The 141,466-nt window shown below is 41.4% G+C and overlaps 9 protein-coding genes and 2 pseudogenes across 16 annotated transcripts in view; 8 read left to right on the top strand and 3 right to left on the bottom strand.

Annotated features, from left to right (window-relative positions):
• The first annotated feature begins 490 nt into the window (after positions 1–490).
• Positions 491–4,753, top strand: LOC146667663 (uncharacterized). The gene is made up of 8 exons (XM_085408504.1): positions 491–679; positions 789–893; positions 977–1,192; positions 1,286–1,618; positions 2,543–2,791; positions 3,004–3,097; positions 3,197–3,254; positions 3,331–4,753. The coding sequence occupies exons 1-8, from the start codon at positions 496–498 to the stop codon at positions 3,376–3,378; spliced, it is 1,287 nt and encodes a 428-aa protein (XP_085264630.1). The 5' UTR covers positions 491–495; the 3' UTR covers positions 3,379–4,753.
• Positions 4,754–6,581: 1,828 nt separating this feature from the next.
• On the top strand, positions 6,582–8,518 carry LOC146667664 (uncharacterized; annotated as a pseudogene).
• Positions 8,519–9,887: 1,369 nt separating this feature from the next.
• Positions 9,888–18,201, top strand: akap8l (A kinase (PRKA) anchor protein 8-like). The gene is made up of 13 exons (XM_085409315.1): positions 9,888–10,041; positions 10,819–10,857; positions 10,989–11,208; positions 12,596–13,196; positions 13,742–13,856; positions 13,958–14,010; positions 14,383–14,413; positions 14,766–14,871; positions 14,990–15,131; positions 15,428–15,533; positions 15,616–15,746; positions 16,434–16,529; positions 16,849–18,201. The coding sequence occupies exons 1-13, from the start codon at positions 10,017–10,019 to the stop codon at positions 17,374–17,376; spliced, it is 2,193 nt and encodes a 730-aa protein (XP_085265441.1). The 5' UTR covers positions 9,888–10,016; the 3' UTR covers positions 17,377–18,201.
• A 1,998-nt stretch (positions 18,202–20,199) lies between these two features.
• LOC146667666 (uncharacterized) lies at positions 20,200–21,912 on the top strand (annotated as a pseudogene).
• Positions 21,913–23,353: 1,441 nt separating this feature from the next.
• LOC146667667 (bromodomain-containing protein 4-like) lies at positions 23,354–48,553 on the top strand. 3 transcript variants are annotated; one of them, XM_085409316.1, is made up of 22 exons: positions 23,354–23,430; positions 25,065–25,216; positions 27,338–27,578; positions 27,680–27,772; positions 30,938–31,075; positions 31,186–31,318; positions 31,712–32,214; positions 32,311–32,682; positions 33,038–33,166; positions 34,891–35,112; positions 35,281–35,504; positions 35,582–35,679; positions 35,768–36,013; positions 36,264–36,362; positions 36,456–36,923; positions 41,569–42,165; positions 42,752–42,840; positions 43,016–43,133; positions 45,074–45,207; positions 45,352–45,542; positions 46,196–46,436; positions 46,545–48,553. In XM_085409316.1, exons 3-22 carry the CDS (start codon positions 27,450–27,452, stop codon positions 46,611–46,613), a joined length of 4,293 nt encoding a protein of 1,430 aa, XP_085265442.1. In that variant the 5' UTR covers positions 23,354–23,430; positions 25,065–25,216; positions 27,338–27,449; the 3' UTR covers positions 46,614–48,553. The 3 variants fall into 3 exon arrangements, with proteins under 3 accessions (XP_085265442.1, XP_085265443.1, XP_085265444.1); XM_085409317.1 differs by having other exon boundaries at positions 36,267–36,362; XM_085409318.1 differs by having other exon boundaries at positions 32,314–32,682.
• Positions 48,554–59,713: 11,160 nt separating this feature from the next.
• Positions 59,714–81,608, top strand: LOC146667668 (lysophosphatidic acid receptor 2-like). The gene is made up of 5 exons (XM_085409319.1): positions 59,714–60,118; positions 70,883–71,349; positions 71,759–72,253; positions 74,185–74,444; positions 79,778–81,608. Exons 2-5 carry the CDS (start codon positions 71,103–71,105, stop codon positions 79,874–79,876), a joined length of 1,101 nt encoding a protein of 366 aa, XP_085265445.1. The 5' UTR covers positions 59,714–60,118; positions 70,883–71,102; the 3' UTR covers positions 79,877–81,608.
• Positions 81,609–85,095: 3,487 nt separating this feature from the next.
• LOC146667669 (calmodulin-regulated spectrin-associated protein 3-like) lies at positions 85,096–105,266 on the top strand. 3 transcript variants are annotated; one of them, XM_085409320.1, is made up of 20 exons: positions 85,096–85,537; positions 89,859–90,136; positions 90,416–90,556; positions 91,386–91,472; positions 91,636–91,671; positions 92,183–92,230; positions 93,172–93,310; positions 93,667–93,806; positions 95,627–95,720; positions 95,817–95,868; positions 97,767–97,828; positions 97,927–97,957; positions 98,133–100,554; positions 100,633–100,754; positions 100,896–101,182; positions 101,269–101,368; positions 101,934–102,043; positions 102,170–102,288; positions 102,801–103,123; positions 104,390–105,266. In XM_085409320.1, the coding sequence occupies exons 1-20, from the start codon at positions 85,402–85,404 to the stop codon at positions 104,451–104,453; spliced, it is 4,791 nt and encodes a 1,596-aa protein (XP_085265446.1). In that variant the 5' UTR covers positions 85,096–85,401; the 3' UTR covers positions 104,454–105,266. The 3 variants fall into 3 exon arrangements, with proteins under 3 accessions (XP_085265446.1, XP_085265447.1, XP_085265448.1); XM_085409321.1 differs by having other exon boundaries at positions 102,801–105,266; XM_085409322.1 differs by lacking the exon at positions 92,183–92,230 and having other exon boundaries at positions 85,097–85,537; positions 102,801–105,266.
• Positions 105,267–106,018: 752 nt separating this feature from the next.
• On the bottom strand, positions 106,019–112,590 carry soul5l (heme-binding protein soul5, like). Its single transcript, XM_085408507.1, has 7 exons — positions 112,475–112,590; positions 111,568–111,627; positions 109,823–109,904; positions 109,602–109,722; positions 109,378–109,517; positions 108,210–108,373; positions 106,019–108,016 (listed from the first exon to the last, which is right to left on the bottom strand). Coding segments are annotated over exons 1-7 (1,059 nt in total). The 5' UTR covers positions 112,477–112,590; the 3' UTR covers positions 106,019–107,526.
• A 2,952-nt stretch (positions 112,591–115,542) lies between these two features.
• Positions 115,543–124,432, bottom strand: gpr108 (G protein-coupled receptor 108). Its single transcript, XM_085409324.1, has 18 exons — positions 123,830–124,432; positions 123,448–123,567; positions 121,294–121,344; positions 121,025–121,113; positions 120,857–120,927; positions 119,819–119,964; positions 119,668–119,730; positions 119,477–119,578; positions 119,266–119,399; positions 118,163–118,238; positions 117,996–118,069; positions 117,791–117,908; positions 117,585–117,715; positions 117,182–117,225; positions 117,052–117,101; positions 116,742–116,825; positions 116,288–116,409; positions 115,543–115,807 (listed from the first exon to the last, which is right to left on the bottom strand). The coding sequence occupies exons 1-18, from the start codon at positions 123,923–123,925 to the stop codon at positions 115,720–115,722; spliced, it is 1,659 nt and encodes a 552-aa protein (XP_085265450.1). The 5' UTR covers positions 123,926–124,432; the 3' UTR covers positions 115,543–115,719.
• A 1,975-nt stretch (positions 124,433–126,407) lies between these two features.
• LOC146667672 (caspase b-like) overlaps positions 126,408–141,466 on the bottom strand; it is a 16,972-nt gene continuing 1,913 nt past the window's right edge. Inside the window, exons 2-4 of one of the 3 annotated variants that reach the window (XM_085409328.1) lie at positions 139,793–139,906; positions 128,081–128,354; positions 126,408–127,973 (exon numbers count right to left, since the gene is read on the bottom strand). In XM_085409328.1, the coding sequence (XP_085265454.1) occupies positions 127,819–127,973; positions 128,081–128,345 (420 nt within the window). In that variant the 5' untranslated portion in view covers positions 128,346–128,354; positions 139,793–139,906 and the 3' untranslated portion in view covers positions 126,408–127,818. Of the gene's footprint in view, positions 127,974–128,080; positions 128,355–129,437; positions 129,568–134,065; positions 134,474–139,792; positions 139,907–141,466 lie in introns of those variants that run through there. The other 2 variants (XM_085409329.1, XM_085409327.1) reach the window with 2 other exon arrangements.
• LOC146667673 (hemicentin-1-like) overlaps positions 139,690–141,466 on the top strand; it is a 9,670-nt gene continuing 7,893 nt past the window's right edge. For both annotated transcript variants that reach the window (XM_085409326.1, XM_085409325.1), the window contains exon 1: positions 139,690–139,911. In XM_085409326.1, the coding sequence (XP_085265452.1) occupies positions 139,857–139,911 (55 nt within the window). In that variant the 5' untranslated portion in view covers positions 139,690–139,856. The remainder of the gene's footprint in view (positions 139,912–141,466) is intronic.

A 141,466-nucleotide genomic window follows, 5' to 3' on the forward strand; every position in this document is an offset into this window, starting at 1 on the left:
ACTTTGCATACCCACACACGTTATCTGACATCCAGTATTCAAATGAAGTCCTTCTCCTTCTGTTAAAGCGGTTATAGGGCTACAAAGCAGAATCTGTGCTTTAAAAGGTTCATCAGTGGATCTGCCATGCTCCGCTCAACATGCCACCTCAAACATAAGCTGGTACACTGTACACACAAATGGCTCCAAATATGTCCTGACAGAGCTCTCTGTGGATGGAGACAATGGAACATACAGCATGGCTAAAGACAATAACTTTACTCTGACAATCAAAGTTTTGAGAGAAATAGATGCAAAGTTTTACTGCTGCAAAGAAACTACAGAGAACCCACAATTCTGCTTGAACAACCAAACTGAGCTCCGTGTTTCAGGTAGAGCTGCTACCATTCATAAATTACTGCTCACTTCAGTTTATGCGCACTTATTTTATCCATCATCCTCTCAGAGCTGCAGGTAAAGGTGATTCCTGCCACAGAGGGACAGACAGTAACACTGATGTGCAGCAGCAGCTGTCCTCTGACTGAAAAGCCTGCAGCCTACATCTGGTACAAGAACAGAGAGTTTCTCTATGAGGACTGGTCTCCCTGGTACCAAGAGCTGCTCAGCAGTGAGGAAGCAGTCACATACTCCTGTGCTGTCAAAGGCTACGAGGATCTCAGAGCCCCTCAAGTCTCTGTGGGTGAGTAACGTTCCAAAAACAACCCCAAAGTGTTAAAAGCTACAAAATCCTGGCAAGCCATTAACAAATTCTAAAGTTAAAATATTAATTTTCATCTCTTTTTGTGCAGATTCTGTAACTAAAACCTGTTTCAGTGTGACTTATACTGAAAGCAGCATGTGTTCCGAGAAGCTGAAATCAAAGGACCAGTTCTGCTCCATCACATATCCGACAGGTTTCCACATGCAAACAAACCATTCTCCCCAAAACATATCACAGGTCGTAGCAACAAAAAAAGTATTTATTTTCTTCCAACAGATTTGCACGTTCAAATAACTCCTGTCAGGAGCTTTGTCATTCTGACCTGTAACACCAGCTGCCCTGTGGCTGATGCTCACACTGCATATAAGTGGTACTGGAACAGAAAGTTATACAATGAATGCGAGCATCAAGACATTACCATTTTGAAACCCAAAGCAGCCTTCTTCTCCTGCGCCTTAAAAAGCAATGAAGATGTGCTCTCTCGTGAATCCTGTGAGTACGTGTATGAGCCAAACATACGTACGAAACAAACAACAGGCAGGTTGAAGCAGAAGTAAAATTTCATGTGTTTAAACTCTGTTTTAGGCATCGACAATGCAAACTGCAAGGCTGTAAATTACGTCAGCAGGAGAATCTGTGCCCTGGAAGGTTCCTCTGTGAACATTGCAAGTCAATACTCGAGCCATTCCATCTCGAAGTATGGATCGTGGTATAAAGTACAGCTTGGTGGTGAGGAGGATGACTGTAAGGAGGTATTTGACGAAGCTACGGGCCGTGTGAAGCATCACGACAACATGAAAGACAACCACACACTGAGAATTAATGATGTGAAGAGGAATGACTCGGCTGAATACTCATTCAGACTTGAGAAACATATTAATCTCTGTCATTTACCTAGAGTGATGTTAGTTGTCACAGGTAAGTTTAATTGATTTAATACAGAATCACCTGCAGTGTTTAGTGAAGTGCATGTTTTTATATCATATTGATGGTCCACAAAATGTGTTTCATACAGGATTTGATTTAAAGAAACATAACAGCAAATTACCTGATATCATTATCATTATTCTTTCAGATGTGAAGCTAAAATTTGAAAGCAATCATTTTGGATGTTCAGAATTTGTACCATAAAATTTTTATGCTAATTGGAGACAGTCAAGCAGAAGGCCCGTGTTCATTTGAGATACAACCACCCTTACAGTTAGGTCCATATATATTTGGACACTGACACAAGTTTTTTTTATTTTTGTTTTTTTTACCCGTTTACTGAAACGTATTCCAATTATAGTTACATCATGGACATGGGCGTAGTGTGTAGACCCTCAGCTTTCATTTGAGGGTTTCTACAATCAAACTGGATGAAAGGTTTAGGAGTTTCAGCTCCTTATCATGGGCCACCCTCTTTTTTTAAAGAGACTAAAAGTAATTGGACATTTGACTCATCATCTGGTGACGTCTACAAGTTCAAGCTGTCATTGCCTGCAAAGGGTTTTCAACCAAGTATTAGAAATAAACATTTTATTTTCAGTTATTTAATTTGTTCAGTTACTGAAATGCCCCTAAAGTGAAGGGATTGTGTTAAAAATGCATTGTTCCACCCACTGAATTAAAGCTGAAGGTCTTCATTTCAACTGTATCTGAGTTGTTTCATTTAAATTTCGTTGTGGTAATGTACAGAACCAAAAATAGGGAAAAAATGGTCTCGTTCAAATATTTATGGACCTAACTGTATGTCAGATATAATTGATAATCACACGTCAGTTTTGTCAAAAGGCACAAAAACTCTTCTGTTTTGTTTTTTTTGTTTTGTTTTGTTTTCTATCCAATCGAACTATCTTTGAGGTGTGAAAGTGAGCGTGAGTCCTTCTGCAATGGTGACAGAGGGTCAGAGAGTCACACTGACCTGCAGCACCAGCTGTCCTCTGACTGACGACACAAACTACATTTGGTACTTCGACAGTCGACCAGTCGGCCACCAAACTAAACATCTGATCCTGGACCCAGTCAGCAAGGAGAATGAAGGGAACTATTCCTGTGCTGTGAATAGTCCTCAGAACATTAGCTCAACTGAGAAGGCTCTCACTGTCAAAGGTAAGAAGGACATAATGTTAAAGATCCTGCTCACTTTCTGACTCCCTTTACATTTGGTGAATGGAGAAATGCAGGCTAAGTGATAGCAGCAGGCAGAAACTTCAACTTTTTTCTGGACCAAACCAACAAAATAGCAGTCTGGCCGTTAATTTTATACTATTCTGAAATATTTTACTACAATGTTTACTTACATCTTACATCAATCTCTACAGCTCTAGAGAAAACCGTAGCAAGGCTGAACGTATTGAAAATGACTCTTTTATCGCTGATCCCTGCAGTTGTATTTCTACTCTACATGAAAACAAGGTAAACTACTTCACTTCAGATTTTGTGTCATATCTTCTGTCTTCAAAACTCTTTTCTTTCATATAAGAAAAATTTGAGTTTGATATATTACAAATGTAGGAAGAAGAAAACTGTGACTGCCACTGCTGAGAAAAGTGACAGGGAACAACCTGGACAAGTAATGAGATATGTCAAACTCTGAAATTACTGTTTATGAAAGTGTGCCCACAGTCATCTGCATGTCCTCCTTTCAGATGGACCAGCTGTATGAGAGTGTTGAACTGAACCCTGCTGCACAGTGAAAACCAGCAGAGAAGCAAGAAGACACTGTGCAACATCTGGCTGGGTAGCTTGTAGACTTCCTCTTCCTCTCGTGTGCAGAGTATAATCTGAATACAATTGATCTTATTCATTTAGATTCATGCTGGCAAAATATGATCCTGCATGTGCAAAGAGACAAACAGCCCTGCAAACTTAGAGTATGTCAAACTTGAGGCCTGTACTCCAAAGCAGGATTTCTTCTTATCCAGGCCATCTTTAGCTTTGACCCTTGCTTTTTTGTACCAGTTTTCACTTTTTATTGGGGTACATTACCATGGTAACTTAGAAACCTGTAGGTATCAAATCACTGCCCTGGTACCCCTGGGCAGTTTTTCAACAGTGTCTAATATCTTTGTGTTTCCCCAGTGAGCTCCAGTAACAAATATAGTTTCTTGGCCACAGCATTATTTGTTACTTTTTCCTGTCGACTCCAAATAAGTTTACAACTATTTTACTGTTCTATAAGCATGGATATGCGATCCCAATAAGGAACACCTATTTGTACTTCCTGATATATCAAATTTGCAAGTAGACTAATCCTACATTTGAATAGTTTTATAGTCATTCTTTACGTGCTCTCAGACAGTTAAGCACCACTGTTGCTGCAGCTGATTGAATAAATACTAAAATAAATAATAACAATTTATTTATAACAATTTAATTAAATAGGTGATAATAATTCATCCAGTTCCCTCGTTTCTTAATAACAGAGCTGTGATACTGACAATCTGTATCTGTATCTGGCTTCAAATGAGCTCAACTGTATTAATATAGCTGATTTTTGTCCAGTCGTATTGCTCTGCAAAAGCTGTGTTACTTTGAGTCTGTAATTTGTATTTAACCTCTTCGTATTTTTCCCATAATGTATTTTTTAATGTTGTTGTATGAAATCAGCTGTTCTGCTGTTAGTACACTTAATCCATAATCTTTATTGGTGAAATGCTGCCAGCACCACCCCTTTCATGTGAACACACACATGTTAACCTTAACATGTGTGACATATGTTGAGCTTGTTTTGTATTTAAGAGCCCCGTAGGTCACAGAAATGACAGATAACTTTATCATCTTCCTGCTTTATATCATGCAGTGGTGGTGGTGAATTCAGTGTAACTAGCTTTTCCTGTGATGCCAACTTTCACACATTAGTGATGCTGTTAGAAAATAAATAGCCATTTTTGCATGTTGTGATTAAATCCTTTTCAGGTTTCATTTTTCATGTTTTAATTGCCATGTTTATCATTTTTAGTTTATTAACCTTGTTTGTTTTGACTTGAGTTTGACCATCTTTAATTAGGACTGTTTCCCAGCCTCTGTATGGCTTCTGTATGGCATCTTAACTTGGCTGTTTTTAAAGGATTTTTGTGCAAATAATAAAAATCAAAAAGTTCTTTTTATTATTTATGGAGATTTTCTTACTAGACTTTGGATGCAGGTTTTAATGACAGCTTTCTTGCCTTCTCTTAGAGGACAAATCTTAATTTACAATTCACTGGCAAAACGCACAATCCGATAGCAGATACGCCCCGAACTGCAACGAAAATCATGACGATGATGATGATGTGATGAGAAATACTTTATGACGACATGATCTCCCCTTCAGTGTAACGTTAAAACAAAGTTCTCAGTAGAATGCCTTTTAAAGTGCTGTGATGATATGTGGAATCAAACACAGCAAAAACTGGAGAGTTAAAATGTGCTGGAGTAAATGTCTCAGAGTTGATTTTAACCCTCAAAGTGTGATTTAAACACTTTCTGGTTTAAATTGTACTCTGTGTTGGAGTTATTTGACAAAATGTATTCCATCAGTGTTGATTTAACTCTTAAAAGAGAAAATTCTAAATACTGTAACTCTGCACAGAGGTTGGTTAAAAATGTTAACTCTGTCATTAGTTAACTTAATAGCTTTAATTCTGTATAGTTCATTTTGAACTGGAGTTAAGCCCAGCCCTCCCAGACACCCCCAGTGCGGGCAGAACAGTACTGTAGAACTACAGGGTAAGCAGAATTATGTCAGACTTACTAAGATAGTTAGAAACTTGTGCTATAAAATGTATTTTGTGCATTTTAACAATTTAAACGAAGAAAACACGCTAGCTTTTGGCGCTAGCAATAAAGAGTTAATGCAAACTGTTAATAGCCTCTAACTATATCAGTATTACAGATCACATTCAAGCTGTTAGTGATGGAAAAAACCCAAAGTAAACTGCTCAGGCTGGCATTAATGCCCCTCTATTGTTTGATTTTTTTGTGGAATTTCTGACATGTAGTTTAACATCAAAAGAACTACAGAAAAAGTCTTCAAACATGCACTGTTTTATATAGTGCGTGACTGACTCGGGGTAGGTTTCGGGTCGCAGATGCCAACAGACTTAATAAACTGATCCGTAAGGCCAGCAATGTTGTGGGGATGGAGCTGGACTCCCTCAAGGTGGTGTCGGAGAGGCGGATGCTGTCCAAGATAAAGACAATGTTGGATAACACCTCCCACCCACTCCATGACATGCTGGTCAGTCACAGGAGCTCGTTCAGTGAGAGACTGAGATTACCGAAAAGCACCACTGAACGACACAGGAAATCATTCCTGCCTGTGGCCATCTCCCTGTACAACGCATCCACTTAACACACTGTTTGCTGCTACAACTACACGTTTCTTTTCCAACTATTTATTTATAAGTGACTTATGTATGTATGTATGTATGTATGTATGTATGTATGTATATATATGTATATATTGTACTATTCTTAGTTAGCGTATTGTCTGTCTTGTCTTAATGTTGGTTTAAAATGGAGCACTGTAACAAAAAATAATTTCCCCCAGGGATCAATAAAGTATTCTGATTCTGATTCTGATTTTATTTTGTCCTCTTAAAATTTCAGTCTTGCATTTTTCAGAAAAATGTTGGTCCAGGTTAAGTATAATCAACAACTAAAGTATGTGAAGCTAAATAATGATGAAGGACACGACTTTCTGCAATTTAATGTAAAAGCTGTGTAGGTTATTGCTACTTTATCTTGGATAAAGAATATGTTCACAATAATATTTTAATACATATTGTAGGAGCTTCTTACATTGATGTAGATTCAGATTTGTGTTTTTAGCAAAGGTGTTGTTCGTATTAACAAATTGTTAAGCACCATATACAACAAGACACAAGTAAGAAGCAGTGCTAACACCAGAAGCACAATGAGTTTCTTTGTACCATTTTTCACAGTCATCGAGAGATTTTGCCTGCTACCTGGTGCAAACATTACTTACAAGGATGCAACAAGGACAGAGGTTGATGCAGTGACCTTGTTGGACAAGGCAACGTGCTGTTAACAGTGTTCTCCGATGATGGTGAGGCTACACACTAAAAAGTATAATCGAGCACTTTACATTCAATTGAACAAATTATTTGATGTTTTCTTTTTCTTTAGTATTTTCGCACCTGTCTTCTGCTTCTGAGTTGTCTGACTCCAACTCAAGCTTCAGCTCATGTGCCTCAACTATAATCTTAGATGAGGTCTCATGCAAGAGACAAAGAATTAACAATACTGCTACAGTAAACAGGCTGCTACAAAGCTTCACACTTGTGCTTTGTTTTTTTCCTCTCAAGTTTCTAGAAAGATTCCTTATTGCCAGGTTTTTCTCAATGTTCATTTTTCTCTTTTTTGTTTGTTTTTCATTTTTAAGAGTTAATTGAAACTGTCTTAAGAAGCAAGTCTGGTGGTGACAAAGTAATACAGGAATACCAAGCAACAAACACCATGAAGGACGCCACAAGATGACAAATGGTTAACATACTTGTGGCTCACATGATTGATAATCATGGGTATGTATTCAGTGTATGTTGTGTTCTTTATACTTGTGCCAAATAAATGCATACTAATTGTCTAAATTTAAAAAACTGAAAATCTCCTCTCGGGCACCTTCCCCCAAAAGCAATCAGAGAGGAGTATGCTTTGGGCATTGTGATGCCGATCCCTTCGCTCAAGGATCCATATGCAGACAAAGCCTATGTAAAAGTCAATATTTATACAACACAAAATTATTTAATGATGGACATAAAAATTATCTGATATTTTGTTATGAGCTAAATCTGACAAAATATGTTGTGTTTTCACTTATCCAGGAGCAGCAAGGGGTGCAGGATACATTTCTTGGCGTATGAAAACTGTCCAAAGACAGATTCGGCGTGGATCTCCAACACCACCTAATAGGTTGACAGACAGTTCTTCGGGTGGCCCAAATCTCCAAAGGACTGTGAATGTTATACACCAGCTTGATGGGGATGCTTGCAAGGAGGCCATGTCTTTGCTCAAACAACTCTGTGATTTTCCAGAAGATGAAGGAGACCTTTCAGCACCGTCAGAGGCTTGTTAATGATCCAAGCAGAAGCTTCCTACATACAAAAGGACTGGTAAGTTAGAATTAATTTTTTGAAATGGTTTGGAATTTGGAGCTACCAGTTGTTTCAAATACAATTTTCTTTCTTAAAGGTGGAGCAAGACTTCACTCTCCTGCTCGATGACGACACATCCTCCAGGTTGCTTCAGAAATGGAAGACATTCTTCAGGCCAAATGCCATAAAAGAGGCTAAGCTCACTTCAACACCAGAGTTGCTTCGCTTGATGCAGTCAGCAGAAGGTCATCCAGAAAATCATCAAGATGATTCTACAAGTGAGTTGTATTTTTTTATATATATATATATATTAAGGGTTAAAGCTGCATTCAGGGGCACATATTCATTTGTTTCTGTGTTTTTTAACATTTTAATTCATACAATTAAGACAAATTAAATATTTGCCCACTTTTTCTAGTTTTGCTATTAGAATATAATATAAAGTCAAACAAAGCATTGTCTGTTTTGTTTGTATGTTCATCCTGAACTAATAATCCTATAGATTTTTCTTCTTCTTGTGTATCTCTAAAAATTGATATACTTTTGATAACTTTCAACAATAGATAGAAGACAGAAGGTTAAAAATTGTATCTCAGCAGAGTCACTTATTCAGTCTCTAAAGTATTATTTTAACTCTGTTTTGAGAGTTAAAACATGAAGTCTGGCACAGTGTTAAATATTTTAACTATTTTAAAAATGTGGATTTAATTCTAAAGAGTGTGGACTATGTAAACCCTGAAAAAGTGTTGAAAATGATTCTGTGGGAGTCAATTTAACACTGGTCTTTGTGCTTTGAAGAGATGAAATATTTAAGATTTCCTAATCTTAAATGTGTGTGATAACAGTCTCGTCTTCTGTTGGAAGATATACACATATACATATATTAGACATTTTATCCGGTTGTTCAGTGATGACGCGACGAATCCTACTTCCGGGTCTAAAGTAGTCTGCGTTTAATATGGCTTTTGTGTTGTTAACATGCTTAATGTTATGTATTTTCTTCTATTTGATCTCAAAAAGCTCCTAAAACAGTCAGTGATCACTGTTGACCTCCCTCGGCTTTTATTACCGCTAATCATTTATTTAAGCTCAGTTTTTAAAACCTTAGGATGTAACTACAGCCCAGCCCATGCAGCAGTATATGAATGACTAACCTCGTATTGTGGATGGATTATCTCAGTTGTTCTCCTGGCTGAAGTTTGGTCCTTTTACAGCATCCTGCCATGCGATTACATTTGTTCCTGACCACCGAGAACACTCACGTTAACTTTTATCGAGTGGAAAAAAGTTAGCTTGTTTATATTATGCTAACATAGCTGTGTCGCTAGCGGTCACGTAGCACATCATTATATAGCAGCTAGCCCAACTTCAGTAACCCTACAAACGTTACTGCTGTTTAGTTTTCTGTCTTCATTTATGCTGGAAGTGATAACAGAGCTGTACGTTTTAATTTGTTTCCAAAACCCCGCAGTCAGGACATGCTATATTGTATTTAGATAGAAGCTAGCGAGCTAACTCCCTGCTAACTTCTAACTCCGTTAAATGTCATAAATTCCGTTTTCATGGATGCCTGGATGTTAAACTCAATTGTTACACCTGGTAGAGCAGAACGCTGATCATTTTATTAAGGATGAAAGACTTTAGACAGTTTTTCAACTCTCAGTAATGCCATAGTGATCGTTTGATATATGGACCTGCAGCGGAGTTTAGACCCAGACACTGCTAGTGACGTCAGACTGAACAACCGGATTGTGCACCTCAAATGACAGCTGATGAAGATTTACTGGCAATATTTATATTTACAGAAGCAAATACTCTGTTTAACATATTTTGTGTATGTACATAGTTAAGATGTTTCAATTCAGGGCAAACTGTATACCTCTGTATATAGTACACTGAGTCTTTGATTGACTGATAGATTGATTATTCAATATTAATCTCTACATTTATGGGCGTTACACTACACATGTAGCCTTTGGTCAAGACCAGGATACGGTGGTGACATTCTTCTTGCCTTCATTAAATCTATTATTGATATTTAAAACAATTTTATATTTAATATATATTCACCTTCATATTCTATTATTGGCATACCAGTGACGTAACGAGGCCTTGTCGGTCACGTGGTTTTGACGTGTCGGACTTTGCTCGATACATTTTGCTACAAGCAGCTACTCTTTTCTTGGATCTGTAGCCGCTCGTGTTGCTTGTTTCGTCCAAACAGCGCACAAAATATCATGGAAGGCAGGGGTTACGGCTCTGGTAAATATAATCTGTTTAGCTTTTGTTTCACATTTGGCTATAGATATTGATAGTTACCCAGTTAGCCACATGCTTTGTTCCCCTGAAACATGACCAGTTTGTTAGCCGTTAGCTAAGCTAATGCCGTTTAAAAAAAAACAACCAAAAAAAAACTCCCCAGCATAAGAGCCAGCCTTTAGCCGGTTGCAGCCTGAAACAAATACCTAGCTAAACAGTAGTCGTGTTGTATTTTCTTACCAGTTATTACAAAATCTGACAAGTACCAGTAGGTTTGTTTTAGCGAAAATTTAAAAAAAAAAATCGTCAGCGTTACGCTAGGCCCATCGGCCACGATTAATGAAACACTGCTAGCTACGCGGCCCATCTCGCTGTTGGGCAGATTGTTTGCTAGCGATGCTAACGCAGACGGCTTTATGGGCCTTGGGCGGTTTGTCACTTGCTCTGCCAAAGTTCGTTAGCTTATTCTTTTAAAATGGAGTCAATGTCGGAATAGTTTAAAGGCTAGCTGATAAAATGGCCGCCTCTGAGAAGATGCCTCTTAGTCTTTGGATTTAATTGCTGTTCCTTTCTGAACTGCACAACTCTATTAAGACAGAAAGCTTGCAAATCAATTGTCAAATGGTTATAGTTATAGCAGTGGATTCCACCTTCCTATGCTTTTGAACGATTTGCGCTATTGAACAGCTCCTTGTAATAAATCCGCACATGCTTGTGGACCTGTTAGTATAAAATTCCCAGTGCGTTTGTATTATCAGTCCATATTCTCTCTTTTTGTAGGTTACTCCAGTTGGGGAGGTGGCGGTTCTGGAAGCAGAGGTAAGTTGGTACACTCAGCCCTGAATTACTGCTATTCATGAAGCAAGTAAGTAGTGCATGTTTATTCTGTTTAATTAATTTGTTTCCTCACAGGGAGTGTGTTATTCTTTTTGCCCCACCCCCTTTACTAGGTTCTGGTGGTTTCGATATGCACGGGGGAGGTTATAAGGATTCCATGTCTGGACTCGGAGGCTATGGAGGTGGCAGCAGCCACATGAAAAGAGGGCTCTCGGGAGCATCTCTGCTCTCATCGACGGGCACCCATGCAGATGCAGTCATTGCTAAGATTAACCAGCGCTTGGACATGCTCACTCAGTTGGAGGGGGGGTTTAAAGGGGGTCGGAGTGACAGGTAACAGTACTTTCCTTTTTATGCTTCATACCATCTTTCTTAGTAGGGTATCATTCCCACACATCCATGCACCTGAATATGTGCCAAATTTGCATAACAAATTTGGCCCTCTGGTTGCTTGAGCGCATCGTCTCTTAGTGTCACGTCATGTCTGGCTGATGTCAAGTTACCACTTTGTTCTACAGTTGTCTCAGTAAATGCTTAGGCCTTCTAATAGCCGTTCTAATTTTAAAGTCCAGCATTAGGACCAATTCACACCTGGCTGCCCTCCTAGCTTGCGATTCTCCACTGATTCTGAAGAACAGTTATTCACAGTGGTTGGGGGTAAAACAAACAAAGGTATACCACTGTTTGCAGAGACTTGGAGAGTTGATATCCTTTGGAAATTGTTGAGGTTGCACCAGTAAATTGTGCTGTTTTAGTCTTTGTTACGGCATTACTGTTGCACTCAATCCTTGTTGGAAACAAGTTGCCTCAATTCCCGCTTGATGAGAAGATCGTATCGTCCAGGCTGCATTTGAATGCCTCGGCATCTGAGGATGCATTGTTTGCTCCCATTTGCTATGCTGCAGTATCCCTCATTTATTGAGAAGAAAATGATGATGTGATCCTTTAAACCAAAGACATTGTGAAATGCATGGTCCCCTGTTGGAGGTGCAGTTACAGACCAGCTTTTCCATTTGTTACAAACTGACATTGTTGCATATAAAGCCAATCCATCTTTATTTAAAACTCTGAGCATTGCTTTTGTCCCGGCTTTGTGTTTGTGTTTACACACGTTGTTTCTCTCATCCTCTGTGTGACCTAACCCTGTCTTCTGGCTTTAGGTTACTGAAGAGAGATGGGTTTACAGGTGCCCTGATAATGCCTTGTTAAGCTGAAATGTTTATTGAAGGATGCTCAATGTATTTACAGAAACACAATCTCCCCTTGAAAAATGCCCAGTATATATGTTTTGGTTTTTTTTGTATATAAACCCCTTTTCATCAGTATTTATTGTAATTGAGTCAGTTCCCAGGACACTTTACTTCTTGTGGATTCTGATGGACCATGTTCATGTCTGTTCAGGGTTTTACAGCCCATCCTTTAAAAAGGAGGGAGGCTTAAAAAATTAACTGCATTTCCCTAATCTGCAGTAGACTTGAGATTTTAAAAACAAGAGGAATAACCTTTCAATGTACCACAAGCACAGTGTTTAAGTTGTTGTGGATCATTAATTTTTGATCTAATTTGTTTTCTGAAATGAAGCTGGGAGTGACAAGAAAACATGGAGAAAGCGAGACCACAGAGGAGAAGGAATAGCAGGTGGAGAAATCCAAACCTGGCTGCCCCTCTGCCTCCCTTGCTCTCTGCTCTTCTCTACCAACCCTCTTCCTCCCTCCTGCAGGTTTGACCAGTACGAGTCATTCGACTCGCGCTCCTCCGCTTTTGCCTCCTCCCGAGATCTCTACAGATCTGGCGGCGGTAGCTATGGTTTTGGTGATGGCCGGGAGGACAGCATGCTGTTGAGTCAGCGAGGAGGCCAGGGCTTCGGAGGGGGACTTGGGCTAGGAGGAGGAGGAGGCTTTGACAGCCCCTCCTCTTCCTATGGAGTCGCTAAAATGCGACAGAATATGAGGGAGTCCTTCACCAGTCCCCAAGGAGGAGGTTCTGGAGGTGGAGGATGGGCTGGAGCAGGCCGACGTTCCCCCAGAAGGGGTGGAAGCGCCGGGGGTCGAGGAGCTACTGGAGGGTTTGGAAACCGCAGGTCAGACCCCACTCCATTAAGCGGAGGTTTGCGGGGAAGTGGTAGCGGTGGCCAGTCCCACCGTGGCCACTCTCCAGGAGGTGGTAGAGGAAAGCTCCCTTCCCTCCTGTCCAACCGCATGTACCCTGAGAGTGGGGGCTTCCAGGGTTCTACTCAAGGGCCTCACGACTTTCCTGGGAGGCATTTTGGAGGGGGCCCACGGGCTGGCCGGCAGCGAGGCCGCAAGAGACCCCTTAACAAAGTAAGTACCTCCAGCCAAATAAGACCTCCTCAGATACCTGGAAAAAGTTAAGCCCTTTCTAATTCCCTCCTTTTGTATTCTCAGTCAACTGGCAAGTCTTGCTAAACTGCCTGTGCCTGCTATTTGCTACCTAAAGCAGTTTGTCACAGATAGTGCCCAACACATATTTACAGTATCACTTGCCCTTCTAGTTCCAGAAGAAAGTAACTGCCCTGCATCCACAGTAACGACAAATCCCACATCTCCCCACACAATTCATTGCCCTGATAACTGTCCGGATGTTGATTTTTTTTTTTTTTTTTTTCATTAAGTAGCTTAGATAGATTTTTCCCTTTTCTTTCCTTTGCCCCAATTCTGGCTTGTCTTAAGATGAGGCTAACACTATTGATGTGGAAATGCCACGAGGAGAATATGAACATTGCCAAACATTAAGTCTAGCATCTATTAGTGTTTAATTCTAAGTTGAAGGTGTATTGTCCAGGTTTGTATTTATTTTTATTATCACTAAATGCATTTGTGTGCAAACTGATTTCTGTGTACTGTAGCAGGTGAAGCCACAGCGGGATATTCAGAAGAAAAGAAAGCAGACCCCGACATCAGGTGATGAGCCAGAGTCGAAGATGAACAAGACGGACAGTGCCGAGTCAGAGGCTACGCAAGGTACTGTTTTTGTCGACTGTGTGCTATTCTCAAAAGACCTCATTACTTGGCAGATATTTTGGTGTCTTTCTTGGTCTTATGTGTGTGCTCCGTGTTCTTAGAGCAACCAGAGAAAAACGGCGATGGTGGTGAGCCAAAGACAACAGCTGCTGCGGTTAGTGGATCAGCCTTTTGTCAACAGTGGCATTTTAAAGGTTTATTGTATTACTTTAGGATCTAATTAACTTGTCCCAGGAAATTGCTTTAAGCAACCGGTGTACAGTTTCAGATGGAAATAATAATTTAAATGTAAATGAGGATGAGGAGGTTTTACAAAACAGACAAAAAGGCTAAATGCGATGTTCTTTTTTTCCTTCATGATCAAACAATGTCACAGATTTGAGTTGAATATGTGTTGCAAATATTTATGACAGCATGACTACATCCAGCAATACACATCTGTTAAGTTCAGATGATGGAGCTATTTTTGACTTTTTTTTTTTTTTTTTTTTAAATTTCTTTGAGTAATGAATATTTTTCTTTGCAGGAGACAAAACCTGCTGAAGAAGGTGATAAAGGTAAGCTTAACTCCAGTGACTCCTCACTGATTTTTTTTTTTTTTTTTTTTTTTTTTTTTTTTTAATTATTAGTTTGAGTTAACTGAATATTGTGGAAACCCAGCATTAGTTTTTGGGTTTTTTCTTTGCGTATAGAGGTTTCTCCAGATTCTCTGAATCTTTTGATATTGTGTTTCATTATTTCTTTAATTATTTCTATACAGTTAAATAATTTATTTACAATTTACACTGTCTCTGTTTTTGTTTGTTTTGGGGTTTTGTTTTTTTGTGGGGGTTTTTTTGTTTGTTTGTTTGTTTGTTTTTGATTGGGGTTGTTCCTATACGTGTCTTCTGCACTCTTGCTCCTGATTAGCTGCATCCAAACTGGAAGAGAAGAAAAAGCCACAGGGCAAACAGACACCGGCCCAGGGTCAGGACAGACACCCAAAAATGAGGAAGAGACGAGGATTCCTGGAAAGGTGAATTTACAAACTCCTAGAAAGTTCTTTCAACTCTCATTTGCTGTTTTTGTTTTCAATCTCACCTGTGGCTCTTTCTGATGGGCTTTTTTCACTAAGACTTTAAATATTTTTCCAGGGTGATGTTTGCATGTTCTGTGTGCAAGTTCCGTTCGTTCTACAAGGAAGAAATGGAGGCTCATCTTGAGAGTCGCTTCCACAAGGACCACTTTAAGTTCCTTTCCAGCCAGTTGTCCAAGCCCACTACAGACTTTTTGCAGGTAACTCAAATTTATTGGAAGTCATATTTATGATTAATGAAGAACCGAAACTGAAGAAACTTGCCAATCATAGGCTTTTAGAAATGTTACAGTGCAACAAGTGCTTGTTGTAAATATACTAAAACAATTTGGAGTGTGGTTAAATGGAAAAACACTTCTGGTTGAATCTGCTGAAATATTTATGCAGTGATCTTCCAGAGCCGACGCGTGATTTATACATGTATGCAAGAGTAAAGATATTGGGCGAGGTAAACGTTTGATGAACTGTAAACTGAAAAAAAACCTTTCGTTTGTAGGAGTATTTGCAGAATAAGTTTAAGAAGACAGAGGAGAGGGTGAGCCAGCTGGAGAACCACAGTGCTGCAATCTGCCAGGTGTACAAAGAGCAGGACCTCACCAGGGGTAAGCAGAAACTCCTGCTGTGTGTTGAACTGAAGATGCGCATAGATTGCTCACTACAGATATTTCTCTCACGCTTGTACAGAGCTTGGAATGGAGCACTTTATGAGGAAGGTGGAAGCTGCTCACTGTGCAGCATGTGACCTTTTCATTCCCATGCAGCCCCACCTGATACAGAAACACATCAAGTCTCCTGACCACAACTACAACCGCAAGGTACAGCAGGTCTTCTGCAAATGGACTGCCCCACAAGCCTATATGTTTAAAAGTACAATACTACATTCAAATCAGTGCCCTTTTATTTTTATCGCCGTCCTTCGGGTATCATCGTTATTATTTTGGTGTGGCTTGTCTGGTTCTGGAGATATCGGCCGTATAAATGGATCTAAATAGCACGCAGTGCATCCAAAAATAATAATAATTTCAGCATCATTGAGAAAGTCCACAAATGTTGTTGTGACCAGTTTCATGTAGTAACTGTTTTCTTCCAACTACACCGTCCTGTCATTCTGCAGAATGTTTCATTTAATTGGCAGATGTAGACAGTAGAAGAAAATGATTTGTATATGAAGCTGCTTACACAGCAATGTTTGTAGGCTGTGTGAAACTGGGTCCTGATTTCTGTAGAGACATTGCTGCTGACCTTTTCACTGAAGCACTGAAGGCCAGAGGTTGGCTAATATTGATTCTGCCTTATCAGAAAACATTTACAACTTCAGACTGTCAGATGATGGGGTAACAGTTTGTCCCATCCACTCCGTTTGTGCAGTGCCTTTTTTTTTTTTTTTTTTTTAAATGCAGTAACTCTGCGAAGTCCTGCACTAATTTTATAAATGGTGCCACAGAGCTGAGGCTATTGTTTACGATGTTTTGTTCTGACATGGAAATGTTGTTTATTTGAAGGGTATGATGGAGCAGTCCAAGCGGGCCAGTCTGTCTGTTGCTCGAAGCATCCTTAACCACAAACTCATTGGCAAGAAGCTGGAGAGCTACCTCAAGGTATGCACAGAGTCCTGTGTGGGCTTGCATCAGAAATAAATGTGATTATAAATATGCACCAACTACTTGTATGTATATATTTATTTATTTATTTGTAAACACAAAGAACAAAAGACCAGTCGTGTCAGTAAATGCACTGTTAAGAAAAAAGGGAACTTATACTTGGAAAAAATCTGATTAATAACATAACACTTTGGAGGTTTGCATCAGCTGTATGGGTTGTAGCGTGCAGAAACTGTCTGATGCAAACATGCATAACTGACCATGAGTGCAGTGGGTCAAAATGTCATTATTTTTCTCAATTCTTTTATTTCGTCAGGGTGAGAACCCGTTCACTGGTAACCAAGATGAACAGGATCCAGAAGACAGCATGGCAATGGACGTATCGGAGTTGGAGGTCACAGGCGAAGCGGCAGAGAGCCAGGCGGAAGGAGAACCTGCCAAAGATGAGCCTGCTCCTGAGGGGGAGATTAGCAAAGAGGTGGTCGAAGGAGAAGCAGGAGAGACTGCTGAAGCAGCAGCAACATCAGAAGCAGCAGCAGCAACATCAGAAGCAGCAGCAGCAGCATCAGAAGCAGCAGCATCAGAAGAAGCAGCAGTAGCAGCAGCAGGCACGGAAGAAGAGGGGGAGGAAAAGATGGAGGAGGAGCAAAAGATGGAGGAGGAGCAGGGGAACAAGAATGAGGAGAACCAGGATGAAGAGGAAGGTTTTGAAATTGGGGAGGAAGAGGATGAGGGATATGTGGTTCATGATGAGATTGGTGAAGAGGGATTACACGGTGACTTGGGAGATGAAGGATTGGAGGCAGCAGTGCACGAAGAGGAAGATGCCAATGATCATGAATGATTTCTGCACTGTGTGAGAGAGAGAGTGAGAGAGTAACCTTTCCATCTGAACATCTGTTTGGACCAGTCTATGACCTGTACTGTCCAGTTTGACTGCCACATGTATTGTGGATTACATATACCTGCTCCCGTCATGTTTCACTGTCAGTCTGAGCTTGTTGTTTGAGTTTGATAAAAAGCAGTTGCACATTTTGTCTACTGCTCTTCTTCTTCACTTTCTTGCAGAGATTTACATGAAAGCAAATGTCAAAAATAGTAACTCTTGTCTTCTGCATGCATACAAAGTTAGGGGTAGACTTCTTTTTAAATATGAGAGTAGACCGGACGTGTGGTTTACCCTTCCTCAGTCTCAATGCTGAACTGATCTGTTCCCAGGAATAGCTTTGTACTCGGTGCAGACATGAGAGGCATTGTTGGACTTTTCATTTCAACATTGGCAAGAAGACACATGAGCATATTTATGAAAACGTCAAAGTAAATTTTTTTGTTGTTGTGCCTTTTTGTTAAAATGTAAGTTGTTTAGAATTAAGAAATTGCGGCTATTGTAACATTGAGATATATTGTGTACTTTTTTTGGGGGGGGGTCCAGAGTTTACACATTGTTATGGCTTTCAGGCCTTTCCCAGTATTGATGAATGACTGTTTTCCAAGCTTTTGGATAAATCTATTAGGAGGAGGGCTTTTTAACTCTGCAGGTGGGGCTGCCTGAGATGATTGAGGGGACTGTTTGTAGAATAAGCGTGCAACATTTTGAATATCATTCGGAATATTTTCAGTCGTTTTAGTTTCATCTCGGTCTGGGAAAGAAATAAACTCGTTGACTAAATCAGTTTCTTTGTGTTAATTCCTAAATAAAAGTGAAATTAACTCAGTGGCTGCTTAAAAGGTGCCTTTACTAATTTGTGGCAACGATTCAACGAGGTGCTGGAAACGCTGCTCGTGGATTTTTGATTCATAATGATGATGGCAGCTGAATCTCCTGTTACATCACAGCCCTAAGGTGCTCTATTGGATTGAGATATGGTGACTGTTGAGGTGATTTGAGTACAGAGAGCTCATTATTATGTTTGAGAAAGTGTGCCAAAAAAAATTACCCTAACACTATAATGCCACCAGCCTCCTGAAGCATCGAGAGAAGGCAGGATGGATCTGTGCTTTCATGTGGTTTACACCAAACTCCGAGCCTGTCGAAATATCACAGCAGCAATCCGCTCATCAGACCAACAATATTTTTCCAGTCTTGTTGATTTATCCTGTGCAAACTGTGACCTCAGTTTCCTGTTCTTAGTTGACAGGAGTTGCATCTGGTGTGGTCTTCTGAATAGAAAAGAATCGCTCTCTTTTTCTACATGTCTTTATTATAAGAACAATGAAACACAGTTTGCGATCTCTCCGTTGTGTGTAATACATAATAACACAGGCATTTACATTTACACAAGAAAGATGTGTACAAGTTAGTGCTGCTAGTGTAGTTCAACATTTAACATGTTACACATTCAGAGATGCTCTTCTGCACATGCCGTAAACATCTAACCTCAACAAGGCAGTTTTTCACAGAGAGCTGCCACTCGCTGGATATTTTCTGTTTCAGAGCATCCTTTGTAAACTCTCGAGATGGCTGTGCGGGAAAATCCAGACCATCAGCAATGCCCATCTAGCATTGACAACCATTCCACGTTTAAAGTCACTGAAGTCTGGATTTCAGCAGGTCGTCTTGGCCATGTCTACATGCCCAAATGCACTGAGATATTGCCATATGGTTAGTTGAGATATTTGTGTTAACAAGCTGGTGAACAAACATACTTAATGAAGTGGCCAGTAAGTTTGAATTGGAGAAGGACTGCATGTGTAGACCTTTAACGTAAACTGAGCAGGGTATCAAAAGCAAATCATCTAGCAGGGTCATTCTTACTATTCGGTGCCATTTGAGTCCTAATGACATAATATGGTATATTTAGTGTAAAACTTGTCTAATGCTTATTTCTAAACCATTTTCTTGTATGTTTAACCCCCCTCTACCATAGAACACATTGATATATACACAGGATAAATACATTAAAAGTAAATTACTTTTATTTTAGCACAAGTCACTAAAGTACTATGTCCCCAGTCATGCTTGCTCGACTTCAGTTACAAATATAACTTAAAAAAAAAAAAGAAATCTAGATTTTTCATCATTTCTGGATTGGCTTATTTCTAATGTTCCTCATCAAATGTTCTTTTTTATTATTAATGCATGTTTAATACTTAAAATCTTTAAAAAATGTTGTGTCCCTGAATCAACTGTCACCCCTGTTACTCTGATAAGAATTCCATAGAACACATCACCTGATTATTCTTTTAGTCACATGACACTCCCGGATGTAACATATTTTGGAGGGAAAACTTTCAAGAAGAAGACGAGTAAGTACCACTCTTTAATCAACCCTTTTTTCAATGTTTTAGCAAGATTTTGTAATGTGGCAAAGCATAACACGTCCAACCTGTTACGCTTATTAATAGTGGAAACAATTTTTTTTTGTAATTTTTATAATATGGCTAATAAACATGTTAAAAATGGTTCTTAGTGGTCACCATGTACTAGCTTGTTGTTCATCATACTAGTAGTAATGGCTAAGTTTAGCATAAAATCTCCCCCCTGATACCGTCACCCCTGTTATTGCTATGCACTGTAACAGGGGGGACACATGGTAACAGGGGGGACGTAAGATGATAGAAGTTTAGTGTTTAGGGTTATTTATACAAGTGTGTATTGGTAATTATTATTGACCTGTATATATATACTTTTAGAAGATTTTGAATAGTATACATTTTTCAGGGAATGGCACCAATGTCTGCTGCGGAGAAGCAGCGGCGCTACCGAGCACGTCGTGATGCTGACCCTGAGAGAAGACAGATATATCTCAATAAAGAGAAAGAGAAGTGGAGAAAGGACAGAGAGGAAGGGGAAAAAAAAGAAAGTGGCAGATCTCAGTGAACGACAGAAGAGAGCACAGAGAAAGCAGTGGCGAGAAAGGAAAAGAAAGCAGAGGGCTAGTGCCAAAGGCAGGACAGAATTTGAGGCTATGAATACTCCTCCCCTAAGTCCAGAATATTCCCTAGAGCCAGAAAATGCCCCGCAACCAGGACCCTCAAGGTTAGAAGAAGAGTTGACAGTTCAATGCTTTGCTGATTAGGTAGATTTTGTATTTGAATGATAAAACGTGATTTTGCCCTAAAGAGAGAGAGAGAGAGAGAGAGAGAGAGAGAGAGAGAGAGAGAGAGAGTGAGTGAGTGTGTGTGTGTGTGTGTGAGTCTACCTGCCTAATACATTATAAACATATAATATCCAACGTCTATCTTATACTGTATCTAAACATTTATCTAAACATATATATATAATAATTGTGACAATATTTCCTGTGTTGTAGGCAATACATTGTTGGACGAAGGAATATTAGACAGGGAAGAAGGAGACTCAAGAATGAAATTAAAGAGCTAAAGGCCTTGTTGGAAAAGGAAAAGAGAAAAAAAGAAAAATACAAGAAGAGGTGCCAGCGTTTGGGTGGGGAAAAAAAATCCCCACGTTCTAAAGTGGATGCACTGCTGCGTCATGAAACAGTTAGCAACACAATTAGGAAAAGACTATTACTGCAGGAATCAATCATTGAGGAAATCAGGAATAAATACAAAAACACCAAAAAGGAACGAGAGAGGCAAATTATTGCAAAAACGACAATAGGAAAAATTATAAAGAAATACAGGCTACAGAGGGCTGCACAGACAGCTCTAGGCTTTTCAAAAAAGCGTGGTCAAAGACAAGATGGAGGGCTCATAACCTTTGAAAGAAAGGAAAGCAATAGATTACCAGTTGATTGCAAGCAGAAAATAAAGGCCTTCTTCTTAAGAGATGACGTCAGTCGGATGACAACAGGACGAAAGCAAACTAACTCAAAAGAAAATAAAAAAACAGAAACGTTTGCTAACTGATTCACTGAAGAATCTGCACCATAAGTTTCTTTCAGAAACTGAGCATCAGGTCTCATATTCTTGTTTCTGCACCTTAAGACCATTTTGGGTTGTGGTGCCCACAGAAGCTGATCGTGAAACCTGTCAGTGCAGGACACATGAGAACTTACAGTTCATGGCCAATGCCCTGTATGTCCAAGGTCTGTCAGCAACAAAACACATTGAAGAGATGGTAGATGCAACAATGTGTGATGCTAAATCCAAAGTCTGTGCATATGGTGAGTGCAAAGACTGTTTCAGTACAACACACACACTCTTGAGACCTCCTAACAACACAGAGATAGCCTTTACCAAGTGGTCTCTAGAAGAGAATGAAAAATTAAATGATGGAGAGGTATCTGGTAAAAAGTCAACAATTACAGTGAAGACAACTGTCATGACAACAGAGGATGCACTTGCAGGGGAATTTCATGACGGACTACTCAGATTTAGGCGGCACGTCTTTAATATCCGATGGCAGTATAGAGCCTACAGACAACTGAGAGAAAATCTGAGAAACGATGAATGTCTGCTACATGTAGATTTTTGAAGTTTCTTTAAGGTGGTATTTTTTGTCACTGATGTTATGTCCACCCTGTTACCTCCTGTCCACCCTGTTTCTCCTCTGTCCACCCTGTTACCTGTGTGTTTCTTTTGTTAATTAAATCAAATCAACAAACATAATGCATGTCTCTTTGGTTATTGGGAGGGAATGAATCAGCAAAATTAAGTTACTTAAAAATGGAGCCAATTTTTTTTTAATATTCCCTTTGAATCTAAAAACAATCTTTTGAAATTACACTGTGTCTTAAAACTGAACCTGTCTTCTTTCAATATAATGCTTGTTTAAAATACTTCCTTGAAATTTCCTTGCAGATTTTAAAAAGGGACATTGTAGCTTTTAGAAAATGTAAATATTACTATAACTGTGCATTCAAAACAGTTATTAATAGAAAATTGAATGTCCTGTAACAGGGTGGACATTTGGCACGTCATGGTAAAGACTTTGATTTTAAAAAATATTATAATATAATATCCTTAGCTGGACCAATACATTTTTCTTATAGGTTGAAAATCCCTCTTTTAGATGAAATGTTAAAATAATTCAAAATTTTGTATTTTTTGATGAAGAGTGATCACACTGAAATGGCACCGAATAGTAGGAATGACCCAGCAACCAGACTTATCACATTTGTGATGTGTACATATTCACTGCTAATTTTGCACATTTTGATGCAGACTGTTGACCACAATTCTGATAACCTGTTGCAGAGGTTGTTTTGATACTGTGCTTTAATTTAACACCATCCCAACCACTAGGTGGTGTACCTACTCCCTCCTACCCAAGCACTGATAACAGTTTTCATAAACATGAGTGGTATAATATCTTCTAGGACACAGGAAAAGGCAGAAAAGCACAATTTACCGCCATTATCTCCATCAGTATTCAGCTGGATTGACATCTTCATGACTTTCACACTTACCAAACAGTAGAATGAGCCCTCATGCCACTCACACAGCATTACATCTGGAAGACCCCGCTCCCATCAAGATCTAAACATCTAATTACGCACAACAACCGTGCGCACACGGGCCTGAGATCAAATCGGGCAATAAAAGGTTATTTGCAGTAGGTCGATAAGCTGTATAACAAATTGTCAAGTTTTAGAAATGCTTTTAACTTCCGTTGTGTTCTCTATAGTTTGTAGAAAACGTATTTACAGAGGAAACAGATGTCAGCTCGGTGGCCTACGTGCCGTCCGTGCCGTGCACATTTAAGCTGTCAGCTTGTTTTCTACTAACTAAAAACAGGTTTTAGTGTACGCGCACTTTTTACTCGGTTATATATTTAGACCCACTCGTTTAGTAAAGTGAACACCGACCTGTCTCCTGACTGAAATGATTACAAGCTATTGCGTGATGTTAACCCAGGAGAGAGGGGAGGAGTTGTAGGTGACATTTGTTGGCCTGCCCCCCGTGCGTCTGACGTCATTGACGTGAAACGGGACTGTTTGTTCTGGATTTGGGGCGAGGAAGGTCTGTGAACGCTGACAACCGACTGAAGAAGGTAAAAATATCATTTTTCGCCTTCGTGTGGCTTACGTTCGTACATCAAACGAAAGCTTACGACCCCGGGGATCAGATAAAACGCTTACAGCGGGCATCGGTGGCATATTTCCCGCGCGCTCAGTGAGCGCTTCGGGAAGCGGAGCATGAGCTGTCTTCGCAAGGCCTTGCACCGGTTCGGGCACGCGATACAGCTCATTTTTTTAGCTTTTAGGCGCGAGCGACTTGGTGTTGTTGTACATATTCTGCGTTGTGTCTTTCTCCTTTTAACGCTCGCGTAAAGGTCGTTTTTGTAGCAGCGGGCGCTGCCTGTTGTCAGTGTGCACGTTAGCTACATGTCGCTAACATGCTAGCGAGCTAGCTGCTAGGCTGTTTGTTTGTAGCCCCGTAGGCCGTATTCGTGACACAAGTTACGTTCTCTTGGTAGCGTAGTAAAGGCGCTATGGCGCAGAAGCTCATGTGAAATGTGACGTACGTCATTTCGAGAATATCAATCCCGTCAAAGTTGTATTCTGAAACGCAGTTTACGTGCGCAGCTGTCACTTGAGCATAGTGGAAATGGCGATGCGCCGACATGGAAGGTTAGCAAAGGAAAAGCTGAGGAGTAAAGTTGTTTTGCAACAAATTGGGTCGTTTTTATGATCCGGTTACTGGTAGATACTAAGTAGTAGCAGTATGTGATACATTTCGCAGTATCGTTACGTCTAGTGGCTTTATCGATAGAATATTTGATTTGTTGTTGATCAGATTACCTGCGACACTGCTGCGTTCTTAACGTGCTGTGTATGTTGTGTGTAGTTCTATGCAGTTACGTAGTTTGGAGAATGACTTGGTCTTTCGTGTATTTTCCCGCAATATTTATTTATTTTGTCTCAAGCACTCGCTGCAGTGCTAACTGCTGCCCAGTTAGAATTATTATGCATATATTACACGTCTATATTCATTGATAAGGTAGTTATCAACATGCAATCCACTTAACTGGTAAATGTAGGGAACAATTATTCACTTATTTAATGTTTGTTTGTTTTTGTTTTTTTTAAACTAATGACGGATCTGTAGCTGGAATATGGATCTGTAACGGGTAACAGGCATAGAAAGAGATGTAAATAAAGCTTTTGGTCTTTAGTAGAAGAAACTGTCAGGGTGATAACAAACTAAATGTTAGCTGTTGTCTCTGATTCATTCATTTTGTCTTACTCAGAAATTCCTTTGACCTTTGATCTCAGCGGGTACCAAAGGTCATCTGAAGCATGCCAAGGTTGTAGGTCAGGCAGAGTTCAGTTTTAATGCAAAAGAGTACCATATTAGCTCTTGTCACCTAATTTGTTCTAAGTTTGCTGTACATAAACAGTAGCACAAAAGACCTATGAAAACATGCATATATAGGACGCCCCCTCCCCGAAATCCTGAGTTATTGTTGCAAACTGCTCCATGTACTAGATGTTGACTGGGATAAAGAAGAGTAATGTGCCTGTATCATCCAGATGAGGGCTTTCAATTCTGTGTTTTGTGATGTGGAAGTGTTGTTTTCTATTGTGACATTTTCAATTTTGAAAAAGGGCAGTTTGCACGAACAAAATCTAACAAACTACATAAATTGACTCTAATTCAATTTGTTATCTCGGTCTCTCACAGGTGTGACACTCGACTCTCTGTGTGTTCTGGTTTTTATGCTGCCGCAGCGTGTCACTAACAAACATCCCACATCACCCTGGGAAGTTGCCACCTCCCCAACTGAGATATGATCACACAACTGCTTTAGACCACAGCTGCACAGCTACAAACATGTAAGTCCACCAAAAATAATTGGCCTTTGAGTTGAGAGAGTTTAATGATGAGTTTTTTCTGCAAGATAATTACCAGTTTGTTTGTTTGTTTGTTTTTCATCTGTGATTAGAAAGTAAATACACTTACATTGTGTTTTCAGCTTTTAAAAAGTCGCCATTATCATAAAACATTTCCATCAATCAGACTTTACCAAGGCATTCTTAAACCTGAACCCCAGTTTTATCTTGCCTTGTGTATAGTTATTATTAATATTACAAAATTTCTGATATTACTAACAAAACCTGAGTCTTAGATAAGGTATGCATTTGAAGTTCTGCCTCATCCTGTTGAGCTGTTCAGTCAATTCCTTCTGTAAATATTAGTGCATTTTTGTTGTTTTGCCTAAATTACAAATGCATGATTGATTTAAAAAAAAAAAAATACTCCAAGCTATGGATTTGTTTTGTAGTCTTTGTGCTTTTAGGACAAGTAAATGCTCTGCATTGTTTGTGGATATTTTATAGCTGGTGAAGCATGTAATGTGTTTACACTTTCTGCTTCCATTTGATGGATCAGAAACTTTGCAGGTTAACAGTCATAACGGTATTTGATCTTAAGCAATGATTCAATATTTATTCCCAGATGCTTTAAACTAAGAGTTTGATGTTGATGTGGAATGCATGCTTTTTGTTTGTGCACATAAACACACGTTGAGTCCTCAGTGCCTGATCCCAGTTTTCGCGCAGTAGTTTCAAGCACGTGATGACAAAATCAGATACTGAGTTTGAGTCACAGCTTAAAGAGCAGTGAATGTGTCAAAGATGAGATCTTTATTGTTTTCTTGAGCGGGGTGAAAAAGATTGACCCTTTGCCAAGTTGCCTCTCTTTCTCACGCAGAGACCTTTGGCGATGTACTGTAGAAGAAAATGCTCACACTGGGTTGTGGTCGTGAGTAGGGATGGGTATCGTTTAGGTTTTATCCGATACCAGTACCAAACCGGTACTTTTGAAACGGTGCCGGTGCTTAACAGTGCTCGAACCGGTGCTTAAAGAATGGAGAACACACACTTTGTCCAAAAACCTCTCATGTTCAGCTGGGTTTTTTTTGTAAAAAGATAACAATGTTAGCCTTTTCTGCAGCTATAGAGCATATATGGTATCACTCTTGGCTGGAAGCAGTGCTTAATCAATGGAAAAAACACCAATTTTGTCCAAAAACCTCTCATGTTTAGCTGTTTCCCACTTTTTCTTTGGTCATTTTAGCCTTTTTGGCCAGGGTGAAGGGAGTATCTGCCATCAAACAAGAAAACAGCCGCATGTAACTACAACGGTGTTTGCTAGTTCACCTTACATACATTAATGTAATAACGTGGTTAGCCTAATCAATGTAAATTACACACGAACAACATTAAGCTACTGACCCAGAGAAGAACGGCTGCTGCTGCCATCATCATCCGTCATCATTTCTGCTACACTGGCAGGGCTAGGGGCCAGGACTCTCCTCTTTGGGTTTTTGGGGGATGTTGCTAACTCCGGGTCCGATAACAGGCAGCACACCCGCAGTAGATGTGCACGGTGTGAGGTCTCGCAGCAAGCTATCAAATACGGTGCATTTCTCGGCTTTTAACAAAATGCTATACGTCGCCAGGTGTTTCATCAGATTCGCGGAGTTACCTCCTGCACAGTATCACCTTAAAGCACTTGTTGCAGGCTGCTGAGTTTGCATCTTTTGCTGTGAAGTACAGCCAGACTTTTTATTCTGTAGCTCTGCTCTAAAAGAACATACGTACCTGGGCCCGCCTACTATCCTCTGAAAGGCGGGCCCAGGTACGCCAAACGATTGGCTAGAATCTAAAGTGTATGACATCTCAGGAAAAAAAGCACCGACATGTGCGCTGCTTTTCGGTCTGGTTACTACCGTTTATGTCAGAACCGGTGCCATTACCGGTACCCATCCCTAGTCGTGAGACAGATAATTGAGACAGAACGTGTAAAAAGTGGTCTGATCTAGATAGTGGGGTGATAGGAGTTCAGATTCAACGTGTGGCAGTAATGCTAAATGTGAGATACATTCTGAGAAAGTCATGTCAAAATTCTCATAACGGCTGCAGAGATAATGTTTTCCTCTGTGGTTCTTTCAGAGAGTCACGTGAGGAGTGGAATGGCCTGAAGGGGTTCCCCCCGGTCCCACCTGCCCCTGCCAGGTCCAATCTGCCTAAAGTGTCTGCTCAGTCACTGCAGCCCACCTCTGCGATGGGGGACGGACTGGAGGCAGGCAGCAGCCAGAACCCTACCTCCGCCCCACCGCCTATCCCCTTCAACCCTCCACCCCCCGAAACATGGAACCCCTCCAGACCCAAACGACAGACCAACCAGCTGCAGGTAGTAGGACGTTGATTTGTGAACCATGTCTGCTAGTGAAATGTCAGTTTCACTTATTTAATGTGTGTATAATTATTTTTTTTGTTTTTGCTCTTTTTCAGTACTTGCAAAAAGTGGTATTGAAGACATTATGGAAACACAATTTTGCCTGGCCCTTCCAGGCTCCTGTAGATGCCATCAAACTCAATTTGCCTGTGAGTCACGTGTGTGTGTGTGTGTGTGTGTGTTTGTTTCAGTGTGTGTGCAATAAGAGTTGAGCACAAAGATAGCTCTGTAACAACTAGTAAATGAATTCCATATGCAAAGTTTCACACAGTAGGACCCGGTGATGGTGGCACCCTGCAGTAAAACACGTCGCTGCCTTTTCTGCTTTTCAGAAAGTGTGTTTTTCTTTTCTGCATTTCCTCATTTGACACTTTGCGACACGTCACATTGACTATTTCAGTTAAGTAGGGAAAAAAACTCTCCTGCAGTCTTCTGTGGTCTTCTAGTTATGGTTACCAAGGAGACACACAAGGTAGTACCTTTAGTCTTGGCACTGACTTTTTGCTGCAGGTGTTGGTTTTTCAGAGGGAGGATGTTAAGGATGCATCTAGGGCTGTGACTGCTGTTTTTGCTGTTGTTAAATTATGTGCTGTGATAGAGCTGGGCGATATATCGAGTTTTTAAAACATATCGATATATTTTTATACGAGATATAAGATGTGACAATATCCTTTATATCGATATAGTCTATGTTACGTTATAATTATAGTTGTGGAGCCGCAAGTTTGCCTCTCTTTCGTCCACTTTTGTCTCTACGCAACGTTACTCCGCCTCGCCTTCACTGAAGACAACTCCCCCTCCTCCCCCATCGCTTCACGTGCAGGCAGCGACAAGACGGACACGGCAAATCTCCGTTAACGAGTTACTGCGCATCGCCCCATGCGTGGGGCTGGACGGCGTCAACGTGCTAACGAGCTAACCGCGCTAACGAGCTAACCGCGCTAACGAGCTAACAGCGCTAACAGCGCTAACCCTAAAATCCTTTCATTCTCTCAAAAGTTGATAGCGCGCCTTATGTATGAATTCTGGTTGTGCTTGATGGCCGCGAACCGATTTTATGTGGTACACGGCGCTCAGCAATCTGTCAAAATGTTTGAGTACGACTTTGGTAAGCTACGGAGCTGCACCGCTTGATAGGTTGTCGGCGCATTACGGCTACCGAGGAGCTTCGCGGAGTGATACGTACTGTGCATCAACGTAATATTACCGTATTGTGTGTGTATAAGGACCATAAATGGCACCTGTAAGAGACGTGGTTATGAAGCGGATTTCAAACTCCAGGCTATCAGTCACACAGCAAAACTTGGGAACAGAGCAGCTGTGAAATCTGTCTTTGTTATCACGCTCAGCGTCTTTTAGTTTATATTTTGACTGCACAATTGTGAGCTCTTTGTTTAGCACAAAAACAACCTTGTTTTCTTTTATTTATGGAGCATGATTATTTAATGAATGCTCATAATTTAATTTTGAGTAATTTTTCATGTACATCTGTGCTGTATGTTAATAAAAGTGCCTGTGTGACATCTGGGACACAGCTTTGACTAAGACCTCTCTTTTTGTTCTTACTTTATGGCTTAAAAAAAAATCGAGATATATATCTTATATCGCCATCCAGCTAAAAAATATCGAGATATGAATTTTGGGTCATATCGCCCAGCCCTATGCTGTGATTGGAGGGTGATCTACTAACAGTGCAGTGATTTAGATACAAAGAAGCAGCCAGTTTATTTCAATAGCAACCAAAATTCTGTCAAGAAAAGCACAAATTAGAGGCTCAAGAAGCAGCAGACACCATGAAGGACTGAGTAATGTACTAATGAGAAGCGTATTACAGGGTAAGCACAGATCTGTTCAGCAGTTCAGATCAATGACAGGCAGCCGAAGGAGGATCGTTCTGTTTTTGGGTAGCTGATAGAAACTGTCAGGACTGTGTGACATTGTGACTGAGACTCAGGTGGAGTGCAGGATTGATCCAGAGGAGAGCTGGATCAAGCCTCCATCTCATTATGAACTATTTCACAATATAAACGTGAAATCTGTGAGTAACAGCTGACCCGTGCCATGTGCAGAAGACTACAAAACTTTATTTACCTCCAAATCTTGAGCCTCTGATTTCTTAATTAAGACACTGTTACTGTGCCACATAACTAAAAGCACACATCAGTCTGGGTTATTTTGTTTTGTTGTGATACTTCACAGTAAGTGCAGTTAGACACAGTATGTTTAAAAACACATTCACTGTTTCATAAGTAGTTGTATATTGATAGATATTAGTTTGTAACAGATCCAAGCAGAGAGAAGTTCAGTTGTCCTCAGTAACAGTGGTATTACTGAGAAGCAGGTTTATGTAGGGCTCCGCTCTGACCTGCGTTCCTTTTTTTTCTTAAAAATTGAGACTTTTGTAATGAAGTGATATTTTTCATCTGTTGTTGTTGTTGTTTTTGTTGTTGTTTATAATAATAATAATGTATACTTTATTGATCCCCGTGGGGAAATTCCTCTCTGCATTTACCCATTCACTCAGTGAAGCTCAGTGAGGTTTACATGACCTGCAACAGGATAATTCAGATTATTGTAACAATTTTTTAGTCCATCTTCTGAATGTTGTAGTTTTAATATGGCAGTAAGTTCATATTAGTTTTCCTGAAAACCTTTCCCTGAACTCAAGATATTTTCCATTGAAATCAAGGAAAATTGGTTTGGAGAAAAAAAAAAGATGGGAGGTAATTTTTGGAGGAATATTCAAAGAAAATAAATGGATGTCTTCTATGTATGAAAACAGAAGTGCTTTAAACCTAGAGTTTCTTTAATGTCCATTAAAATGAATGCAAAAAAGATTCCAAAGTCTCTAAAAATGTATTTGGAAAATGGTGCTCGGCTCCCTTAATCTTTGACCTCTGATAATTTTGTGGGCTATTTCACTAGTTTCACATTCATTCAGTAAATAGTCATTATGAGAGTCGGAAAGGAGGATTATCCAAATTCAAAACACAAAGATGGTGACAAGGAAAATGCTGAGCGCCGGGCTTGAGAATGGAATTTCACTAGCCTTTTGTCTATTCAGTAACCCATAAACTGAGTTCAGTCTATAATCCTGAGCAGCTTTCCTGAGTTACTTTACATGGTAAATATAATTCTTTAGGATCCTATTAGCATAGTATTTAAACTTGTGCAGGGAATAGCCAGTTTTCATATGAATGTCATTCCCTTGAGGAACTGGATGAGCTTTTAATTCTAATGTTTTCTTTCAACTCTCTTAATTATTCTTCTGTCTAGCTAAAATACTAATACTCGTTTCCCTGCTCTTCTTTAAGGACTATTATAAGATCATAAAGAATCCTATGGACATGGGCACGATTAAAAAACGCCTGGAGAACAACTACTACTGGAATGCCCAGGAGTGTATCCAAGACTTTAACACCATGTTCACAAACTGCTACATCTACAACAAGGTCAGCCACATTAGATTTTCCGCACACATGCGACTGCCCTGCTCAGCGACATTAAGAGACATGGATTGTGGCTAATGTGCTCTGTGGTTTTCATCTGTTTGTGTGTTTAGCCCGGGGATGATATTGTCCTAATGGCAGAAGCCTTGGAAAAGCTCTTTCTCCAAAAGATTACAGAGATGCCGCAGGAGGAGACTGAGATTGCTGTGGTTACAAAGGGACGCAGAGGAGGCAGGCAGGACACGGGTATTATTTTAGCATCGTTCATTTGTTTTTCTGTGAAGCAGAAGAATTCTTCTTGCTGCTTTCCCTCAGTAGAATTGGTACTCCAACTTGATGCCAGAGGATGTGATTCTACTTCCTGGTGTACACTTAAGACTTCATGGAAGAGTTTCCATGCGTCACCAGCAGTGATATGCAAATGCTGCTAATCTAGCCAGCTCAGCTGGTATGTTTGGTTTCATTGTTGTCTGCTCTCCGCCACCCACTAAATCAGCCACACCTCATATGGAACTTTTATTGGGAAATCAGGTTTTGGTTATGTCATGCCTGTTGGTGATCTGCTTTACAACCTGTTGACCTAATGTTTAGCTATGCTAAAGTTTTGTCTTTGTGCTGCTCTCGTGTTCTTCCTTCTAGGTCTGATTTCAAAATCAGATTCAGGACATGACTCATCATCCCCCTCTACCACCCCGCATACACGAGGCTTTTCGTCCCCTTCAACCACTCCACATACCCGTGCTGCACCCGCCCCCCAAGGTTCTCCTGCCTTACCCCTGAGGTTGGACCAGGTGCTGGTCCAGCCTCTGGTCCAGCCTCTGGTCCAGCCTCCGGTCCAACCTCTGGTCCAGCCTCCGGTCCAGCCTCTGGTCCAGCCTCTGGTCCAGCCCCTGGCTCAGCCCTTGGCCCAGCCTCTGGCCCAGCCTCTGGTCCAGACTCTGGCCCAGAGTCTAGCCCAACCTCACCTTCCCCGTGTGCCTCCAACAACCACAAACCATGCGCCCCATCTGGGGCCTCCATTCTCCCTCACCACTTCAGACGTCCTGGCCCAGGGAATGACTTCAGTTCCACCTCCGACTGTGACTCACCCAGGCCTCCATCCTACTGCCCCCATACTGCAAAGTTCGCCTGCTCTCATCAAGGTAAGACGACATCTATTGTTACAAAGACACTTGCTGATGTGTTTTTGTTTTTTTTTTTTCCCAGACTGTGACCTCTAAACTCTTCTGTTCCAACAGCAGAAGAAGAGCCAGAAGAGGAAAGCTGATACCACGACACCCACCGCCAACGATCAGCTCAGTGAATCGTCTCCCATTTCTGCCGAGACCCGGCCGCGCAGAGACAGCAGCCGCCCATCAAAGCAGCCCAAAAGAGAAGCATCACAGCCAGACTCTCAGCATCAACTTGGAGGAGTCTTGGAGATGGGAGGGTCAGGAACACCGAAGCGCCAGGAGCAGTTACGTTGGTGTGCACGCCTCGTCAGAGAGATGCTGTCTAAGAAACACGTGGCATATGCCTGGCCTTTTTACAAACCTGTTGATGCAAAAGCTCTCGGTCTCCACGACTACCATGAAATCATCAAGCACCCCATGGATCTCAGCACCATCAAGGTGATTTTATTACAACATGTACAAACCTGTTTTTATAGTTAGGAAGGTTTCAGCCTGAGTCTGCCTGTGATAAAATTTGCTCTTGATACCAAAGCTTTTTGACATTTTGCTGGATTTCTTTGTTTAGTTTGCTTTTATTTAATCTTTTTACCACAAACATTTAAACAACTAATGAGCCACACAAACGTCAGACAGTGAATAATAATCAAGAGGATGTAAACTAGGTAATCCCAAATAAATAGCTAAGCTTCAGCTTGATAAGTCAACTTTTAAATTGCCAACGTGCATGTCTCGTGTGTCTTTAAATTTGCAGAATTTTGATCGCTACTGTTTTGTTTTTTTTAATCCCCTCCAGAAAAAGCTGGACAACAGACAGTACAGAGATGCTCAAGAATTTGCAGCAGACGTCAGGTTGATGTTCTCGAACTGTTACAAATACAACCCTCCAGACCACGATGTGGTTGCCATGGCGCGCAAATTACAGGTAAACCACACATTTCACACACTGCAAACCGTAACCTACATTATATAACCTATATGTGCAAAAGTCTTTAGACCGCCCTCTAAATTTGAAAAAAAAGCTCTTACCAAAATCTCATAGAAAAGTTTTGAACAATCACATAAAGTTCATAACCTTCTGTGCCCACACAATTTTGATCTTATTGTACAAAGGTTTGATTGTTAGGTGACATGCTTTGCAGTGTGTGGATGTGGACAATTTCCTCGTTATATCATGACATCTTAATGAGTTTTAACATCTTATTGTTTATTCCATGTGTTTGATTTGCATTTTGTAGCTGCTGATCTGAACTCTTGATATGTGTAACAAAGAGGTTTTGGTGTAAGTAAAAGACTTTTAAGTTAAAGCATAAACATTAAGCTGGAAAAAAGAAAGTCAGAGATGACCTATCAGTGAGACAGCAGAGATTTTGGGATTGGCTAAATTCAGGCCTGAAGATCATTGCAGAACCCAAGTGGATGATTGCAGGATTGTTTTCTTTGTAAAGCAGTACACCTTTGCAGCATCTATCAAGCTGGTGTTGATTGATGACTGCTGTAGGTTACAGAGTAGTTTTTCTTATGTAGAAAACTTTTAAGTCAGCACCAAAGTAAAGTGAGAGAAAAAGAGCATGCACTTGGGCTGTGCGATATGACCAAAATCTCATATCCCGATATTAAACATCTACCCAATAACGATATAAATCACAAAAATTTAACATTTTCTGTAAATTCTGTGAATCTCGGGTAGCTGAAGTGTTTCCAGCTGGGCATCGTGTAGCTGGAGTCGAGTGTTTTAACCGATGCATGAAACTACACATTTTTAGACAGGTTGTAACGGCCGCCGTTTTCTTTGTGAGTATTTATTACACGGCGTGCTGCGGGGAAAAGCCTGCTCTAACGTTTGAGTCTAAGGTTTATTTTTTTGACACCCGGCGGCTCTTTTTTGCTTCTCATCCGTAAACACTCTGCATACTTTTTCACGTGATTCAGTTTATTTTGAAAAGTCTCAACAGGATCTTGAGCTTTATTGTGAAAGGTTTATGTGGAACATAAACAAGCGGACACGCGATGGTTTTACCGTTGTTGTTGCTAACCGCAACGCATAAAAACAGGCGCTTGTCCGTCCGTAGTGTGGTTATATTAAGTATAAGAGAAAGAGAGAACTTTAAGAAATTAATATAGCCACTACAGTGACCATCAAAACGATGAAAAAATATTGCCGTAAACAGTTTATTTTGCGACACCACGAAACAAACGATAGCGTAAAATGAAACGATAGTTTTTATATCGTCAGCCGATATATATCGTTATATCGAACAGCCCTAGCATGCACAGCAGTTAATTAAGCAGCACAAACTCGAGTACAACCTCGATGACTTCCAGCAGTCAGCTCTTCTCTTATTCATAGGCTGCTTACATATTACATGTTGCATCCTCTATTGCAGTTACATATCTGATAAAGCTTGCCTTGTGTTTGAGCTGCTGACCTTCTGCGACAAAGAAATGGAGGAAATTCACATAGAGGGTTAAAAAAAAAGTCTATGGTGTACAGCATAAAAAGCTAGTGTGATTTAACAGTTTTAGAAGAGCTTCTAAAATAGAGATTTTAACCCGTAAAGGGCCAGTTCACCAAATAGCACAGTATCTGAACGTGTCTGTTGCTCCACTCGAGCTGACAGCTTTTCTTGCTGTCCTTCAATCTTACAGGACGTGTTTGAGATGCGTTTCGCCAAAATGCCCGATGACCCAGAGGAGCCAGTCCCTGTTCCCACCCCGTCATCAGCTCTCCACCCTGCCCCCTCCACTCGACAAGTCCCACCTCCTTCTGCCGCCTCGGAAGATGAGAGCTCGAGCTCCTCAGAATCAGAGTCTTCAGGAGGAGACTCGGAACAAGAAAGGAAACAGCGATTAGCTGAGTTACAGGAACAGGTTAGATGAGGGAAAGTTAAGGGGAGGTTGGCTAATTAGACACAAGAGTTGGGTTGGCCGTGTAGAATGGTCTGAGTAAAACACGGCTGAATGCTGGAGAATCAAATGTGCAGAGGCTTATCATCTCTTTAACACACAAATGTGTGTGTGTGTGTGTGTGTGTTTCAGCTTAAAGCTGTCCATGAGCAGCTGGCAGCGCTCTCCCAGCCACAGGTCAGCAAGCCCAAGAAGAAAGAGAGGGAGAAGAAGGAAAAGAAGAAAGAAAAGCACAAGAAAAAAGTGGGAGCAGAGGAACCTTTGGAGACTCTCCCGCTTGCAATGCTTCAGGCATCTAAGAAAAGCAAAAGTAGTAAAGAACCCATCAGTGCAAAGAAAGACAGGAAAAAGCCCAGGTAGGTTTTCCAGACGTAAAACTCAGGTTATTGTACCTGCACTGCATGGAGCTCATCTAAGAACTTCTCATTTACAGTAAAAAAGAAGGAGTTAAAAATCCCCGGCCTGCTGTGCCCCCTCAGCCTGGGCCGACCCCTCTCGTCCCTTCGGCTTCTCTTGAAGATGTTGACATCGGTGCGTTAATTAAAGAACATATGATTGAGTTTTGTTGATATGCATGCCTGGGACTATTGTAAACCTATTGTAATGCGTCCTCCTCCAGACATGTCTGCTGACAGGTGCAAGCCAATGTCGTATGAGGAGAAGCGCCAGCTGAGCCTCGATATCAATAAGTTGCCCGGAGACAAGCTGGGCCGTGTCGTGCACATAATCCAAACCCGTGAGCCGTCGCTGAAAAACTCCAATCCGGATGAGATTGAGATTGACTTTGAGACACTGAAGCCCTCCACGCTGAGAGAGCTAGAGAAGTATGTCTCAAGCTGCCTCAGGAAGAAGAAAAAACCATCAGGTAGGCTTTTTGCACATTTAGAACCTTTTTTAAAACACTTTCACATAAGGTTCGTAATTCCAAAGATTCTCATGCGAGCTCTTGTTTTTAAGTCTTTGTTCCCCATGCTTTCCAGTTAACGTTATCTGGGTGCAATCTTACTTTCACATATTGATAGTTTCTTTTGGAAGATGTGTCGCTGCTTCTGTTATATTGGATTATGTGAACAATATTCTGTTTAATCTCTGAATGCTGTGGCTCTTTTTTGCAGCAGAGAAGCCTCTGGAAATGCCAAATGTGACAAAGATGAAGACGGGATCCTCATCTTCAGGCAGCAGTGACTCCTCAGATAGTGAAGACTCTGACAGTGGTAATATACACTCGGCAGTCTGCACCAGCAGAGTCCTAGGTTTTGTCTTCAACATGTTATATTTCTTCATTTCATATTGTGCTGTCTGTACAGGGCTGGTTCCCAAGCAACCGAAGAAGACTTCAACTAACAAGGACACCAAGAGACCGCAGCACCAGTTCATTGGTAGTGGAGTGGGCCCAGTCACTTCTCAGCCACAGCAGCCTCAGCTTCAGCCTCAGTCACAGCTTCAGACACAGCTTCAGCTTCAGCCTCAGCTTCAACCTCAGACACAGCCTCAGGTGGTCCAGTCCAAACCACCATATATCCCGGCTCCAGCTATTTCCCTCCCTGTCCCTGTCCCCTCTCTGGATTCCTCCCAGCTATTGGCCTCAGGATTTGACCCTCTGGCCCACTTCATGAATTCTCACCTGACGCAGTCCAACACAGAGCCTAATGCAACCATTACTACTGCCAGTGCTCCTGTTGCCTCTGGCCTCCTCAATACCAACGCGCCCACCAACCAGACGCCTTCTGAGACGCACCCTTTCCTAAACCAACATCCCATCATCCCTTCTCCAGGTACGTCCACCAGAACAGGACTCTGCTAACAACTCTGTATTCACTTCATCAAGAGCCAAAAAAAGGTGGATTTTTATGCTTTCCCGTATTTTTGGCCATCTATGTACTGATGCATCCTCAAACACAACTCTGGAGTAATGAGTTCAGTGTCTGTCCAAGAACTACATGCGTGCTAAAAGCTTCAGACTGTCAGGCTGTTCAAATAATTTGTTTAAGGCACTTTTTTCTCCCATGCTTTTAGCTCTGATGTTACAGAGAGTGGAGCAAGAGGTTACACCCAACTACTCTTTGTTATCAGTGGGCAGCCAATCAGAGCAAAACTTCCTTAAAGAGAGAGCAAAGGGAATTATATTGGGATGTTTCAGAGGGTGGACTAAATGAGGATCATTTTATACCAGTTATTCTTTAAGTCTCTAAGAATTAAAGCGTATAGCTTGAAGTGTGCATAATAGGCCTCCTTTATTGTGACAGTACATCTTTTAATAGCTGGAGATAATTATATGTTTATCACCAAAAAATGACTGTTCCATTTATTCAGAAGACAGCTGCCGTCTTCTGTTACAACTTAACAGTTAATTGTTAATTGTTCAGACTGCTTGCTTCGTCAGTCAAAATAAAGTAAGTAAAATCACTGCTATAAAAATTTAGATTCTAAACTCCTGGAACTGTCCATAGTGTTTTTCTTCTCTTGTGAATACAATAATTCAAGAATGAGGTGACGTACGATTTTCAAATTGATATCATAGGTACAGTTGCTAAAAATCTTAGACAAGTTCGAACCTCAGTGACCTCGACCTCAAGGTCAAGGAGGTCCACTTTTCTGAAAATCACCATAGATTTTTAAATTTATCTACTATCATCTACTATGAGAATGAGGAGTGGGGGCAGCAGTATTTTTGGTTTTATTGTATTGAGCAACACTATTAACTGTAAATGTTTTCAAGCTGGAGGCTCATGTCAGCTACTCAAAACACACATCAACGCTTGCTAGTCTGGACTTTCTTCTTCTTTCTCTTGGAGTTCTGCTCCTTCAGCAGCAGCTCTGTTTAATGCAGTTTCCTCTTCTCTACTATGGAACACCAGGACTGCCATAATGAATTAATTAAATACACCATTAAATAATTAATTAAATGTGGCAATAATTAATTAAAATTGGAATTAATTAATTAAATAAATAGTTATGACACATGTAATTAATTAATTATTGACACATTTAATTAATTATTTATGTATTTCACATTTTAATTAATTATTGACACATTTAATTAATTATTGACACATTTAATTAATTATTTAATGATATATTTATTTATTTCATTTTGGCAGTCCTGACGCCTGGCTCTCGTCATGAAATAATTTTATCTGTCAGCCTCACCCATCAAACTCAGGGGGCGGGGTTAACGCTGCCCATGCAGCTTCTCTAACATTTGATTGGTTGCCGTGCAAAGTAAGTCAAAACAGGTCGATCCTAGAAAATCGATTGCTTGTGTAGACTTGGGGCAGCCAGTTATCCCAGAATGCAGATCAAATCACAAGCAGCAATGGCGGTGGTGTAGTTTTAAAATACCCCGTTTTTCTGTCACCAGCTACACTTTTAACAGTGTTTTAGCCGCGAATGTCGCGACGTATGTCTGGTCAGGTTGTCAACATATGTTGACACATGTTTGCAAAAGTGCTCAGATGTTTTCAGAGATTTCACTAGCTCTGCTAACAGTTAGCATGCAGAGTGCACCGAGGGGGTTACGTTAACCGGTTTGTTTACATATTCCACTCTCCGTGTTCCACATGTTGCATTCGCAGATTCTCATTTTCACCGAACGATCGTCTCTTTCCGCCTGGTCTTGTGTCTCTGTGCTTCTGTAACATAAAGAACGAGCTGACATTTTTCTCACGAAACCAGCGATCAGCTCAACAGACCCTCAGTTTACCTGCATGCATCCTCCTCCTCATCTGTCAGCTGTTTAACACCTGCTGCTAATTCAAGAAACACGCCTAGTTACCTGGTGATAGTCACAGTTTAACTGGGCAGCCGGTGCTCGATATAACGCAATGTCAGCGCATTTTTCTGCACAAGATAAGTAAATATAGTGTTTTCCCCGAGCGCAGAGCTGCTGGAGCTCGTTTCCTTACAGAGCACTTTATAGGCGAACAGCTTTATCAGCGGCTGATGTCCAATCACCGGCACACAGCTTTCAAACCTCAGCTGAGTTTTAGCTCTCAGTGGTTAAACGCTGGACTTCATTCACTCAGGTTCTGTCTGTCGGGTCACGTTTACTTCGCTGTTTTATTTACAACTGAGCAAATCGGTTTGGCTGAGGTTAAAGTTACGTTTCATAACTGCATAGTTTCACAGACGTTTAATGGTTCACTGGCACATGTGTTAGACTGAACTATCATCTAAATATCATCTGTTTTTTAATAGTTATTCAACTGTATTCTAAGCACCAGCTGTCTGTTAGAATGTGATTTTTTTTTCTCTCTCTGTTGGCAGAGGTATAAAAATGCGCAGGAAAATCTGACATGCATGGCGAACTTCACCGACGATATTTAGGGAGGAATAAACACACATCAAACATAAATGAACCATTTGTCTGTCTCCATAATTGAGAGAATTTTCTCTTCTTATGTCAACACTCTCTCTCTTTTTTTTTTTCTTTTTTTTTGCTTTTTCGGTCATGTTATGTTTACCTGTCAAAGGCTTGTTACAAACTATGAAACACATCGTGCAGACTTCTGGATGTTAGAAGAAAACTAATACTGCTCATGAATGAGACTAAAGGCAGGAAGGTGTCCTTTAAAACTAAACATGTTAATAGGACCTCCCTGTTTATATCATAGTTTATGATATAGCACGTGTATTTCAGTAATAGCCTGCTGAGGCCACTATACGTGCTGGCCTCATATCAAATGTGAAGGCAGACTGAGTCTATGTTTGACGTTTTTTATATCTAATCTTCCTTTTCAAACATTTAAACAGCAGCGAGTCTGCAGCTGAGGGAATACAAATTCAAATTGTCGGAACAGGTTTGCTCGTTTCTTGGATTCATTTGGTGATTTATTAAATGTATAACTGTTATTCTAATCTGCTGCTGAGTCTCTTACACTTTTCTTTATGCTGTATATTTTCACGTCTCTGGAATAGTTGGCAGTTAGATAGTCAGCTGGGAAACTTTGTGTTAACTCATGGAGCTGAGGATATCGTGGATATCGTGGATATGCTGACCTCGCTGCGTGGTGTACAGAGCGAGGTCAGCATGATTAATATTCACAATAAAAATATTAGCCGAACATCATGAAGTCTGTATGTGTTTCATAGTGTCGAACAACCTTTGTACAGTTAAAGCCAGCAGTTACTACATGACGGAAACACCAACGTTATCTCTTTTATGTGTTTATACACAGGTCACGCTGATTACTGAACAAAAACCCAAAGATCAGATGTTAAACAGATTTATTTGCTCTCTCTCCTCCTTAAACATGTTTTTAATGTTAGTTATAATTCAGAATTGGCGACTGAAACACGTAGGACACATAAGAACATCAGGAAATAAAACACCGATAAATATAACCTCAGTAAAAGAAGTCAGCGGGGGTTACTACAGCTGTGTACCGGGGCCTGCGCTTTGTCGGTGGGATTGCTTGCGAGGCGAGCGGGTCTATCCCACGCTTTGCCGTGAGACTGGGCAGACATCTCCGAAATCATCGAAACACTTTTGCAAAGAGGCTGTATCTTGACAAACCGACCAGACACATGAAGATTAAACCACTACATTCTCGGCTAAAAAAATATTAAAACGGTATTTGGTAACACACAAACAGGGTTTTTCAAAGCTCAGTTCTGTTAGCTTCCACATGCCGGTTGTTGTGTGCTAGAAACAATGGCCACCAGGCCAAAGCAATGGTTTTGACTCGATCAGCGTTAACCCCGCCTGAGTTTGATGGGTGAGGCTGACAGATAAAATTATTTCATGATGAGAGCCAGGCGTCAGGACTGCCAAAATGAAATAAATAAATATATCATTAAATAATTAATTAAATGTGTCAATAATTAATGAAATGTGTCAATAATTAATTAAAATGTGAAATACATAAATAATTAATTAAATGTGTCAATAATTAATTAATTAAATGTGTCAATAATTAATTAAAATGTGAAATACATAAATAATTAATTAAATGTGTCAATAATTAATTAATTACATGTGTCATAACTATTTATTTAATTAATTAATTCCAATTTTAATTAATTATTGCCACATTTAATTAATTATTTAATGGTGTATTTAATTAATTCATTATGGCAGTCCTGGCGTTCCATACTCTACCTTCTCCTCCAGTATCGCTTCTTTTAAAACAATAAATGGCTGAATTATTCCAAAGTGACATGCTGCCATTGCGTAGTGTCTAGTAGTTTAAAGTGTTTGAGTAAGCCAAGGAAGGAAGAGCAGATAATTACATTTGCAAGGTTGTTGTGTGTTGTTTTTTTTAAATATGTCTGTAATCTATATGTAGGGAAATGGTGAAATATTTCAGTCTAATGAGAGGTGAAGCTTGAAGAGCTGGAGCTTTCATGATATACACATCCTCCTGTTTCCTGTGTTCTTTACATTCATGCCTTTCCCATTTTTCTCTCCTATGTTTACAGCAATCCATAATGCTCTTCCCCAGCAACCATCAAGACCTAGCAACCGTGCAGCGCCACTTCCACCCAAACCTGCACAGCCTCCTCCATCCTCCCTCCCTTCAATGCCTCCAGCTTCCTCACCTCAGCTTCAGCCCTCGCTTCCTCTCACCCTCCCCCCACAGCCTGTCCCCCGCCCTCGCGTCCCGTCACCGCCATCCCACGGCATCCTGGGCACCCTCTCGGCGCAGCCTCCCCAAGCCCTGCTGGAGGACGACGAGGAGCCAACGCCCACCAGCTCTGAGACCCCACCGCTCAGCCAGGTCCACAGCCTCCTGCAGTCACTTCAGCCCAGAGCCCCCACGCAAACGCTGCACACGCATTCTCCCGTGCAGCTGGGGCCGCCACTGCATGCGCAGGTCATGACAACAGCCGCCCCCGTTCTGACGCAGAGACACGGCTCAGGCCAAGCGTACATGCAGCAGTCGTTCCCGCATACGCACACGTCAACACCGCAGCAGCAGCAGCAGAAGGGCGGGGTGCTGCAGCAGAAGGTACAGCAGCTGCAACAGCACCAACAGCAGCCATCGCCACAAAGCAAAGTGGAGCCTTTCACAACAGGTAAGGTGTCTTAATGCCTCATGGTCACACACATTCAGATAGCTGCTCTGCTGACAGCTGCTTCTTTCCAGTCAATTTCCCTCCACTGCTGTCGACAGACTGAGCAGATCACAAACAGACCTAGACCACAGATCTCACCACAGCCCATTCGCAGTCTTTGTCAGTGAACTGTACCAAGTAAAACTTATCCCAACATATTGTGTCATATCTGCACTTGGCCATAGTGTGGAGCAAAATGTATTTGTCTTGAAATGTGCTGCCTCTTGGCCAGGACTCCCTTGAAAAAGAGGTCTTTGATCTCAACGGGACATTCCTGGTTAAATAAAGGTTAAATAAATAAAAAAAAAATCTCTGTCTTTTAAAACATTGCTACATGTTGCAAGGCATCTATCATGTGACCTGTGGTCACAGCTGAAAACATGAGGCTGCTCCTGTTGCATAACAGCACAGTAAAACAATACTTGAAAGTTACAAATCACTGCACGTTGTGTCGACCCTAATGCTTGGTACCGATTAGACATAATCACTGTAGGCACACATTAAATGAGGCATTTAATTAAATGATGGGACACCGATGTTTTTGCAGGTTGCCCCTCTCCGCTGATGATGCACTCTCCTCCGATGCCTGCGTTCCATTCAATGGGACAACAGTCGCCTCCACAGACCAAGAAGCATGTAAGTGATTTAGCATTGACTTTGTACTGTTTGTCTGTCTGGATTGGAAGTTAATGCCTCTCCCCATCTTATGTTTAAATGTATAGTTTGAACGAGTGAGTACAAACAAGTACAATAATCAGTTCAAATGTTAAAAAGAAGCAATTCGACAAAAGTGGTTGTTCATCCTGTGTAGGAGCAGAGGTCAAACATGGGGATCAAAGAAGAGAAGCTTTCCCAGTCACCAGTGCTGCCACCCTCGCCCTTCAGCCCAGGCGTTCGTCAGGATGCACACAAACCAGACAACAAACACAGTGAGTGCAAAAGTGTGTATGTGTCTGTTTTACAATCCAGTCGTATGTGAATAAAAAGAATCATACATTTAGCTGCAGGTAACTTTTTGCATTTTTTTTGTTGTGCTCAAACCTCATTGGTCAGCGGTCCCTCGTTTATCGAGTTACATTCTAAAAATAACCCACGAAAGGTGAAATCGCGAAGTAGCCAGTTTTATTTTTTGCAATTATTATAGATGTGTTAAGGCTGTAAAACCCCTCACTACACACTTTATACACTTTTTTTCAGGCAGGCATGAACATTTTCACACTTTTAAACAATCTCAAAGTTCAAACTTTCGTAGAAAAACAAGTTTAGTATTATAGAATGAAACCAAAGATCAAACCCTGTTTTCAGTTCCAGAACACGGGAATAGAGCAGCTGCAAGAGAATTCAACATTAGTGAGTCAATGGTACGGAGGTAGAGGAAGCAAAAACAATGAGTTGAGTAAAGTTTGACTTATCTGACTGTTTTGTTTTGCTTAATGCACCTTATAATCCAGTGTGCCTTGTGGTCCGAAACATACGGTAACTTCTACCAGAAGTCCTACTTTTTGTGCGATGGTTAGCATCTTCCTCTGCCTTTTGGGTGCTACTGGAGGTACCTGTGATGGTGCAAAACGTTTCGTCAACATTGTTGTGTTTGTTGGGTAGAAAACCTGCAAACATACAGTACAGCACTTGTACTGACACTGCTAGCCATTAGTGGTGCAACGGATCAAAAATCTCACGGTTCGGATCGGATCACGGTTTTAAGTCACGGATCGGATCAATTTTCAGATCAGCGAAAAAAGACAAAAATTTAACATTTACTTATTGAAGTATTTTTTTTCCTGTTAAAAACATTCAACTCAAGACTCATCCCACGCAATTATTAAAAAGAAATTATGGTACAAAATAGGGCAGTACAGTCTTTGTATCTACCAATTCAATTTTATTTATAAAGCGCCAAATCACAATAACAGTCGCCTCAAGGCACTTTATTATTGTAAGGTAGACCCTACAATAATACATAACGCTCATTATATCGCACTCCGCTGTGATATCATGAGCTTTTGTAGTAGTTAGGGCAACAGAAGACGCCTAGGACAGTTCAGCCACAACCTAAATCTTTTCCCGCTCATACATGCTTGGAACGATCTTGCCACTAAAGTGGACGCGAGCGGGATATCATAGCGTGGCTCAAGCACGTTGATCATAGTTTAAACCCGTTGTTTTGCACAATGGCATACGGCCTCCCGTCTGCAGCTAAACACCCCAATAGCTTTTGTAATAGCTTTAGCCCGCTCGGATTGGGCAGCAAAGGGTTGCTTAAATGCCGCAAACCCCTCTGCTCCTCCATTTGGATCGCTAGCGCTGGCCATAACTATCTCTTGACAGACCCACCATGCGCACCATACACATACTTTTTTTTTTTTCTTCTTTTTCGAATCTTCGGATCACGTGCGTACCAAACCGTGGAGTGGGATCGGTTCAGATTACGGATGAACCGTGATCCGTTGCACCACTACTAGCCATCGAAGATTTATGTGAATTTGACATGGTTAACAGCAAAATTACAAACAAAAAATAAATAAATCTGCAAACAGCAAGGCCACGAAAGGTGAACCGCATTATAGCAAGGGACCACTGTATATATCGAATCCAGAAGGCTTTTGTATGCATTCTCCCACAGTTCCCTATAGCCAGCTTATGGAAGCAGCATTGAGTCAAGTGTTGTTTTCATTGCAAAGTATTTTAACAGCTGTTCAGAACTAATGTCTGTCCAAACGAACACACCACAAACTAATCCTGGAGATTCCAAATAAAAAATTTTCCCAGCTAAAGCTCGCAAAGGTTGTTGGATTTTAAAATGGAAATTAGTGTCGACGTGGCTTAAAGGGTGTAGTATATAGAGTTACTCTTTCTTTGTCTCTCACAGGGTTAGATATAAAGCCGATGGATGGCTCTCGTCCCATTTCGCATTTGGCAGACTCGCCTGCACCACCCTGCTCCCAGCAGGACAACAAAATCAAGCAAGAACCCAAAACTCCCATCGCTCCCAAGAAGGCACAGGTGTGTAGAAGCCTGAGATGAGAGAATAATTTCATAAGCCACATTAAACCAGACTGTCCTTCCTGGTTTCTTTTTTCTGTCCTTCATTTTGGCCTTTTTTAAAACTTGACCTGGTTTTTCTGTTTGTTTCTTTTCTTTTTATAGGAGGTCAAGATAAAGAACATGGGTTCTTGGGCCAGCCTGGCTCAAAAGTCCCAGTCCACACCGGCGTTCTCGGTGCGCTCTTCAAGCGACAGCTTTGAAAGATACAAGCAGGTCGCGAGAGAGAAGGAGGAGAGAGAGAGACAGCTGAAAGCACAGGCTGAACAGGCCAGGAGGGAGCAAGAGAAGCTACGGTGAGTGGGAGGTTAGCAGGTAATGTGTGACCAGGGAAACGCGTCAGAAGCTGTAATCCTATTAGAATTTAGCTTGACTTAAACAGTCATAAATATCGCGCTCATCACCACTTTATTGCTTTTGCTCATTTAATGGTTTAGTATCACACAGCTTAGTATCCTGCCAGCTGATGTAAATGTCAGACATTTCCGCCAAACTTACAAGTCAACTGTGAGTAAGTGTGAACTCTCACACTTTGATGTGAAACCTTGAAAGTGGGTTGCTCCGGTTGTGAATCAGCTGCTACGTTTTGGGTTGGTTTTCCCAGAATACTGAAACGACTACAAAGCATGAGCTGCACGAAAGGTACAAGGAGAAAAGTAAAAATCAATAAAAAATATTATTTTATTAACATGGGACAGTGTACATTGCACTGCTTCATCTTGTCTTAAGACATTGCAGGGATTGAACGTGTAGTTAAACTGACAGAAAGTCGAGTTTCACTCACTTAAGATCAAAGTGGGTTGTATGTGACCCTCGATGCAAAACGAGGTTCAGGTTAACTGGACGAAAGAATCTGCTGTTGGTTAGGTTGTATTTGAGTGTGACCTTTATGGGCATCATGCAGTGCTGACTGCCAGCTGTCTCACTTTTTGTTTGCTTGTTGTCGCAGCCGTGACGACAAGGACACGGCGGAGCCGTTTCGCCGAGTGCCAGATGACGACCGCCGTCGCCCAAATCAGCAGTCGCCGCACGCTCCAGTTCCTCCAGCTTCGACTCCTCCCACTCACTCTCCGCAGGCCCCACCTACACAATCACAAGCCCCCCCACCCACCTCCGCTTCACAGAACACGCTCAACCAGGACAGGGCGACGGCACGGCGTGAGGCACAGGAGAGGCGCAGGAGAGAGGCGGTATGGGAGAGAAAAGGGGGGGGGGGGGAAGAGGGAGGGAATTATTTTATCAATTTCTTTTTAGAATCTATCTTTCATGCTGCTTCTCGTCCTCTGGTTCCTCCGCAGATGGCAGACACCATTGACATCAATTTCCAGAGTGACCTGATGGCAATTTTTGAAGAGAATCTGTTCTGAGAGGAAGGCACGAGAGCAGGACCCCGTAGACTCACAAGAAGCAGATTTGCAGATCGCTTCCAAACACCCGTGCTGTGACGCACACGGTCGCTGCTTACACAAATGCACACATCTGCATACACAGACTCAGTACTAACTGTCCCTTTCTCTCAGCAGTTGAAACAGCTGGTTTGTGTCGTGAATGAGAGATGAGGGGAAGTGAAATTAAAATAACAAGCCCCCCTTTTGTTTGTTTGTTTTTTGTTTTTGTTTGTCCCCCCCTTCCCCCGGCTTGGTGTCTCTGGTTGTAGGTTCTTGATCACCATGGCCAACAGGTCCAAATGGTTGCCCCCCACCCCATATGAGGATATGATGAAAAGGAGGGGACTGAGCATCTATATTTAAAGAGGAAAAAAAAACAGTAAAAAGCATGTATGAAAAGATGGGGTTAAAACACACAGATGAATGAATAATAATGCTTTTAGTTTTCTCTCTGGATCTTGTCTCTTATTTTATTTTTAAGTTGGATTTTTTTTTTTTTTTTAACTGGGAGGGTCGGGCCGGGGTGCTCACGTTTGCCAGGTTGAGCGGTCATCTGTTGTTTCTTCTTAAGGCACCGTGGGGATGGGGGAAACCCCCCCGCCATGGCTCTATTCAAACACTTTTTCTAAGACCTTTACATCCTTCAGCTTCTCTCTTTCTCCAGTTACCAACAGAAGAGGTTGAAGAGAGCAGCAAGGAAAGAGCCAGTCACCACATTTAAACAAAAAAATTTCAACGTGTCCTTCGCCTTAGTGCTCCGGCCTGTAAACTAATGATTGCACCCCACAAATTATACATATTATATATATAAATAGAAACAAATACGTATAAATATAGATATATAAATATATATATTCTATACGATGAAAAGTCAACAGGAAAAAGGAAGATGAGAAGGATTTGGATTGCGGGGAGCAAAACTCGTCTCGGTGTTCATCTCTGAGCTCTGGTTTTGATTTTGTAGAAATTACTGTAAAGAAGAAGAAAAACTTTTTTATGATTCTATTGAAAAGATGTGTTCTCTCACACACACCTTTTTTCTCTCTCCTCTGGTTTTGTTTTTCTTAACTCTATGCCAAAACCAATCTATCGAGTGCTGAAACGTCATTCACTTTCTTTCTTCTTTTTTTTTTATGTGTACTTCTTTTCACTTTATATGAAAGGTTTTGTTTTTACTGCTATTTAATTTTCCTGTCTCCCCCCCCCCCCCCCCTTTTTTTTTTTTTTTTTTTTTTTTTTTTTATAAAAACCATGCAGTAGTTTGCTCTGTACTAGTTTGAAGCGGTTCCACCAATCATCTTATGCGACTACTTTAGTAGCCCCCTCCCATCATGCTCCAGTTGTCCGATGAATCCGCTCTTGACTCATTGATTACTTGTGTTCTTTTATGGATTTGTTATTTTTATTCATCATGTTCATGTTTTTAGTCTCTTTGCCGTCTCATCTTCCACTATCTCGTTCCCAGCTTCTGCAGTCTGTATAATAGGTTCTGATTCTGTTGTTTTTAGCTCTTATTTCTGAGATGTTTTTATCATCCACGGTAACAGTTTTGGGATGTTGTATGCCATTGTGTTTGGAAACTGAGCGCTTTTTTTTTTTTTTCTTTCCCCTCCCCCCCGACTGTCTGTTGGTTGGCCCACTGATCCATGAGCGTTTCTGACTCTATAATCACGTCTTCTTCTTCTTCTCCTTTTTTTAATGTTCTACTTCCTTTCCGTTTTCATATTTAACTGTTTTTAAGTTTCTTTTCCCTTTGCTATGTTTTTTTTTTTCTTTTACCCAGAACAATGTGTTGGTATGTTGGTGAGTGAGGCATTGAGGTCAATAGATTCATCTTGTTCAGATTATGGAGTACAACATCTTTTTTTTTTTTTTTGTTTGTTTGTTTGTTTTTTAAAGAAAAGTATTAAAATAATATTTAAAAAATATTTGGGTGTTCATGGTTTTTTGTTTTATTGGTTGAGTCTACAAACAAGTGAACTTTAGTTATCCACTGTCTGCCAAGGGGGGGGGCTGTTCCATCATTTTGCTCACTGAAGAGTCATTGTTACAGTACAGCTCCACTCTGTGCACCTCCTGGATGGTACATGTGCTTTATGTCCTATGCAGACTTCACACTTTGGCCCAGTTACCTCATTCCAAATGTCTGTTTGACCTCTTATCGGGGTGGGGTGGGGGAAAGGTTCCCCTCTGGGCAGGTCGCAAAGCCAACGCAGATAGACTGTTGTGTTCACATCAACCTGTAGCAGTTCTAGCAATTCTAAATTTTTTTATTTTATTTTTTTTTAAATATAGCCTGACTAAAAAGGTCCCAATCAGGTATTGTCTGATGATGATAAACATAACACCTGTTACAAGATTCAGCTGTGATGACTGGCAGCTGTGATGCTTGTGTCAGGGCGGAGCTATGTTCTTTACTATTGCAAAAAGGCAAGGTTTGTCTGGAGCTCAATCAACCTGAATATTCGGTAGAGACTAAGCAGTGCAGACACAACCCATGCTAGCGTCTGCTAAGAGAACACTTGCATTACCATTCAGGAGAGAGGAGGAATGTGAATGATGCTGCATTTCTTTTTTGCTGTTATAAATCCATTTATAATACCAAAATATAAATGCATTTGTATTTCATAATGAAAGACTCCACTTGAGGCTCAAATCAGTGTAGTGATCAACCTGCAGGTGCTTAGTGCAGCGTTAACAGAGTGTTCCCAACAGTGAGACACTGAAAAGAGGGTTTGAAAGAGAACTGTCTGAAACTGAATGTTTATATTAGCCTAATGCTGGCGGTTGTTGAAAATTGCATAGTGACATTTAAATAATAAACAGACCAGAACCTTAAAGCGGGCACAGTCACACTTATGTACAAACGAAAAGAATGACTGTGGCTAATTTTGCCATCTACTGTCACCTCTTCCTCAGCACTCATGGTTCAGATCACAACCATTGTGTAGAAGTTGGCCTTCAATTTTATTTCAACATTACGTGACTCAACTAAACTGGTGGAGTCTTTCCACATACATGTTAAAACCTGTCAAGTACTCAAAAATGCATTTGTGGAGGTTGCTGTGACGCAAGGTGACAACAACACATTTTGCTATGATCACTTGCACAAATACACAGAAACACAAGTGAAAACCTTAGCAGCCATCCTGTCTCAACTGTTTAAAAATCAAGCAATAATACATTTTTGCAGTTTTAGTTCTGTGAATGTGAAAGCCAGAGAAACTTTATTGCCAAGAAAAAGTATTTACTCACCAATCCAAATCACTGAATTCACATCTTCTAATCGCTTTGACGACCACAGGTGTAAAAAAATCAAGTAAATGTAAAAATCACCTAGGCATGCAGACTGGTTCTGCAAACATCTGGGAAAGAATGGTCGCTCTCAGGAGCTCAGTGAATTCCAGCATGGTACCGTGATAGGATCGCAGCAAGTCCAGTCATGAAATTTCTAAATATTCCACAGTCAACTGTCAGTGGTATTTTAACAATGTGGAAGTGATAGGTTACATAAAGTCAGAGACACATAGTACACAGAGGTTGCCAACATCACTAAAGACTTTCAGTGCGTAGAGAGCTTCATGGAATGGGTTTCTATGGCCGAGCGGAGTTTGGCTCTGCCCCTTAGCACCAGTGAAAGGAACATGCTCCCAACTCATTTCAACCATGTGCAGTGGTACAGTACGCAGTGAAGCAAGACAACGCTCCTCCAAGATCATGGTGCTACATATAAGGGACAATCAACACAGGCCTCCATAAAGTGCAAGTGTGCAAAAAACAAAAACACCAGACACAACAGAATGGTGCAGACACAACAGAATGGTGCAGACACAACAGAATGGTGCAGACACAACAGTGCAATAGAAAAGTGCAACAATGACAGTGGGTTATGCAAAAAGACTGAGCATTGTGCAAAAAGTAACTTCGTGTATGGAGATGTGCATGTGTGTGTATGACATTGTGCAGATAAGTGCTTGAGGTAGTGACGTGTATGAGGGTATGCATGTGTGTCTGTCCAGTCACTGAGTGTTCAGGAGTCTGATGGCTTGGGGAAAGAAACTGTTTCGCAGTCTGGCAGTGAGGGCATGAATGCTCCGGTACCTCTTGCCAGAAGGCAGCAGGGTGAAGAGTGTGTGTGAGAAGTGCACAACGCTGGTGGCTTTGTGGATGCAGCGGGTGCGATAGGTGTCTGTGATGGAGGGAAGACATGCTCCAATGAACTTCTCAGCTGTTCACACTATCCGTTGTAGGGTATTGTGATCCAATACGATGCAGTTACCATGCACAGTGATGCAGCTGCTCAGGATGCTCTCGATAGTCCCTCTGCAGATGGTGGTGAGAATGTTGGGAGATGGGCTTTTCTCAGGTCCCGTGTGAGGTAGAGACGCTTTCTTACTTATGGAGCTGGTGTTGAGGGTCCAGGTGAGGTTCTCTCCCAGAACACCAAGGAATTTGGTGCTCTTGATGACCTCCACAGAGGATCCATGTTGCAACACGACTGCACACCAGTGCACAAAGACATCGATGAGCGAGGTTGGTGTGGAAGAACTTCACTGGCCAGCACAGAGTCCTGACCTTAACCCATAGAACACCTTTGGGATGAATTACAGCAGAGACTGCAAGCCAGGCCTTCTCATCCAGCATCACTGTCTGACCTCACAAATGCACATGGCTGTTCGTAATGTAGACCGCAGATACAAACTGTGCTACTTTTAGTTGTTCTCTTGGAACAAGGGTCACTGCAGCAGGTAGCTGCTCTTCCTGATACAACATCCTTTAGTTCGACCCTTAACCACTACTCTATGGCAGTACGACACAACTGTAAACTGAATACATACAGGGAGATGTAGTTTCAGTGTGTTTAAGGTGTTAAATGAGTCTGAATTAGTTTTTATAGCACAACAACTTGTGATTCACACCTCTTAAAGTTAACAGCTATGTCAGCGACAGAGCCAGCATTCAAACACTTCTGCTCTACAGTTTGAATCAAGCCCTGGCCCTCCAGTACTACACATCTGAAGCCTTTGTGTGGATAAAATAACGTGGACAGTTTTATTTAAACTGTATCCTAAATCTAGTCTCCCATGGCCTTGAGCAGCTGATAAACCTGCTGCTGCAGCAAGGATCTGCTTTGTTTCTTTATCATACTGAGCAGGGAGAAGGCTTTTCCTGTCCTCTGCATATTTGACTTTCAAATCGTTGTGTTGCATAGCTTTTAAATGGTTTGAATTAAATTCAGGGCGGGACAGAAACCAACGCATTTCCAAATACTCCACTTGGAAGAGAGGGCAGTGTGTGTAAATGCAGGAAAACTGACAAGTTTTCCTGCATTTACACAAGTCATACCTGTGACAAGTCATACCTGTGAGAGGATGACAAGAAGTTAGCATAAAAATAAGGGATGCCCAGGACAAACTGCGTGCACCTCCAGATAAGCAGGAGTGAAAGTGGGGATCTTGAAAGGACAGTCTTGGAGTGTTTTTGTGTAAATAAATTAATTAAAGTGGAACGGCAAGAGCTCTTTTCTACTACATGTGGCAACACATTCTAAGAACCTGAGTCAGTCAGGCAAGCTGCATGTTGTCGCAGACAAGTCATGTGATCCACTTATGAACCAGAGGAGCACAGCCCTTTGCATTTTTGTCTCTTCTGCTCATGTGCACATTTTTATGTCTTCTGCAAAAGATGAAACATGTTTACTCAGCATGTTGAGGCACAAGTTTACGTTTACATTTGATTTAGTGCTGTTTTGTGAAACCTTTGCACGATATTCTTAAGGCATCTTGAAAGAAGTGTTTCCCCAAACTTTCCCTTGGCCCAGTAAAACAGGGCCCTTTGTACTGCCAAGCACTTGTAACTGATTATATGTACACTCACCGACTGTGACTCGGGTGGTAGAGCTACCAATCTACCAATTGGAAGGTCGGTGGTTCTGCCTTCGGAACAATTCATTTTTCATGGCACAGATTTAACAATGTGCTGGAAAGATTCCACAGAGGTTTGGTCCATATTGAGACAATACTCAAACACATCTGCTGCAGGCTTCTTAGCTGTACATTCACGATGCTAATCTTTCGTTCCACCACATTCCAAAGGTGCTCGATCAGAAGTTTAGATGATCTGAGCTTTGTGACACCGCGCATTATCCCGCTGTGAGCAGCCATTAAGAAGATGCCTAGTTTGTGGTCATTAAGCAAGGGAAATGGTCAGCATTTAAACGATGCTCAGTTGATACTATTGGGCCCAAAGTGTGCCAAGAAAATATCCCCCACACCATCCATGTTTCATATTTCAGAAACTGAGACTCATCAGACCAGGAAACCTTTTTACAGTCTTCCATGTCCAGTTTTGGTGAATTGTAGCCTTGGGTCAGCATACCTGGATAGAAACCATGGAAACACGGGGAGAACATGTAAACTCTTTACAGAAATACCTTGGCCTTGGTCTGATGGTGAAATTGACCTTCTTCTTGCTGTGAGGCAACCGTGCTAACCACTGCTCCACCGTGCTGCTCTTACCAAAATTTTCTGTCTGAAATCAGCAAGGCATTTTCACCCAGAGAGCCGTCACTCACTGAAAACAGCAAACAGTAGAGAGTGAACTCAACATCAAAGGTTTGAAGGATATGACTAAAGCAGAGGATCACAGAATTGTTTCCATTGCAAGGAAAAAGCACTTCACAACATTTAGCAAAGTCAGGAACAAAGCAAAAGACTTAATTTAAACACACGGGGTTGTCCTAAAGTTGAGAGCAAAGTTGAAACTTGAGAACACCAGGTTCAGAGCAGACGTCATATTTAGAACGATGAAGAGTGTTAAGATGTAAAAGAGGAGACGACTATCTAAAGCACACCACATCCTTTCCCAAACACGGTTGAAGATGCGTAATAGCTTGATGGCTGACGGTAGATCTGAGTCTGCAGTGGTTACTAACGATGTGGTTGCAGATAGAAGCAGCAGCATGAATTCAGAAGGGTGTACAGCTTCGATTCAGTCCAGTGCTGCAAAACAGACAGATTCATTTCATTGACCTGACCTCAGTCCAGCTAACAGTGCTTTCATATGAAGAAGAAAATGTAAAAGCACAGACCCACAAACAAATGTCTACTGAAGGCAGCCACAGTAAAGGCCTTGCAAGACAACTCGAGGGAGACTTCTGGTGAAGTTTGGGGTTTCCAAACTTGCAGATTTCCCCATTTTTAGTGACTTCAGTTTATCCATTTAGTTTGGGGCCTGTAATTCCAAAACAATTCATGTAATACTTGTGTCAAAGCTGTTGATTGTTCAAAGCTGTTCAAAGTCTGTACGTTAATCGCAAAGTTTTCACAAAACACCTGTCGTGTTTTTAGAGGAAATATGCTCCATTTGCACGTAAGGGGCATGTGTGTCCTAGCGCGGGGGTGGGGATTTACAAATATTCAGCACACAACTTCTACCCTACATGTATAGTTTCCTCCCCCACACCCAGATTGAGTAAGAACTGCCTCAGTCTTCCCGTTAATGACATTAAAAGCACTCAGGCTTGGAAATCAATTACAAGGGAAGTCATTGGGACATCAAGGTTCTACCAAAATTGATGCCAGATGACAATAAACAAGTCCATATGACATTTACGGACACGCAAACACCCAGCCACGATCCAGAGCTGACCACATTGCACAAGACCCCACATGGTTCTGTCAAAAACACACAGACACACTCACTAATGCATTCTCCTGCTTACACGCAACTAGTTCTCATGCTCTGCTTTGTGTTGCACATGGTTTGCTTGTGGGAGGTGATCTGCTGTTTCAGCACACACACACACACACACACACACACTGGCTGAAAAGGTCTACACCCTCCTCGATAAATCTCTCTCAAGCATGTCTGCTGTCTTTGTCAGGTTGTTGTCTTGGGATCGACACAACCTTTCCTTTTTCCGCCTCTTCCTCCATCCTGTTCTAAATAGAGCTCCTCTTTTCTTTCTCTTTTTTTCCTGCTTGGATATTTTTAGCAACACAGGGCTCGTTTCCAAGTAACCTTTTGGCCTTGCTTTTGCATTACCTGATGATACCTAAACGGCACTGGCACATAGCATGTAGCCCAGAAAAGCTAAACCAAAGTTCATATTTCATATTTCTCTAGCCTTGTCTTTGAAAAAGTAATTACAGCTTGGCGTTTTCCGTACAAAAAAGGACACAACAGTGAGGTAACACTAAACATCTGCACAAAAGATTTAGGATCATTCATTTTACAAATATCACCAATCAAAACCACACGATGATACCCTGAACACCAGTGCCAGGGCTAGAAAACCAACAAAAAATGTTTAAAGGAGGAGAAACAAAGCAGTTACGAGCAAAAAACAGTAGTTGGAACTAAATTACAATGGAAATGTACACTCTCAAATATAGCAAAGTTTTTGATAGAAATGTTTGAATTTCTTCCTTCATTACACAGAAACAGAAAGCCTATTTTTCAGGAGGAGACTCTAAATGTTGGAGGCAATGTGGGGATCAGGAGGCTAACCGCTGGAATATGGAATATTTTGGGGATGTCTGGTGATGAGGTCCGTACTAAAGAAACAGGCAGAGCAAGTAATACTGCTCTGCCCATAGTTTCCACTTTATTCTTAGGAAATGTAGATTTTCAGACAAGATGACCACATTAATATATATTTAGTATTCTGATGTATCTGTTGTGCAGGGCCACGGGTCAGATTTGAACCCGGGCCGGCCGCTCTCAGCCATGTGGGCGCCCACTCAACACGCTGACCTAAACCAGTGCCCCGATGTGTTTATGTTATCGCTTCCAAATTGTATAAAGTTCCCATAATCTAGTAAAAATCTATCGGTGGTGGAAGGTAAAACATTGTACTAGTTCTGCTACTTGCCTTGTAAACATAAACAAGGGTTGGTCTCATGTCTCAAACAACTTTATTCACATGCAGCCCACTGAGATTAAAAATTTCCCCTTTCTGTAAAGTGCACATGACCAGCTTGTGACAAGAACATGAGTGACGGTGATTTCAATGCACTAAATCAAAAGTTAGACAGCTGACAACCACTGATGATTTCACATGAAGTCCTCTTTCGTGCTGTCCTGTTGAAAGTTTTAGGAATATTTGGTGAATTAATTCAGTGCCACGTTACCACCAGACACATGGTTATGCATATCATTTTTAATGGATACCAGGATATCTATATTGATATGGTAATGTGTTAGGCACAAAAGAATGTTGGGTTGTTTGATAGAAATGAAAATCATCAAGTTACAGAAGGCTGAACCACATCAGCGCATGTTCCTAATTAGACAACGGATGGTGTCCTGGGGGAGCTCCGCCCAGATCTGGATAAGAGCGCCAATAAGCTCCAGGACAGTCTGAGGTGCCTCGGATGAAACAAAGCATAATGTCCCAGAGATGCTCTGGGACCAAGGGTCCAAGGGTTTCATCCCAATACGTTATGGCAGGAGTGCTGTTACTTAGTCTACGTGTCCCTCAATGGATATGTTTCCCCAGACAATCAATTACAAACTGGTCAAACTGGTCATACTGAACGATGTTAGGCAATAAAATGTTCTCCATGGTGTCTCCAGACTCTTTCACACCTGTCACAGGGGTGAAAAGCACAGGATGCCAATGGTGAACCTCCAGATAAAGACTTCCACCATGAGCATTCATCCTACATTAAAGCAATTTCTAAACAATTAAAGTACAGAAGTTCTATTTTTCACTATCCTCTACAGAAAGTTCTCTTTTTTCCCCAATGTGTCCACAGTATGAAATTTCCACAGGAAACTTTCTGTGAATTCACAAAAACGTCCTGTTTAAAGTCCAAAAAGTCACACTGACAGATTTCTTTCATTAACTCCAGCAGCGTTTGTACTGTTGTCATGTATAAAAACATACTGTTGAAACCTCTTTTTCTTATGTTAAGATATTGCAGGGGTTAAATGCATGGTTACATTTCTTTACACTGTGTGAAAGGGGAGTTTCACTGTTACGGCCCCAAAATACAAAATTAGTTAAACAGCCTCGGTTTAGACTATAATAAACACAATACTGGCTGAAATCCACACTTTATCTGCAAAACAGTTTATACCTCATCAAAAAACTGTATGAAAAGCACAAAACATCCAATCAGGTCGCCCTCCCTCTGGATTCCCCAGCTCTCCATATCCTAAAAGATTACCACTCTGAGATTGGTTGCTTTTTATTGGTTACCGGCACAGAATTGCTATTATCACTGCAGAGCTGAAGAGCCAAGAGATCTTACAGGATATGTGCGATAATCACATTTCCCCAAAATTTCAATCAGCTGTGAATGAATCTTATTGCTGAATTTGTGAGACAAGCCCTGTTTTCTTGCCACTGTTTAATGTCCACTTACCAGGAAATCTGCTGTAAAACATAACTCATAGTCAAGTAACACAAAATTTCAACCATTAAATTTAATATCATACTGCTCTGGCCTGCTGGTAACCTTGGCCTGCTCTGTGTTACACCATAATATTAGAGATTTGTTAGAGTTTGCACACTGTCAAACAGGTGCGGAAGAAACAGACGGCAATCGGCATCCTTTTCTCTATGACTACGGCATACCCAGCCTCCGGCCAGCTGCCTCTGACACTGGGAGGAAATAAGGAAATGGAGGAGCCCAATACAGCTAACTGGAAACTGTGAGTGCTGGAACAACCACACACTGGACACACATTGTGAAATGCAACCCGCCTAATAAGGAAAGCAGATTGAACATGCTGAAGAAACATGTCTGAACCATTTCTCACATCCTAACCAACCACAAAGTGGGTCACTGGTGTAAACAGGAAGGGGTATTCAATTTGCCATGTGTCTTCTGTCTCTGTCTTTGTGCAGTCTTTCTTTTAGTTCCTCCTTATCTTTTCCCTTCTTTATTCTCATCTTATTTTCATTATAAGGTTGTTTGTACTTTTGATAGTCCCTCTGGAGCACCAAAAAAATTAATGCAGTGATCCTCAGTGCAAACAATTGATCTTCAGCTATACGTTCGCCTAGTCTACTCCTAAACAGCAGAAGACATTCTGACACTCTTTAGTCAGTTTCGGGCATTAAGCCAGAAACATACACTTAACCTGTTAGCCCACTTGTGTACGTGGAGGTTTCTGTGCTCATTATAACTGTACAAAACAGAAGCTTGAGGTAATCCAAGGTACCATTTTTTTACTTGAATACTTTTTTATTAGATTAACTGAGAGGTCAAAGGAAGTATGATCTGCGCCCAATGTGCTCATGCAAAGTTTAAGGCGGGATGCTAATCCACAGACTGTATAAAAAAGCGCTACTAAAGGCCTCATTTTGAGGCCTCGAGGTTTTGCAGATATGAAACATGAACGTAGACCCTGTGACATCATCCAGTGGTTTTGTACTCCATATTTTGAAGGGTTTCAAAAACCAGAAATTTCAAAACTTCTACTTTCAAAGAGTTTGAGTGCTAAGTTTTTAGCTAACCCTAGCATGTAACACTAGCAATATATGGATGTAGCGGTCGACATCCATATATTGTATGGGTGTGACACACACACTGCAACACACACCTGCTAATTAGTGTTAACTAACAGCAATTCCTGGAATTTCACTCACCAAAACTAAAGCACCAACTTCCTGGACCAATATCACAAACACAAGCGAGAGTTCCAGCTCAATTATAAAGGTGAGGCCTAGCAGACACTGCAAGTCAAAGTAGTCAATCAAAGTGGCCAGCACGCAAATGTTAAGCCTTGGTAAGCATTAAAAAGGTGAGCTTTTAAAAAAAATCCCATCCTGTGTGGTTTTTACGAAGTAAAAATTAGCACCAAATACTTTGGGGGCCTTTTTGGGGTGTTCTTTTGGAGCCAGCCTCAAGTGGTCATCAGAGGAACTGCAGTTTTTTTTTGCCACTTCCACTTTGGCCAAATTTGCAGTTATAGATTTGAGACTGAGTAAATATACAACATGCATATGACTTCCCATACGGTAACAAAATATATTTTGAAATATATTTTGAAATACATTTCAAAATATATTTCAAAATACAATTGAAAATTAATTAAAAATCTTTCAAAAGTATATTTTACCCTTCATATATTTCAGTCAAAGAAAACACATTCACATATAACAACTGAGAATCTTTATTTGATATCTAAAACAAACATAGCATATAAATCAAGCTAGGAACATACATTATACAACATTATTCTTATAACATGCTTAAACATGCTTAAACATTCTAAAATTATATACATATAATATCATTAGTTAATCATTAAGCGTGTAATCATTAGTTATTATTAATCTCTGGCTCTCTTTCACAGTGTGCATTTTGTCCTGTTGGAACAAATGAAAAAAAAAACTGAATTGAAACTGATCAACAAAGTAATTGAGAAAGATCAAAAATAATAAACTAATTCACAAAGGAAGAAAAAAAATCAGAGGAACTCAGCTGTCTTGGTTGCAAAGATTGACTGAGGTTTACACAGCTTTAATTACTTTGAGCCTTTACTACTACAATACATCAGACGTGACAGACACATCCAGCCTTAAAGCTCACTACAAACCACGTGATCATTTACAGTTCACCTGCTACTTTAGTTTATATCAGGGGTGTCAAACATAAGGCCCAGGTGCCAAAATCAGCTCAGCAGAGACTACAATGTGGCCCACTGAAAAGCTTTGCTTTTATTATTATTATTATTATTATTATTATTATTATTATTATTATTATTATTAATGTGAAAGAGGGAATAGAATTTAAACTTTTAACTGTTTCTGTCGTACGTTTCACAGGTTTTTCTATTGATTAATTATGCCAGAAACGTTTCTGCAAATGTTCCACTATAGAAAAAACATTATGAACAAGCTACCTGAACTTGTGTAATTTTACACATTGCAGTTGTTTTTCTTGCATGAAGATATCTCGGGTATTATGATGTAAAATTAGCTCCACATCCCTGGTTTTTATCTGCCGCCTGAGTAGCGTCCTTGCCCACTCTGTCAATCACTCTGACGCTCCGCTCTCATTGGCTGACATGCCCCACCGCCAGCCAAACAGGGTGGATACCAAAAACGCGCAGGTTGGCAGAAGGAACGACCAAAAAGCTCTAAGCTGCTCGTTTAGTAGAACGAGTTGGAACAAACGAGGGAGCGGCTGCCGCGCCCTGTGTACGCCTCCTGGGACAGAGTTACTGCGCACAGGTAACAAATGCTAAGCCCACCGGAAGCGAAACAAAAGTTCGAGTAAAGGTGACGCAGAAGACCGAGCGTATTTAACTTTGTGAGACTCAAAAGTAAAAGGTGGACTTGAGCCTCGATAGAAACAGAAAAAACCCCATATCATAGTAGTTTTTTCGGCCCTCTGTTTTTGTGGGGTTTTTCCTTTTTTTTCACTTTTGCTTTGTGAGCTGGGGAGGAGTTCTCAGGTGCGAAAACAAGCAAAGATCTAACCTGGATAACTATACCTGCTGGAGGCGTTCACAGACGACTAAAGGTGAGTTCAAACTCGTCTCCCGCTCCACATTCACACTTCTTCTGTATTAAAAAAAATTCAGCGGAGGGCGACGAGTTTGAAATGCGCGCCCGGGGAGAAGAGAAATGTTTGTACGGTGCTTCATTGTTTCCTCCGTGCGGAGGTCGCGACTCCCGTGAGCGTGCGAAGGTATCTGCGCGGAAGGAGTCTGGAGCTCATTACCTTACGGAGAAGCAGCCGTTCCCTTTTTTCTTTTTAATGCAGCTAAGCAGTTTTGCCACGCTTACTACGAGGGCAGTGTTAACTTTCTTCCAAAGTAAAACAACCATTTTTCTTCCCTCTGCCTTTATTTTCCCGGATATCTACACAGCACACTGCATATGCAAATAGAAAAGGAAAGAAAACGCCAAACGCACATTTACAGCACAGGTGTCGCCTACAGGAAAACAGCCCTGCAATAAAGTTAAACTGTTCCGTCTGTGGACACAGTGTTACGGCGTGTTCACTTCACAGAGTTAGTGTTGAGTTTACAGTAAGTCCCAAAAAGCGAAAGCAGCAAATCTGCATACGAAAAGCTTCACTTCAGGACCAGAGTACTGAGACAAAGTAAAACTGTATCTGTGCCTCTTCATAAACCACCATAAAGTTAACATCTCTGGTCTGCTTATTTTCTGATCCATCGCTCATTTGTACACTCTAACAAGGTGTCAGAAAGTATTAAACCTTTCTTTTTTTTTTTCCTGTTTAGTTTGACTAAGTTATTTTGGAGGGAGGGCTGTTCACATTATTCAATTCAGAGGTATAGAAAAAGCACTGATTTGTTTTTGTACTGAGTTTGAACGGCTGTGTCAGTGTTCATATGAAAGATGTGACAGGACAAACCTTATTTTGTGAATGTTAAATGGACTGGTTCTTGTATAGTGCTTTTCTACTCTACTCAAGCACTTTATTACACCTGGCCTGTCAGCTGAGGTTTGAATTGACATGACATGCTAATGATCACTGCATCGAAAGCATGTTTTTCACAAGTTAAAAAGAAAACACCAAAAGAAACAAACCTATTGAATCCCAGTCTTAAACATGCAGTAAACACACACCACCTCAAACTTGTATATACATTTTAAATGACATTCCTGATCCAGTCTCACTATTTATGCATATCAGCAGTGCATGTCCTCTGTCTTTATTACAAGATATTCACTTGGGCTTTAAAAACAAACAAAAATAAGATTACAGGAAATGCTAATTATGGGAATGAAGATTTAAAGAAAAACAAGGGTTAAGGGGGGGGGTGTTAAAAACAGCTTAAGTTTTAAAAGTGAAACAAAGACTGGATCAGTCATATCAGGAGAAACAAGCAGCTGTCTGTGCGTGTGTCTGGGTGATTAAAGTGCTATATATTCCATATAGTCCATATAGGTGACACATGGTGAGTGGTGTCAATACTTCACAGTAGAAGAGAGGGGGTCCTGTGGAGAGAAGTACAATCTCAGTTTTACCTGGAATCAGAGGTCACAAACACAATCAATTGTGTCTGCCTACACCGTCGTATTGGTTTCAGCTATTGTGGGGGTGCATGCATTTCCTAGTACGGTTTCCTATTCTAAAGAAAGGCTGGCTGAAGTCAATAAGCTAAGACTCTTTCTTTAGGGAGAAAGAGAGCAACACTGAGGGGAGGACGGAGAAAAGGCCTTGGGTGTGGCTCCCCTGGTAATGACCAGTTTCCATTCAAACCGGTGTTTACTGATCCCGTCGAGTCCTTTCACGCACAAACACAGACACACGATGCATGAAAACTCACAGGCTGCGCGCGCGCGCACACACACACACACAGTGGTCAAGTTTAGAGGAATGCGCAAAAGTCTTAATTAGGCGTGCAGGAAATGCTGTAATTGAATGTTAGCCGGTGGTGACAGTTGGTTGGTCTTTGTTCTAATGCAAGCTGGTTTGTTGTCGTGAACTTGTGTGTTCAGGTCACAAGTATCAGTTGTAAACCCACTAAGACAACAGAAAATGTGGGAAGGGGAAACTGCTAAATGTATGTGTGAATGGAGGGGGAGGGTATGAGACTGTAACCCACAACTTCCTAACATCAGCTTCTTTCTCCTTTTCACATGTCAAGTATTTGTTTGACATACGTACTCGTATGCCTAACGATTTTCGGTGTGTGTTCAGAACTGTAGCTGCTGTTACAGCTTAAGCTCGACTTAAGCTGACCAAGTTTTACTTTTGGTCTTTAGAGTGAGCCTGTAATAATACTTTATTTTTGTAGTGTTTATCAGATAATTGTATTATCTTTATGTAATAATAATAATAATAATAATAATAAAAATTTCAACATAAAGTGCATTTTTATTTTCTTAAAAAAGGCAGAAACAAAAGGTTATTTGACCAGCTTCACCTTTAAACTCCGAGTAACCTTAGCCAGCATTCTTTTGTAAATTAAGCTAAAACAGTGATCATCAAACACTTTAGTGCAAAAAACAACAAACTCATTGGACTCACAATACCTCCATGCTTATTTATTGTCTGTCTCTTTCAGCCAGTTATTTAGACAAACTAGCCTGTTCACATTTTCAGAGCTCAAGGCAGATCTCTCTTTTTTGTTACTATGTATTTTGCAAGTGAGAACAGTCTCTCCCATGGGACAGAAGTGGCAGGACTAACCAAATACTTGCAGACCAGGACTGACATCTGTGGGTAGGTCCCTGCTCGACTGGAACACAGGGCTCATCTGAATCAGTAGCACACTTTCTAACCCCCTGTCTTCTACCACTGATACTAGTCTACAGTCAAGAGAATTTGTAAGTTTGTCTGATGTTGACTTAGTAATTTTGGTCCTGAAGCCAGTCATTTCATCAAGTTTGGCCTGCCGGCAACTTTTGTTGGTACTCAAACTGCTAACTCTAACAGCTCCCACAGTTTCTGTGCTGCATTTAGATGGTGCCATAAAGTTAAAGTGCTTCAGTGCTATGCAAACTCTGTTTGCACAAAACCACGCTTTTATCAAGGCTTCTGTTGGATAGACTGTAGAAATGAAATTTGCCTTCGTTCAGTCCTAGCAACACGCTTTCTTCTGATTCTGCTGGGGTTTTTTTGGGGGGGGGTTTTTGTAGCTGTGTGTGTCACTGTAATCGGTATACCAGGAAATCATGCATTAACAAAAGTTCCCCTTTGCTTGAAATGTAAAGTGCGATTAAATATGTTAATTTTTTTTCACACAATGTTTTTTCAAATGAATCACAATTAACGCATTAAATTCCCACCCCTAATTTTTACATTCTTGAACATTCATCCAGAAGTTTGACATAAAAGGACAAAAGTAGTCACGTGTGAATGAGTACCATTACTGAGTATATATTTTAAAATGTTTTTTTTTTTTTTTTTTTAAAGTCTTAATGACCACATGGGAAAATATGTATTCCCTGACCGGTTGTCAAGTAGTTGCTGGAGGTTGCTGGCTAACACTAGGAACAAGAACCTTCTTGTTATTGCTTTGATCGTTAGCTGACTGCAGTGTTCACCTTTACACCACGTTCCAAATTATAATGCAAATTGTGTTTAAGTGTCATAAAGATTAAATACGTTGTTGTTCAAATAAACCCATGGATGGAATCATGTCTCAGAGCTCTTTGGATGATTGAAATCAATCTTGGACACCTATGATTATTAGTTTGCCAGGTGAGCCCAATTAAAGGAAAAACTACTAAAGAAGGATGTTCCACATTATTAAGCAGACCACCATTTTCAAGCAATATAGGAAAGAAAAAGGATATTTCACAAAAACTTAAGTGTGATCACCATAATGTTCAGAGATTTGTGGCTGAGTCAGAACACACATGGGTTCGTGCAGATAAAGGGACAATGATGAAGGTTTCTGCCAGACAAATACGTCAGATTAAGAGAGCAGCTGCTAAAAGGCCGTTACAAAGCAGCAAACGCATATTTGAAGCTGCTGGTGCCTCTGGAGCCCTGCGAACATCAAGGTGTAGGATCCTCCAGAGACTTGCAGTTGTGCATAAACCTTATATTTGGCCACCCCTAACCAATGCTCACAAGCTGAAACAGCTGCAGTGGGCCTCGAACTACAAGAAGACTAGTTTTCAAACAGTCTTGTTCACTGATGAGTGCAGTGCAACCCTGGATGGTCCAGATGGATGCAGTGGTGGATGGTTGGTGGACGGCCACCATGTCTCAACAAGGCTGCAACGTCAGCAAGGAGGTGGTGGAGTGTTTTGAGCCGGAATCACAGGGAGAGAGCTGGTCGGCCCCTTTTGGGTCCCTGAAGGTGTGAAAATGACCTCTGCAAAGTATGTGGAGTTTCTGACTGACCACTTTCTTCCATGGTAGAAAGAGAAGAACTGTGCCTTCTGCAACAAAACCATCTTCATGCAAGACAATGCACCATCTTATGCTACAAGGAATACCTCTGCATCATTGGCTGCTATCGGCATAAAAAGAGAGAAGCTCATGGTGTGACCCCCAGTCTTCCCTGAACTCAACCCTATTGAGAACCTTTGGAGCATCCTCAAAAAAAAAAAAATTGAGTGTGGGATGCAGTTCACATCCAAACAGCAGCTCTGGGAGGCTATTCTGACATCCTGCAAAGACATTCAAGTAGAAACTTTCCAAAAACTTGCAAGTTCCATGGATGCAAGAATTGTAAAACTGCTATCAAATAAGGGGTCCTATGTTAATATATAACTTGACCTCTTAAGATGTTTTTGATTGAAATAGCTTTTGATTTCAGTAAAATTGATCTACTAATGCTGCAAATTCAACAAATGACCATTTTCAGTTCTCTACAACCTATAAAATGTTTCAAAACTCTGTGCGTAATAATTTGGAACAGTGCATTTTAAGTTTTTTATTTTTGAGAAACTTACTGTTTTCATTGGCAGTTTTGTTGAGTAACATTTGAATTATACTCTAATGGTTGATGACTCAAAAATTATGCCAATCGGCCAACCACGCTAAAGCCATTGTCACATGTCCGTTATTAGACTGCGGGATAGTAACACTTACTTTTTAAATGTACAGGGAGTGCAGAATTGTTAGGCAAGTTGTATTTTTGAGGAATAATTTTATTATTGAACAACAACCATGTTCTCAATGAACCCAAAAAACTCATTAATATCAAAGCTGAATGTTTGTGGAAGTAGTTTTTAGTTTGTTTTTAGTTTTAGCTATTTTAGGGGGATATCTGTGTGTGCAGGTGACTATTACTGTGCATAATTATTAGGCAACTTAACAAAAAACAAATATATACCCATTTCAATTATTTATTTTTACCAGTGAAACCAATATAACATCTCCACATTCACAAATATACATTTCTGACATACAAAAACAAATCAGCGACCAATATAGCCACCTTTCTTTGCAAGGACACTCAAAAGCCTGCCATCCATGGATTCTGTCAGTGTTTTGATCTGTTCACCATCAACATTGCGTGCAGCAGCAACCACAGCCTCCCAGACACTGTTCAGAGAGGTGTACTGTTTTCCCTCCTTGTAAATCTCACATTTGATGATGGACCACAGGTTCTCAATGGGGTTCAGATCAGGTGAACAAGGAGGCCATGTCATTAGTTTTTCTTCTTTTATACCCTTTCTTGCCAGCCACGCTGTGGAGTACTTGGACGCGTGTGATGGAGCATTGTCCTGCATGAAAATCATGTTTTTCTTGAAGGATGCAGACTTCTTCCTGTACCACTGCTTGAAGAAGGTGTCTTCCAGAAACTGGCAGTAGGACTGGGAGTTGAGCTTGACTCCATCCTCAACCCGAAAAGGCCCCACAAGCTCATCTTTGATGATACCAGCCCAAACCAGTACTCCACCTCCACCTTGCTGGCGTCTGAGTCGGACTGGAGCTCTCTGCCCTTTACCAATCCAGCCACGGGCCCATCCATCTGGCCCATCAAGACTCACTCTCATTTCATCAGTCCATAAAACCTTAGAAAAATCAGTCTTGAGATATTTCTTGGCCCAGTCTTGACGTTTCAGCTTGTGTGTCTTGTTCAGTGGTGGTCGTCTTTCAGCCTTTCTTACCTTGGCCATGTCTCTGAGTATTGCACACCTTGTGCTTTTGGGCACTCCAGTGATGTTGCAGCTCTGAAATATGGCCAAACTGGTGGCAAGTGGCATCTTGGCAGCTGCACGCTTGACTTTTCTCAGTTCATGGGCAGTTATTTTGCGCCTTGGTTTTTCCACACGCTTCATGCGACCCTGTTGACTATTTTGAATGAAACGCTTGATTGTTCGATGATCACGCTTCAGAAGCTTTGCAATTTTGAGACTGCTGCATCCCTCTGCAAGATATCTCACTATTTTTTTTACTTTTCTGAGCCTGTCAAGTCCTTCTTTTGACCCATTTTGCCAAAGGAAAGGACGTTGCCTAATAATTATGCACACCTGATATAGGGTGTTGATGTTATTAGACCACACCCCTTCTCATTACAGAGATGCACATCACCTAATATGCTTAATTGGTAGTAGGCTTTCGAGCCTATACAGCTTGGAGTAAGACAACATGCATGGAGAGGATGATGTGGACAAAATACTCATTTGCCTAATAATTCTGCACTCCCTGTATTCTGTTTGATGTTTCAGCCGTCTAATGTGCAGTCAGCAGCTTTTGAAACAACCAGCACTGAGCATTCATGCTACAGTAAAATTACCAGTTTTAAAATGTTTATATTTTTAACAAATCTAAGTAATATTTTGCAGCATTAACTTCCTGTCTTACAAGATATGACAGTGTTGCAGTTTCCGGTAAATTTCAACATTTCTATTATCACCATTTTCCCATCATCTGATAACTTTTTTTTTTTTTTTTTTTTTTTTTTAAATTTGAACATGCAGACAGTCTGAAGAGGAAAGCCCAGCTTATAAGATGAAGTTGATATCCGCCGTTGCATGTTATCTCCAATGAGGGTTTTAGACTTTGCTGAGCCAGCTAACATTGTGTTGAGCTAACCTTTATGTACCCGTCTACAACCTAGACCAGAGTTGCTGCAACAGATTTACTATTATTTCTCAATTTGTGTGAGTAGCAAGCTCTTATTAGTGCATCAGTTTGATATTTTGGGAAATGACACAAAAAGTCTGGCCATTAAACTGTCCTACATACAAAAAAGTGTTAAATCTTATTTTTACACTTTACATCAGATGAGACAACACGATTTGTTGGTGAGCATTAGCAGTGTGCCTTTAGCTTCACTTTTACAGTACAGAAGTATTATCAACTTAGTGGTATTTTTTTTAGTTACCTAATTCTGAAAATGCTGTCAGTTTCCTTTTAGGCAGCAAGTTTTTATTTTTATTATTTGTCTACCAGATATTCACTCTCGCCAACTTGAGGCAGACTATTCAGTAACTTCTCACTGACTAGTCACTTACTTTGTGTGTCCTCTGTATAACCTTGGTCACATAGCAGCATGTCTGTTGTGCCTAAAACGGTGTAGAAAATGCAATGAGCACTTCAGTTGTGGCACATCATGTGACAGCAGCTGCTTAGTGCAGCTTAAGATGCACTTTGCACTGAAGCGTTGTGGTTTTGTGCTTTTTTGAAATAGGAAAATACAAATTCGCAGAACTGTCAGCCATAGTGCTCAAGGTGCCTTCTGAAATCAAGGTATGTTTGCAGGTGAAACTTAAATGGCAGTTGGACATCTAATTATGACTTAAGAGCTCGTCTTTTTATTAATATCTTTGGCTCAATGCACATGTAAACATTTCGATGTCAATTGCAGACTAATGTTGGGCTTTTACAAACAGAGTTGGCCAATGTGATTATGCATTTAAAATAAAGAGTGGACTTGTCCACTTAGTACAATGGGTAAAATTAAAGTATGACTTTAAAACACAAATCCAACAACGAGAACTTTTTAAAAAAAAAAAAAAAAAAAAAAAAAAAGCTGCAGCTGCTGGTCGTATGTAGTCGAGGTAGTATTGCATTCATAAAGGGAATAGCATCCTTCTTACCTTCCTGTTGCTCGCCACAAATTTGTGATGTTGTTCGGTGAGTTTCAGACACATTCCCATGCACACCACTGTTTCACTACTTTTAACCATTTGGATCCTTCCACATTCTGTCACCACAGGGATAGAATGTGGAAAGGCTTTTTTTTTCTTTTTTAATTTCCTCACCTGTTTTAATTTGTTGCCTCGATCAAAAATTGAACCCTCTTTCCTGCAGTGGTCTCATCCATCACTTCATTTCCAACCTGTGACGTTTGCACTCCCGCTGCATTTCTCACATTTTTAATTTGGCATTTCTTTCCACACATCCTTGGTAGGAGAACGGGTCACTAAGGGTGTGTGTGTGTGTGTGTGTGTGTGTGTGTGTGTGTTTGGATTAAGATTGAGTTACATAGCTGGATTGTGTAATTGTGAGGTGTGTCTCTTCTGCAGGGAGCAGCTCTGCTGTTTCCATTGTTGGGAGAGTTGAACTTGGAACTGACGGCACTGCGGTGTTGTCGTGCAGTGCTGCGTTTCACAGGAGAGTGGAGACTGTGCGAGGTTGTGCTGCTGACTCAACAATAAGAGCACACTGTGCAGCATGTACAGGTTTACCCTAAATAAGGGATTAGTCAGTTGTTGGCTGCGTTTTGATCTGGGCTGTGTTTGGTTTCAGTTACAATCATTTAAAGCCTTGCCTGTTCTTGTTGTGACATGTCAGATAGGAGTTACTCAGTCGTAGTATATGAACGTAGTGTATAACGTTGCTTTTCTTACAAATCAAGGTTTTCTGGCTTGTACAGGGCAAAGTTACTTACGATGTGATTCTGTGGTAAATGTATAGATCCTTATTTCTATTTTTTGCCAAAAAAAGCTAACAACCTTTTTGTTGGGGCTTCAAACCTTAACCTTAAAGCTTACGTGCTGGAGACGGCTCAGTAGCTAAGGATGCGTTAGATAAGTTGATTAATCAGATAGTTAATGCAAGAAATGCCACTCACGTATTTCAACAAAGCTGATTAGATGTGCACGTAGTCTGAGATGTTCTGAACAACAACAACAAAAAAGTGATGCGACTCGCTTCCAGCAATTACTTCTCTGATAATGTAAATTGATTTCAGTTCAATTGAACAGGAAAATAGTTGCTGTGCACTCAAACTTATTTTCTGCAGCACGACACTGAAGCATCAGAGGACTGAAAGGGGAGGTGACCTGTTTATCCACAGCTTGCGTGGGGGCAAATCTTGCATACTGCTTTATCTTTGTTGGCTGGGTCAACTTTATTATCGCAGCTTAGCCCTGTTTGGGAACAGCGTTATCTTTCTAGGATTATAAAATAAGTGTGTGTTCGGAAACTGGCCTCTGAGTGCATGCTTTGTAGTGCATTGTAATAAGTCATGTCAACATGTCTGCATTAGTTTAACAGGAAGAAGAGCCTCTGTATTTTTGATAATATTGGAACGTCACATGTCAGGATAATCTATTTAGATGCTGCCTTCAGTACATAGATTTGATGAAGGTTAGTGGCGTTAATAAAGTGCTCATTTGTATTGGTGCAAAGTCAGTTTGAACTTGCTGCCCTACCTTTTCACTGTGAAAGAATATAACGGCAAAAAGCAGAATGTTTTCTTTTCTTTAAACGCTCAGTAGGGGTGTTTAGTTTATTTAGGTGATTTTAATGAATTATTTATTGATACCTTACAATTTTCATTCCATATTAGGTATCACATTTTGTTTGGCCACTAGATACAAAAAGCTTTTCTGGTGATTTAACCCCAACCTGGGGGGGGGGGGGAGTCCAGTGCTTTTACCGCTATAGTGCTGTATATCTCTGTACAAGGGCGTCTAGAAATGGTTTGTTCGCACTGGTGTTTGACTCTGTTAAGACAGCGCAAATGCATAGATGTTCTGACTGTAATTTGAGCTTGACCTGTGATGGACGGCAACACCGGGATAAGCTACAAGGGACAAAAGCCACAGCTATTTTGCATGATAAACATATTTGTCACTGTTTTCCAGTAATAGTCTGATTTATAGCCATAGTAAAATGCCCCTGTTAACATCTATAATTGTCCTTTGTGCAGAGCAGACCAAAGTAAAGTAGTTTGGCCATAATGCACAGAACCACATATGGATAAAAACCAAACATGTATTTGCTCAAACGTGGTGGTGGTGGAGTTGTGTTGATTTATTTATTTTTTTTAGATGTGGACACCTTGCAGTTCCCGAGTTGACCACGTACTCATCAGTATACCAAAGTATTCTAGAGTCAAATGTGAGGTCATATGACAGCCAGCACTGAGTGATGCAACCGCACAATGATCCCAAGCACAGCCGGTTACTTTTGTTGGAAAAGGAAAAAAGAATCGAGGTGTCGCAATGGTTCAGTCAAAGTCCAGACCTCAACCTGACCGGGAATTAAAGAGAGCGGAAATGACTGCCTGCAAGCTGCAATGAACTGAAACAACCATGTAAAGAAATTCCTACACTGTGATGTGAGAGACTAATAAAGTAAAATGGCAAATCATGACTTTAAGTTATAAGGTCTACTTAGTATTTACCTCATCTTTAGACCTGGTAAATACTTGGTTATTTTGTCATCCAAATATTGCTTTACTTCCTTCTTACCTTAATCTTGTCAAACTATATTATTTTAAATGTTTATTCTCTAAATGCTAAAAATTTTAAGTTAAATATTTGCTGTCTATGTTGGATATCATTTCACTATGACCAGTTTCTGTAGTTTGTTAATAAATGCTTATCACTGATTTTGAACTGTTATGCATAATTTAATGTTTGCTCAAACTTACTACTTTTTCTCCAGAATGTAGATGTGCATCCAGAGAAGTCCCCAGGCTTTCAGACGTCTGGATAACTCCAGTCCTCACCTGCACAGCTAATGGCATGCCGATCTCCAAACCTCCCAATGTGGCAAGTGTCAGTGGTGCCCTAATCCTCCTCCTTCTACTCTGCGTCTGCAACACCACCCTACTCTTTCTACTCATCAACGTTTTTCTCATCCCACACCCCGCTCACGCCTCAGGATGGGTAACATAACCGGTACCTGCCATGACAATGAGACCATCGACTTTTTCTACAACAACAGTGGAAAAGCCATTAATACTCAATGGAAAAAGCGTGACGTTCTTATTGTCACGCTGGGCTTGATTGTTTGCTTCATTGTTATTTTTTCCAACTTTTTGGTAGTAGCGGCCATTTTCAAAAACAGACGGTTTCACTTTCCCATCTACTACTTGTTGGGTAATATGGCTTTGGCAGACCTTTTTGCAGGTAAATTTTTTTCCATTTATTTTTGTAAAACCATTTGTGAAATAACTTAAGTTCACAGAAAACCCTTCACAAAGAGAAAGTAGAGCAAAATAGAAACACATTCTCACAGTTGTTTCCATTGAAAAGCAACAGTGATCTCTTAAACGCAAACCATGAATGCCAAGTTGGGGATTCTTGGACAGTCAGGCAACCTTTTGAGTTTGATTTAATAGTACTCCTGACTATTTCAACTAAGTTTGTACTGATCACAGCGATAGCATGTTACCGCGATGAGTCTCTGACATCCTCATATTTCATGTAAAGATTGTTCATTGTCCTGCTCTGGTAACAACGATAGACTCTACTCAGAATGTAACAGTGTAAATAGTTTACCTCTGTTTAAAAGATCTCCTCACTTTCCTCCTCCTAGGTTTTGCGTATCTCCACATGATGTTTCATACTGGTCCCTGGACTATAAAGCTATCACCGAACCAGTGGTTTACTCGTCAGGGGTTGATAAATACCAGCCTGACAGCCTCGGTCCTCAACCTCCTATTCGTGGCTGTGGAGCGCCACCAGACTATCTTCAACGTCCAGCTACACAGCAGCATGAGCACTCGGCGTGTTTTCATAGTCATGCTGTTAATTTGGCTGGTGGCAATAATCATGGGCCTCGTTCCCCAAATGGGTTGGAACTGCACGTGCCATCTAAGTGAATGCTCCACCATGGCACCGCTATACCACCGCAGCTTCCTGATATTCTGGGCCGTTCTTAACTTGATGACCTTCTCCATCATGGTGGCCGTATATACCCGGATCTTTCTTTATGTGAGGCACAAGGGCAGGCAGATGTCACAGCACACTTCGACGACAAGACAGAGAGAAACCATGATGAACCTGATGAAGACAGTCTCCATGATCCTGGGTAAGGGAGTGCACACAATACATATCAAGTCAAATAGTTATGTTTGGGAGATAACTTTGCGTTTTTAGCTTCATTTAAAAACATCACGCTAACAGAAAAGCTTTTGAAGAACCCAAAATGATGATAAAGCGTGTGCCGACCTCAGCACGGCAGCCAGGCCGGTTCCTGTTACCTGTTCACTGCTTTTGAACAGGTAAAAAAAGCAGCGATGAGCAGTCGGGCTGCATCCTCCATTTCTACCTGTTCATGTTTCTACAGTAGAATCACCATGGAGATCACTTTAAAATATCTTTGAACTGGTTTTCAGATTTTCTTTGTGTTGCTTATTTTGTGAAAACACTAAAAGAAAGCTCTTACATGTGTACTCATTAGGACAGGGATTTGTGTCAGTGCATTGCACTGTAGCCTAAGGTTTGTATTGTTAACTGGTAATTATGAGAATGCATTATGGACTAACATGAAAATAATAATAACAAGTTTTAGACTGCTCTCTGGCAAGTAATTACCGTAATATATATTGTAGAGTGTCTACCTTACAATATGAAATGAAACGCCTTGAAGGTGACTGTGATTTGGTGCTATATAAATACATTGAATTACTTTTGAGAAAATAATGGGGTGTGTGTGTGCTGAACATTTGTTGTGAAGGACTCACAACCAACCAACCAAAACATTCCAAACGATGTGATGCTAATTCACTCCCGAATATTAAAAATCTCTGTGTGCAAGGGACGAGGCTGAAAATCACTGACCTGTAAATCAGTTCAGTTTGTTCTCACGCTTAACTCTGTCACAGTGTAGACACCAGTCTGTCCTCTGCTTCACTCAACACACTGACATACTTGAAGTAGCAACTTGGAGTGAGCATTCAAACTATTTCTGGATGAAAACCACGGCTTCAGATTTGGAGGTGTAGATTCTCATCCTGATCACTTTGCAATCAACTGCAAACTATCACAGTGCAAGCTGAAGGTCACCACCTGATGGCCAACACAACAGCATCTGTGAAAGGCAGAGATGAGATCCTGAGACAACCATGGCTGTGCCTGGAAATTCTATTGATGATAAAAATTATGAACACTAAGTGTACATAATTTAAGTGACTAAGTGATCGCAGTGCAAACCATTGCCATCTAATGAATTCTACTGAAAGTTTAGTTGGAGAAAGTTGCAGAGGATAAAGTTTCCCGGGAAACGTTTATCTTGATCAAACACAGCCAGCCTTCTCGGCCCGTGCAAGCTCGTCTCTTTTCTTGTCTGTTCCTGTAAAAATAGGCTTTACACACACATTACCTCCTCTCTTCCTGGTACTGATTTCTTCTTATTTTCTAATCTAGTCTTTCTCCTTTGCTGCTCTACTCTCACTGTCTCATTCTGATTTATTTTGATTTCAATTAAATTCCTCCAAATTTACCCCCCCCCCCCCCCCCCCAAAAAAAAAAAAAAAAGAAAACACCAAACAAAAAAAACCCCACAAGTGTTTGTCCCGTCACTCAGCAGCCAGGATTCAGTTGCTCTGGCATGTAAGGAAGTTGAGGAAAAGCCAGAGCATGTCCTGACAGGGAGCTGCATAGTTTTGTTAGCATGACAGAAAACTGCTCGTTTCTGCCTGCATGACACTGCTGACAATTTGTACCTGCGAGCAACATCATCAAGACAGTGAGGACATTTCCTCATTTTATCATTCTGAGAGACACATAAAGCCACTATGCACCTGAGTGTGTGGTCTCACATCCTTTAACTGTTTTTGCAGCTGGTAGTTTTGCATATATTAGTGCTGAGCATGCTACCAAAGTCTGCAGATATTATACAGAACAGACTACTGAACTGGCTAATCTGTGTGGTGTGTGTGTGTTCCCTCATATGCTTCCCCCTACCCTTAGAAATTAACAGAGTTGTAAAGAATTTCTTTCTCCCCCCTGACTCTGTAGGCTGCTTTGTGGTCTGCTGGACACCCGCACTGGTTGTGCTGCTGCTCGATGGTCTGAACTGTGACAGGAGTTTGGTGCTAGGCCCTGAGAAATACTGTCTGGTGCTGGCAGAGTGCAACTCCTTCGTCAACCCCATCATCTACTGCTTCAGGGACCAAGACATGAGGAGGACCTTCAAGGAGATCCTGTGCTGCAACTGGTCTCAGAGGCACAAGAACAGAGGCTTCTCTGAAGTTAAATTTCACACCGTGGAGCAAGAGGTACTGTCCGAGAGCAATGGAATCAATGACAGCAATCACAATCAAAACAAGCACATGCTCTAAGGACTGTTTATGATTTTAGGCCACTTGGTATCATGCTGACTGTAGTCAGATGATCTGTCCATCTAAATATTTTGAGAGAGATGTGCGACAGCAGCGTAGCTGAATGTGGCTCGTTGTTGTTTTGTTTTTTTTGTTTGTTTTTTTATCTATCTATATATCCATTAGGGGTGCAACGATACACAAAATTCACGGTTCGGTTCGATACTTTGGTGTCACGGTTCGATATTTTTTCAATACAAAAAAATGTTCATGCTTTTTTAATTTGTCATTTATTAAAATTCTAAATGTATATTTTAACTCAAACGTACAGTTTTTAAATTTAATGTTGCTGAAACAACAAAGGGATAAAATAATAAATCTATCTGATCGAGAAATCACTCATCTTTGGAAAAAGAGAGTTTATTACAGAGAAATGGCTCTTTCCAAAATAAAAGCTATACTATACGCTTCTTCTGGGCTATATTCTCAGCAGCATATTAAACATATCAGGTCCCCATAAGGAGAATCCTGTGCTAACGGCTGTCTAAATGATTCGGGTAAAGTTTGTAGCATGAGTGCTTGTTGTTTTTGTCTGCTTCCACTTGTCTTTGCACTAGGATGATGTCGACGTAAATGTGCGGTCATATTAATTTTGTTCCCACTAGTGCTGTCAGCACTAGTGGGAACTGGAATGACGTTAACGCCACAACACTGCAAATCTCCGTTAACGAGCTACCGCGGATCGCCCCGTGCGTGGGGCTGGCGCAAACTGCACTAACGCAGTAGTTCCCACCCATGTAATTGAGCATTGCGTGGCACATCTGACATACTGTTTTACTTTTGTCCATGACGCGCTTACCTTCAGGGTCATACTTCACATGAAGACCAAAATAGTTCCAAAGGCCAGATCTGACTGAGGGTGGGGGAGGTTCAATTTGCCATGTTGCAACGAGCTTAGCTTCTGTCTTGCTAGCTTGCGCTGCGCTCAGTGGATCTGCGCTCGACAGTGCAGCCTAGGCGGAGTAGTTGAACGCAGATCCACTGAGCTCCCAACACAGACAGCATCGTAAGAAGAAAAGTTGATAAAATAAATTAAAAATTTTGTATTGTTCGATACATATGCGTACCGAACCGAAAGCACTGTATCGAACGGTTCAATATCGATATGAGTATCGTTGCACCCCTAATATCCAGATAGATAGATAGATAGATATTTGTTGTTTAATTTCCTGAATGTCATGCCTGCAAAAAGTCCAGTTTGTGCCAGGTTTTCAGTCTATATACACACAGTTTACACACTGCATCCAGTAGTTTCATCCATCTGTCAGTGAGACCTGGCAAATCGGCAACATGCGACACAAATCAGGGAAGAGCAGACACAGCTAGTCTTTGCGCAGGCAGGCTGATCAGTTAGGTGTCCGATGTTCTTGTTTGTTTTTATTCTTATTGTCACTTCAGTGCTTCTTACTGCAAAGAGCTGAAAAGACTCGTTAATTAATTACTTATATGTAAAATGTTGCAGAACCTCTCAACATCTCCCTCCAGTTAAAATTGAACAACAGGTTAGAAGCAGTTTGATCAGAGCCAGCTGCATAAAACTGTAAATGCAGCATGCAGGGATAGTCTGTAAAGTGCTTCACATTACTGTCTCCACTCAGTTATACTGAGAACTTGGGTTGCGGAAAGATAACTTTTTAATTATTATTAGTATTATCGTTGTTGTGGCTTACTTTTTCCTTTTTTTTTTTTTCTTTTTTTTTGGTGCATATTTTGGGGAAGTTTCTATTAGGAAAAACCACGTATCTTCACTGTAGTGCTCACTTCCCCAGTCAAAGCCTTTGTGCTGTTTTTTCTTTTTTCATATATTCAGCTGAGAGCTTGTCTATGGTTGTATTATGTGAAAATTGTATTAGTCTTTAGAAGTGCACCAGAAGCCACAAGCACGGCGTTAATGTGCACTTTGCATACATGTGAGTTATTGTGTTCTTGTCTGTCTGAGCGATTGTAAACAAATGTGCTTTTTTTGTTGCGCTGTAGTATCAGTGTTGACTGGTCCAAGAGATGGTTTAGTTCATGGCGATTGGTCACATCACAGCATTTATTGAGGCGTAAACAAACACTGCACTTGTAGAATTTCTTTTAGTAAGGATGTGAGAAAAAACACATTCAGAGAAAACCTCCAACAGAGGTCCAAAACACAGAACTCATTCAACACAGTGACTTTGTGTCAAATGTTCCATAACTTAAACTTTGATATTCTACAATGTTTCTTTTTTTTATTATTATTATTTTTTAATCTAGGATCTGTTGGTTGTGTGCTTCTTTCAGTTCTTGTTTCTCACACTTTAATCCTGCCACTAAATTCTCTGTGGGGATTTGTGGCAGACTGTGTCAGTCAGTAATGTGGAAACTGGTAAAGCAAATGGCCTTTCTGTTTCTGTTCAGCTCACAGCTGCAGACTCGTCACCATCATTCAGAAATCCCCCACTTCTTTTGTGTGTGCGCGTTGCACCTGGCCAAATCAGACTAAACTATGATTTATGTGGGGTCTTGTTTGCGACTGCTTTGCATTTACCTTCCGTTTCACTGTCAAATGTAAGCCGACTTTGCTAACTTTGGTATTAAATCTGAAAACGTGCGACATCTAAACCCATGCTCGAATGTGTACCGCACGTGTTGAGAGAGTACACACTGCTGTGTGATGCTGTTGATGGAGGAGGTCAAGAGCTGAAGAGTTGACAAGTGGGTGGAAGCTGGGAAGAAAGAGGCACACAGCCAAAGAGCGATGAAAGTGTTGGAATGCGAGCTAAAGACAGAAACAACAGGGCTGCAAAAATGTTATGTTGAGTTTGTTCATTGTTCAGTTGACTCTACAAAATGTTGGGAAAACTAAAGATTTACCTAAATAGCTACACAGTGCTGTAGGCAGTTTTTCTGTGTAAAAACAAAATTCAAAAATTAAGATGCAAACATAATTCACAAATTGACACTTAAAGTATTTTGTGAAGGGGGAAAAAAAGGAAAAAAAAACTGTCACTGTAAATGAGATACATGACCTTTTTTTTTTTTTTTTTTTTTTTTTTTAAATATTCAAAACATTTCATTTATTCTACAGACAGGCACAATTAAACCCAACGTTTAGCTTCATCATTATTAGGATTTTTATGCGTGATATCTGTTTGTAGACTTATATAATTGTATGTAATTATACATGTATATTGCATATTGAGGTAGGATCAAATGAGTTTACCTTTAAGTCTGTACCAACCCTTTCTTTGTCTCATTATTGTTTAAAGTGCATTTTGTTGTTATAGTCAACATAGTCATGTTCAAAATAAATCAATCATTCAGTGAAAAAAAATAAAATAAAGTATTTTGTAAATAGCCACTTTATTAGCCACTTAGCATGCTAATTAACTGCCACCAGTAGGGACATTACTGTATAAGCTTTCCTGTGTGTCAGTAGTGCTGAAATAAGCGTCTTTGACTGGATGTCTTATAGGAGTGCCAAAAATTATATTAATAATTGTTGATCATGCTGAAATTCTGTCTCAACATCTGTTAAACATGGACACTAAAACAAAATTGAAAAATAAAACAGGCAAACATGTATTCTGATAGATTTTAAGTTGCTACAATGATTTTAGACAGACTTTCAGGCTATTGGTGCAATTAACTGCACAGCAAGTCATGCTAGTTGTTAGATTATTCCATTCAAAAGTCCACCAACACAACTTTTTTTTTTTTTTTTTTAAATTTAAATTTGGAGTCTTTGCGGACTTACTGTCTTGGAATTGGCGTCAAGTGTCCATTTGAAGAACTGCAGTTTTTGGCACTTCGGCACTGACTTTATTTTTGCGTCACAAAGTTTGTTGCTTAGTAAGAAACTCCTAGCCCTAACCCTAACCCTCCCATTTAGGTTTCTGATTTGCCGTCGTTAATATTTAAGCTCGATATCGCAAACTTCAAAGCTTAGAATTACGGTTTGAACCTTCAGTTCTGTCTTAACCTGTTCAAAATTTGGTTGTGTATGCGCAAAACATCTGTGTTCACACTGTGTCCCATCATTCATGCAGAATAAAGGCCACAAATATAATTCCATGCATATGCACTTTTATCCAGCCATCAAATTTTCCAGGCCAACTTTTTAACCGAAGGTCAAGGAGTGACCTTCACATAGCTCCTCAAAATCCCAATCAGTGAGGTTAAATCACCTCTCTGCCTTATGCTATAAACAGATTTGGTAATTACCCAAATGCCTGGAATTATCCTGTTGCCTGATGCAACTATTACTCTAGTTTATGCTGACCGTAACATTTCTGTGTCCTGCGTGCACTTCATTAATCCATGTGTTTTGTAGCTTGTGTACGCTCATGTTGTGGTAGTGTTTAAACCAGTCCAGATGTGTGTTGGTGGTTAGCGGGTCATGCTTCTTGCCACATTTCCTCTGACTCGTTACTCTGGCATGTGTGTTCAAAGAATACATTCTCGGTACAGAGGAAGTGCTGCAAGGAGTGTGTTATCTTGTTAGTGTGCACATGCATTCTTGAGTGAGAAATAATTCACAGAAACATTGTCTTTGTTTTTTTTTGGGGGGGGGACATAAAGATCAAAGAGAGGCATTTGGGCCACTGAAAGGAAGTTGCATCTTTAATAGAGCGCGTTAACTGTAAGCGCTCTCAAAGAGCACAGCATTGTGTCTGTTTATACATATATATCCTAATTATACCTCTTGTCATTTAGATTTTAATTAAATCAAAGTTTTAACCGATTGTTATATTATAGGCGTACTTTTTTGTTTTTGTTTTTTCCTTGGTGTTGTTCCAGCAATTCAGGAAGTTTTTTACGTGATTTTTGGGCTTTTTTTTGTTTTGTTTTAAATTTTGTACATTGTTACAACTAATAAGAATAAATGCACCATCTGTGTACGTCTGCAATTTGTTTGGTCGTGTGTGTCTGTTGCTTTGCGGTAACTGCTGAAATTTGCAATTTAGAAACATGGCAGGTCGTGTGGAAACGCTCCTTTGGGTATGAACATGAAATTCATCTCTTTCTAACTGCTTGTTTGTTTGTGGGTTTTATTTTTTATTTTTTGCTAGTTTTCATATGACTAACCCACCCACCTCCCCCCTCTCTATTTTTCACATTCTCCCCGTTGCATCTAATCCCCATTTCTTATCATTGTCATGATTTTTTTTTGTTAATAATTTTTAAACCCTTCACCCTCCTGGTTCTTTGACCTCATTTTCAGTTTCTCACACTCTTGTCTGTTTCTCCACCTTTGTCTCTAGAATGGTAAGTCTCGTATCCCCAAGGCGAAAGAGAGGAGCAACGGGGCGCCTCTCATCCGTGCCAGCTCAGAGGACATCCCTGCAAGTCTGATTAACTGAGACCAGCTGAGAAATTTCGAGGCATGCACACATACATATCTAAGTGAACTTATCTGTGTATGTACACAAAAATGAGCCTTGAGCTGGTTCTTCAAGGATTATGTAGATTTTTTTTTCTTTTCTTTTTTCTTTTTTTTTTTTTTTTATTTTATATAAAGGGTTTTACCTCTGCTGTGGGTTTACAGTTTCTGCAGCTACTGGTAGAAGAGATACACTCTTTGGCTGGAAGCTTCATAACAGCAGCTTGATCTTCTCATTTAAACACAAGCCCGCCATCAACACCTCCCCTGCACAGACGCGTACACATTGTTGGGATCACTTGGACAACATGGGAGACACACGTGAGAGTTTCCTGTTGAGACATGAGTGACTCGGCAGTTTTTTGTTGTTGTTTTTTTTTTTTTTTTTTTTTTTTCCCCCTCAGTGACAACAGTGATGGAAGAGCAACACCTGGAAAGCTACACAGCAGACCGTGGAATAAATGTGTGAAAATGTGCAATCATAAAGAATGCGCTCTGTGCTTTAGTTATGAGCCACACAAGAGTAGTTTGCTGGCTACTCTTAGCTTAAGTTAATGTGATCCAAGTTGTTACCACTAGTGCAGTAAGTCCTCCTTAATAAATTTCGGGGTGTTTATTTAATTGCATGACCAGAAAGCTTTTTGTGTGTGTGTGTGTGTGTGTGTGTGTGTGTGTGTGAGTGAGAGAGAGAGAATGTGAATAAAATACTAGAAACACGACTTTTATAACGTGGATTGATTTAAAAAGTAAACAGTAAAGTCCTGGAGGATGGATTTTATTGGCCTGTGTTATTTTGAGTAAACAGTCAGCTGTTGTGTATGCAGATATAGTTTCAGACAGGGGCCCAATGGCCACTCTGAGGGCATTAATAAGTATTTTAGTAACATTAAAGTTATAGATTAATCAGGTTTGATATTTTTAAACTAGTTCAAAGATTTAAAACTATTTTAGTGGGTTTCTTACACTTTTTGTCCAATCAGCAGCACCTTTTTTTTTTTTTTTTTTTTTTTTTCTTCTTGCTAACATTTGTAGATGGTGTTCCTGTCACAAATGTTATATGGATTGTTGTTGTTTTTAAATCCCTCAAGGTATACGTGCCTGTTATGGCGCACAGTTTTCGTTTTCTTTTATTCGTCAAAATGAGCGCCGTGCCTTGTAAATCTACAGCCAGTGAAAAATGTGGTTACAAATGTTGCGTTTCTTTTTAATATACAGCCAGTGTGATATAAGAATGAGATGCAAGTTGTTGTTTTTATTTATAGTTTGCTGCTTGTGTTTGCATAATGTAAATTGTCTCTGCTCAGTGAAAACAATGTTCACTTACAATGTTTGTCATAGAAATATACAACTTAAATTTGCAATGACGTTGTAATGGTTGATATTGTAACAGTATTCAGTAGTAATTTACGGGGGGATGAAGCCCATCATTTGTCAGCAGGATGATAATCCACAAATGTTTTTATTGCTGAGTAAAGTGAGTAAAGCTTTTGAGTAAAATATTGCAGCTGATTAATATTGATTTTTGGGAGAAACTGACATGTTTAAAAGAACCGTTGACGGCTGTAACACGTTTTCTGCCATTATAATCTGCTCTCTGAGTGATGCCATTAAAAACGTGTATCTTGCTGACTGTGGCCTGTTTACAGTGTTGTCACGTCTTCCTTCCAGATTGGAGGCGGTTGTTATCTGTTTGCAGCTGGACGAATGGATCGTATGATCTCATTGAGTTTCTTTTTAGGCACCTTTGCCTCACTTGTTGGATCATTTGCCTTATTTTCCTTAGATCGAGGAACAGTGTCTGTCTGACTGGTAATGTCTTTCTTCTCATCCTTGGAAAGTTTCTTTTTTATTTGCTCTCCAACTCTTTCCAGCCCCCCTTTGTCCTTCTCCTTCCTTCCCGGTGAACCAGTTTGACTCGTCTCTTTCTTTGTGTAATCCATCGAGAGTCCTTTCAGCAATGTCGGCACTTTCTTGTTTGCTGTCAGTGACGGTTTCTTCTTGGAATGCTTGTCCTTCCTCGACTTTTTCACACTCAGTTTGTCCAGCGACAGAGCGTTCTTTTTGCGTTTCTTATGAGGCAGCACCCTCTTCAGTTGACTCCAGGTCTTTTTCAGAGGTGATTTCTTCTTCTTCTTCTTCGGCCAAAAGATGGTTGTTTTTGAGGAGGAGCCACCCATTGCTGACCTGCAGGAAGAAGTAAAATGTGATCAGCACAAACGCACAAGTTTGTTCTGGCAGCTTTTTACAACAGTTTAACACAGCTATAAATATACCTCATACATAATACCTAAACAATTTGAAAGCTAGATTTTAAGATTGTTTAAATAAAAACTCCTAACGTGTAACTGTGTCTTGATGCATGCGCAGTCATCCAGGTAAGAATGTGTAAGTATATTTGGAGTTTTGGGATAAGCAAAATTTGAAAACATCAGCAGGGTCATTCCAAGCTGATGGTGGTTAAATGTATTTCAGTGTTAGGTCTTAGAAAAGGGCTGTATTTGATTATTACCTACTCATCTGGTTAATTTGATTATATTACAGAGTTTAGTTCTCAGTCAAGGAGAAAGTTAATTAATGATGGTGATCTAAGGTAAAGACGCCCAACAAGGCTCAACATCCTCTAGTGGGCTCCTGCCCAGCACTGTGACAGCTGATTGGCAGTTACCATAAAATACCAGAAGTGGCAGCTCCACCATTGGAGCCAGGTGGAACCTCAGACTGTCCAGGAGCTAAGTGATGCCCTGATCCAGCTGGGGGGGTGCATCTGTTGTCTCATTGGGTGCATGCTACAATGTTATAAGGCATGTGTACAAGCATGTGAGGGCAAGACAAATTTGAGTTACTGCAAGTAAATTTCAGTAGAGTGGACTAGCCTGCATAGTTTTTCCACTTTGATATTCAGTATCTTTAACTTCAGCCCTCTGTAGTTTCCTTTCCTTCATAACACATGATCCAGTCCGTATCAGTATAGATATCCAGAAGATTTTATTATTATTTTTTTTTTTTACAATTGAGATCTGATGTCTAAGTGTTCCTTTAATTTTTTGACCAGTGTAAATATAGATAGGTATTTATATAGGTGTAGATATACAGAAATATAGTGTGCTTTTAAATTTCTAGTTTGGTGATTTATATGAATAGTATGGTAATTTCACAAGCCATATATGGAAATTACCATACTATTCACAGACCAGAAACCACACATTGAAGATGTGTTGATTACACTTTCCTGTCACATTTACTTAGGGTTAGGGTTTAAGGTTTCACTCAAAATGCACATATAAATAGTATCACTGTTCAAACTAATGTTACTCCACTCTGGACTATCACTTCAGTCTCTGCTATTTGCAACAATGACTCACATACAATAAGTAGCTTTGGTAGTAGAAGTACAACAGAAAGAGTTATCAAAACTGACAACTTTTATATTTCAAAAGGTAAAAAGTATAACAAAGATCAGTTCCTCTTCATACTATATTATCTGATACTAAAACCTCCAGGCAGAAAGCCAGGGTAATGAAGTCTACGTACCGCGAGTGCTCTCCACAGTCAGACCGAACAAATGTTTTGGATGACTTTCTGTGTCGTCTGTGCCGAGTTTAAACCTGAGACTTGCTTATAACGAACATTTACACAACACTTACCCTTATGGAAAGTCTCTTAAGAATCAACATCAGATAACACCGCTGTCCTCCTGACTGTGACAAAGACTGGGCTTTTTTCATGTGATCATGCACCAAACACAGACAGAAAAACCTGGAAGAACCAACCTGTTCTGTGACATTCTCCAGAGCTGACTCTGCTTGTGTTTCTGCTATGTCAAAGAGGCATGTCTCCCTCTTAAAAATCCATTATGGACACTTATGAATATGACATGTATGTTTGCTGATTACAGTTTTGCACTTACACAACTGTCCATTTACATTTAACCGGAGTGCCCTGTGGATCAATGTTGAACTTTGTGCTTTTCTGTTTGGGTTTTCTTTTTCTTTTTGGATGAACTTCAACAACAACTGAGCACAATGTCAAGCACCCCCTCACCCTGGGTCCTGTGTCACAGAAGGTTTGAACTGAAATAAAACGGAAGCTCGCTGATCCAGAAGATAAATCATTCACATTCTCACTCTCTCTTGTTCGGCTTTATCCTCTCTGCTCAGAAATCTCAGAGTCACCCAGTTTCATTTCAACCAGATTCCTGATGCAGTTTGCAGGTTTCTGGGCATGATGTTTGCTCACACGAGATCTAGCTCCTGCAGTTTCTTACACAGTGCAAAAGCTTTCTAAAACATTCAAGCTTAAACGGTTTTCTTGTGTTTCCTGGATGCCGCAAGAGAAATGCTTCCATAAAACGAAGATTCTTTGAGATTTTGTGTGTTAAGACTTAAGCTGTGCTGCAGCATGGCTTTTTTAGCAGCACATTGCTGATGTTTTGATTGTGAGGGTGGTTTCCTGTTTCCTGAGTTTGTAACACCTAACACTGGTTATATTCGCTAAAATGTTTTGGTTGTCTAAATTCATAGGGTGCCGAGCTGGCACTGAATGAATTTCAGCATTTTCTTCTGTCTGCAGGCAGCTGTTTCATAATTTGTGGTCATGCAAACCTTCAACCTCCAAGGGCCCAACCAGATAAGAGCATCAGACTGTGGTTTTTAGGTTAACTATCACATGGGAGGAAAAACTTATCAATAACAAGACCATGTAAGGGTCTTAGGGTGACAAATCTATGTAAGGTCTAGCCCTCGGTTCACAGGTTCATGGGGGTGTCAGAGTGCTTCAATTTGTTTTTATCATAAAATCTTTTGTTTGTTTCTGTAGTTTGGTTCGGTAGGCTATAGTAAAGCTACTCATTTGTGTGACGCTTGGGTAAAATTTGCAAGAATTTCACGCAAACTTTTCACTTTCTCTTTGAGGTTACTGCGTTAGAATACGGTGTGAAAATGAACGTGAATAAGGCTGTAACATGACACAATGTGGAACAAACGAAGCGCTGTGAATACTTTCCAGATGTAGTGAGTGATCGTGTGAGTGATCGAGTTGATGCCTTGCTCAAGGGCGCCGCCGTGTGGAGGAAGGAGGCTGTTACTCGCGTTTATGCCGAGTCTACAGGCTGAAAAGTGGCGTCGGGTAATTCCATCAATGTGCTCTTGTGAACCGGAGCGGAGGTTTGTTAGTGCTGTTTGTGCTGCTGCGGAGAGCATCGCCGATCTGAGAAACATCCTCATTGGCTGATTTGTGACGTTTAGGGGGGCGTGGAGCCGGCTTGGTGGCACCAGTGTGACATTTATTTTTTAAAAGAAACAAATCTGTCAGCAGACCACGTTTCTATTATCAACCCTCTGTTTGTGATAACTGATTTATTATCATTCATTTGTTTGTCTTCAGTCTAAATCGCAGAGCCCTCCTCCGTTTCCCCTCCTCCCCCGCCTCCTTCTCCATCCCTCCTCCTCACATTTCCCCGGTGCTGCTGCTGCTGCCTCCGTGTCTTCGGTGCGGTACACCGCAGCCATGGTGGACTCTCCCAGCGCGATGAAGAAGACCTTCTCGGTGCCGGAGATCAAACCGCTGGACCAGTACGACTTCAATCGAGCCAAGATCTGCGCCAGCGTTCGGTGGCTGCTGTCGAAATCCTACGGCTCTGCAGGTACCCTCCAGCCTCTACCCACAGCTGAGGCGCATCTTGGGTGGGGCGCTTAATAATTTATCCCGCTGTATCCCGCTCCATATGCAGCTCCGAGTCCGTCTAACCCCGCTATCTGCCTTCAAAGGAAAGCCCTTCTCCGCGTCATCCATCATTATCATCCTCTGCCCCGACGATGCTCGTGGTCAACCTGGGCCTGCGTCTCCCCCCTCTATCGGGTGTGCAGTTTCCACAGCGCGTGCAGGTTATCATATTAGCCAATTATTTGACGTGAGCACGAGGCTTGTCAGAAGGAATCTCCTCAGTGGTGCGTGATGCGTGGAGGAACCGGACAACAAAGCCTTTGTCAGAGCCGGGCTCAGTCAGGCCTGTGGAGAGATTTGTAACGACGGGCAAATTTATTTGTTGGGCTTTTTGTGGATTTGGGAAATGTGTATGTATAGCTCATGCGTGGGCCTGCTCTAAATGGGTCAAGACCGCATAATATTTGTGTCACTGTTACGCACGCACGGTGTGGTGAAGGTGACACAGTGGGGCTGCTAAGACAATGGATGGCTTTCTTGCACCACACGCATTCATTCCCTGAAGAAGTTCTGAATAAACCCGGCACAAGTGCCACCTCCTCCCTGCATTAACAGGCCAAAGAATGCAGAGGGTTTCTGAATGCTGTAAGCAGGTGTAGGTGCAGCATCCTGCTGCGTTAAACCACCTCTCACGAAGACCACGTTGTTTAGATTTTGGTTACACTGTGAAAGAAATGTTAGGTCAGCTTTGGTCTTTGTGCACTTTATGCCTGCTCTGTATCGGGTGACATCATGCTGCGTGGCTGGGTCTGCAATCAGCAGTTTTGTCATTTGATCAGACCAACCGACCAAAACAAAACCGTATTTGATTTTGAAGCAGTTCAGTATCCTGCCAGCTGCTATTGCTCTGGTTAGTGTTGTGGCTACCTCCGGCCTCCTGTTAGCATGATAAATGTGACAAGACCCAATCTCACATAATGTGCATGTAGGAAGGTTCAGACTGTGCTGGCTAATGCAGTGATGTCACACAGCAGGCTAACTAAGCAGTAGCAAACCTGCGCATGTAATAATCCAGGTTATCTGCTGCAGTAATGGCTTTAGACAGAATTTCATATCACATTTGTGTCTGGCCTCCCCATCAGTGCAGGACAGCAGAGAGGAGGAGAGATGAGCTGTAAGCCTCTCAGCAGGGAGGCTTCATTGTTATCCGTCAACTGGAAAATGTCCACTGGGGTGTCTTGTCGAATTTTTAATGGAAGCCCCGAAGAAAATGGCACTAATAAAGCCGCACATGAGATTCATGCACCGGTCACAGTCCTCACACTGACGAGGTTTATTATTCCACCCAAACAGTGGACTGTTATCTAATGATTGTGTCACTTTAAAACAAACAGAGACATTATGAAACCAGTTGTATTTTTTTCTTGGTATCATGTGGTTTCCAAGTCAAGTTAGGTAATAGTCTTCTAGTAAAGACTCCGTGACCTTTATTTAACCAGGAAATGGCCTCACTGAGAGTCAGTCCTCTTTGGCAGGATTGTCCTGTCTGAGCAGGAGTCACGCATCATCAATAAAATATTTCTAACTCACGAGAAGTGACAAACCGAGAGTCACCACATGCGTATGTGTTCACATCAGTTTTAGCTCTGTGTTTGGTCTACACCAACTAGAACTGAACCACCTTCTGTGAGTGCTGGGGATTTAGCAACCATTCAACTTTTTCAGATGCAACCCAAAATAATGTTGACTTAAATTTATGTCCTGAAAGACATTCATAGGTTTCCCTGGTAGTAAGGAAATCATCAATTTCAGCAAATGTAACCCTGAAATGATGAGTGGACTTTAACTCAACATGAATTTAAATTCGTCTAAACAGAGGAACCATTTGAATTCAAGCACATTAGTACCTTCTCTCAGTTTTCAAGCTTATATGTTACAAATTCCCATTTTAACTCGTGGAATATTCTGCTTTTCTTTGATAGAACAGGATGTTTTTCATGTTCTGGGATAATGGTTGCACAAGGAAACAATCTGAAGAGTCTGAAGAGTCTGAGATTGGCTCTGGAAATCTATCCTGGACATTGTTCATTGTTTTTAGAATGATTAGCAGGTCAATCCATGGAGAAAATAATCCATATCTGCTTCCCTAAACACGTGTTTGCACTGTGGTAGAAAGATTTAAATGGATAGCTCCACAGTCCTGTTTGTAATGTTCCCTACTCTGCAGTCCAGTCTCATTGCCTCAGCTGTGATTGGGACAAATGGCCACTTTCCATTTTCATCGTTCCCATAGTGACCGAAGTCCTGTTTCCTCCCAGCTCTCTTTACAGAGTCTGAAAGGCAAAGGGGTCCAACCCCAAAAACAGTGCGCGTGTGTCACACTGCACTGCAGTGTGTGCTCAGTGTAATCGATGTGCTCGTCAAATCTTTTGTCTCCTCTCCTCAGAGAAATGGGCCACAGCATAGGAAGGAGGAGTTTCAGTTACATAAGTAAGCCTTACGACAGTGGAGAGTAGTTGTGGCGCTCATTGCGGGTCACTCTGAAAATGTGTGTGGACGGATCAAGAAGTGAGGGGGTAGAAAATAATGGCAGAGACTTAAAGAGATCAGGGACTGACTGCAGAGTGAACGGAAGTCATGCGAGCTCTGAGAGTTCCTTCAAATCTACTCCAGTCTTCCAGATCATGCCAAGTTGGAATATGGGTCAGTCAGGGAATTGTGTGTTTTTGTGGTCACAGTGTGTATGTGTCTATGAACTGACCAACTCCTAGCGGACTGGACATGTTCACAAACACACACTCTCTTGTCTGGGTAACCTAGCTGAGCTGTACATGAAGATGATGACATTATTGCCTCCTGCAGTCAGATTCTGTAGCTTTCCGTCACAGATTTCCATTGTGGGAATACGTCTTCAGTGTGTTCCATAAGTTATTTATATTTTTCCACAGTTTATGTGACAAGGCTGGCTGCAAACAGCCTGTGTGACTGCTGCGGCCTTTATTTTACATTGGGCAGTGTTTTCATAAAGCCTTTCTCTGCATCAGAATTCCATCTGGCAGTTTTTACCGTTCCCAGAGCACAGCACAGGAAAGCTCAGTGTTTTCTCCTCATATATATCGGCTCACATGCACCTAAGAGATGTAGCTCTTGTATAAAGTGGACAAGTTCTTATTCTCAATGATCTCGGCTTGGAGATAATAGATGAGTGTACAGCTTGCACCATTCAGTGACCGTCCTTTGAATTTCTAAACACAGTTGTATCTTTTGCATCTAGCGTCGTTTCTTTAAGCATAAGCATTGTTGCAGATCAGGTACACCCTTTCATGGAAACGGCATTCCCTGTTGGCTGTGGCCTCTTTCAGCAGGATAAAGGATCTGTTGACAACAACATGGTGCCAGATACCACAGCACACCTTCAGTGGTCCATGCCTCAAAAGGTCGGGGCTGTTTTTCCAGCAAAAGGGGAACAACACCTTATTGGACACGTGGTCATGATGTAATGCCTGATCGGTGTGTAAAGAGGAGCTAGAAGTTGGTGCTTTAATCTCAAACCTCTTTTTCAAAAGCTGCTACTGGTCAAACTGGCAGTTAAAAATATTTCATAAAGAATTTTTCTCTTTACCTTTGCATGCTAGCAGCATCCATTAAGCTAATATGCTAATTGTAAGAAGATTTAAGGTCAGATTTACTGAACAGGCCAAAATAGCGTGGAAGTCAAATCTCAAATACGTTTTTTTCTATGCTTTTTAACTAGCTTTCATACTCCATTGGATGTATCAGCAAAGAACTTCGGGTTAGTATCTTGCCCAAGGATATTTGGCATGCAGACTGAAGGGAGCCAGGGATCAAACTACCAACCTTCCAATCAGCAGATGACCTGCTCTACCTCCTTAGCTACAGCTACCTTGTAATAGGTGTGATTCAGTGTTAAATATCTGTACAATTAAGAATATCTGCTTGATTTAAATAGTCCCTTCTCTATATTTTGTGCCTTGAAAGAGTAACTTCCAGAATCACAAATGCGACAGGGTCAGTTGCAAAAAGCTCTACGTTCCCACCTCTTGTCACTGTGCTCTCTTAGTAAATTCCAACAAAAACCCAGTTTGTGATGGAACAGTGTGTTAGTAAATCTGGCCTGTGAAGTGAGCTCTGACCACCATGTGAATGAGAGCGAGGCAGGTGATCCACTGTGGTGACCCCTAAAGAGAGCAGCCAACAGGAGAAGACCTGTTGGCTGCTAATATTTGCTAATATGGACTCTTCTTCCAAAAACCAAAGTGAGAATGTCCTTTTCTTTTCAGAGAACGTTCCGGTGGAGTTGCGCGATCCACTCTATAAGGACCAGTATGAACAAGAGCACCTCAAGCCGGCTGTCTCCAAGCTGCTTCTCTCCCCGGAGATCTACTGCAGAGCTCAGGCACTGCTTGCCCAGGCACACGGGGTCTCTCAGCCAGCATCGCAGGGGTCTCCAGCTGATAACTCTGCCCTCCTGCAGTTCCTCATTAAGAAAGGTTTCGCTCCGAAGGTCCAGGATGCCGATGTCACAGAGGAGGACCTTAGCAGTAGCCCTATTAAAACGGTGTGTGTTGTGTATTTGTATGATGGCGTATTTTCTACTTTAAATTCAACCTGCAAGTGGTTGAATGCTTTCAGCATCTCAGGTAGCATTTGAATAGTCACTTAAATACAATTTAAAAACATTTTTTATAGGAGGTTTCCAATGTAAGATTGGATCATTTACAGGAAGGAAAAGAGTCAGATCTTCAGACTGGCCTTTCCAACTGTGCCAACATTTCAGTCTCAGTCATACCAGCTACTCAGGTGCTTAAATGGTCCTTCTTCTCCCTGATTGGTGCAGAAAGCCCACCTCGCCCTTATTGACTCGCTGATGTCACTGGCTACCAAAGAGACGGTGGGTCAGGTGAAAATGGCGGTGGAGGCGGAGCAGATGGGTGTTGGAGCGCCGTGGGAGAATGGACTGCTCTTCTGGGTCAACAGGGTGAGAACACAACATCGGTGATTTCTGCTGGTCTCAGCAGATTCAACTTCTGTCCCAGTTCATGGTTTTTATTGGTTTAAAGCCTTAGATTAAGTTATCACACATAACACAACATCACTGACAGGACTAGTCATGAGAATCTGAATGCTGAAATACCACAGACTCTGCATTGTCTCCAGTGGCAACCTGAGGTTAGCTCCAAAAGCGAATCAATCCACACCGACTGTTAAAATGTCCAGCTTTACAACAAAAATAAACACGTTTACAACCTGACACAAAGAAGCGTTGGTCTTTGTAGCAGAGAAGACATAAAAAAACCTCACTAGATGAAATTGTATTGAGATTCAAAGTTATGCAGATTTACATGACCATTTCATCCTCAGATGGATGCTGTCAAGAGACGGACATAACTACTATGATGACAACCACTGGTTTCTACTGGTTTAAAGCATCACTATTTCCACAATCACTGAATGGTGTTTTGATTCTGGGCGTGACAAGAGAGGGGAGGACGACGTGTCAATCACATGTTGTTAGCCTGTGAACGTATCTTGGATAATTGTTGTTTCTGACTCGTGGAATGAACGAATCTTGTAAAATGGGCAGACTTGTTTACAGTCCATGATGTCCCCCATCTCTCACGCCATGACAGCTGGGATAGTGAAACTTGCTAATTAAGCTAAAGAAATTATCATTATAATTTCATTATCAGCTAATGCTAGCACGTTAGCTAGCATTGGCTAAGAAACATTTTATTTCTTGTGATAAAACATTGTAACTTTGAAATCATGTGAGTTCTACTGTAATAGTGTTTGTCTTACATTTGCAGTTGAACCAGAAGCTAAGAGAAAGCACAGAAGAAGAAGAGCCGCCTAAGTCACAGAATTGCACAGACTTGCAGCCTGTTCAGGACTCGGTAAAATACCGCCAACAAACACATAAATACTCACATGCTTGATGACTTGTAATAAAGCATGTATGTGCCTCATTGCTATGTTGCTGCAGCTTCAAACATTGACCTTGCCCTTCTTCTGTTTTCTCCCCTCGGTTTGTTTCTGTCACTCCTTGATCTCTGGCAGTGTCAGTCCACCCGGTGGTACTGGAAACTAGTCCCCGTAAGTGTACTCTTCTCTTCTCTGTTGTCCTCTTTGTCTGTCCATCTGCTACGGCTGACATTATTGTGCCTGCTGGAAATGCCCACACATACCTTTTACCTGTCTCCTCATAAAAAGGGTCCAGTAGACTTATCTTAATACCAGCTGACCGATCTGTTGCCCCATTATGTCCCGAAACTCCTTATTATTGTCAACTGATGCTGTTTTGGACACTGGGTGTTTCTGACGTTGCTACATTCAGTCATCAGTTTCATCTCAAAATGAGCCAGATTTTTAGAGGCGAGGTGGAGGAGGAGTTGCTGAAGAAGGAGGCGACAGAGGTGAAGTGACCTTTATTAAGTGGTTATTAAAAGACATCTGTGCTCCCTTGGTTTGTCCCCTTCCTCTCCTCCTCCTCCATCGCTCTGTCCTCTCCCCCCTGAGCAGACGTTTTTTGGTGTGGCGGTTCCCATGATGAGCGGCCCCCTTGTCATTTATGCTTGTTTCCCTCTCTCTGCCATCCCCCATCCAGCATGCTATCGCTTTTTGTTTGAAGGAGTCGGGGAATAAGCCGCCAGTGGTAACGTATAACACCTCGCTCTTCTCTCACCCTCTCCCCCCACCCCCGCTTCCCGTACCATTGCACTCGACTGACCGACAAACCGACCAATCGCCACACCTCACCTACCACGCTGTCGACCAGTGACTGACCGTACAGCTGACTGCGAGCTAACCACCACTCCAACCTCGAGGCTGGATGGATCACTTTAAAACTCATTAGCCTTTAACACAACTTCTCCATAGTTATCGTTGTGTGTTACAGAGCCTTGTTATAGGAGGCACGGCGCCACTGCGTGCTACCCTTTGAAGCTGAACGCGCCTTCTTTGTCCTGCTCCAACAAGGCTGTGGAACAGTCAGCTTACGTTACAGATGCCTTGTTTTTGGGTTTGTTTATCTCATGTGGACGTCAAAGACTGATGCGGCGTCTGAGCTGCGAGACTCACCTTTTCTTTCTCTTCTTTTACTTTTTTCATTTAATCAATGCCAATTAGAAGCAAAGGCTCACAGTGTCATCAGTGCCCATTACCACTGCATGGACACCGAAAAACAAACATCCTCCTTTTCACGTCTTTCTTTCAGTCTTTTTTCTTTGTTTGCAATGTCCCTTTTTAATTGTTGCACTGCACCTTCTGGTTGCTGTGTCTATATGTGTACAAACTTGAGGCATCATTGGTCTTGTGCTTTGTTTCTATGGGCTTTTCTTCTCTTTGCAGTTTTTCCTGGCGTTTGGCTGGCTTCACACTTTAAGTCAATGCTTTTGTTTCTTGTCTGACGGAAACACAACGCTGGCTGATTTTATATTTCCTTTGCTACTTCTGAGTCTCTCTCTGAATCCCTTTAAAAACAACCCGTTTCCCTGCCTGTATACTCTTAGTCTCACTTATTTTATTTTTTTTGCAAAACGTTCTTTTTCCCCCCTATGTCAATTTTCTTCTCCTTCCCTCTCTTTTCTTATCCAGATCCGCTATAGGAAGGACAAAGTGCAGTCTAAGTTGACTCCCACTTTCCCTCTGGTTTCTGCGGTCAAAGATCTGTCTAACGGCTGCGCAATAGCTGCTGTGCTGCACTATTACTGCCCCAGCTTGCTGCCTCTAGAGGGTACACGTTAACTCAGACACTAACACACATTCATAGATGTGCATAGATGTACAGATAGGATGATGAAATATTTATATTTAGTTAATGTGCGCTTCAAAATACTCAACAGCTTAAGTGATAGGGCTGTAATTTAAAATACAATTTCCTGTAAATGTTGCTTGTTAATGCATTTCGTGTAACTTTTAGTACATCAGTATAGTCACAAAACGCAATAGTGCCTCTCATGTTCTCTATTTAGATTTTGCCATTAAAAAAAGCATCTTTTATCTTGATTTGAAGCAAATATATTTAAAGTTCTTTGACAAACATCTGGAAGCAGCATTGTTCCATTGTTTTTCATTGTTTACTCCTTCCAGATGTGTGTCTGAAGGATACCATGTCAGTAGCTGACTCTCTCTACAACCTGCAGCTGATCAAAGAGTTCTGTGAGAGCAGCTTGCAGAGCTGCTGCCCCCTTGCTGTGGAGGATATGCTCTACGCGCCACTGACTCTGCATGTAAGCGTCACGGTCTCTGACATTAAACTGTTGTTAGTTAACAGAGAAACTTTGTATGGGTGTTTACTCCTAACTTAATCCTTTCTATAGGCTGAAAAATGTTTGTGGTCTGAATGTAAACCAGTTGGTTTCAATTTAAACCACTAGAGGGCAACAGAAGCCAGCTTTTAGAGCGAAAAGGTATAACATTATGACCACTGACAGGTGAAGTGAATTAAACCGATCGTCTCTTCATCATAGCGTGAGTTGGTGGGATATACTAGAGAGGAAGTAAAGACTTTGGCTTCAAAGTTAATGGGTTAGCAAGAGAAAAATGGGCAAGGGTACAGATTTGAGCGAAGGGCTATATTGTGATGGCTGCATGATTGGGCCATAGCGTCTGCTAAACTTTAAAAAGGGTTTAAAAAGCATCTAAATTCATGTTGGGTGTTTCTAGTCTGCAGTGATCAGTATCTGTCAAAATGTGTGAACCAGCAACAGGGTCATGGGCGGCCAAGGCCACCTGATGCATGTGAAGAGTGAAGGCTGGTCTGTGTGGTCTGATCCAACAGACGAACTATTGTAGGTCAGGTGGTAGAGTGGATCACCTACTAACTGGAAGGTTGTTGGTTCGATCTGCTACAGTCTGCATGCCTAATATCAGATAGAGTAGAAAAGCACTGTATAAGAACCAGTCCATTACGAAATTGCCAAATAACTTTCTGCTGGTTCTGATGGTAAAATGGCCTGTATTTGTATAGTGCTTTTCTAGTCCCTAAGGACCCCAAAGCGCTTTACACAACCTGTCATCCACCCATTCACACACACATTCACACACTGGTGATGGCAGCTACATTGTAGCCACAGCCACCCTGGGGCGCACTGACAGAGGCGAGGCTGCCGGACACTGGCGCCACCGGGCCCTCTGACCACCACCAGTAGGCAACGGGTGAAGTGTCTTGCCCAAGGACACAACGATCGAGACTGTCCGAGCCGGGGCTCGAACCGGCAACCTTCCGATTACAAGGCAAACTCCCAACTCTTCAGCCACGATCGCCCTGATAGAAAGGTGTCAGGGTACAGACTTCATCACAGTTTGTTGTGTATGCGGCTGCATAGCTGCAGACCAGTCAGGGTCGCTGTCCACCACTGAGAGCACCAACAATGAACACATGAACATCAGAACTGGACCATGGAGCAATGGTAGAATATGGCTTGGTCTGATGAATCACGTTTTCTTTTATATCAAGTGGATGATGGTGTGTGAGGGAAGAAGCCAAGCCGGCAGAGGCAACGTGATGCTTTGAGCAACGTTCTGCTGGGAAACCTTTGGTCCTAACATCCATGTGGATGTTACTTTGACTCGTACCAGGTACCTAAGCATTGTAGCATGACATTACCTGATGGCCTGTCACAAAAATGATTCAGGAATGGCTGGAGGCACACAGCAGTGAGTTTGAGGTGTTGACTTGGCCTCCAAATTCCCCAGATCTCAGTCCAATCAAGCTCCTGTGGGATGTGCTGGACAAACAAGTCTGATCCATGGAGGCACATTGCAACTTACATGAGTAAAAGGATCTGTTGCTAACATCTTGGTGCAGATACCACAGCTTCAGGGGCCTAGTAGAGTCCGTGCCTCAACAAGTCAGGGCTGTTTTGGCAGCAAAGCGGAACAACACCATACTGGGCAGGTGGTCATAATGTTATGTCTGAAAGGTCTATCTTATCGTTATAGTAATATAGTTATCTTGAATCTGAGGCGTGACATTAAAGCAATGTATTCAGTGCTGATGCTGTCTTCATAATGTCCATATGTCACGCTAACACACTCTTTTCCTCAGCTTAACATCATGAGCTTCATAGCAGAGCTGCTGGAGTGGTTTGAGATCAAGAAACCTGATTTTGTCCAGCCCGTACAGCCCATTGACCTCACAGGTTTGTGACTTCACCACGTTAATAAGAACTTCTTTGCTTTACTGGCTTTGTGCACATTTGTTCACTGACTGTAACACTGCATTCTGTACCTTTCAGATGTCTCAGGGTTAACTGACTGTATTAGTCCCGTCACTGGTAACAGCAACAGGTACCAGCATGCCACACATACAAGTACATATACAAAAAGTGGTTAGAAATATTATTAAAAAAAAGACCAGTCACTAAACCCAAATTACTACAGGGTAGGAAATAACACTCAACTGAAATAAATCTGAATACAGTCAAACAGGACCTAATCAAGCCATTTGTTGAGTCAAACAGATGGGCCACAATTCAATTCAATTCAATTTTATTTATATAGCGCCAAATCACAACAAAAGTCGCCTCAAGGCGCTTCATAGATACAGAGAAAAACCCAACAATCATATGACCCCCTATGAGCAAGCACTTTGGCGACAGTGGGAAGGAAAAACTCCCTTTTAACAGGAAGAAACCTCCGGCAGAACCAGGCTCAGGGAGGGGCGGCCATCTGCTGCGACCGGTTGGGTCAGAGAAGGAAGACAGGATAAAGACATGCTGTGGAAGAGAGACAGAGGTTAATAACAGATATGATTCAATGCAGAGAGGTCTATTAATACATAGTGAGTGAGAAAGGTGACTGGAAAGGAAAAACTCAATGCATCATGGGAATCCCCCGGCAGCCTACATCTATTGCAGCATAACAAAGGGAGGATCCAGGGTCACCTGGTCCAGCCCTAACTATATGCTTTAGAAAAAAGGAAAGTTTTAAGCCTAATCTTAAAAGTAGAGATAGTGTCTGTCTCCCGAATCCAAACTGGAAGCTGGTTCCACAGAAGAGGGGCCTGAAAACTGAAGGCTCTCCCTCCCATTCTACTTTTAAATACTCTAGGAACAACAAGTAGGCCTGCAGAGCGAGAGCGGAGCGCTCTAATAGGGTGATATGGTACTACAAGGTCATTGAGATAAGATGGGGCCTGATTATTTAAGACCTTGTATGTGAGGAGCAGGATTTTGAATTCAATTCTGGATTTAACAGGAAGCCAAAACAGGAGAAATCTGCTCTCTCTTTCTAGTCCCTGTCAGGACTCTTGCTGCAGCATTTTGGATCAGCTGAAGGCTTTTCAGTGAGTTTTTTGGACATCCTGATAATAATGAATTACAGTAGTCCAGCCTGGAAGTAATAAATGCATGAACTAGTTTTTCAGCGTCACTCTGAGACAGGATATTTCTAATTTTAGAGATGTTGCGCAAATGGAAGAAAGCAGTCTTACATATTTGTTTAATATGTGCGTTGAAGGACATGTCCTGGTCAAAAATGACTCCAAGGTTCCTCACCGCGTTACTGGAGGCCAAGGTAATGCCATCCAGAGTAAGAATCTGATTAGATACCATATTTCTAAGATTTTCAGGGCCGAGTACAATAACCTCAGTTTTATCTGAATTAAGAAGCAGAAAGTTAGCGGCCATCCAGGTCTTTATGTCTTTAAGACATTCCTGCAGTTTAACTAATTGGTGTGTGTTATCTGGCTTCATGGATAGTTAGAGCTGCGTGTCATCTGCATAGCAGTGAAAATGTATGCTATGTCTTCTAATGATACTGCCTAAGGGAAGCATGTATAATGTAAACAGAATTGGTCCTAGCACTGAACCCTGTGGAACTCCATAATTAACCTCAGTGTGTGAAGAGGACTCTCCATTTACATGCACGAATTGGAGTCTGTTAGATAGATATGATACAAACCACTGCAGCGCAGTACTTGTAATACCTACAGCATGTTCTAATCGCTCTAATAGGATATTATGATCAACAGTATCGAACGCTGCACTGAGGTCTAGCAGGACAAGCACAGAGATGAGTCCACTGTCAGAGGCCATAAGAAGATCATTTGTAACCTTCACTAAAGCTGTTTCTGTGCTGTGCTGAGCTCTGAAACCTGACTGAAACTCTTCAAATAAACCATTCCTCTGCAGATGATCTGCAGACAAAAATTGGCTGTGTTGTGTAACACTGTTGTCCCTTTTCAGCGGTTCTCCTTCTTTCATCTTTAAACAACCATTTGTACCCATCTCCTCTCCAGTTTCACCAGGTAACAGTTACTGGGCACGCATCTTTTATGCCTATTGCTATTTTGCATTTGCGTGCAATTAGCCGTTGTGTGAGACTTATGAGTTATTTTCTTTGCAGAAAACAAAAGCTGGACAAAGAAACAAATCAGGTAGATATCCTTAAACCCTTTATGTGGTTTCTATCGTAAGTGTTGTGTTGCTCTCATATTTTATCTTAATTTTTTTAATCTTCTTACTTTGGCTTCCGTGGACTCTGCTTTTCCATACTTGTTGGTGCAACTCATCCATTTATCCATCATTCCGTTGTCACCCACCTCTCTGCAGTCGTCCTCTGTCAGCAGTGACTTTCAGCATCCCATTTGGCCTGGACAGTGATGTTGACATTGTCATGGGAAACCCAATAGATTCTGTCTTTCGCTCCGTCAGCACTGACAGCCTCGCCACCGCCATCCCGGCAATGACGTCCCCGATGACATCAGCAGGGATGACTCGTGTCCCGTACAGCCCTCCGGAGGATCTCAGCCACCTGGTCAGCGCTTCAGCCCCATCGCAGCGCTCTTCCTGGGGTCCATATGCACACACTGCACAAATGGGAGAGCTGCCGACCATTGAGGAGGCGATGCAGGTCGTCCATAGACCGGGCAGCAAAGACCAGAAGAAGGGAAGGGTACCTGAGAAAGGTGGGAAAGGAGCTTTGGCAGACAGGCCAGAGCCCAGGTTACGTCCTGAAGGAGCTCCAGCAGGTTTCTTTTTGCACTCGCCTGAAGAGGATAATCCCCAGCTCAGCAGCTCTGCTCCGTGTCGCTCCGGAATCCTCTACCGGCCAGTTGGAGGAGAAGTGGGCGGCAATGAAAGGCAAGGAAGGAGAGAAAGCCGGGAGAGGTCAGGACGTTCTGATATGTCACGTGATGACGACTCTGTACTGCGAGATGGCAGCGTCGACTCCTCGGAAGCATCGGACGATATGCCCAGAAACGCCCCGGGTAACATACGACCCAGTAGCAGTCGTCAGGGAAACCACAGCACCAGCAACAGTCCACGCATGACGAGCTTTGCTGAGCGACGAGACAACCGAAGAAGACACCCTGCTGCTACTGGGGAAGAGTCGGCTTCTGCTCAGACTCCAACAACCCCAGCAACTCCAAACACACCCTCCACCCCAGCAGGTGCAGTAGGGTGCCAGGACAGCCCAGGTCCCAGAGGTCCGGAACCTGGCTCTGAGGCCTGGGAACTGGGAGTTCGTCTTGAGGAAAAACGCAAAAGCATCGAAGCTCAAAAAAGACGTATCGAAGCTATTTTTGCCAAGCACAGGCAGCGGCTTGGAAAAACTGCTTTCCTTCAACTGAAAAGAGAGCAAGGAGAAGGAGGAGGTGAGGCAGCGGATGATAATCTGACCCTTGATGAGCGTCTCACTCGCATGGAGGAACAACTGAAACAGGAGGAGGAGAAAGAAAAGCCATCTGTTTCCAATCCTCCGCGGTTAGAGAAACAGGTCACATTCTCTATTGAAAGTAAGAAAGGATCAGAGATAGAAAAAGGAACAGAGAAAGTGGGGGAAGCCGTTTTAGTGGAATACAACGAGGTGGTGCAGAAACTCAGTGAGGCTCTGCAGTCGCTACAGAAGGACATGCAGAAACTTACCGAGCAGCAACAGCAACTCATGAGCAACCAAAGACCCAAAAATATGCTCAGAACAACTCCAAAATCAACAACTAGAAGTAATACCAAAACACCATCCAAAACCCCTCCTCACACTCCAACAAAAACACCACCAAGAACTCCGACAAAAACCCCAACCAGGACTACCAGTAAAGCTTGGGTGATTCCTGCTGGTTCCAATGCTCCATCTGCTTCTTCCCCATCACGCCGGTCTCATCTTGTTTCCTCTTCCACATCACCAAAAACTATTATATCTTCCTCCTGCCCAGCTTCTCGCACTAAGAGTCAGTCTACTCCCCGTAGCCCCAAACACCATCCACGTATCCAACACCAGCCTCACCCACGGCCTTCCGAACTTAAATTCCCTCCGCTCAATCGCGTCTTGACACCAACCCAAACTGTGGACACACTCCCACACCTGCGGCGCGTGTCGCCCAGCAAGTGTCAGGTACAGACCTCTTCTTCCTTCCGTATCGGTGGACCCCGGACTCCGCAGGAGTCTCCCCAGGCTACCCAGCAGCCACAGGCCGCTGAGAGCACCTCAGACACAGGCTCAAGTGAAACACCCACCCAGTTTAGCCTGGAGTTGGAGCTGGAAGACACAGGGGTCATTGGAGGGTTGCCGCAACCCAGGCAAGATCGTCTAAGAGCTGCTGGAGGGAGCAGCTCTGGTGCTCCTTCTGAGTGCTCATTTGAAAGTGAGACTTTGTCCATGTCTGCTGCGTACAGCACAGGAGGTGAAGGAGGAAGAGCCGCGGGTGCGGGAAAGCAATGCAGCCTGATTGAAGTATCATTATCATCTCTTGGGGGACCAGAGGGGGGAAGCGATGAACCAACTGATGAGGGGCAGGAGTTCTCCTCCGATTCCATGAGCGACCACACAGAATCCGCTGTGGAACCTGCAGAACGACTCCCTGCCGAACCTTTGGATCCAATAGAGCGACTAAATTTGGCAATAGAAGACAGCGATGTGCCAAAAGAACAAATTGGATCGAAAGGCGGACATGCAAGAGAGGCGGAGATGTTAGAACCAGGTGAAGAGCAGAACGAAGTGGGAGCCAAAGGAGGAATTGGATTTTTTTTCAAGGTGAGTTCTTGCAAAAGAGAATGGACAAGGAAAAGTGTATTTTGGATGCACATGAATTACATGCTTCTTTGTTTGTAGGACGAGGTTCACAGTGAAGGGGAGATGGCTCAACGTAGAGCGGTACTGTTAGAACGACAGCAGAAGAGAACAGAGGAACTAAAGAAGAGGAGACAGTGGAATGAGCAAGAAAGGGAAATCAGGTAGTGTTTCTATAAATTTGTGAAAGCAACTATACAAAGTAAATCCCCACAGATTTGCTTTTCTTGAATTTGTTGATTAACAAGTCCAAATTTGAGCTGCACGTGTGTAAAATTAACCTAAATTTGTTTGGTTGGGTTTAGACTAGCATCCTCAGAAAAAAAAGCGGCATCACCTTCCAGCACACCTCCTGCAGCCACGACCTCACCTTCTCCTACACCTCCGGCTACTCCAGCTCGCCGTGGAGATTTTACACGGGGGGAGTACGCATGGCGGCAACAACTCAGACTCATGGAGCACCTGGACAAAGTTCTTAAGCAAAAATCGACTAACCAAGGACGAACTCCCACTAAGAAAAGCCGCTCCCGGCCTCGCAGCATGACCAGAGAGGAAACGCAGCTATTTCTGAGTCCCGCCAAGGGAGCGACTGGTAAAGCCAAAATAGTTTCGAAAAAAGTATTTCTACACTATTTGAATGACTGAAATATTTTTATGTTCTACCATTTGCTTCCCCAGGTACTAAGTTGACCAGAGTCTATTCTCACTCCTCACTCAACCTGGCAGCCACAGACGAACCAGGAAACAATGGTGGTGACCCCACAAAGAGACTCCGCAGGTACACTGCTGCATTGTCAGGTCGCAGCAGCACAAGCATAGCTTAAGAAATTGCAGCATTGGTTAGTTGGCCAGGTGTTTGCATCCGAGTGAAATATCAGAAATTCCAGTGATAAAGTTAGAAAGTCAGAAAAAATAGGATTTGTTTTTGTTCTTATTAACTTAAATATTGATACCTACCTTTGAGTTATTTAACTTACTAACTCAAAATTTTCAGAAAAGAAAATTCTGGTTGTGGATTGCAGATTTATTTATAGTTTTTCAATAATTTAGTTTGTTTCTATCCTCTATGTTCAATACATTGCTCCAATCCATCAGGAAGTAGCCGGCATGCTAGAAAATATACTACCTGTACTTCCTGATGCTGGCAAATCTGTTGACATCAATAATGCAACAATTTGTTGTTTTTTCACGAGCGTCTTATAGGGCAGTTTATCAACACAGCGAGATTTTAAATACAGTATCAACATTCATATTGATACTAACGATATTTGGATCAATCTGCCTACCTCTGCTGTCTATTATGATGTCATAATGCGACCAGGGCACTCTTGGTTTCTCTGCAGCACCCGCCCTGATTCACCTTCAGGTTGTGTAACACCAAGCAGACTGACAAATGGAGAGAAGGACTCAGAGAGTGGTTCAAATGGAACTTCACCTGCCCCAGAATACTCAGGTACAACGTTAAGCAGGTCCAACGCGATCACTCGGTTCCTTTGTACTTGTAAGCAATAGCCAAGTGCTTTCAGCTGTAGTTGGTCTGCAAAAACCAGCGTGTCTGTTTTGTTTTTTTACATTTCAGGTCCAAAACTCTTCAAGGAACCAAGTTTCAAGTCCAATAAATTCATCATTCACAACGCGCTCTCTCGCTGCTGCCTCGCAGGGAAGGTCAACGAGTCTCAAAAAAACAAGATTGTTGAGGTAGAGGACTCATTTTACTTCACTTTTAATCAAGCTCATTGTGAATTCTGCTATTTCTGTAACTGTAGGCGCCATATTGATTAAAATCACCCATAATCCTTCACGTCCTTTTTTGAAGCATAAACATTGTGCTGTTTTTTACATTTTACTTTACTAACACAAACATTTTCATTATGGTGATCTGGTTTTGAAGCCTTAACAAAATAAATCTGCTTTTCATTCACATATAGAGAGTAGAATAACAGAATTATCTCCTGAAGCTGAATATCAGTAGCTCAGTGACTTACTGAGGTTGCTACACTGAGGTGAGAAGAAATGACACTTTATTAATTCTGTTAGTGGTGGCAGGCCATAAATAATGCATTTTAAAGGTAGGAGCGAGGGCCGTGTAAAATCTGACCGATGTCTGTGATCAGCCCCCGGGCCAGACTTTAGACATGCCTGGTGTAGACCATACTCACAGATGCAACATGTGCTTACTGCATCTTTTATTCATGTTTTTCCAACTTCAGGAAATGGAGAAGAGTCCTGCCAACCACTTCCTCATCCTCTTCCGCGATTCCAGCTGCCAGTTTCGAGGCGTTTACACCATGAACCCTGACACCCAGGAGCTTGCGCGATTGGCTGGGGTGGGCCCACGGACGGTTAGCTCCATTCAGGTGGAGTCCATCTACAAATACAGCTCAGACAGGAAGCAGTTTAGTGCCATCCCCTCTAAAACGATGGGCATGAGCGTGGACGCCTTCACCATCCCCAGCCATCTCTGGCAAGGAGGAGGAGCGGGAGGTGGAGGAAGCAGGAGAGCAAGTGTTACTAAGAAGGCTGTCACTTCCAAGTGAGATCCAGTACACACAGTGGCACATGGATGATGAAAACACTCTAAATACACTGTAATTACAGTCAAACTGAAGTGAAACACGAAAAACATACGTGCACACTGACAGGCCTGTAAAAAACACCTTACCTCTGTTGGCCTCAGATTTTACAAGAAATAGAAAAAAAGAAATTGGAGCGATTTGTACTCCCCTTCATGTGCACGAAAGTGTCAACAGCACAACTTTGAGACAGGAGCAGCACACTGACACAGAGGAAGGTTTTGTAATTACTCAAGGATTAGTTACTTTTAAAAAGTCTCCTTACGTACACTTTCATTGTTTGAAAATACAAACATGTTTTTTTCTTTTGAAAGAAAATAGTTGTTTCCTGAAAAACTTCATGAAATTACCGATTGCTAGCCAGTCCTCCCCTTAAGTAAAACACCAGTTTTTTACACAAAGCCAAACGACAGAGAAAATGCCTTCACGTCAGAGTGTCTGACGGGACCTTCGTTGTGTATGACGTTAATTCTACCAGTAACTCTTAGTGGGTGGATAAAGCACATTTGTTTTGCAAGATGAAAGATAGCCATAACCATGTGATACATATAGCAGAGGCGAGCTTTTTCTTTTGGACATCTGTAAATGTGTAGCGGTTCTCAGAGATGATTACCACAGCATGAATGGTTATTTACTGTACGTGGTATAAGCTTATTTCAAAATAAGATCACAGTGGAAACTTGTGGTTTTGATGAAACTATATTGATGGTATGTGAGCATTAGATGCCAATTTAAACAACTTTTGTATACTTGGACTTATCAAATCTTGAGAATGACGTGTCATAAACAAGCTTATGTCTAGAAGTACCTGAATTGTTGTGCTCTTGGGAAGAGATTGATACAGACTGGAGTTCCAAGCGTTGCCATCTTTGTATTCCCTAATGAATCTTTCATTAAAATAAAAAGTCTTTCACATTTGTGAAACTAACAATAAACTGGAGACCATTTTGCAACTAGATCACATCAGCTGCCACACATTCTGACACCCAACGCATAAAGAAATGCATAAAGCCTAAATAACAAAAAAATGAAATTGCTTACAAATCGTGGGTTGCATTGCATAAGCTCATCTATAAATTATGCTCTTTGAACTGTGTTGGAAGCAAAATATTTTCTAGGTTGATGTAGACCTTGAACTTCTCAACAGTTCAGAGCCTCTGTCATATTTTCTGTTCTTTTCTATTCTATTCTATTCTTTCTTTATTTTTTGTTTCATAATGTGGCAGGTCTGGACTGCAGGCAGGCCAGCTAAGCCACCTGAACTTCTACCGTGGAGCCATGCTTTATTAATGCAATCGGACCACTCTTTGACTGAGAAACTCTAAGGTCTTTCTTGAAAATGGGGAAAAGGTCTGTATATATCATTCAGCTTTAATGGAGCCCACACAGATGTGTCCCATTTCTTTTGTTTAAAAAAAAAAAAAACAACAAAAATTTCCCAGTATTAATTTAAAAATAAACATTTTTTAAACCCCATTTTAAATATTTGATGCTTAATAAAATAAAACAAGTGTAAGGCCGGTGGCCAGACCACACCACACTTCATTTTCCTTGTCCCTCCATAGTTAACACAATTACATGGACATTAGAAGACAGAAACCTGGTCAGTGACTCAGGGAAACGATTGAACACTGCGAGAATGAACATAGCAGAGCAATTTTGCTACATAGCAAAGAAACAACAGTGAAACGCACTATTTGCAAGATGACACCGTTGCTTTAAATATTTACCTGCTGTTCATAATATTAAAGAAGGAACTCGTGTCTTGTTTTATGAGAAGGACAAGTGAATTACCTTTTGCTGGTTTTACACCACACGTGGTCTGTCATATTCAAAGATGGCCAGCAGTCATTTCATTATAATGACACACCTTCTGCAGTAGAAACTTCCCATTGCAGCAAAAAAGGAAAATCTCTATACAGTTGATGAATGTCACAGGGCAGTATGTTTAAGCACCAAAACACCTAAAAAGATTCATTAGGGATTCAAAAGCATTTGTTAAGGTGAAGTCAGAATGGACTGAATGTTACTGAAACGGTTCTCTGCTCTTGGTTGAGTGCACACAGTGAAACTGGTCTCTTTCAAACCAGCATACATGTATGAAATAACAAACTGGATTAAACTCCACTGATCAAACTTTTCATTGTTGTCGTTTCTCACACTTACAGCATGTGACCTCATCTTACTGAGAAGACAAGATCATTTTATATAACTGACCTAAAGTCGCTTATTGGCTCTTTTAGAGCCTCGCTATTGGCTAGGCCAGCCATTAGCAACCTTCAGCTTCAAAAGCGCTGTTGTGGCTCCTTCCAAATGAAGGGAGAAAAAGAGCAGCAATCTCGGGTAACAAGGATGTTACATGTAATTAGGACAGGATAGATTAATGTACATGTATTAATGATACATAGTAAATGTATAAATAGGCTTACGGTTACGGTACAGTGGCTCGTGAGCCGCAGGTTGCCAACCTCAGTGCTTGGCTTTGACGTGGGAATCACCAAACACCCCATGATATGATATTATCACAATACATTGCTAACGATATAATACTATTCTCATTCATTCATAAAATTCTCATTCACTGCTTATTTTCCTCCACAAATATTGACAAAGTTGCTACAGGGCTGCAGGTGCGCTCCAGCCTTGCTTTTTTATAGGTTTTGATCCATTTCTCCTGGTTGCAAGGGAGATGCCGTTCCATGTGAACAGAACCAGAATACATGTGGGAGACCATTTGGGTCGATTCCCCTTCAGTTGTGCTCACTGACAAATGAATAAAAGGAAAATTGAACATTTTAGTCAGTGGAGTCCAGACCATCAGCAACAAAATGAGTCCAACATGAGTTCATGTTTATTTTATTGCATCTTCATCAGAAACAGAATGTATATATATTGTGTATATATACAGCACGTAGCTCAGAGATGCATCAATAGAGGATGTAATTCATTAACATGTCAATTTTATTGCGTTGGTTTGATCAACTGGGATTCTTTGAGATCTTTGGAGCAGTCTTACTGCAGTTGGTTGAAACTGTAGGTCACACTTAAGCAGACAGTTTGCAAAGCAGTGCCACTGCTGGGCTAAAAGCTAAACAAAGATAAACACAGTTTTAACTTTCAGTATTTCTTACCAAGACGTTTACATCCTTGATGGCTGAAACACTGATCTCCTACTCCCTAAAACACACACAAAGCTAAATAGCTGCTTACGTTAACATAATGATAGTGACTTTCTTCTTTACTGATAAAGATGTGGCATATTATTATTATTAGCCGTTACCACTCTTGTTGTATCACCCTTGCTTACAGTACCATGTACTATATGGACATGTATAGAGATTACCAGAAATACACTAACTGGCCACTTCAGTAGTTCCACCTTGTCAGAACCAAGATTGCTCAGAGAGTTTGAGACGTAGCACTGCTCTACAGCAACCCCTAGTGGTGAGAAACACTTCTGACCACTTTAAAGTAACAGAACATACAAAACATTTCTTATTTTTGGTCAAGTTTAGCAGGGAAAGTAATTTTAAAGGTTTTGAAACATTAATCGAAAAACTAAAGGCCAGAGCCAAGGAGTCCAGTTTTACTTTCAACAATCATACTGTTCAGGTATAAATGTTGAAATTTGATTACTCTATAAATTCCCATAACATACTGGTTAAATGTATTGCAAAGGAAAGGTATTTTTGGTAAATATTTGATTGCACAGATCTAAGTTTGGAGCTGACAAATCATATGGCTGCAGTTTTGGGGGTTCTTCTGGGCCAACATACTGGAAAGAAAAGTGAAATACAAAGTCATAATCTGGGAGCTGTTTGTATTATTAGTTAGTGTCTAAGATTGCAAGAAAGATCCCAATGAAAATGCAAAATGAATATGTTGCCACATACATCACGAAAGTGATGAAGAAGTTGAACGCATGAACTTTTAGAAAGTTGCACCCAGGCAGTAAATATTAAGAACTTCAGTGTGAAACTGAGCATTGAGATAATTAAGTCTGGCCTATTAATTCGTTCCAGCATTTCATCTATCAACCAGCACAATAACTCAGATTACTAACCTTCTAACTAATACATAGATTTCACTTAAATCTACGCTGGAGCGGTGGGATAAGATTGGAATGACAAAGTGGAAGTGCACGTGATCAGTGATTCGAGAAGCTGCAGGTGCAAAGCTGCGATAGAACACACAGTTAAACACTCGGTGTCATAAGTAGGGGTATAGTGAGAAAAGGAGGAAAAGGAGAGGAACAGCAGGTCCGTCTGTCACACGCAGACTCAAGCACCTCCACTGTTTGCTTTCTGTTTAGATTACATAGAAATATATCTGGAAAAGCTGCTTGAATCACATCTGACTGCTGCTAATGAGCATCGTTTGGCTCGACCACAGGCTCAGTGTCGGCCGGTGTCTCCTCGGGGCTGGTAGCCACGCTGTTCGACAGAGTGGTGCCAGACTGGGGCTCCAGCGACGGGCTCACAGAGGTGGGATCGGAGGAGTTGGATGCCGGTTCCAGCAGGTTCTGGGTGGACGTTTGGGGATTGCTGAATGCAGCTTGAGCAGGCAGATCAGATGGAGAACTGGGTGGAGTGTTTGATGGGGACAGAGTGGGTGTGTCAGAGGGCATCTGTGAGGTGGAGTTGGACGTGGTGTTTGAGGACAGGTCGGAGGGAGTGAGTGAGGGGGAATCAGAGAGGCTGTCTGGGAGAGGCTCGAAGGGGAAGTCTGTGGGCGAGTTGGTGGGAGTCGGACGGGGTGTGTGCGCAGGTGTCGGCTCGTGTGGATCTGAGCAAACTGGCTCGCCCTCGGCCACGTACCACACCTCGTTGTGCCTGTTCAACAGCTTCAAGGGGCTACGCACAAGAAACGAAGAAGAGACATGAACATAAAAGTTGGAAGTAGGCGACGATGCCTTGTGCAGCAGTACAAGTCCAGATAATACTGTTTAATGAGTGCACAACATGGACTAGAGCAAAAAGAACCACATGATGACACAGTCATGAGCGATTCCCTCAAAGAAAATTAGAAATGAGACATGCGTAGCACCTGTCGTAGCCGACTCCGTAGTGATAGCTGTGGTTGTACAAAGCTCGAACTCTGGTTAGCTCTTTGGTCAGCAGGTGGGCGTGAAGTCTGGAGGTGACCGACAGCATCCAGCCTCCGTAACTCCTCACGTACACGTCCATCTCTGGCATCTCAGTGAAATACAGCTGTGCGATGGATGCAGAGAAGAATCCAGCACAGTGAAATACATGTGGAAAACAAAGTGGAAGGGCAGCAGAGTAGCTTTAGATATATAATAGAAACTCTTACACTTATATACAATTTGATCCTTTTATTTGTGGGATCAACTAGAGAAATTTTGCACGATACACTGTTCAAAATAATTGTTACACTGGGCCTTAAAAAGCCTCCCGTGTCCTCAAGAGCTGTGGAACTAAGACGACCATCTGCTGTCACTGACAGCACACAGAGTCGATAGTTTAAAAATAAACTGCTTGAAACAAGTGTGTTGATCATTGTAACGTTATACACACACTACCTGGAAGCCTTAGTAGGTACACCTTGCTTATACTGCGCCCCAATTCTTTCCAGCACAGAAGTATCCCCCACACATAACCACCACCCTAAACCACTGACACAGGGGGGGATGGATCCATGTGTTCGTGTTTTTTTACAACAAACATCTGAATGTTACAGCAGAAATGGAGACTCATCAGATCAGAGATCAGATGAGTGTCCATTTGTTAGCTGACAGGAATGGCACTTCAGGTGTGGTCTTGTGTTGCTATAGCGCATCTGCTTCAAGATTCAGTGTGACGTACATTCAGAGATGCTCTTCTGAAAACCTTGATTGTAACAAGCGGTTATTTAAGTTACTGTTGCCTTCCTGTCAGCTTGAAGTAGTCTGGCTCACTTAAATTCGGATGCCATCTCTACATGCTTACACGCATGAGTTCCTGCCATGTGATTGGCTGATTCGTCTGTTAAGAATCAGAAAACACAGAGAGCACTGGCGCCTTGCTGACTCAGCACTATGCATTTCTATTCTGCTGAGTGAGAGCAGCAGCAGGGCCAGCCGCACTAAGTACCGCGCACTCGTCAATGATCTCTATTGATCTGAAAGCTGAAAATCACTGATTGAATTACACAGTTACCGGCAGGATAAACAGCGTTTGACCTCAGTAGAGGCAAGGGCAATTCGAGGGCTTACCTTGTCATTAGTGGGTGCTGGAGGGTTGTCCTGATAGGCTGACGGCAGTGGGAAGTTGAGCGTGTAGATAGCAGGCTCCCACATCTTGGTCTTCTCTGGGATCTTGACCAGGACAGGAGCGGTCATGTCCATCTGGACACCTGAATGACCACCGTCATCATCATTCCAAACACTGATGCACTTCATCAAAGCTCAATTTGACCTCCTGTATATCGACTTCTTACCTCCTTCGTTGCTTCCGGTAATATACTGGAAGAGTCTCCTGAAAGCCATGGCCGCACCCACTCCCATGAAATAGGCTTCAGCATCTGTTGACACCCAGCGAGTGGGGCTGTAGTGCCGCACCTGGACACGAACGCGCATAAGCACACGGTATGTGAGAAATACGAGCTTGACGAGTCGGAAACGCGTGTTGCACTGCTGTCTGCTGAGAGCTTTCACTCACTTCATATTCATCCGTTTTGCAGATCAGCTCATATTCCAGACATTCCTTTGACTCTGTGCAGTAGCTGCTGTTGGTACTGGGTCTGCAACAAGAACACTGATAAATTACATTAATTGTCCAGCAGCGCTACGTGGTCAGAAAAAGTCAGGTTCATAAAGAAACTGGGGATGAATTCAGCTGACTTGTGCCTACTATGAAGCTCCATAAACATTCAATGTACAGGGTGGGCCATTTATATGGATACACCATAATAACATTGGAATGGTTGGTAATATTAAAGTCCTGTTTGTGGCACATTAGTATATGTGAGGGGGCAAACTCCTCAAGGTGGGTGGTGACCATGGTGGCCATTTGGAAGTCGGCCATCTTGGATACAACTTTTGTTTTTTCAATAGGAAGAGGGCCATGTGACACATCAAACTTATTGGTAATGTCACAAGAAAAACAATGGTGTGCTTGGTTTCAACGTAACGTTATTCTTTCATGAGTTATTTACAAGTTTCTCTTTGTTCACAGCCATTGATATGTCGAACAGGTTAACACGTGAGGAGCGGATCGAAATTGTGTTGATATCTGGTGAACGCAGTAACCGGGTCATTGCAGCAGATTTCAATGCAAGACACCCTACGAGACCACCCATCTCCCATGCTACAGTTAGCAAACTGCTTGCTAAGTTTCGTGAAACTGGTTCAGTGTTGGATTTGCCAAAATGTGGACGCAAGAAAACTGTCACTAATGAAGAAACATCAGTGGCTGTCCTAGCTTCATTCAGCAAGAGCCCACAGCGTAGCACTCGCCGCATGTCACTGGAGAGTGGCATCAGTCGAACATCCCTTCAGCGGATATTAGCTACTCACAAATGGCACCCTTACAAACTCCAGCTACTGCCGCATCTCAGCGAGGCTGACCCAGATCGGCGCACAGAATTTGCAGAATGGGCAAAACAAAAATTGGAACAGGACCCTCAGTTCATGCAGAAGATTTTGTTCAGTGATGAGGCAAACTTTTATGTGAATGGTGAAGTTAACAAACAAAACCACCGCTATTGGTCTGACACTAACCCACATTGGATGGATCCCTCCAAAACTGTTAGAACAACAGAAGTGATGGTTTGGTGTGGTATATGGGGTACAACGATAGTGGGTCCATTCTTCATCAATGGAAACCTCAAGGCCACTGGATATTTGAAATTGCTACATGATGATGTGTTTCCCTCTTTATGCACTGAAGCTGGCACGTTCCCTGAGTTTTTCCAGCAGGATGGTGCACCACCACATTATGGGTGCCAGGTCCAAGCATTCCTAGATGAACAGTTTCCTGGAAAGTGGACTGGTCGTCGTGGGCCAGTTGAATGGCCCCTAAGGTCTCCTGATCTGACCCCCTTAGACTTTTATCTTTGGGGTCATCTGAAGGCAATTGTCTACGGTGTGAAGATGTGCAGCACCTGAAACTACGGATACTGGATGCCTGTGCTGGCATTTCTCCTGCGGTGTTGCTATCAGTGTGTGCAGAGTGGGAGAAGAAGGTTGCATTGACAATCCAACACAATGGGCAGCACATTGAACACATTTTATAAGTGGTCAGAAACTTGTAAATAACTGATAAAAGAATAAAGTTTCCTCCTTGAGAGGACACAAACCTCCACTTTAAAGCCATGTTTGAAAACCATAGCGTGGAACTGAAACCGGAACATTTCAGTGCCATCATAGGTTTGTAATGCAATCTGCACGAAGCGTTCCACCTACCCAACACTGCCTTCAGCTGAGACCACAAGGGCCAGAATAGCAAAGATTGAGATGAAAGCCCTGTGGGAGGACACAAGGCAATGATGTTTGCAAATGATTTACATAACAAAGAGGAAAAAGTCTCATGAGTATCAAAGAATCATTTGATGGGAAACAACTAAGAGAACTGTCTGTGTACAAGTTAAAAGAGTGATGAAGAAAGAAACAGCATTAATGATTTTGTAGCGAAAGGATGTTGTGTGGGTAAAATAACTCTACAGTTTCTCTAAATAATCAAAGGACTGCTGTTCTAAAATGAAAGACAATGATAACGACAGATTTTTTTTTTTTTTTTTTTTTTAAAGGTGCTAGACTGCAGAAATCGGAGTTGGCCTGCTGTGCTGCATCCTGGCGTGTTTGCACTGCGGAGGTGAAACAGGACACGTTTTCCTGCCTCAGTGCGACGCAAACAGGGAGAGAGCGAAGGAATCTGCTGCATCATCAGGCTGGGTCTTTTCTAAATCAATCCAAAGGCATTTCGAGGTCAAGGAAGAACCGGGATCGGCAGCTCATCGCATCCCGCTGTGATCACAACCTGTTCAGATCCTAATTTTATTCCAACTTTACAAAAAAGGCGTTAAAGAGGAAGGGCGTTTCACAGATACAGGTGATGTAGTAACCGGGCGGACTGTATCCAAATGAGCTCATCGGTGATCTTCATTGTTTTTTATTATTATTATTAACACTGATGTATTAGAGCAGCTTGAAATGCATTTTCCTGCAGCCGATAAACGATGACGCAAACAAATCAACTTTACCTGTGCGCAACGCCGCAAAAACTCCTGCAAAATAACAGTCAACTACTATCACAAACATCACCATCACCGAACGGTTTCTTAAACTAGAAGATACTCGAGATGATACTTACATGGTCGCGACCCCGCGTGCTTCTATAAGTGTCCACCTGCCAGGGGAGCGCAGGGAGGCGCGGTGTGAGGAGACTGCAGTCTGATGCTGGATGCACTGCGGAGTGACTGCAGTGAGCACCGGCGTCTGCCTGCAGCTCGCAGAACGGAGGGGCGGAGCAGCCTCGAGACTGCCAACTGTATCCCGTTTCTGGGGTTTTTTCCGCTTCGAAATTTTCCATTAGTAATGAATCACTGCCTGCTGTGCAAGCAAGGGTTAAAGTAAGGATGGAGATCCCACATGTATACTGCTCTACAGCAAGGGTGACAAACTTAAGGCCCGGGGCCCAGAATCTTCCGGCAAAGACTCCAATCCGGCCCACTCGGCTTTTGGAAAATATATACACTGGCATGCTAGATTTTGTACTTTTAACTTTATTCACATTAGCTTTACAGCTTTGCCTACAGATGGACACATCCCCCATTGACAATGACAGGAAACAGTGCTTATAGTGTTTGTTTTTTTCAATTTACACTATATATTTTTAAACATTAGGCCAACAGTAACAAAAAAAAATAAACAGGACATCTTTACACTGACAGAAAGGGCGTTTGACTGGTCCGGCCCACTGCTCCCAGAGTGTGCTGCTCCACATTAAATGACTGCCATTCTTGCTGTACAAAATGTTGCTGCTTAAAAAAAATAAAAAATGTAATTGTGTGTGCATAGTAAGCTGAAGGTGATATAATTCCTTGGGTTGCTTCATTTATAAAATAGCGTACTAGTTTACATTTACATTATTAACTAGTTTGTTTTACATGGATGGGTTCATTTTTGCAACTTTGCCCAAGAAATCTGCTTAACTTAGGTAATTTCCCACTGCAGGAACTCTTCGAATGAACCTCAGGAGGAAGTCAGAGAGCAGGGTCTGGTGTTTAACCAGTGTTTAGTTCTATCTAATTTTGCTCTTAAGGGCAAAAATGTTACTAAGTTAAGAAAAAGAAGGTATTCCTAACTTGCATTGATTTTTCGCCTTCATTGAGATCTAATGTGTTTTCAAAGAGTTCCCTTACATTTTCAAGCATTTAGGTGCATTTAGGCATGAAAGCATCGTCAAGATGACCTGCTGAAAGTCCAAAGCATTGAACTCTTTGGACCCCTTGGTGGCAACTGAGCACCAGTTAAACACCACAGCCTACCTGAGTACTGTTGCTGACCAGGTCAATACCTTTCTGACCAGATGGTATGCATCTTCTGATTGCTGTTTCCAGCAGGATAATACAAAATGTCACAAAGCTCAGATAATCTCAAACTTTTTTCTTGAACACGAAGTCACTGTACTTAAAGAACTACATGATGTGAAGCACGAGAGTACCATAAATCACCTTTAACGTTGAGGCAGATGTAATTTAAATAAACAGATGGGCAGGAAAGGTTTGGCGGCTGTCATGCAAAACCTGCTCAGTAGTTACTTTACATATCATGTAAATGAAGAAACAGCAGGTCAGACCCTCAACATGTTGTAAGCATCACAATCAGCTGACTCATGCAGAGTACTACTGTGTGTGTGCAGACAGCAGCTGAATGTGTGGGCCTCTGAAGGAGCTCCGTCAAGTCGGTGCCCCTTTACCAGGCACAGGAGGAGCCAAAGCTCGGGGCAAATGTGACTCCTTCTGCAGGTTCCCCACTTTTCTTCATGCTTGGAGCACAATTCTTTTCCCATCTTGATTATTTTAGTGCAAGCTATGCAGTTTAAAACCCCAAAAATGACATATACATAACAGTGTAATCGGAGAACTTTGCAGAACTTTATTGTGACAGCTGATACAGACACCAAACAGCTCTCTGTAACAATTAAAAAAATGTTTTCACTGAAACTAAAGTGAACTTCACCCACTGCTAAATCCTTCCCTCCAAGGTACTGGGGTCATCCCTGCACCGAGTGATTGGAGTAAAATCTCAGTAGTCTTTCCTCATCGCCACACCTGTTTGTCTATCCAAAAAGAGGAAAAAAAATCTGATTGAACCCGAACTGTCTAAAGCGCTCCACAAAGCCTCTCTGCACTGCTCAGCAAAGTGTTAAGTGCCTCCTTTTGTGTCAGCAGTCTTATTTACAAATGGCCATCCACCCAGTTTGGCTGCACACACATTGCTGATCTTTTCAAAACCTAATATCAAACCAATAATTCATAAAATAAGCTTCACATCAAGAGCAGAAAGGTAAAACCAAAAGCAGGCAAATTCAAAAATGATCAGTTAGGTCACTTCTCTGCCCAGTTGGCACAGCAATGCCAAACGAGAGATGGGGGGGGAGGGGTTGTAAAGAACAAGGCCGTCATTGAAAACGCAGAGGGCAAACTTCTCTGCTTATTTTAGAGAAAAAAAAACTGTTCATCTGCCTACATCTTCACATGTCACCATATTGGTTGTATTCACAGAGGTGTACTGGAGTTGTCCTCAAACCACTAAAGCACTAAATTACAGCAGCAGTCCGAGTGACGGGCTGGGAGGAACGCTTAAGTCTCCAACATCAACAATAATACTGAAATATAACATTTCAATATGTAATAAGTCAATCTATATTGAAATATACAACTTCTTGTTAACCATATATTTCAATATACAAATCATACATGTAAGAGGAAAAAAAAAAACCTACGGTACTGTGTGGTGATAAAGTGGGATTTTTATGACCCGTGAACAATGGGAATGAAACACGAGACGGATGCTTAAATTTGAAATATACTGATTAGCCTTTCACCTGAGTATGGGCTATTGTCACTGGGGTGGGGAGGCGGGGGTAGCCAAATCCTGTGTCGTCTCACTTTCACTCACACACTAAACACACTCTGCACAGGAATAGTTACAGCTAAGAGGCTCGCAGAAGTACCGTTTTAAATAGCTGCTATAAACACACTCAAAAGAAAGTGTCTAAAAAATTATCTTTGGAGGGGGAGAGAGAAATGAAACATACAGAACATCAGAGCTCCTTTTCATATCTCCACCCGTCCATGTGGTTGTATCTCAGTACCTCTCAGTTTTTAGGTGGAGCATTTAAGGGAAACAGAGAGCGTCCAATAAGTTAGTCCGTTTCTTTTTTTTTTGCATAGCCAGACAGTGGGCACAACCACTGCAACCACAGAAAGAGTTTCAATGGGAGAGCTGTCACTGGAAGTGGGGAGCCTTGGTCCGTGTGTGTGTGTACCCCTTTCTGTCAGCTGGCCTCGGGATGTTTAGTTGGCCGCTCCCAAAGATGCAGCTTCCTGCTCACAAGGTGGACTCTTTCTGGCGATCGCGTCCGTTGGACGTCTTCTTGACTTTGGAAATGCCCTCGAGTGCACCTGACTCAGTCACTCTGGACACAAACAGAAGAGCAGCAGCACTTTTAATGGCAAACACTTTCTCAACCTTCATCTTAGTTCAGTCGGAATTATTAAATCTTATGGAAATCACAGAAAAACAAACGCTTAGCCACACATTACCCACACGAGCCTCCTCCTTATGTGATGGAACTAAATAGACAGTCAGCACCACTAGAATAGTTTCAGCTCTTTCAGCACCATCACTCATAAAGTAATGTTTTCTTCAATATTCATTTATGATCACACCGCACACATGCTATGCGATATCATAGTGTTTTCACTTTGTGTTAATGAGGACAAAAAACCAAATCTCAATAAAAGACTCATACGGAGATTTGGCTACTTCAACCATACTTTGAAGACATGCTACTTTCTATAACTTCTCCAAGTATAAATTAATCAGGTAAGAACTCAGTAACAGGATAAGTTATTTAAATGCCAGGTGTGGGCTCATACAGATGTGTCACGCTTACACTTCATCATTCTCGACGTCGTCCTCGTCCTGGGGAAGCTGGAGATAGGGGTTATTGGATGCTGGGCGAAACTTGTAGCCCGTCAACACAAAGAAGATGAGAGTCGACACCTCCACCAGAAACTGAAGAAGAAACAGTGCGTTTAATAACAGACAGGAGAAAGTGTCTTAACACTGTCCACAACATCCGGAAAATTTCTTTGCAAACAAATAAGTAGCACAGGGCCTTTTTAACATATGCACTGTTTCACATTCTTCAAGCAACGCTAATATCCCATCAGGCCTCAGAGGGGAATACAGTGCTCTTTAATAAAGGGCTTTAAATAAGTAATGTGCTGGCAGATTTATACCAGCTCACATCAGGCAAGTATTGCCAGTCATTGTTGATTCAGAGAGCACAGACCGTCCTCGACTTTTTTCAAACAACTGCTGTAGCTGCACCGTCATCGTCTTACCTCATAGCACCACTGCCACTGGAAAGGCATAGTGAATTTGAGCAGAATGGCTATGATCCTTGTAAAGTAGATGTAACACACGATCTAAAATGACAGAAAACATTTCAGTAAGAACTCTTTAAATTTGCACGGTTAAACAAAAAAAAATATCAATCACACTAAAATCTTCCTTTTCCTCAGGATTAATTTTGCTTTGCTAAAAAACATTGTCAGAGGCAAGTTTTCAGTGTAACTGGTAAATCTATTACTGGTCCGATTGTTCAGATGAATGGAGGGTCACAGAACAACAGCAAAATACTGGCCTTCTTACCATCACATAATAATGGCGGAAGAGCTTGAGCTTCTCCAAATTCATGGCAGCTGAAAGAAACATGCACCAAGTTAAACACAGAACAAAACCTCTCCACCTATTAAAGCCCTGTAGTTGCAGCAGGACTCACCTTTGCCATCGGTGCTAGAAGCCTCTTGTAGGTGACGGATTGACCTTTAAAGACAGAGACGTGTTATACAATGAATCTGCTATTTGGGGCAAACTTGCATGCATACACCACGTAACACAAAGTTCATTTCGAATTACAAGAAACTACTTATCTCTTGTTTCATAACTTCAAACTGAAAATTTTCATGACTGTTTCATCAAGTAGGCAGGGCTGGACGGCAATGCTTTTGGTCCCCTCTCATTTTTTTCATGAAGTTGAATTATTCTGGGCGTTCTACTCTATCAAACATGCTCCACTTTCCCATACTGATCCTCTTATCCCAGAAATCTTAGTAACTTTAAACACTAGCCCCCAAAACTAATTTGGGACTAAAATGTAATTCAATAACAGATATCACACTGACCACACAACAGGGAAAAGGATGGCTCCACAGCAGATAAGGTCCACCAGAAAGAGGATCTCCTTCCACACGTAGTACTCGCTGGAGCCCTCCTCTGTAGACTCGATGATGATGTATGCGACGTTAGCCAGGACCTGCAGCACGACCGGCGAGCCATCAAAGCAAATACACATAAAAATCACCCAAACACCATTTGATTTGCTGCTCACCTGCAGAGGAATGACGATCATGAAGATCTTCTTCTCCTTGTCGGACAGGATGTATTTCACGAAAGCCCAGCCGGTACCAATCAGCGCCAGTGTGATGAACAGGAGCGCCCCCTTTAGCCTGGGAAGGATACAAACATTTTTTGTGTGTAATACAAATCAAATACAACCTAGGCTAAGACGCCGATTCTGCTGAGGTTCTGCTTACAGGTGTGTTATATAATACATGATGGCCCAGCCCTCAATAGGATGCCCCTTAGTGTTGATGAAGTAATAGTTGATCTGAGAGAGACGGGGACAGAGGCAGAATTCAGTGAGTCTCTTTTTATGAGAGGATTCAAACTCAAGACTGTGCTGTGGTGGTGATGCACTTACACTGTGGAAAACCAGTGACATGGACTTTGTGAAGGCTAGCGCTGCCATCAGCCAGTGGATCTTGAACACACTGTAACTGCAAACAAGCACAGAAGAGAGATGTTTAAACACTGCAGGAAATGCTTTTATTCCTACTGCTTAAGGTTCATCCAAATAATTAGTTATGATGTAAATTTTAGTCAAGCAATTGAAAATGTTGGGCAAATGCTTTGGGGCAGGATACTGTATGACCTCTGCAGCTCAGTTTTGTTAGTCTGTCTTTTTTTTTGGGAATGCAAACCTGTTAGCTAAGCTCGAGCCATGTCAGCACAGAAAGCGTTTCAGCCATCTTTAATAAATCCAGCAGTTCATGGGGTCGCATGTTTTTATTCTGTAACTCAATTTTCCTTCTTTCTTCCTTATATTCTGGGCTATGAGCACTTCCAGAGCAACAGTAAGCCACAGCAGAACACTCTGCCAGAGCTATAGCTGCCAAGTTGGCTAAAGGACAACACGTTTTAGTAAATCACTCACTGTAAACCTGCTTTATGTTCCTTTAGTGGGAAGGCTGCAGCATCTATGGGCATGTCTGTAGAGTCCTGCGGGGCACTAGTGGGATCTAGAGGAAGGCCAGTGGTAGCTAGTGCTCTTTCACTGTCATGATTGGAGCAAATACTTCAGATATCTTCTTAAAAAATGTATTTGGGCTGCGTTGTCAAGTATGATGTGTCAAAGAAGCCAAAGTCTTTTTTTTTTTAAACTTTATAAACTAAAAGTTCCTTGTAGTGAGTGTGAAGTACTTGAAGTTACTCAACACCCACTGTAAAACAGTGACTGTGCCACAGTCTTCCACTGAGGTGTGAACAGGATCCTATGCTTAATGATCTAATTAGTGTCAATTAGCAAATATTGTCATGCTTCATGTTAGAGTGATTATAACAATAAACACTACAAACTGTGTTCACTTTAGTATGGGGTCATATGAGCCAGTGGCCCTAACCGTATTCTTCCATCATACACTTTGTAGCAAGAGCTTCCCAGATTATGCAAGTAATTTTTTTTTTTTTTAATTTCCAATCCTGCAAAACAGTGTGGTTCACTATTACTTCATTGTGCCCGTGTACCTGTGCTTCATGAGATTGTACACCCAGACCAGAGCAGCAATGAAGAAAACTCCAGCCATATAAAGATAAAGGCGAGGCAGAGGGATTTCCGCTGCAGAGAGGAAGCCATGGGGATTCTTCTCCCTCACTTCAACCTGTGATGCACGCAACATGGTAAGCAGACACACGCACGTGAGTGTGCATTTTATAAACTCAAAAATACTCAACTCACTGCAAACGAGTAGGGCTCGTTAAATCCCGGATCGCTGTTTCGACAGTAGTGGAACTTCAAGCTGTACAGGCCCTCCGCCTCTGAGCCAAACCGTATGCGGAACTGTTGAGAGAAAGAGAAAACACTTCCTGTCAGAGACAATCCTGCCCTTAAACATGCCTGAGCATACTGGATAAGGAGGATTTTCTTACACTGAAGCTGTAGATGCTGCCGTTTTTTTCCAAATCTAAAGTCACATGGTGGCGACTGCTTAGCTAAAATGAAATACAGCGTAGAAATTAATTTTGGGATTAAAATCAAACTAAAAATAGACCAAAATAACAAAAAACAAGAAAAACATACATTGAATGTCCCTGTCACGTTAACAGCTTCAGGGTTCTGCACAGCCTGCTCTGGTTTCTTGTCATCGCCCCGTTTGTCTTGGTGCTCCGCTGACTTATCCTGATTTTTTGATTGTTGTTCTGAATCACGTTTGACTTTCTCCTGATCTACAGAGCACAAGTGCAGATGCCAGGCACAAAGGTAGAAATTTAGTTTATTCCGAGCATTCTATACACAGGTGGATGCTTTCATATCAAGAAAACAAAAACAAAGGCAAAGTCGAATGAAAACAAAGGACAGTATAATAGCAATGCCTCTTTCCACTAGTACCTACTTGACTCGGCTTAGGCTTGTAGTACCAGGTACTTTTTTTAGTGCCTACTCAGCCGGAGTTCCACACAAATCAGAGGTGATCCAAAAATGATGTTAACAGACTGCATAACACCGATTGGTTAGTCAGTGATGTCAGTGTTTGAGTCGTGAGAGCGTCTTGTTCACAAAAATCAACACTGTGGTCCCAGACTGTGACAAAAAGCCACACGCTGAATAGTAGCTATACAAATCGCTTCGACGCCCGCCATTGTTGTGCCGTTTGTTCCACATATAAATGACGTAACAGCACTTTCAGCCACGTTGTTATGAAGATCCCACGCACATTGGTTGACACTCGACTGTGATGGCAAATGATAAAAACAGAGTCGAGTCGAGCAGAGTAAGTACTAGTGGGAAAGAGCTACAAGTGCATTTGATGAAAATCCTTACACTGTGTAAAATATATCAGAGACTATGAAATTATCTTACATTTGACATATTATGTAAATACCATAAACAAACACTTCTTAAGACCTGCTCCTTTATCACAAAAACAGAAGAACCTTGATGAATACATCTGAGTTACTCTTCTCTTTATCAAAAAATAAATAAAGACAAGCCTTTAATAGAACACTTTAAATAGAATTGTTTTTGGGGTGGGATAGAAATTTAAAGTGTACTTTGTTTAAATGATGCCACTGAAGGAAGCAAAATCCAAATTTTGGTATTTGTGTGGCCAACACTAACCTTTATCTGCTTCAACCTTTTCCTTCGCAATCAGTATGTTGTCTTGTTTATTCACAGCATCCACACTGACGCTACACAAACACAAATTATACAGTTAGCCTCCACACACTGAGCTGCCGACGGCACTGTAACAAACATTTTTGAATATTAGTGCTGAAACATCCACACCTTTGGTTCTTGATATTAATGAGAAAACGAATGAGAGGCTCGGCACTGGTCGCATTTTGAGTGAGCAGACATTTCTTCAAATCCTCTGCCTAGAGGGGGAAACGTCACACAAACACTCACTCAACACCTGTATTCATAATAACAAAACTTTCATAAGTGCATTTCAACAAAAGGCCGTCCTTGTCCTACATAATTGCACAACTGATTTTGAAAGGTCTGAAAATAATGATGTACAATGCTGACAGAAATATTTATGGTGATGTACTTACTGTGTAGGACAAGACTCCATTAACACGCGATCTGGACAGGCTGAACCCAACCTTAAGAAAGTGGGATTACGTTAATCAGTAGGGTTAAAAGCAGCTGATTCAAATCTCTATTTATTTTATAACACATATTTTATCACACTAACTCAATCTGCAAGTTTTTACTGTCAAATCAGCTCTTAAAACATGACACTTGACACCATCGCAAACACAAGACCAAAGGTTGATGAGCTCACTGCTGCTGCTTCATGACTTTTGTGTCAGGTTAGCCCGACTCACTGTTGTTTCGAGCACTCCACTACATTACTTCAGCGGTCACACTGCTTACAGTGCACTCGAATGTTTAACAACAACTGTCTAGGAAGAGAGGCTTATTAAAGGCAATGTTCATGCATACTTTCATTGTATGTTTTTTCCCTATATTTAAAAAAAAAAAAAAAACCCAAAACAAACAAAACAACAAAAACAAAAACAACAAAAAATGTCAGCGACGTAGTAGCTCATCTGACCCATGAATAGTCACAATTAACAGGCTGTTCCCCACAAAACAGCACATTTTGTTGAGACCTTGCAGCTGAGTAATTCAGGTGAAGACCCATTAGATGATCGTTGCGTGATGGTTTGATTAAATCCTGATTAATACTGTAGGAGAAGTGGCCGTTCTAATGAAATGTGAATAACTGGATGGATTTCATTTATGTTTTAGCTCATTAGTCCTTCAGTCTGATGAATCATTGGGGAAAAATAAATAAATAAAATTTGAAAAAAGGTCAGATTGAATCCTTTTGTTTTAAATGAACTATTAGCCTGATAAATGGTTCTGAGACCAATTTTGTTGTCTGTTTATTTTGTTTCTATTCATTATTTTTGCTTCTGTACCAAGATAAATAGAAATCTTTGCTAAAAAGATGTTCTGGGCTGTGAGGTCAGTCTCCTGATAATGAATATGCAAATTCTCATAACCACTGATCTTTGGCCTTCATGAGTGGTGCTAGTTTCAGTCATTGTGCAAATGTACTGTTTATAAAGTTGGGGAAACCTGGAGTCAGCTGACACTGAAGAAGTCACTTGGATGAGTGACGAAACAGTTTTCTCAGTGAAAACGCTACATCCAGATGAACAGAATTAATCTTTTAGGTAAACCTAACAAACACTTTACACACTGTATAAAATATACAAAAATAGAAGAAAATATTGCCACATTACATAGAGAATCCACAAAATAACAACACAAATATGTTAGCTGGGCCAAAAATACTTCATTAACTCTGTCTGCAGCCTAATCGAGTCAAGATATTAATTCTTTAACAAGCAGTTAACAAACATATAGTTACATTTTTTCCCTTCAAAACCTCAGTGTTAAAAATTTTTTTTTAATTAATTAAACCTGTTGATGATTATAATTTGCTGTCCATTTACACAAAATGGACAGCGACTGTGGGTTTGATTATGGATCTGCTACGGTGAACCTGTTTATTAAAACCCAAGAGGCTGTACAATTATTAACAAAAACTGAAAAATTCCACAGATAAAGTAACGCAAACTCAGAGCCTTCATTTCCAATCACGCATTAATTTTGAGTCTCTGTCCAAAAGGCATATTTTGAGTGAAATTCTTAGTAACAAAGATGAAGAAAATGTTCTTTTCATTCAACTTTTGTTTTAGTTTGACCACATATGATAAGTTTCATGGGTCTTTACAGGACTGCTAGTTGTTTTTATTTTTATTTTTCATATTCAAAGTCAAACAACTGTTGATGCACCTGTCCCGAATTACAGATGTGGATTTACATTTATGGAGAGGCTGGAGAACATTTTGACATAGTTGTATTCAAATGTGGCCTCAGATTTAAAGGTTTTATGCAAACAAATGATAAATAGAAATGGAATTGCACATCTGTAATAGATGTGCCATTTCATATTAATATATAAAACCGTACATCTAACGGTACTGCCTGGTACAACATTACCTCTAGCTTGAATTTGTTCCTGCTTTTTTTTTTATTATTATTATTATTATTATTATTATTATTATTATTATTATTATTATCTTTCTTTTTGTAATTCAATTCTATCGTTTTGAAGAACACAATGCCACCTGTTGAAAAGAAAGGTCAATGAACCACCGCATATAACCAAACACACACACCGGACTTACTGGGTACTTGCTGAAGTCCACTGAAGTCTCCGGGACTTGCAGTGAATGCAGGTAGACATCCAGAGTTCCGTTAGCGTAGAAGCCAAAGTCGTTGAGGTCGATGGTGTGGCGAATTTCATTCTGGTTGTAAGAACAAACAAGTAGAGCTCAGCTGTTGTGGTTCAGTCAGTAAACATGTCTCCTAAGACTCAGATTTAAGAAGCTTTGGTAGCTTTTCTCGTGCGCCCATAACAAAACCCAACGCGACATTATGTTTGGACTGTCCTCTGCCATTAGAATTAATTACAACATACGAATTGAGTAGTAAGACGCTCGACGGGAGCAGAGGAAAACAACACGCCATTAGCTCCCGAGCTAGCGCTGTCATAATTTGTTGCCTTACCGTCAATGTAAGCTTGTGTATTCTTGCTTCGCACCCAGGCAGAAGTAATATGAATAAAAATCCAGCCACAAAGCAGACTCTGTGCCCCACCGCCATCGCTGACTCGCTAGCGGTAACTAGCTGCTAATACTAGGGAGCGTCAATCCTTCCAGGTGGCTAAATAACAAGCTAGATAGCAGACTTGAATGTAAACCAGGTCAAATGCGAGAGTTAGAATCTTTCAGCTTAGCTTTCCGGCTCTTAAATGGCGTCGTTTACTATCAAACTACAACCATGTATCTTGTTTTCGAATTCCTTTCTGCTGTCATCGCTTAAGGTAACAGCTAGCTTGTAGGCGTCACGATCTGACTTCCTGGTCTGGTGTCAAGAACAAAACGTTGATTAAGGTGCGGACAAGAGCGTCAGCTGCTGCGGGCTCACACCCGCTACAGTGCCACAGCAGAGATATAGACAACACTCTGCGCAAGCAACCGGAGCAATGTAGGCTTTAAAACTGCCCACCCGTACAACCCGCTTTTCTGTACTAATTTTGTGTCAGAAAACGATAAATGTTGTTCAAGGATCTGACTACACCTTATATGAGTTGTCCTAGATTTTGATCACGTGGTTCAGCCCTGACACTAAGCTTCCGGCTAAAATGAGTTCACGTGATTAGAATGACCCTCCACGTCGGATACAGTCTCTCTGTGTTGTTACGTTGCGGAGATGAACTTTTGACACGTGGAGCTTTTATTGTTTCAGACATTCAAACTACGAGTTTACGTTTTGTTGTCTCACTCAACAAATGTTCTATATTCTCTGTACACGTTATTTGTATTGTCCACAAATCGCGATTATTGTTCAAACAAGATCATTTTTATAGCCCCTCTGATGACATGGTCCAAAAAATAAATAAATTGTGGCCACAAAATACTACTTCGTGCCGTCGAAATAGTATAACGTGCCCACGAAATACTTATTTGTGGCCACGAGAAAAAAAGTCACTAAGGGGGATTTTCTGGGACTTCCAGTCATGAGAAGCTTTGCAGCTGTCTTGAATATTTTTTTCACCTGGGAATAAACTTTCTCACTGTAATATGATGAGTTTCAAATTATTTGGAAATAACTAATAACCCTTTAAAGATTGATGGATAGAGGCTGCTAAGATGTCCAGATGTATTTTTAATATATCCTGATATTTAAAATTGTGAAAATGAATGCGGGTGTAATTTCTTTTTCACACAACAGTAAATCTACAACAACTGACTAAACAACTGATGTATTATCACCATTATAGCTGAACTTGTATGTGACTCCTGCTTTTAGTTGTTGCTGTTGTTTGGCTGGAGTCTACACCCCTGGTGTAGACTCCCCCCTGGTGGGGGGACTCCAGGCCTTGAGAGCCGGTGTGCTGCAGGTTTTAGATGTGTCCTTGATCCAAACAGCTGATTTAAATGGCTAATATGGCCTCAATATATCTTGAAGTTCTCCAGAGGCCTGGTAATGAACTAATCATTTGATTCAGATGTGTTAACCCAGAGTGATATCTAAAACCTGCAGGACACTGGGCCTTGAGTTCCCCACCCCTGGTCTACACCAACTCCTGAGGTACACATCTGGCTCTTTAGCAGCTCTGTGCTCATTGGCTCTTTGCTATTCGTGTCATTCTGGTGCTTGGGCCTGAGCAGGTATAATGGTTCAGTAATATAGATAACTGATTGCATATTATTCAATTCTTTTTACATTGTAATTTGATTATCTTTTGAAATAATTTGACCAACTTTAATTAAAAAAAATAAATACATTTTTTTACAGCCATTTACACCAGTTTTTCTTGATCTACTGTTTATGTCTTGTCCAAGTGCTGCTCTGCACACAGCAACATGTGCACACACACACACCAGCCAGCAGTCTATGGTGAGAGGTTTGCTGCAGTCAGACAGCTTGATGAAGTGTGTGGAGGCCAAAGAGAAAGAAAACCATTTCCTGGATGGTGATATGTGAACAGGAGAGATCAGCAAATTTATAGAGATGCTCGATAGAGACTTGATTATTATCACAGTCTTAATTCCTCTTTTTTTAAAATTTTTTATTCCTATTTATCCCCTTCGTATATTTTATTTATATTGTCTCTGTATTTATATATATGTGTGTGTAATATTCTGTAACTCTGTAACTTCTGTCGGTGCTGTGCTTTTTTGGAAATCGAATTTCCCAGAGGAACCCACCCGAGGGATTAATAAAGTTCTATCTATCTAGAAGTAAGGGTAATATTTGATATTCCTATTTCTGTAACAATCACACTTATGAAAATACACAAATTTACGATAAAGCACATGTGCTGACCAGAGTGAAACTTCCCACAAGAATGATGCATGGAATTTTCTATTGATTCTATTGATGTCAGATTAGGGATTGTGGTCAACAGATTTAGTTTCAATTCAAGTACCTAATCGTAGCCTCAGTGATTATATAGGACAAACATGTCTTAGTCAGCTGAGAGTAATTAAAAACATTACATTTACACTGTAACCCATGGCAACCAAGGTTTGAGGTGAGGAGGAAGAGGATGATATTTTATTATGACGCCGGTGGTGTCGTCGCTTTTTATTTCCTTGGGGAACTTCTCGTCTTACAATAAAACAAAGGTATGATCCTTCATATCTTGAGTCCAATGGCACAGACATGAATTTAAATGGCACAACTTCTCTTCTTCTCCACCTTTGGGGTGCAACATATGTATCCGGTCTTCAGCTACAGATGAAATCCAACTAGTCAGAAGGAAGATGTCCGTCTCGGCCACCATATACAAAGGAAACATGCCGGCTTCCACAAACCGGCGCACAAACTTATGTATTTTTAATAGATTGATTGTAAGTTCATGTGAGTGCATCAGTTTGTTGGAAGATGTAACCACTATGTATGTTTATGAGTACAATATCAAGAAGTGGATGACACAGAAACATCAAAAACACAGCTTCACCTGCTGACCTCAGATGAAAGTACGAGTAACTCCTGACACGTTTACATACACAGCTTAACAGGCCTGATTTAATCTGAACATTTCAGAGTTTGTTGAAACAGCAAAGCACAGGTGGACATTTGTACGTGTTACAACAGATAAATCACAGGAATAAAGATTAAAATGAATAGTGGCTCAATATCATTCAGGCTTTATTTTCAGGGTTCTGGGATATAACTCATGCTGTTTCATGATAAAGGAGGATAAAGAACCCTAAATGACCCTGTGTGTTTGTTATACAGTCGACTCCCGGTAGTCGTGGTGATTTGGGACCACAACTGCCGCAAATACTTGAGAACCCCTCTAAAAACGCTTATAACTGCCTATTTTAATAGTTCAAACACCAAATATATCTTAATCTAAAACACTTTATATGATTTCAAAGTCATCTTACAATATTGCCCTTAAAATATTTGGCTTACAGCTACGCGTGAACACTTCTACAACTGTAAGAGTGTTCACGAATACCTGACAGGGGTCGACTGTATTACCATCGGTAATTAGTTGTTACTGTTGCCTGAACAATTATGTCAAGCAATATGTCTGCTGTAAAAGTAGCCTGTTGGTAGCAAAAAAAACATGAATATGCCCGTACGTGTAAGTGTCTCTCTTTGTTACTCCCTCCCGGGATTTACTTTTTTAAAATCAGACTTTAATGACTGCAAATTGTAAACAGAGTACATTCGTGGTTCTGGAGTATATTCTTTACATGGCATCATATGTAGCTGTAACAATTACTGGCATCATTAGAAGACCTTAGATATGCCGGGCATTTCTGTGTTGAAAGGAACATGTGATTGCACCGTGTAAGCTACATGAAAACATCCAGCAGATGGACTGCGTGAGAAGATCCCCATCTATCACAGGGCTGACACAGCTCATAACTCGGCCTTATTCAGAATCACCAGTTAACATTCATTTCATTTCATGTAAAGGAAAGAAATAATTACAAACTATATTGTGCCCTCCGCTTTAATCTCCATTGAGATTATTTTTGGTAGAAGTTTATATTCATAGGTGCGGTGCTGCTACCGGTGACCGTGGGGGCAAAAACCACTCCTCCCTGCTGAGCCGACATCGTGGCTCCAGCGGTAGGATTTAAAGTAGAGGATCCAGAGGATGCAGCTGCTCTGCCCTCTACAGCTGAAAGGACAAAGAAGCAGAGAATCAGTGGTAATGTCTGCACAGAGGCAGACCACAAACAGATTGTCAGTTACAGGTGAGTTTAAGAAACTCTGCATTCACCGCACCTTCAAACTTGCCCTCTAAGTCGTCTGCGATGTTGTTGACATTCATTTTCCTCAGGATCGCGACAGAGACTTTCACAGCCGTCGCTTCACCGTAGCTGTCTATCATACAACTCACAGTGTCCATACGGTCTTGGCCCTCGAGTTTGCTCTTTGGAATTGGTTTGCAGCTGTCCACGATCTTCATGGCGAGGTACCACTTAAAATGTTTATACTCATCATTAGTCAGGTCTTGCAGTTTTTCTAAGAGCAGCTCTGGGACCAGCATGTCTGCTCACTGAACAAACGAGAGAGAGAGAAAATGAGCTCTGTTTCTTTTAAATAAATACTTCTTTCATTCCTTTATGGGCTTAGTTGATCAGAAAATTCATGTCTGTAACTATCTGTCTATTTTAAAGTATATTACACCACATTCAGTTTGTTCAAGATGATCTATAAAACAACAATAAGGCATTTAAGTGTCACTGCCCCCATTATCATAAAAATAATAGGAATACTTAAAAGTGTTGTGCAGTTAACTCCTCGGTTAATGGTTGCTTAGCTTAGAATATTGAACTTTTAAATATTATAAAGAAAAAACATGTGAGTGTAACTTTTCTGGTGTAAATCTTCTGTATTTTTAAGGTTCTGTGAACACAACAGAGACTACTACAATAAGTCCACCAAGAAAATCCTTTGCAAATCTGATGTGTGCATGGAATAAAACATTTATTTATTATGTTGTTGTTTTTAAATATGGTTTTTACTTTCTGCTTTTATTCAAAGGATGTTTTGAAAAAGTCTACGAGGAACCAAAGTTGTACTCAACAGTGTGATCACATTTTTATATGTATGCTATATGCTATCCCCAAACCCTCTGGCTCTCTTCCAGTGTCTCCTCGGTCCTCTCTTCCTCCCGCCAACCAGTTGCATCAGGTGACTTCCCCTCCCTGAACATGGGCTCAAATGAATGTAAATAAACCTGAAGGACTAGTTTAAAACACTGAAGCTAGTCGTGCAGTAGTTTCATTTTTCGTCGCTGTGTTTAGTGGGATCGCAGACAACGAGGAAGTAAATCAGCGTCACCACGTCAGTGAATTAATAGCAGTGCTAATACAACTTCTAAAACCTGCTAATGAACCACATCTGGATCTGGATCATACATCGGTCACTATATGCTCTCAATGTCTGCGTTCGTTCACATCCGATGTAAAGCTGCACACAGACAGAGCGAAAGTAAACAACAAGAAAGTCAAGTTCAAGTCTCCGTCATCCTTTCTAGCTCCTCCTGTTTCCTTTTGTATCGCAGCGCACAGACGTTATTAAACCTCCAAAGATGTGCATTTTAACTTTGGGGAATTTTATGAATCAAAGAACTCACCTCGTCACTGACCCGCCGATATAGCACCAAGCAAAGGATGTAAAGAAAATGGCGCAAACGAGTGCTTTCGGTTTCAAACCCTCTACCGGGAAAGTTCTGCGAAACCTACAGGACTACGTCAGGAGTGACTACTCAACACGTAGTGAACGTATTATGACTTAATGTGTGCACAGCCGTACTTGGTCAAGATACAACTAGTTTATATATATAATCCCGTTGTGTTTATACGTCTTATGTCTATAGTCACATAAACGGAACATTTTGTCCTCCTTGTGATTCTGCCGGTAAAAAACAGCTGCTGTACAGATGTGCCTGAGCGACTGAGGGGTTGGCTGGTACATTGTAGTGATGTGTCGGTCACGAACGAAATGGCTCTTAGAGCCGGGTCTTTGATGTGAACGACGCGAGCCGGCTCTTATCACAAGCCCTGGGTTCTTTTTTTCTTTCTCTCGCCCTCTCTCTCCCACTTTTTTTCCGCTTCACTCCGCATGAGCCTTGTGCTTTGCGCTGGGAAGAGGGGGGAGGGGCGGTAGTGTAGTAGTGGCCGGTAATAAACCAATCCTCATGAAGAACAGTGCTCTTTAATGAATTCAGCACAGACTAACATCGAAGAGGTAGCAGTGACACACATCAGTTATCAGCTAGCCATCTAACTGTATTCTATCTCTAAACCTTTACCAACTCCGCTTTACTCTTATTTTGCGACACCACCCTCTAGTGGTGCAATATGATATAAACATTACAGAACACAACATCTCCTCTCTCTTTATAAAAAGAGTTCACCAAATAGCGTAGTACAGAAATAAAGTAATTCACTGTTTAGCAAACCAAACATACACTGGTGAACTTAAATGTTGCAATAGTTATAACATCAGAATACTACAACTAGAAAAGCTAAATAAGCCTGAAATTGTAAAATAAAAAGAAATTATTCCAGTTTTTCCATTACAATTTTTTCTTAGTGCATTGGTGGCAGGAAATCAGTTCTTCTTAAACCCAAAATAGAACAAGTAATGACATTTCTCTAATGTCCTTTTTCAAGCAACCTATTATGGTACAATATAGTCTTTGTGCCAACGAGGCTTATACTTGACGCGGGGCAGTCTTCTGGCAGTAGGTGAGCCAGTCTGGGTGTGGTGCAACCTAGCAGTGTCAGCGTTCTTTTCAGTCACTGGGCGACAGCGTGCTAGATGAGTGGCATTCCAAATCTTTCCATTACTCAGCAAGAAGGCATTCAAGCCTTTGGCTTTTGTTACTGTTACAGGAGGGGTAAATCTGGGATGTCCTTTAGGGACATGGTGGGGTTTCCTTATCCTCACACTCTCTCCTGGTAGAAAAGAAGGTTTCCGTGCGTGACGCCTACCATCAGTGTAACGTTGCATTTTCAACTGATATTTCTGAACTGAGTGACGTGCAACGTCATCCAGTGGAGACACAGCAGGAGGCAAAGGGAGGACATCCAGTTTAGTACGCATCTTCCTGCCATACAGGAGTTCATAGGGAGAGAGGGAAGTAGTTGCATGCTGCGTTGCACGGTAAACTTGAAGCCAATCCAGCACAGTCGCCTTCCATGGTTTTGACTGCTGGATTGCTGTCTGGATACAGGTGCGGAGGGCACGATGAAACCGTTCGATTGCTCCGTTTGCACCTGGGTAGTAGACAGATGTTCTGCTGTGGGAGATGCCTCTATTCTGAAGGAATGAGGTGAACATTGCAGAGGTGAACTGTGTACCATTGTCAGTTACGATGTTCTCTGGGTTGCCATGACGACTAAAGACAGATGAGAGGAACTGAATGACATCATCAGTAGTAGCAGAAGGTGAAAAGGCAAGCTCAGGCCATTTGGAGTAGTAGTCAGTCAATGTTATGACGTATCTACAAGCAGGTATTGCAGTATCAAAAGGCCCAACAATGTCAAGACCAAGTTTTTTCCACGGTCCATCAGGCAGTGGGACGGGTTGGAGAGGAGCAGGATTAGTATGTGCAGTTTTGTCATTGGACTGGCAAAGGAGGCATGAGGTTATGGCAGACTGGACTTGTGAGTCCATTTTTGGCCACCAGTAGAGATCTCGTAGTCTTTGTTTTGTGCGCACAATCCCTTGGTGACTTTCATGTGCCAGCGCAATGAGTTTAGGTCTCACTGAAAGTGGTGCAATGAGCCTTGAGCCTCTGAGAACATAATCACTCAGGGTTGAAAGTTCATTACGGATTTTGTAGTAAGGTGCAAGCGTGACATCAAGTGCTTTGATTGAGGCAGGCCAGCCGCTTTGTATTTGTGAACGCAAAGCAACCAGTTCAGGGCAAGTTGAACAGGCAGAGTCAAAGTCCGCAACTGGAAGAGAGGACATGGCAGCAGAAACTTGGGCTACCATTTCATGATCTGCATCCGATGTAGGATGGGAAGAAACAGGCAGGGGCAGGCGAGAGAGATAGTCAGCTGTATAGTTCTGAGAACCTGGGCGGTAAATAACATCATAGTCAAAACACAGGAGGCGGGCAGACCAGCGGGCGATGCGCATTCCAGCCCTATTAATCCCTTTGGTGCTCAGCAGTGTTGTCAGAGCTTGGTGGTCTGTCCGCAGAGTAAAACGTCGGCCCCACAAATACGTTCTCCATTTCTCTGCAGCCCACACACAAGCATAAGCTTCTTTTTCAACAGTTGAGTACTTTTGTTCTGTTGCAGACATTGTGTGGGAAGTAAACGCCACAGGTTTTTCTGTGCCATCAGGTTGCACTTGAGCAAATACAGCACCAAGCCCATAGTCACTTGCATCAGTAGAGATCACGACACACAAGGCAGGGTCAAACAGTAGCAGTGCAGGACTATTCACCAGGAGTTTTTTACTTCTTCAAAGCTCGCTTGTGCATCTAAAGTCCATGTGAAGGTGTTCTTGTCGTTAGCACAGGCACGCATAGGGGCTACAACAGTTGCAAAGTTTGGCAAGAACTTGGAGTACCATGACACCAAGCCCAGGAAGGATCTCAGAGCAACAGCATCAGATGGGGGAGGGGCTCTCAAAACAGCATCAATATGCTCCTCATCAGGAAGAATGCCATCAGCAGTGACAACATGACCTAGGAAGCGTAGCGATGTCTTCCTAAAATGGCATTTGTTTTCGTTAAGCACAAGTCCAGCATCTTTGAGCTTCTGCAGGACAGTGCTAAGGTTTTGGTCATGCTCAGCTGCACTTTTACTGTAGACAGTAAGGTCATCCAGGTAGTTTTGGACACCTGGGAGGTCTTTAAGGATTTCAGCCATCATTTTCTGAAAAGCTGAGGGGGCAGAGGCCAGTCCATAAGGTACTCTGCAGAATCTGAAGAGTCCATCATGTGTAATGAATGCTGTCAAATCTCTGCTATCTTCATGCAGGGGCAGCTGGTAGTATGCATTTGCAAGATCAATTGTAGAAAACACTTTTGCACCCTGTAAGCTGGCAAACAATTCATCCACATGTGGTAAGGGGTAGCAATCAGTGATCACAGCTTTGTTTGGTTCACGGAGGTCTGCACACAGCCTTATTCCACCAGTTTTCCGTCCTGTCACAACAATTGGGGATACCCATGGTGATGCATCAATCCGTTCAATGACACCAGCTTTGAGTAAACGATCCAGTTCTGCTGAAACTGAAGCCCTCACAGCAAACGGGAGACGTCGCAGCTTCTGACGCACAGGTTTGACTGTTGGGTCAACTTTCACTTTATGCACAAAGGCACGCACGCAGCCAATATCTGGGGCAGCAGGGATGCAAGAAGCAGGTGATGGATTTGTAGACATCACAGAAGCAGTAGGATCAGTACATGGAGGTAGAACAGTATTGCCTTCGTGTATGTAACTAGTTGAAGGTCAGGTGGTTGTAGTGGCGTACCACTGAAGTGCTCTTCGTAGATGTGGTTAGGCAGGATAGAAACTGCAGAACCTGTGTCCACAATCAGTTCAATGTCCTTAGCTGATGAGGTAGGTGTTCTCACATTTATGCTGCATTGCAATCCTTTTGATGCATGAGAAGGATCTGTTAAGTAAAGGACTGTGAGTTTTGGTAAATGGACTTCCCGTACATCTCTTGTCTTGGATGAGCAGCAGACACGAGCAAAATGTCAAATTTTATGACACAGTTTACAAGTAGCTTTGGCAGCAGGACACTGACGAAAGTTGGCTAAATGACTGTTTGAACCACATCTAAAACAGTTCTTAGATGTTTTTGTTGCATGAGATGGCTTTGCAGGGTGAGCATTGTACTTATGTTTCCTCTGCATGGAGTGCGAGTGAGACTGCACAGCTTGGACTGGGGTACTACTGTCTGCAGCTATGGATTTAGCTTGTTGAACTGCAGATTCCATTTGTGTTGCCAGTGTAACAGCTTTATCTAGAGTCAAATCAGGTTCCAGCAAGAGTCTTTCTCTTATGCTGGGGCTAGACACATGTTCAACTAGCTGATCACGGATCATTTCTTCTGTCCTGTCATCAAACTCACATTTAGAAGCAAGGTCACGCAAGCTCGCCACATACTGGATAACAGTCTCATGTGAAGCTTGTGTTTGCTGTCTGAAAGCATGTCTTTCCACAACAACATTTACCTTGGGTGAAAAGTATTGTTCTAGGGCAGTAACAGCAGAGGCGAAAGTGTCACCTGTGTTTGGCAGTGAGTAGAAAATCCTTTGTCCCTCAGTTCCTAAGCAGTGAAGTAAAGTAGCTCTTCTTCGTGCTTCAGGCCAAGCATTCCCTGTTGCATTGATCACAAGCAAATAATTGTTGAACATACGCATCCACATGTTGAATGGCAAAGCAGGATCTCCAGGGCAAGGCAAAAACATCGGCGGCGGATGGACGTTTGCAGCCATGATGACTCAGCAAAAAAACTCAAAGCAGAAAAAAAAAAAAACACGCAGGGGTTACTCGTCGCCAAAATGTAGTAGCGGCCGGTAATAAACCAATCCTCATGAAGAACAGTGCTCTTTAATGAATTCAGCACAGACTAACATCGAAGAGGTAGCAGTGACACACATCAGTTATCAGCTAGCCATCTAACTGTTTTCTATCTCTAAACCTTTACCGACTCCGCTTTACTCTTATTTTGCGACACCACCCTCTAGTGGTGCAATATGATATAAACATTACAGAACACAACAGGTAGTTACACACTCAGTAGCACAGGAACAGAGGAGGGAGAGACAGAGAAAGACAGCCAGGGACAACAAGGTCACATTAGAAAGGTATAGTAATCATCCACAACTATTTTCGGTTGCAGATGATAAAGGATTCAGAAAGTTTATTCATGCAGGCCCATATGACAGAGAATATGCATCTTCTTTTTGTTTTCATATTTTAGTTTATATTTAATTGTGTTGTGGTTTGCAGTGTTTTGTGTTGTTTCACTTTAAATTTGTAAAAGGAAAAAGCTGAAAATTTAAATAGTTAAAAGTTGAAATGTGAATATTTGATTTTTGTATTATATGATTTATTTATTATATTTTATGTGGCGTGAATAAATAAAAGTATATTTACGGTGGCCCCTACAGACAAAGCATGTAAAAACTCCAAAACACGTAAAAACTCCAAAACACGTAAAAAAACTCAAAGCACGTACAAAACACAACAGAAGTGCTCCAGGATGCTAGGGCGCAGTGTTGAGCTTTTGTTACCTAGTGGCTACACAAGCCAGCAAGTACCAATGACCGGATTTGGTGTGTGGTAATAACAGGTAAATGAACATTGTTTTTAAATTATTTGAATATATATATGTGAGTGCACAAACAATACACATATGCTTTCAACTGTGTAATTTAAGTGATCTAGGTAACCAGTGGCGGTCCTAGCCTGTTTGGCGCCCCGGGCGAACACTCCCTCTGCCCCCCCCCCCCCCCCCCACACACACACACACGCACACACACACACACACATATAAAACATAAAACATATTAAGGATTATACATTAACATAAAACTGTTGTCGGAACCATACTGAATTTCGCCATAGAAACACACACACACACACACACACACACACACACACACACACACACACACACACACACACACACACACACACACACACACACACATATAAAGAGAGAGAGAGTATGCATTGTATGCAAACGGCTACCAAACAGCCATCATAATTCGTCATACAATGAGAACAGGACAAATCAACAATTGACAATGACTAATTAATATTAAAATCTGTAACATAATGTATTGTTTGGAGTTTAGTCTGTTACTGTTACTATTTTTACCATTTCTTTTTGGAGCAACTGTAATCCACATTATTTCCTTAGGGATTAATAAAGTATTCTGATCCTGATTCTGATTGTTTCAGGATGACCTGCCATTATCCAATGACACATCTGCTTACCTGTATCTTTTGCTCGTTTCTCCTCCTCTTCTTTTCTCTTTTTTCTAAACTGAGGACCTGATGGCTTTGAACTTTTCTTGTCCATCTTTTCTTGTCCATACTGGACTCCAGTATGAACACAAATCCCCCAACCCGAGGATCACCACAACATAACCTAATAGACCTACACCTTCGTTCACAGATTCACTTTGTCTAGGGTGTATTTCTGGGATTTCACACAACCCAGGATTCAAGTCATGAATACATAAAGGGCTTGGATTTCCATCATTATGAATGAAATGTGCTCTATTTGGAAGCAGCCCCCCCCCCCCCCCCCCTTTCGACGGGTTGTGTGTGAGACTTTAAATCATCAAACTGTAAATTATAAATTGTAAATTGTTATTGATCCCTTTACCCCGAGTCCTAAAGTGTATATTTATTTTCTTACTCTTCTTATATTTATTGTTTGTTTACTTGCACTGCTGTAACTGGAGCCTCATCGTCTCGTCTCTCTATTTACTGGACTGTAGCGGAGATGACAATAAAGTTTACTTTGACTTCAGCAGCGAGCAGGCGCACCGAGGGCTCTTGCGTTTACTTTTCGCGTATAGAATTTCGAAAAAACATCGGTGCAAATTATAAGTCTGTATCATGATGTCTGGTGTTTTCGTGTTTGTTGTTTTGTTTTTATTTTGTTTTATTTTGCGAGTTGGTTATTAGATACTGCTCCAGCTGGTCAGAGAATCCCCCGCCGCCCCGCCCTCTCCTCCCTGTGCCGCAAGCAGCAGGCGCACCTCGCAAACGGAGGGCGCTCTCACTCCCAGCAAATGGGCGATAGAAAACCGATCGGTGCTTATGCCATTCCCAATATGCGCTGGCTGATGTCGGGGCAGCATGAGTACGAGCAATTTTTTATTTTTTATTTTTTTTTGCTGATGCCTGTGATGCCGCCCCCCACCACGATGCCGCCCTGGGCAACCGCCCGTGTCGCCCGTATCAAAAACCGCTACTGTAGGTAGCTCTGTTTTGGAAGTTCAGTTAACGCTAGAAATCTGTTTTGGGGTTTGTACATGCTTTGTCTCTAGGGGCCACCGCATATATTTATATATAAACATATATAAATAAAACCACTACTTACATTAGTAATTCCTTTTGTGCATAATTTTATATTATTGTTAATAATAAATTAATTAAAGCAACAAAACAACCTGAAGAGCCGGTTCGGAGCCGAAAGAGCCGGCTCTTTTTAGTGAGCCGAGCCGAAAGAGCCGGTTCTCTAAAAAGAGCCGGAAATCCCATCACTAGTACATTGTCTGTCACTGCCACAGAGGGCAGGTCACGTCACAGTCTGCTCATTTTGCAGTGGTCAGTTTGTGGAACATGCACAAAGTATTTTATCATTTTCATGGATCGGGCGTGTTGTTGTTGCATAAAAAGATCACACAATAATAATAATAATTATAATAATTATAATAATAATAATGAATTAAAACAGAAAATATAAAAAAATGACAAAATATGATTAGAGACACATCTTCAATAAATAGTATCTGGGTCAAAGTGTGCAAATACTCCACATAGGAAATTATCACAAGACTTTTTTTTTTCTTCAGTGAGACTTAAAACATGCATAATAATATTAGCCTATAGCGTTATGTGTTATTTGTGTAAAAACGTCTATTTCTTTATTTTAGTCATTAAATCTGTTATAATACAAGTGTTGTGTCTGCCAGACTCTCTCTCCTTAAGGTACCTTTTCCCCCATTGATGTTCCAGGGATGTACCTTTCATTGGTGTGGATTTAACAGGCATTCTTCACATTTGTGATTTGTGTTTACTGTTATTTTGTGTTGTTGCTGACATCCACCTGGATGATCATAAAGCTTACTACTACCTCTTGTAGCACTTACGTGGAGGTATATATACACAGTGCTGATGGATAATTACCAAGGTAATGAGTAATTTGGGCTAGTATCAGAAGATTAAGAACGACTCTTAGAGCTCTGGTACATGAATGGCAAAGAAACCAGACAAACACAGTTGTGTGGCTTAAAAGTACTTTAGTGATGTTAAGCCTTTTAAAAGAAATCAACACAAGATTACAACAGGTTTTAACAGAACTTATGAAAATGTATAAGTAATGTCTAAAATTTTCCCCCAAAGTAGCAAAAAAATAGAATAAAAATAAAACTGTGCCACTTTGATGAGGAGCTCTTTTTGTGATACTGTTGCCATCTCTCCCAGGATGAATCCCTGAGCAGTGAAAGAGCATATCAGTTGTTTAACATGTTACTCTCTTCCTTGTAGGCTGCTGTGTTTTATTTTAATTTTTGAAATCACACCACATGAACATATATCCTCTAGTATGTTATGCACTTTCACATATCATATTAATAAACACAGTGGGCCACCATTACCAAAATATGCCAGTGTCAGTCCAGCCCTGAACCCAGATGATCCAGAATGCAATAAGACTTAAAATGGAGAGCAGTTCAGAGTCAGTTCAATATTAATGGAGTTCGTTTCTGTTATCACATGTTTACACTGACTTGCCTACTATTGCAACGTGGAAATGTTCTCAGTTGTTTGTGTTGTATGTTGTATGTTTGTGTCATTATCTTGAAAAAAATTAAATGTTATACTTTTTAAAATCACTGTCCATCCATCCATCCATCCATCCATCCATCCATCCACTTCCTCTTCTCCTTTTCAGGGTTGCAGGGGTTGATGGAGCCTATCCCAGCTGTCTTAGGGCGAGAGGCAGAGTACACCCTGGACAGGTCGCCAGTCTGTCACAGGGCTAACACAGACAGAGACATCCAATCACAATCACATTCACTCCCACATTCACACCTATGGGCAATTTAGTGTTTCCAGTTAACCTGTCCCCCACTTTAAAATCACTGTTTTCTACTAAAACTCCATTGTTAGCTATAGGGACAATCAACCCCATTCCTTCTGACAGCTAACCCAGCTATGGGGTCAAAATTTCAGAGTGTCATAGATGAATGAATGAACAGCAGTTCATCAAAGAGTAAAAAGTGTGATACCCAACCCCAGTCTACCCCACAGTTTCTCTCTCAAACACGCTCCTGGGAGGAGCATATTTAAAGGAACCACACAAACTTGATTTACCGGCATGCAATTTCCTGCAAATTATACTAAATTTAACGCTGTGAAAGAATTCTTTGTTTTGTAACTGATGCGGTTTTGATAATCTTGCGTTGGTTTAGCTGCAATCAGTGGGGGAAATGTTATCAGAAGGAGTGCATAATTGGCTCTGCCCCGGTTTCACCCTGCATGTTTAGAGCCGTGCGTAATTCTGGTCAGTGTATGAATCAGTGGAACCGAGACAATGAAGCCTGTAATGCAGACTATAAAAACAAAAACAACGAGCTCAAAGACCCCAAAACAAAAAACTGTTGAGTCAGTGACAAGTTTTGTGGAATTTCCTATACTAACGATATGCTTCAGCATAAAAGCTGTGCTTATGAGTGAAAGAGAGGCGCTATTATTGACATTAAGACATAAATAGGAGTCATATATAGATTATATGGTGGAAGAAAAAAAAGGGAAAAAACCAATCAGATGTTGTTAGCTGATTGAAGCTGATTTTTTAGTGCTTTTTTCCCCCAGTATAACACATCAATGGGATGATTATTTTTATTCTCAAAAGCTCTGTATCAGTGTATTGCTATGTAACTACTCTCTCTTTCTCTCTCATAGAGACACACACGCGCACACACACACAGACACACACACACACATTCTTGCCCTCCACGTTGCAACACTACACTTCATTTTTCTTGACCCTCCCTTCCTTCCTCTCTTCATATACCAACAGAGAACGCCCATGGTGGGTTTCAGAGGCCAGAGCAAAGGAACTCCCTCGTCATCAACTTCAGACACACAGAAGCAAAGCAAATACACACACCCCACACCCACATGTGCACTCACTCACTCACTCACTCACACACACACTCACACACCCCACAGTTCCACATAAACTAAAAGAACCCACTGCTACCTCATAAGTCTCAGGCTGTGGCACCGTCAGCATCGATCAGCTGTTAACGTGACATAGAAGAAGGATGGCTTCTCCTGGATGGGCCGTTGCGCTCATGCTGTTTCAGCTCTTCCACTCAGGTGAGTGAACTGATGGCTGAGTGGGTGCAGTGGGCAGCTCTGATGAGAAGAACCTGTTCAGTGTAGAAGCCAATTGGGCGATAGAAGCAGATAAGGTTAAAAAGTAAGGTTAAAGAGTGTGACAAGAGAGATAACTGGGACTGAAGATGACTGGGCAGAGTGTGGTGGCTGCGCTTGTAAGAACCCCTGAGGCAAATTGATTTGTAGTTAAAAATGACATGTGATCACTTTTCTGAGGGTAAAGTTACTTTTTTTACTCTGCTAACCCAATCCAAGCATTTCAGCTCAGGTTTTTCCAAAATTGTAGGAAACTATTTAACTTTAAAAAAACGTAATATGTTGTTAGAGAGGATTCAAAGCGGTTACACATGATCATATCAAACATGAGACATTTGAAAACATAACACAAAACATTATCTACACATGTAAAGCTCCATTCTGCATCTGAAGAAATTTGAATTTGTGATTCTTAGACAGACTTAGCTGACAGTACTTCCCATTCACATTTTGAACGCAGGCTTTTCCTTAAATATTTCCATCCCATCTTTGGGGATGGAAGCATCCCCAAAGATCTGCAAATCAGGAAAAAAAAGACGTCATTGATCCTTCAGGTTTTGAGACTTGTGATCCTGGTTTGGTCCGGAGACTACGCTCTCTGTAAGCTGACCCAGCTGGCAGTTGTACTGCATTGTTCACGTTGCAGAGTGGCACATGGGAAACACAACTATAAATTTTGACAGCCGGCACGCCTACTGCCAGTGAGATCATCTGATAGGCAGGAGAACAACCCCAGGACTCGATGGAACAATGGTCAATTGAAAAGAGGAGCGAGTTCTTACGATTTGGGCAGGGTGTCCTTCCTTCCTCAGAGGAACACACTGGGTGTATTCAGCATGCTATGAAACAATAGTTCACAATAGATCAGCTAAAATGAGTATTAGTTCATGAGATGGCAAAATTTAATTGACCCTTGCATGTATTGTGTTAAGACCGAGAAAAAAAATACTCATGAGATCATGTGAGTTACAGTGCCAGGACAAACATAGGAGGAGACCCATCCTTTTATTCATGTTTTTATTTATAGTATTGGGTTTAACATCACAGGTATTCAGTGTGTTAGGTCTACATGTACAGTATCCTCCTTAATGTTCTGTTTTTCCATCTTATGGCATTCTCTCCACCATGTTTTACAGATGATGTAATGTGTTTCATTTCATAAGCCGTTTACTGTTATGGCACGGTATGGATCCAGTGCAAGTGTAGCGCGTGGCGAACACTAAAGCGGTCGCGCCAGAATGTCACGCTAAAAAGAAAGATTCTTTAAAATACAAGGGGGAGCAAGCGAGTCAGATACCACGGGCACAGAGAGGAAGCAGGTCTGATCAGAAACAGTTTATTACTAGGCCAGGGAGCACAAATAAAAACACCCTTAAAATGTATGTAATAAAATGTTTGCTCTCTACTAAAAACAATTCTAAAACCCGTAAAACTACCATTTTCTACATTCACTAAAACCCCCCTGCTATAATTAGGCCACATGTTCATTATGGGTCCA

This window comes from Rhamphochromis longiceps, linkage group LG6, assembly GCF_057381845.1.
Source record: "Rhamphochromis longiceps isolate RC_006_pf linkage group LG6, R_longiceps_female_GT1.1, whole genome shotgun sequence".
Taxonomy (NCBI): Eukaryota; Metazoa; Chordata; class Actinopteri; order Cichliformes; family Cichlidae; genus Rhamphochromis; species Rhamphochromis longiceps.

What these genes read in the sequence shown, in the direction of transcription:
- LOC146667663 (XM_085408504.1), top strand. Translation starts at nt 496, where the DNA reads ATGTGCAGCAGCAGCTGTCCTCTGACTGAAAAGCCTGCAGCCTACATC. An exon ending in AGCCCCTCAAGTCTCTGTGG is followed by an intron (nt 680 to 788) that starts GTGAGTAACGTT and finishes CTTTTTGTGCAG; the next exon opens with ATTCTGTAACTAAAACCTGT. An exon ending in CTACTCTACATGAAAACAAG is followed by an intron (nt 3,098 to 3,196) that starts GTAAACTACTTC and finishes TTACAAATGTAG; the next exon opens with GAAGAAGAAAACTGTGACTG.
- akap8l (XM_085409315.1), top strand. Translation starts at nt 10,017, where the DNA reads ATGGAAGGCAGGGGTTACGGCTCTG. An exon ending in CCACTACAGACTTTTTGCAG is followed by an intron (nt 15,132 to 15,427) that starts GTAACTCAAATT and finishes TTTCGTTTGTAG; the next exon opens with GAGTATTTGCAGAATAAGTT. An exon ending in AGCTGGAGAGCTACCTCAAG is followed by an intron (nt 16,530 to 16,848) that starts GTATGCACAGAG and finishes TTATTTCGTCAG; the next exon opens with GGTGAGAACCCGTTCACTGG.
- LOC146667667 (XM_085409316.1), top strand. Translation starts at nt 27,450, where the DNA reads ATGGGGGACGGACTGGAGGCAGGCAGCAGCCAGAACCCTACCTCCGCC. An exon ending in TCCCATCATCCCTTCTCCAG is followed by an intron (nt 36,924 to 41,568) that starts GTACGTCCACCA and finishes CTATGTTTACAG; the next exon opens with CAATCCATAATGCTCTTCCC. An exon ending in AGAGGCGCAGGAGAGAGGCG is followed by an intron (nt 46,437 to 46,544) that starts GTATGGGAGAGA and finishes GTTCCTCCGCAG; the next exon opens with ATGGCAGACACCATTGACAT.
- LOC146667668 (XM_085409319.1), top strand. Translation starts at nt 71,103, where the DNA reads ATGGGTAACATAACCGGTACCTGCCATGACAATGAGACCATCGACTTT. An exon ending in TTTGGCAGACCTTTTTGCAG is followed by an intron (nt 71,350 to 71,758) that starts GTAAATTTTTTT and finishes TCCTCCTCCTAG; the next exon opens with GTTTTGCGTATCTCCACATG. An exon ending in TTCACACCGTGGAGCAAGAG is followed by an intron (nt 74,445 to 79,777) that starts GTACTGTCCGAG and finishes CTTTGTCTCTAG; the next exon opens with AATGGTAAGTCTCGTATCCC.
- LOC146667669 (XM_085409320.1), top strand. Translation starts at nt 85,402, where the DNA reads ATGGTGGACTCTCCCAGCGCGATGAAGAAGACCTTCTCGGTGCCGGAG. An exon ending in TGCTCTTCTGGGTCAACAGG is followed by an intron (nt 90,557 to 91,385) that starts GTGAGAACACAA and finishes TTACATTTGCAG; the next exon opens with TTGAACCAGAAGCTAAGAGA. An exon ending in ACAGCCCATTGACCTCACAG is followed by an intron (nt 95,721 to 95,816) that starts GTTTGTGACTTC and finishes TGTACCTTTCAG; the next exon opens with ATGTCTCAGGGTTAACTGAC.
- soul5l (XM_085408507.1), bottom strand. An exon ending in GCAAAACGGATGAATATGAA is followed by an intron (nt 109,723 to 109,822) that starts GTGAGTGAAAGC and finishes GTTCGTGTCCAG; the next exon opens with GTGCGGCACTACAGCCCCAC. An exon ending in CAGCACCCACTAATGACAAG is followed by an intron (nt 108,374 to 109,377) that starts GTAAGCCCTCGA and finishes TCCATCGCACAG; the next exon opens with CTGTATTTCACTGAGATGCC.
- gpr108 (XM_085409324.1), bottom strand. Translation starts at nt 123,925, where the DNA reads ATGGCGGTGGGGCACAGAGTCTGCTTTGTGGCTGGATTTTTATTCATA. An exon ending in TGGACTTCAGCAAGTACCCA is followed by an intron (nt 121,345 to 123,447) that starts GTAAGTCCGGTG and finishes CACTTTCTTAAG; the next exon opens with GTTGGGTTCAGCCTGTCCAG. An exon ending in TGATCGTCATTCCTCTGCAG is followed by an intron (nt 117,716 to 117,790) that starts GTGAGCAGCAAA and finishes GTCGTGCTGCAG; the next exon opens with GTCCTGGCTAACGTCGCATA.